At 43.4% G+C, this 144,179-nt stretch overlaps 1 protein-coding gene across 2 annotated transcripts; it reads left to right on the top strand.

The window, feature by feature from the left end:
• The first annotated feature begins 60,672 nt into the window (after nucleotides 1-60,672).
• Nucleotides 60,673-143,731, top strand: LOC148524043 (rac GTPase-activating protein 1-like). Of its 2 annotated transcripts, none has more exons than XM_088472407.1 (17): nucleotides 60,673-60,876; nucleotides 87,189-87,274; nucleotides 87,877-88,079; nucleotides 89,414-89,544; nucleotides 92,990-93,062; nucleotides 94,233-94,286; nucleotides 94,963-95,043; nucleotides 102,256-102,352; nucleotides 125,188-125,294; nucleotides 126,062-126,235; nucleotides 126,320-126,415; nucleotides 127,303-127,501; nucleotides 127,998-128,103; nucleotides 130,266-130,398; nucleotides 130,482-130,581; nucleotides 134,708-134,792; nucleotides 143,284-143,731. In XM_088472407.1, the coding sequence occupies exons 2-17, from the start codon at nucleotides 87,190-87,192 to the stop codon at nucleotides 143,348-143,350; spliced, it is 1,791 nt and encodes a 596-aa protein (XP_088328533.1). In that variant the 5' UTR covers nucleotides 60,673-60,876; nucleotide 87,189; the 3' UTR covers nucleotides 143,351-143,731. The 2 variants fall into 2 exon arrangements, with proteins under 2 accessions (XP_088328533.1, XP_088328532.1); XM_088472406.1 differs by having other exon boundaries at nucleotides 60,673-60,899.
• The last annotated feature ends 448 nt before the right edge of the window (nucleotides 143,732-144,179 follow it).

The following is a 144,179-nucleotide window of genomic DNA, read 5'->3' as shown; positions in this document are numbered from 1 at the left end:
GGTGGCAGTCAAGCAAGGAATATGGCAGAAGAAGAAAGAAGATGAAGAAGGAAGATTATCGGCGTCGGCCCAGCAGCAGAAGAGAGAAGATGAGGAGCCAGAGAGTGATGCAGGTGTTGGGAAGAAGAGATAAACGAAGCTCCCCACAGCAGCTTCTCCCAGCTTACAGGTAGGTGGCCTTGGCCACCGGTAATCTGCCTCCCCCTGCCCTCTCCCTAGACCACCAGGTGTCGGGCATTAGGCCCATGGGTGCAATCAGGCCTCAAGCCTGTGGGACATGTTATGCGGGCAAAGGGCCACTTTATATGCCCTATGGTAGCACGCAATAGCCTGAGCCTCTGGTGAGTAGCTGGCCATTAGGCCCAGTCTACTCTTTAGTGGCAGATAGGTAAAGGAAGGGGGGTGTCTCTACTGTGTGGCATAAAGCTCCTTAATCACATTATGCCACACAGTAGGGCCCCCTTACCTATCTGCAGTTTAATGTGAATAAGAAGCTATACTCTGGGCACTACTACTGTATGGCATACTGTGTATAATGGGCACTACTGTGTGGCACACTGTGTATAATGGGCACTATTAATGTGTGGCATACTGTGTATAATGGGCACTACTACTGTGTGGCATACTGTAATGGGCACTATTACTGTGTGGCAAACTGTGTATAATGGGCACTACTACTGTGTGGCATACTGTATATAATGGGCACTACTACTGTGTGGCATGCTGTGTGTAACGGGCACTATTACTATGTGGCATATTGTGTATAATGAGCACTACTACTGTGTGGCATACTGTGTATAATGGGTACTACTACAGTGTGGCATGCTGTGTGTAACAGGCACTATTACTATGTGGCATACTGTGTATAATGAGCACTACTACTGTGTGGCATACTGTGTATAACGGGCACTACTACTGTGTGGCATACTGTGGATAACGGGCATTGCTACTGTGTGGCATACCATGTATAATGGGCACTAGTACTGTGTGGCAATCTGTGTATAAGGCTTATGACTGTGCTGTTGCTCTGAGCACTGGCATAGGGGCCCCGGAGCCGCTCCTGTGCTGAGTTTGCGGCACTGCATATTTTATTTTTTATAATTTTTATGGGACAGGCATGGCCATGCCTCCCTGATTTGGTCACGCCTCCCTGATTTGGCCATGCCCCCAGTGTGTCCCAGGTTTTTATTTTTAAAATATAGCAACCCTACAATAGAGGCCTGTGATAAAGATGCCAATGCACTGTCCTTGGTCCTCTGCTTAACAGGTGATGAGTTGGAGAAAGTAGTTACTTTATAGATGAAGAAGTGTGATCCTAAATTCAGTAACTGAAACAGAAATATGCAGAAGTTGTCGAGAACCTATCAGAGCAGCTAGAACAAAAAGACTCTTCTAGAAATCAAGATGGCATTTCCCAGGAAACCGTGCAGACTTATTGTTCCCAAAAACCGACAAACATTCAGCATTTGCAAATGATTCTGATGACTTATCGGTTGGAGAGTCTGAAAAAAGGAATCATCAAAAAACCCATTAATGAAACAGACTAGTATGGAGGTCCAGAGAGTACTGTAGTGAAATAACTCTCCATGTACGATTGTGACAATATGTATGATGATCTGCTGGAAGATGGTCGATAAGAAGACTGACCAAGCTTGTCATTTAGTGACAAAGAGTCTCCGAAAAAGGTTGACAATCTGTATACCTCTGTGATATACATTTTTGCTACTATCATGAAGAAAGAAGCTTCCATGAGGAAAGTAAAAAGGGAGCAGAACTTGATAAAGTCTGCACAAGAGAACAAACCAATGGGACCTCTTAATCTGATCAGGAAAAAAAGATGCAGGTTTATAAAAATAGATTTAAGAAAAAAATAATGATAATTGTATGCACATGCCAAGAAATAAAAGAGGATCGTTGAAATTGGACAGAAACAATGAGTAGCAGACACATATCAAAGGCTTAAGGAAGATAGTTTCACCACATCTAATGATGAAAACTCCTAAGGTAACAAGAATTGTAAGATTTAAAGGGCTCTATTTACTACAATCCGCATTAGTAATGCAGATTGTAGTGTGATATTACCAGGCAATATCACAGGGATTTACTACAAATCCCTTGTAGGGACAGAGCTTGCGAGAAAGCTCTGTCCCCGCGAATCCCATCCGCACACTAGTCACGGTATTTTCACAAAAAAATACCGTGACCAGTGCCCCGCGCATGCGCAGACCAGCCGCCTCTGCTACCCCCCCCCGGCGCTAAGCCCCGCCCCTGTCATTAAGCCCCACCCCCGTGATCGCGGACTTCCCCCGCGACCCCCCTCTCCTTTAATTACACTTATCTGCATGATCCAGGCTCCGGTGATGTCTTCCATGTCCTCCGGTCAGCTGATCTCCCATCCTGCACCATGGGAGACCAGCTGACCGGAGGAAGCACATCACCCGGAGCCCCGACCACCGGTCCCTGGAGTCAGGTAAGTAAATTTTTTTCTAACTTTTTTTTTTCTAACTTTTTTTACACTGTATCAGCGTGTGGTCTGTTTAGACCACACAGTTGATTACTGGGGCCGACTCCCGGCTCTGCTCTCCCTGTTAGAGCAGGGCAGGAGTCCGGTAATGGGGGGAGACCCTGGATAACGCCACTTCCAGGTGGTGTTATTATCACAGGGCTTTCTCCAGTATTTTTTTACAATTTATTTTTAGTAACTTTGGTCGGATCACATTTCCCATTACAAATATGGGAAATGCAATCTGCTTACTAAAAATAAGTGATACTTAGGGGTTGGAGTAGAATTTTACGAATTCTACTCCAATTGCCCTATAGTAACTGTAGATGAAACTCAAATAATGTGAAAAGAGTGTGAAAACACCCTTTTTGAGCCCAAAGAAACTGTCAGAGAGAATGACCAGTGCTTAAATGTGCACATGATAAATAAAAAACACCTAACTGATAAGGTTGTGATAAAAGCAGAAAGTGACAAGGAGTTTACAATTTAAGATATAACATTAGTCAACAAGGAAAAATGCACCAACCCAACTAGATTGAAGGGGTACAGATATAGGGGCTGATTCTCAGTCGCAAGCAAAGTGTCTGTAGTTGCTGGGAGCCACAGGAGCTTGATTTACTGCCTTATACTAATTTGAGTATCTGTAGGACTAATGCAAGGGTTCATGTGTCTGCATGCAGAAAGCAGCGCCGCCATTGATTTTACACCATCCGCCATCATTAGAATTGGCACCAGAGAAAGAGATCCATCAGAAGCAGGCTTCTCTTCTTCATGGCCAGGGAGCCATAGGAAAGATAGGAAAGACTGTGGCAGCACGGAAGCTGCTGGTGTGGCCAGAGAGCCATAGGAAAGACAGGTGAGCCTGTGGCAGCATGGAAGCTGCTGGTGCGGCCAGAGAGCCATAGGAGAGACAGGTAAGTCGGTGTCAACACGAAAGCTACTGGTGTGGCCAGAGAGCCATAGGAGAGACAGGTGAGCTGGTGGCAGCACAGAAATCTGCTGGTGCGGCCAGAGAGCCATAGGAGAGACAGGGGAGCCTGCAGTAGCACAGAGGCTGTTGGTGCGGCTGAGCCAAATGGACCTACAGGAACGCTATAGTCGGTGAGGTGGCAAAAGTCCAGTGTGTACAAATAGGAAGACCGCCCAATCACGCAGTGTCATGGATAGCATGTGACGTCCTGAGGCATGCCGATCACCTAGCAACTGAGGAAACTGGAACAGCGTCATGTAATGGTGAACTTCTGGAGGGAGACAAGTCGTTACCGCGACTTGTAACAGTACCCCCCCTTGACGCGGGGTTGAAAAACCCCCAGAACCAGATTTGTCCAGAAATTCACGGAAGAACAGTCTCTTCAGCCTCGGAGCATGTAGAGCCCTTTCCGGAACCCAGGAGCACATACGATTTTGTGCTGCCCGTGGACCACAACTGAAGCAAGTCTAGATGGAAACTTAGGCTTAAACTTGACGGAACTGAAGACTGGTTTGAACAATGAATAGTGAAAGGTGTTACTGATGCTGAGAGACTTGGGTAACTGAAGTTTGAAGGCTACCGGATTCACCTGTGAAATGATGCGGAACAAGCCAATGAACCTTGGACCCAACTTCTGAGTAGGCTGGCGAAGCTTAATATTTTTTGTGGAGAGCCAAACCGAATCACCCTTCTTAAAAATACACGATCTCCGATATTTGTCAGCAGACTTCTTGGAGCAAAGAGAGACCTTCCGAAGGCATTGATGGACCTTAGTCCAGATGCAACGGAATTGAGAAACAGAAGGCAACATCGACAAACGGGGATTGAATGAATTGGCTCTGGGATGTTGGCCTGTGACGCAGAAAAATGGGGAAACTGAAGATGCTGAATGTCACGAGTTGTTGAACGCGAATTCAGTAAGTGGCAGATGGGATACTCAGTTGTTATGACACTTGGACACGTAACAATGTAAACATTGTTCCAGACACTGGTTGACCCACTCAGTTTGGCCATTGGATTGCAGATGGTAACCAGAAGACAGGCTAAGGTCAATGCCCAAGGAAGCACAAAAGGCCCTCCGGATCTGTGCAACAAACTGTGTACCACAATCCGAAACGAGATCCCTGGGTAACCTATGCAGGCGGAAGATCTGTTGAAGAAATAGATCAGCGAGTTCTTTGGCAAAGGTACAAAGTGTGCCATTTTACTAAAATGATCCACTACTATCCAGATCACAGAACATCGAGCAGAAACTGGAGCTGTTCAAGGTGTTTTATTTCTGACACAGACCTCACATGCCAGGATGAACTCACGCACATCTTTGGTCAAGGAAGGCCACCAGACCGAGTGGGAGAGCAATTCCAAGTTCTTATCGATGACCGGGTGGCCAACAGCTCGACAGGAGCAAAAATCCAGGAACACAGACCTTCTGAACCTCTCAGTAACAAAAAGAAGATTGGCAGATTTTTCCGGAGGAGCCTCTGGCTGACAGGCTCAAATGAGTTCAGCCAAATTTCGGGTGATAGCACAGTGGAAGAATGTGTCAGGAAGAATTGGTTCATCAGAATTAGGAATCAGTTTCACTGGTTCAAAGCTCCTGGAGAGAATGTCCACTTTGATGTTTTTAGAACCAAGATGGAAAGAAATGACAAAGTTAAACTGGGTGTAAAATAATGCCCAGAGTGCTTGCCGGGAGTTCAACCTCTTTGCAGACTGGATGTAGGAAAGGTTCTTATGGTCAGTAAGAACTGTGATCCGGTGTTTGGCCCCTTCCAGCCAGTGCCTCCAGTCTTCAAAGGCCCATTTAATTCCAATTCCCAATTTCCCACGTCACAGTTACGGTCTGCAGAGGTAAATTTGCGTGAAAAGAAGGTACAGGGGTGCAATTTATCATCAGCAGGATCTTTTTGCGACAATACGGCTCCGGCTCCTACTTCAGATGTGTCCACTTCCAGAACAAATGGAAGATCTGGGTCTGGGTGACAGAGTACTGACGCCTGAGGGAATGCGACCTTGAGGGTTTCGAAGGACTGTACAGCTTTAGCTTACCAATTTAAGGTATCCACTCCTTTCTTAGTTAGTTCCACAATGGGTGCCACAATAGTGGAAAACGATTTTATGAATCAGCGTATTAGTGGGAAAAGCCGAGGAAACGTTGGATTGCCTTGAGAGAAGTTGGCTGGATCCATCTCAGTATGGCCTCAATTTTACCAGGATCCATCGAAAATCCTTGGGACAAAATGACATATCCTAAAAAAAGAGATCTGGGTAACATCAAACTCGCATTTCTCCAGCTTGGCGTACAAATTTTTTTTTTCTCGTAGTTTTTGAAGGACTAAACGTACGTGCTGATGATGTTGATCAAGCGACTGGGAAAAAATGAGAATGTCATCCAAGTGTTCCACAACAAATTTCCCCAGAAACTCTCGAAAGACGTCATTGATAAAGTCCTGGAAGACTGCCGGGGCATTGGATAAGCTGAACAGCATGACTAAATACTCGTAATGTCCCGAGTGAGTACTGAAAGCTGTCCCCACTTCTGATACGAATCAAATTATATGCTCCTCGAAGGTCAATTTTGGAAAAAATACTGGCCTGGCGCAGTCGATCAAATAGTAATGAGATGAAAGGTAGCGGATATGAGTTTTTTTATGGTGATATTATTGAGGCCTCTGTAATCAATACAGGGGCGCAGGGATCCATCCTTCTTTTCCACAAAGAAGCCAGCCCCCACTGGTGACTTCGAGGGGCGGATGAACCCCTTAGCCAATGCGTCTTCAAAGTACTCTCTCATGGCCTTGTCTTCAGGTACTGACAGGGAATATAACCGACCTTTAGGCAGTTTAGCACTGGGAACCAGGTGGATGGCACTATCATAGTACCGATGAGGAGGAAGAACATCTGCAAGTTGTTTAGAAAAGACATCAGCAAAATCATGGTACTGGAATGGTGGGAGGTTTGGCAACCACAGGAAGAACTGATCGGACTGGAATAGCCAAGCAATGAGCATAACAGGCATGACTTATTTCATTATCTCTCAGGAGGAACAATTGATGATGGGATTATGGTCCCTAAACCATGGGAACAACAGTGTCATGCAACAGTAAACTTCTGGAGGGAGACAAGTCATGACCACGACTTGTAACACAGACTGGTTAAGGTGAGCTGAGTAGTTTCATGGTAAAAGGCGGAGCTGTGGACCATTGTTGCAGCAAATGAAACCACTCTATGTTTTCGTGGAACAAGCGGACAAAGGGGATTCTTCTCACTTTTTTGGATATAACATTTCTGGTGGAACAGGTGATCTTAAGGTCATATAATCATGTTACCAAGGGTACTCTTGCCTTTATCACCAAATTACTTCCACATCACAGCACCAGCCAGCTGCGATTCCCGCAAACTAATTATATCGCTGTCCTCTATCACTCATCACTGCATTACCATCATTTACAAAATAGGATAGTATTTTATTCTATAAAAATACAACTTTTACATATTTGCAAATTAGCACTTCTGTAAAACAAAAAGAAAAACAGCTGTTTTCTTTTTACAGAGCTTCACAATGTCATTTAATTTAATTTAATTTTTTTTATGTTGCTGCTGCATTACTCAATGTCCCTTATGTCCAGCCGTGTGGAATCAGTAAGCTTTGCAGGGATCCACCTGTATAGGCATATTTATTAAAGTCTGGAATACAGACAGTGTAAAATTGCTAAAACAAATTTCTAAACAAAAAAATACAATTATAAACTTATTGATAAGTTTTGTGCTGTGTTTTCTAGCTCGGTTTGACAGCCAAGAGAGGCTGTGATTAATGACCCTCTTAGCTTCTGTCTATGACCCAATACTTTAAATTGTTGCCATTGTAATAGCAGAATTAAGCCCAGCCGTCCTCAGTACAAGCACATATTTAGGTGATGACTTAGACGGTTATTAGTTACAGTCTGGACACCAAGCAGAGAGAGGATTACCTTCATTTACAATACATTGTTATGGAAAAACCTGTGCTAGCACTACATGATTATACTACAATAAATATCAGAGGTAGAAAGATTAAATGGAAGGAACTAATTGAGCACAACCAAAGCTATTAAAGCTAATCTTCTGAATAGATATCCTTCTCCGGGAAGAGTTGTCATTTAATGGGATACCAGGGTCACCGATCAAACAGGGAATCCTACCACTGATGACAAAAAACACCAATACTCTAAATTAATACAAGTTACCTTTATATCAGGTTTTTTCCGACTTGTGTCTCTCCAGCTGTTGACCTACAACTTTGGGTATATCGGGATAATATGTAATTTCTTTCAAGCAGCTATGTAAATAGTATGTAGTTTAAATTCCGGCTGTCGGGATGCCGTTGACACAATCCCGACACCAGTCAGAATCCGGCGCCAGCATCCAGACGCTAAGTAGTGGGGTTAGGGGGAGGGTTATGGTTAGGCACTAGGGGGGGAGGTCAAGTTAAGGCTGTGGGGGGGAGAGAGGGGTGGTTAGGTTTAGGTTGCGGGGGGGGGGTTAGGTTTAGGCAGCAGGGAGGGAGGGTTAGGTTTAGGCAGCGGGGAGAGAGGGTTAGGTTTAGGGGTAGGGCTAGGATAATTACCATCAGGTGTTGGTATCCTAACCCTGTCAGGATGCCGGCATAGGGATTCTGACCGCCGGGATTCCGTACCCAACCCGTGTAAAGATATTGGAAAAGGAATCACAGAGAAATTAATTCTTATTCTTCAATGCACTATCCACTTTGAGGCATCATTGTATTTTCCCCTAACTGTTTCGAAAGACAAGTCCTCCTCCTCTTAGCCAATAATCTCTCTTTTCCAAGAGGAACTCCAGCCCGTGACTCAGGAAACATGAACAATCCAAAATCCTGAGCTGAAGATATACTGTGATTCACATGTAATATTGATGTACTGTATGTATGAATTATAATAAGGAGAAGAGAAAATATTTATAGCTGCACTATCACTAAATGTAGGTCTCTAATAATCTGACTGGCTAAAATTTAGGGTTGCCTTGTGAATGCTCTCATTGGGTACAGGTTGGTCTAGCAGTGACTAGTTACAGTCTGATTCTAACCCTCCAAAGTTACTTATATTTGGACATTTCTGAGGAAAAAAAAACATCTAATACAATAGGAATTCAAACCACTAAGACGTGTCTCTAAAGAGATGGTGATATTACAGTAGCATTTGCTCAGTGCATTTGTTAACATAAAATAACTTTTACATAGAAACTTTTTTTTTTTTTTTTAAAGGCTACTTCCACAAAAAAATGTAATTAACAGCTAAGATATCATCTCCCACCAATTAGCCGGCCTCTTGTTGCCAAAGTCAAGTACCCAACTCACGTTTGTCAGTCCCACCACCATCAACTGTCGGAACAAGTCCAAATAAGAGCAAGGCTGTGCAGCCAGAAAAGCGCTCTTTGCACCTCCCCTGCTGACTGATGTGATGGGTGCCCGGGAACAAGACACATTGTAGTGCTATGTTTGGGCCAGATTTAGCCTTCAATTACGTTTAACATGGGGCATTTCCTTCATATAACTTTCATTTTAGTGTAATGGCTGGTACATGACAGTCCAGCAAATTGTCTAATTCCTTTGCCCTGGGATAAGACACAGCTCTGCTGTACTCTCTCAAATGAATAACAACCATATTCATTGAGGGGCTGTATGTGTTGTATCTCACAACATCTCTGCCTGATGGTTTAAATACATGGCTAAAAGTAGAGAGCGACAATTAAAAAAAAAGTTATGTAATTATTAAGAGTTGAAAGTATGCACAAGGCAATAAATCTGTATAGCAGGAAACCCCTTTAAAGTAGTATCTGAATAAATGCTTTCCTTTTATGTTTTCCTGCAATGCAGGGCTCTGGGGGACATTTATGAACACAAACAAATGTTGACTACAAAATCATAGTATAAGACCCATTTATATTATGTGATGTTATACACACATCAGCCATAACATTAAAACCACCTGTCTAATATTATATAGGTCCCCCTTTTGCTGTTAAAACAGCTCTATACTCGACGTGGTATGGCTCCACAAGACCTCTGAAGGTGTCCTGTAATATCCGTCAACAAGACGTTAGCAGCAGATCTTTAAAGCCCTGTAAGTTGCAGGGTGGAGCCTCATTGCTCATACTTGGTTTTCCAGCAGATCCCACAGACGCTCGATGGGATTGAGATCCGGGGAATTTGCAGGCCAACTCAACACCTTCAGCTCTTCACGTTCCTCACACAATTCCTGAACAATTTTTGCAGTCTTGCAGGGTGCATTTATCCTACTGCCATCAGGGAATACAACTGCCATGAAGGAGTGTACTTGGTCTGCAACAATATTTAGGTAGGTGGTACTGAATGTGCCAAAATAACATCCACATGACTGCCAGGACCCAAGGTTTCCCAGCAGAACATTGCCCGGAGCCTCTGTCGGTTTGCCTTCTTCTGGTGCCATCTCTTCCCAAGGTAAATGAAGCATACACATCATGATGTAAAAGAAAACACAATTCATCAGACCAGGCCACCTTCATCCATTGCTCCATTTCTGACGCTCACGTGCCCATTATAGGCACTTACAGCTGGAGACAGGGGTCGGCATGGACACTCTGACTGGTCTGCGGCTATACAGCCCTCTATGCTGTTAGGACAACTTTCTATTGATCCAACTTTTCCAGAAATTTGTATTACAATAACTCTTCTGTGTTACAGGACATGGGCTAGCCTTCGCTCCCAAAATGTGCCTCTCTGTGCCTTAGGCGCCCATGACCCTGTCACCGGTGCACGGGTTGTCCTTCTTTGGACCACTTTGGTAGGTACTAACCACTGCATACCGAGAACACCCCACAAGACCTGCCGTTTTGGAGATGTTCAGACCCAGTCGTCTAGCCACCACAATTTGGCTCTTGTCCAAGGCACTCAGATCCTTACGCTTGCCCATTTTTCCTGCTTCAGACACATTAACTTCAAGAACTGAGTGTTCACTTACTGCCTAATATATCCCACCCCATTGTAACAAGATCATTTATGTTATTCACTTCAACTGTCAGTGGTTTTAATGTTATGGCTGATGAATGTACAACTGTTCTTCTGCTCATTTTAACTGACTAGAGCACCAATATGGGAAAGAGCAGATTTCTGATGGGCACTTTATTATGGGGACAGCCAGTGCTCCAGAGCTAGTAGTCAGCTCAAAGACCTGAGGCAGTAGCGGATCAGATCATAATTTATATCTATGCTCCAGAGCCGAAGCTGAGTTGGAGCTATTATAGTGGAACTGATGTGGAGCTGAAATCAGAAGGGGTCAGTGATATGGAGCTGAAATTCAACTTCTCTAGGTGCCTCACTTTCTGCTGAATTACAGTTCTGAAAAACAAAATGTAACAAACTAACTTTCTACCCAAATAACAGTGTCAAGTCTGTAAAACATTAAAACACAAAAATGTATTAAAAGCTGTGGAGTTAGAACAGGAGCAGCAGTGTGGAGGTGCTGAGGAGGTAGTGTAGAGGTTCCTGGACCTCAGTGTGTCTTGGCTAATACAGCCAGTTCAGAGTCGGAGTTTGTCACACCTAGAACACCGGCAACAGTGGCCTATATTTAAATTCCCTTAAAGGAGGTGATTTACTATAACATGCACACAGCATCCAATATTAATTAATAGTTAAAAATGTATCGTTGTAACACCTGAAACAAAGGTAACCTAGGTGTCTCTTGCTAACATGACACAAACGAAGCTCTAGCGAGCAGTATTTTCAATAGAAAATAAAAATAAAGGGATATTTAGTAATTTCAGTCACTACATTTTAGCAAAACAGGGAAAAATAGGGACATCTGTGTAAAATAAAATGACCACCTTTTTACACAATCTCCCTAAACTACAGTACCTCCTGTCATTAGTTCTTTACAGAACATCTCACAGTATTCCCATTTACTTTCCTCTGTGCTAACAATGGAACACAGACCCAGATCTGAGTGTGTTCAGTATGGGAATCAGAGAAATGAGGGAAGCCCTTAATGTGTCCGATCTCTGTATTTACACTTGGGAATAAATTATTTCTGGGCCTGATTCAGACCCGCTCGCAAACTGGTCGATGTTGGCCCAGTGCGCATGCGCACGACGGAGCCGGATCCTTGGTACGCATGCGCAAGACCCGGATAGCGACGGGGGCGTGCTGTCGATGTTGAGTGACAGCATGCCCCCTTTGGTGGGCGTGCCGGGGGCGTGGCTGCCCAGATGGAGGCGTTCCCATGGGAACGCCTTACGTCTGGGGCCAGCCCCACTGACATCACAAGTGATGTCAGTGGGAGTGCTTTCGGCTCTGTTTGAGCCGAAATCTCTCTGTGGCTTGCGGCAACGAGACCCTACCACAAGGTTCTCGTCGCAAACATGATGGTCGCAATGGTCTTGCAATCAAGAAGGACGGCCCTGATTCAGAGCGAGCGCTCTGTCAGATCGTCCGGCTCTGAATCAGGGCCCTCCTCCATGAAAATGGAGCGGCCTCCTGTGACCACCCACAGCATATGCGAGCGTCCATGATGATGGTCGCGATGGTCTTGACCATCGTGACCATCGGGCTTGCGACGGAGACCCTGCGGTAGGGTCTCGCTGCCGCAAGCCCTGGAGTGATTCTGGCTCTATCAGAGCCAAAATCACTCCCACTGACATCACTAGTGATATCAGTGGGGCCAGCTTCAGACGGTAGGCATTCCCATGGGAACGCCTCCGTCTGGCAGGCACGCCCCCGGGAGCATATCGTGTAGTGTGTACGCACCATAAGTCTATGGTTAGGTATAGACATTTGGGGAAGGGTTAGGGTTAGGCACCGAGGTGGGTTACGCACTAGGGGGAGGGTTAGGGTTAGGCACTGGGGGAGGGTTAGGCACTAGAGGGAGGGTTAGGCACTTGGGGGAGGTATAGGGTTAGGAATAGGTTTACGATAACGAAAAAAAAATGTGTCGACCATTTGTCCCTCTCGACATTTTGTCACTGTTGACCTTTTGGTGTCGACCTATACATTGTTGACCTTTTGTCTATCAATCTCCTATACCACACACGCTTTCATTATAGGAATAAATAAGTATAATATTGTATAATATTATTATGCAACTTTAAAAGTTTGCATGTTTTACATAGTATCTCTAGAAACCTAGAATTTATGCTGTCAATATATATATATATTATATAACACCTATTTATATATCTTGCGTATATTATCAGTATCCAGACTATTGGCACGATTCTGATGTGGACAAATATATATGTGTTGCTCATATATGCAAAAGCAGCCGGGTAGCGCCTGTGATAGAAAGACACCTCCTGCATGTTTTAGTGATCTGCACCTCCGATTTGTGAAATGGACCTGGTCTCCGCATCCCCCCCCCCCCGTCCCCAAGTGGCCGCTTGTCAATCAGTGCGTGATCGCAGGATCCGTTCTGCACACGTGCAGAACAGGTCCAGTGCATGCGCAGACGCCTCACCCTTGGATTTGTATATAAACCATCGGGTTTGCGTACAAATCCATGTGAGACCCTATTCTGTCTGCCTGAGGCAGCTGCAGTCTGGTGCTGTGGTGACTCGTTCTTCCAGCATATGCTGCATGGAATATGGGAATCACACATAACACAGAAATACATAATTACAGCCATATGCAACTGAAATTGTGATGTGCTCACACTCCAGAATGTAACTCTATAACACTGCTTCTAAGCTATTATCGAAGCCTATATCAAACCCATTTTTTTTTAGCAGATGATATATTTGCATTGTTTTTGGCAGAACTATGCTGGCTCGCTAGCAAAGTCTTTAATTTAATATGAGACTGTGCACATCAAAACTGATCTGTATCGCCTTGTCATATGCAACCACTTAAGCTGCATACACACGTAACAATTTAGTAACCAGCGATTTTCGTTCAGATTTTCCCTTGAAAAAGTGAACGAAAATAGTTTACAAAAATCGTTGACTACTAAATTAATGAACGATTTTGTCAACGATTTTCATGAACGATTTTTTAATCATGCATACAGTGAATGGACATCATTCATTCTGTACAACATGAACGATTTTCTGAACGAAAATCGTTATATTGGACAGTCAGAATGGAAGATGAACTACAAACTACAAACGGGAGCACGCTTGGACATTTATCGTTTACCCCCAAAAAATTAACGATTTTTAAAAGATTTACCGATAACGACGTTGTTATAGTTAAATCGTTGAAAAAATTGTTACGTGTGTACGCACCTTTAGCCTCAAAGCTCATGTACTGAAACAACAGCAGTGAAAGGGTGAAGCCTGAGGAGAATTACATGTTTTGTTGAGAACATTCAAATAAGTGAAAGGAAAGTGCTGAGAGATAAAAAAAAAAAAAAAAAACATGTTAAACATCGTTTACGGCTAATGAGCACTTGTGAAGTGATACGTGATAAATGTAAATTCAGGTACGTGCGATACTTATGGGACAGCTGACAATCTTCACGGAGAGTTGCATTAAATCTAATAGCTTGTGTCTTTTGGGACAAGACTAGTGTTAAGCGATCAATGCTGTCAAGAGCTGGTAAGTTCTTACTGTGAAAAAACAGGGTATGTTTGTTCTACAGAGCTAAATGAAACAATATCTGGAGACAAGAGTGCAAACAGGTAACAGGTTACCAGATCATAAAATGGTGATTATTACAATTGTTCTTACTATAAAAGCCCTTTTCTTTTGATTCCAGCTTTTGTTGTACAGCACTCCCAGCATTATGTGCCAAGTACGTCTGTATAGTTAGGGAAGAGCATTACTTCTAACCAGTCTTCACACGACAGTCTCTATTTAGTAGCCTTCAGCTAAAACAAGCAGTGGAGAGATATGCAGCCTACAGTGAGCTGGAGATGGCATTTACTGCAACCCATAATTCTACATACAGACCTGTGAATGAAAAATAAACAACTTGTAATTTTCAGTGACACATGGACACAGATTTTAAGACTGTGTACTGGCTGGGCTGCGTTAGAGAAACTGGAGAATGATAATTCGGAGATGCATACCTCCTTCTCTCCATGTCGTACACAGAGGTTTAATGATGACCATATTTAAAGGGAAAAAATCCCCAATTGGTGAAAATTTGTTTTAACTTTAGTGCAGGAAACTTTATCTGCAGTTGTATCCATTAACAAGAGTATTTGATCCCATATTGATTGCTCTGCATGGGAAACATGAATTACGAGCTGTAGGCTGCAATAAAACAGCTCCCCTAGTGTGTGAATCTTTAATAACTGTCGTTTTCTGGTCTAGATGTACAGCGCAATAAATATGAACAAAACACCTCTCAGATATATGTGACGATCAGTTATTATTAATCTCTCATGAGAATGTCATTCACTTGTTCACCTCTCAGTTAGGGGAATAGAAACAGAGAATTTGATGGCAGATAATAACCACTTGGCCCATTTAGTCTGCCCCTTTTTCAACCTTATGGTAACCTCAAACCCTATTTGATCCTTAGTTCTTTATAAGGAGATCCTTATGTCTATCCCAAACATGTTTAAACTGCTCTACTGTATTAGCCTCTACCACCTCTGATGGGAGGCTATTCCACATATCCACTTCCTTTTCTGTGAAGTAATTTTACCTCATTTCCCCAGAACCCCCCTCCCTCCAGTGTCAGAGCATGTCCTCGTGTTCTAATATTTCTCTTACCTTGAAGAATATTTTCCTACTGCATCTTGTTAAAACCCTTCATATATTTGAAAGTTTCTATAATGTCTCCCTTTCCCTTCTGTGATACAAACTATATATACAGTATTAAGATCTTTTAGTCTTTCCAGGTAAGTTTTGTGATGTAGGCTATGCACCATTTTAGTTACCCTTCTTTGTACAATTTCTTATGTATTTATATCCTTTAGAAGATATGGCCTCCAGAAGAGAATGCAGTAACCTAGATGAGGCCATACCAATGACCTATACACTGGCATTATTACTTCTCTTCCTGCTACTGATTCCTCTCCATATGCAACCCAAACATCTGACTGTTCAGGAATGCTATCTGTCTGGATTAATGTTTACAGAATTTGCCCTGAGTTAGTTACTGAGCAAGCTGTGTACCGTTTTAGGCTCAAGTGTGTATCCTGGTAGGAGACTCAGTGCTGCAACATATTAACACTAAGTACCAGGCCGTGGTCTAGCAGATGGATGCTACATTGCTAACAATCTAGCCTACCATCCCATCGTGTGACCATCAGGCAATATGAGTTATAGATGTAACCTCCTAGATGAGAAAAACAGCTATAACAAGTTTAACAACTACTGCTGTGTAATTCATTAGGTTGCTCTGGAAAGCTAAATAACACATACATTAACTTGTGTGTCTACAATTTGTTCAGTGCTTGACTGATCTGTAATCATCAGTGCTGTGAAATATTAGAGCTGTAGGGTCAGTCACTGGTGTGTTAACTCAGCTGTAATGCATCTCCCCCTCTCAGGTCTCAGAGCAATGCTGTCCGCAGAACAGCATAATCCTGATAACTGTGCCCAGAGATTGCCAGCTGCAATTCAGTGGGGCAACAGGTCAGTCATACCACCATACTGTCCAACACCTTTTCAATGTACAGTTACTATTAACTAAGGACGCAGGTGCAGAGAAATCAGATTGCTCTGCTGAGTGAATGCTGTACAGTACTTTGAATACACTACTGCCACCAAGTGTTTATTAGCGGGCACTGCTGGAACGGATACAGCCCTTCTTATCAGCTTTTTCTAACAGCTCTGATTGCTCTATTCTGCTTTACGCTCTGTAATGTACAGTATGTTTGAATCGTATGTCTGAGAACCTTAGATATAGAACATTGGATACCTAGATGTGTGTAAGATTTTCTTTGGCAAAGTATTTTGTCTTATGACAGAGTGCTGGTGCTAGGCCATTGAATCTGTTATTGGTTAGTTACTGAAAACAATTAGGAAAGGCATAGTATCAATCTCATCACATATCAAGTATAATAAGTAGCAACTGTAACACCCTCATCCATCAATAGCAGAGTGTGAAAACATAGCAGCCTCATTAATAGCACTCTGTAACAGAAATTAAACATTTACATATGGTAAAGTCTATCTTACATGCCAATGATGAAAATGTACCAAAATCAAGTTTCACATAATGGATGTACATCTACAGGGCACCCATATATATGTATGCCATGCAGATTTGTGCGATTCTGCCACGTACACCTGCCTGTGTCTTGATGGGAGGAACAATAAAAAGGGGGTGTTCTAACATACGCCAAGTACAATAAGGGTTTGTTACTGCAATTGTGAACACAGGCAGACCGATTAAAAGACATATATATGCTTGGAAAACCTGTACTACGTTGTGTAGGTGCAACTAGTGGATACTTATTTATTTATTAACAGTTATTGATTAAATAGCACAGACATATTATGCAGTGCTATTACATATAACATTTCAGACTAAGGAGCAGATGCACTAAGCTCTGGAAAGTGATCAACTACCAACCAATCAGCTCCTAAATGTCATTTTTCAAACAGCCTGTAAGATGACAGTTAGGAGCTTAGTGGCTGGTAGTTTATCACTTTCCAATGCATAACTTTCCAGAGCTTAGAACATCTCCCCCATATTCTCTATCCCATGAAAACACATACACATTAGGGTTACTAAAGGTAACTAGCGACACATCAGGATGAATGACTAGCCATTCGTCCGATCCGCCGTCCAATCTGACAATTGGTAAGTGCACACACACTTACCAATCGTTGAGTCGATGTGTTGTGACTAACGTCACAACTGGGCGGTCATTTACATGTGCCCGCCCAGTTGTGATGTCAGTCACCCGCAGCCTCTGCAGCATGTGTATGGGCAGTCGGCTGACTGTTTGGATTGCGGGAGGAAACTGCAACACCCTAAGGAAAAGCACGCAAAATGGGGAAAACATACAAACTCCACAGATAGTAATTTATGCCCATTTTGTGACCAACTCTGCATCAGACCCATTGAGTGCTAATGTAAATTTGTTGAATTTAAGCTACTAGTGCCTAAAGATGCAACAACATAAATATTTAGCTTAAGTGCACCCACTGTTTAAATATATACTGTGGAGGCATACATTTTGTGACTGAACTCAAAATGTATGAGAAGGCATACAATCTACTACACTAGCAACTAATTACTTTACACCTTATGTGATAATTGTGCATACACATTATTTTATATCACAAGATGGCTGCCTCTACTATTTGCAACGGGGATGTAGTTATGAGACCGACGGCCGCGATGCCTCCGGTCTCGATACCAACAGTGAAATACTGACAAGGGACTTAAGATAGGTGTTGAAATACTGACGCTTATCTTAATCCCGACGCCGGAACGCCGAACCAGGTAAGTCTGGGGCGTCCTTATCCGTGGGGGGGGGGGGGGAGTTAGGTTTAGGGAGTGTAGCAGGCCTAGGTTTTGGGGTGTGGAAGTTAGAGTTAGGCACCTCTAGGGGGGAGGGTTAGGCACCACCGAGGGGGGTTAGGGTTAGGCACGAAGGGGAGAGGATTAGGTTTAGGCACAATCGGGAAGGGTTAGGGTGCGGGTGAGGAGGGTTAGGGTTAGGCTACAAGAAGGGAGGGTTAGGGTGGTAAGGGTGGTGGGTAAGTATACTTACCCAACCCCTGTTGGGATACCACCATTGGGATGCCGCTGTCTGTACTCTGACAGGAGGCATCCCAACACGGGTTCCAAATGAATAGGGTGCATTCTCATGAATACTGGTTCAATGTGCAAGAGATACATTTTAAGTATTAGTGATTCAATGGATTACTCCTGTACATACACTTAAATATTATATATGTTGCAGCGGAAATTTAATTAATTTAAAGGAGTAGATAAACATGAAATCTGACTATATCAGTAGAGGAGCCCTGCACTGGATACATATACACTGGCCGATCTTCTGTCCCTTCCTAACGTTTTATGACAATTTAAGATGATGTGCCGCTTTCATTCTTACTCTGCAAATGTGTCGTCGTCTCACGTCCCAGCCATTATATATAACGACATGCAATAAAACAGGCAGGTTCTGTTTTATTAATACATCCATATATAATTTACCCTCTGTACGGAGTCAGACTGCTGAGTTGATGGTAGGGCTGACTAGACGCCGTGCTGTTACCTTTACAGAAACCTGCAGAGTACTGTGCTGCCGAACAGTATCCTCGGGTATAAATAAGGGGTTAATGGATAAATTCCCAGAGCAAGATTGCTTGTTGGCTTTGTGTACAGGGAGATCATTACTCTGAGTATTAAATAATGGGGTCAGCATGTTGGTAAAATGTAGCTGGTTGCCCAGGAGAAGAACAAATGGCGACAGCTTAAAACATAATAATAATATTAATAAAAATAATAATAATAATAATAATCATAATAAAAATAAGAATTTTAAAATACCTTAATCCAGGCATTTTTAAAGCTCCAGTGCAGCTCAGGCCAAGAGAACATGTTTCCTCTGGAGAATTTGTATATGGTTTGGTTAAAATGTCACAATAAAGCCTCATGCTAATTTAAACTCACTCTCACACTGTAATTACTTACTGTGCAGTGGAAGGGATTAAGGAGCAATTGCTGTATTCTAGGAAGACCCTTGTACCCTGATTGTGCGTTAATAATACATTTGCAACCCAGTTTATATGATATTCTTAAATCAAATTAAATAATTTCTATAAAAACAAGTTCCACCTAACATATGATAATATTGCTTTTTTCACATTATTAGACCCTGCCTTTTGTCAAGTGACACATGGGCTCCTTGAGGATACCTTAGGGATATGCCTGTAGCTTTCTGATTAAATTAGGTTACCCACCACTGATTTGGATAAACTCTGCCTTCATTCCAGTATAAGGCTAGGCAGTGTAACTAAGAATAAGAGGGGCTAGAGGATTGTAGAATAAGCTTGAGGGTTCAGAGTGACAATGTATAAGATGCTGTAGGGGTTCCAATGAGAAGCGGCTGGAGGGGCATTAGGAGAACTATACAGAGAACGGATGACCTCGGCAAGTCAATGTAATGACTGATGCATATTCATTTCATTATTTCTGTTTCAGAGGAAGTTAACTGGTTTTATTTTGCCTCACAGTGCCTGTACTAAGCACAACGGGTCTATGTGTAGTTACAATAGGTGCAGATAAATAGGCTACTAGGCAGCCACAGAACAGAGATGCTGAGACAATCTGTGCCCTGCCAAAAGCTCTGAGTCCTGTGTTACTGGAAACCCCATAAGATATACAATTACCACCACGATATAGAATGAAACAATCCAATGGAAAGTGACTTGCACAAGGCACCAGTGCCTGTAATATGGTTAACATTCCGGGACGGGAATGTAAATACAATTACTAATGATTCAAGTAAATACCTGAATGCACATAAGTGTGAAAGCTAAAACTAAGGGACCATGAATGCAAAATAATGTAATTATGATACAACAACATCCACTCGACGAACATAAGATTAGATGTACAATGCAAGGACCTGTTTTCTATTTATTTAAAGGGAGAACAGAAAAGGTGCAAACATCCCGACTCAGCCTGTGCACCTTTATGGACTGCAACAATAGCAAACTGTTTTCATCTTGTTTTAATTTTATTTTTACATGTACATTTTTACATTGCATTAACTTTTTATCATACTAAAGAATGCTGTCAATCTTCCAAAAATGGCTGCTTTATGTGAACTGCTAAATTTTTTACTATAAGGGCCATTTACCAAGTGTGTACTGCCGCATCAGATTTACTATTTACTACAATCCACATTCAAATGCGGATTGTAGTGTGATAATATGCGAATTTAGGAACTACCACAACAATGTATCAACATCTCAAGCAGGGACAGAGTTTGCGAGAAAACTCTTAAGGTGCCCATCCACTAGACGATCAAGTTGAGCGATTGAACGATAACGATCGTTCAATCGTTTGCAACTAATTTGCAAAAATATCTAAAACGACTAGCGATGCCTGTGCCCGCTGGTCATTTAGACATAATCGTGCAAACATGCTGGTCAACCTGACGATAACGTCAGGTTGAGCATGTTTGCAGATGATTGATGAGCCTGCACTGAATGACTGCTCGTTCAGTGCAGGCTGATCACAGACTGACAAACGACTGCACGATTACGACATTGTCTGCTAGTGGATGGGCACCTTTACCCTGCGAATCATCACAGCACAATTCTCACTGTATTGTTTGCAAAAAATACTGTGAGATTGCTTACCTGTTGACCTTTAAACCGTCAATCTTTTGTCCCTGTGGACCTATTACCTGTCTACCTTCTTGTGTCAATCTATTGACTGTCTATCTAGATACTGTCTATTTATCAATCCAAGCCTCTTCTTTTCCCATTTACTCGAGCTTCTCCAACCAGTTGAATAATTTTGATATTTTCTTCTTAAACCCCTTGTCCACTGCCAGCAATAACCCAGGTTTTTGCACATGAGCGCGGAGCAACCCAGGTTATTTTGCTGTGTGAAAAGGCAAGGTTGAAATAAGCCGGGACAAGTGATCCTGCATTTCAACCCTGGTCACGAGCAGAGTTGAACGCGGGTTCAGCCCGGTTCGGGAAGCAGTGTGAATGGGTAACCCGGGTCGATGCGACCCGGTCCTGTTCTCTGCATAGGAAGAGCTGGCACTTGGAGATGAGATCACGGGCGCGTGAACATCATCCCAGGTGCGACCCGGCAAACTAGTGGAAAAGGGGTAGACACTCCTGGAGAATCTACCATCGTTATACCCTGAGACTTACTTCTGGATTACCCATTCCAATATTCTCTGACATGAGACTGTGTTGAATCTATTTTATTAAGTGCATTTTCCACTGTTATGCAAGTATCACTTTATTGTTATATTTAACCTATTTTGCACTATTGCACATAGAGTTTTGTTGGTCTTTTATGTTTGTATTTATTCTTCCTTGAATAAATTTAGCAAAACTTGGAGGTACACCTCTTATTTTAGTAGTATCTTTACAAGAACATTTTAACAATTTTGTTAGCCAACTAAAAATGTGCCCTCAAAAAAGTGAGTACTCTGGTTCTTCCCAATTCTACCTTGTGGAAGATAGATATAAGCAGCGGAGCATCTTTTTGGGTTAAGATAATTGGTAAGGATTTGATCATATAAAAGTATATTTTGGAAATAGAGCATCTTAAGTAAGTTAGCCTTCCCCAGCTATGATAGGGGGAGATGATTCTGGCTTACTTTCTTGCTCCTTACTTGTTGTGTCTGTTTGTTCTAAGTTGGTGCAACAAATCCTAAACCAATTTTCATGAAAAAATGCATAATTTTGTGTCTAAAAACGCCCTAGGGTGAGAAGGGCTGTGCTGCAGAGACACACATCTAGAGGTGGTCTTGGGGTTCCAAACTTTAAATCTTATTATACGGCGGGCAGGATAGCACAGTACGTGCTGTGGAGTAGACCCAAAGCTGAAAGAGTCTGCGTAGCAATTGAATCGAATGCTCTGAAATTGAAAGGTTGGCCCGTCCCAATGCAGTCTTACATCACCCCATTATTTACCATACCTTAAGGGGTACATCCACTAGACGATCTACTCCCTGTCCAATCTCTGAACGATTTTCCCTTTATTTTTTCCCTTTAAATTTTATCTTTCAGTTGCAAACTATCTTTAATAGATCAAGTGAAATTGACCTGCATGTTCAGTCGACTGACGAGACGATCAAACGACCAGCGGGAGCGCGCATCGTTGATGGTTAACGACCAAACACTGCACGATTTATAAATGATTTTTAAACGATTGAACGATAGCGACGTCATTATCGTTCAATCGCCTGCTAAAATCGTGTAGTGGATGCCCCCCTTTAGCTATCTGGTACTTTGCAAATTGCCGGCATAATATTGCTCCACTAGTCCCCTGATCCCATTGTTCAACAATCCTGATTTCCGACCGGGTTGTAATCCAGCTGCTTTTACATGCTGGCAAAAAAGCGGAATAGTATTGTTGAACGATATCACCCAGAACTCATCCTTTCCTACATTCTCTGATATTCATATTGCATTCTCTATCCCTCACGAGTCCTTTTTTCAATATTTGCAAATTCGGCACTTTTACTCTACAATATCCTCACAACCTGAGGTGAGTCTGTTGGCTCTGGGGGGGGGGGGGGGGGCAGGCACCAAGGAGCTCATCTCCGCGCTGTACACAGAACTCATGCGTCTGTGCCCCAAGGAAAGAGACCCTCATGAGAGGGCGTGGGTGGCTGACTCAGGGGAAACTTTAGATAGTGCAGACTGGGAGGACATTTATTCCAATGTGGCCTCTAGTTCTATCTGTGTGCGTATAAAATAGAATGCCTATGAATTGTTTATAAGTAGTACTATGTCCGCTCTAAGTTTTACAAGATGCACCTCGAGATCTGTAGTCTGTGTTGGCGTTCTGGGATTGACACAGGGACGTTTTAACATATATGGTGGAGTCAGAGCCATTACTAAACTTTTTGGTGCCCTGTGCCAGAAAGAGCATTGGCGCCCCCCTCATTTTTCGAAGGGACATAATGCACCCAAAAAGGGCTATGGCTTCATGGGGAAGGGCCAGGGAAGAGATAGGAGAGGCCAGGAGAAGCTGGGGATGAAAGAAGAGGAAGCTACAAGCAAGAATGATAATAAACAGAAATTTGACAGGCCCAAACAGCACCCCCTGACCTGTGGTTCCCTGTGCAATGGCATCGGCAGCACTACCCTAGCTACGGCCATGGGTGGAGTTATCCAAAGCTAGTTCCCTCCTGGAAAGAAATTTGTGCCCTTGCCAGCTCCACCTAGGCATCTCTGTCCCTTTTAGTCCCAAATATTTTCTTCTTCTAGTGCGTGTCCCTAAGACAACTTATCATCAATATAAATTATGTTTGCCACATGGTGCTGGCAGCCAGATGTCACACTGCATTGGCGTGGAAGAAAACGGAAGTCCCAGCCATTGGAGAGGTCTTCGCTAAAATGTGGCACATTCACACCATGGAACAAATGACTAGTATCCTACAGGGTTCATCTAAGAGTTTCACTAAAATATGAGAGCCTGGATATCCCACTTGCAGGTCCGCCCCTCCAGAGCGCAACGCCCGTAAGACAGCCATTTATTAAACTTACACATTGTATACAGTTTAAAAACCTGATTTGACCTCAACCAAATAATCTGTACTTATCACAGTACTAAGGACATTTTGGAACATTTGATATTTTTACTGTTTATTTTTGTTTATAATTTTTCCTTTTATATACATTCTTGTATAACGAGGAGCACTGTGTCTCCCATACTCTCTAATCCCTTTCAATAAACATCACCTTTTTTCATCCATATAAGACATATGTATACTTATCCTACTACTGTTTAGGAGACTTGTATCACCTCCCGTACCTGCAGCTAGCGATCTTCATATCATTAAGCACAGGTTCATCATTAGTCCTAAGATTAGTCCTACTTAGTATCATTAGGGACACCGCTTAGCTGTCAGGTTTGTCGTTGTGATATCACCTACTGAGGGGCTGAAAGTTGTGGTCCTGGGTTAGGGAAGAAGTCAAGGCGAGGGGCCTGGATATAAGAACTCTTCATCCACAGATCCTGGATGTTGGCGAGACCTGGTCAATGGTGCGGAACCTAACCCGCAGGGAGGAGTTCACCAGTGACCCCTCCAAGCAGGATATGGGTTTAGCTGCACCCTGCAGGCAGGTCGCGGTCCTTTGACCAGGTATCCAAGATCCGTGGGATTAAAGCCTCAAAATATCAATGGCCCAGGGGAGATGCCTAACAAAGGCACTGTTACAGAAAGGGGTTTCACCAGAAGTTGGTACCCAATGATGGGTACTCGGACACACTGTCACACTAGCAGAGGACACTGGAGGAAGTACACCGGCAGTGGTGTACTGACGCACTTTTGCGTTAGAAGATGGCACTTGAAAAGTACACTAGGAGTGGAGTACTGATGCACTCCTGCACCACAGGATGGCACTTGAGGAGTACACTAAGGATGGCGTACTAACGCACATTTTGCACCATGGGATGGCACTTGAGGAGTACACTAGGAATGGCGTACTGACGCACTTCTGCACCATGGGATGGCACTTGAGTACACTATGAATGGCATACTGACGCACTTCTGCACCACGGGATGGCACTTGAGTACACTAAGAATGGCGTAGTGACACACTTCTGCACCATGGGATGGCACTTGAGTACACTAAGGATGGCGTACTGACGCACTTCTGCACCACTGGATGGCACTTGAGGAGTACACTAGGAATGGCGTACTGACACACTTCGGCACCATGGGATGGCACTTGAGGAGTACACTAGGAATGGCATACTGACGCACTTCTGCACCACGGGATGAAACTAGAGTGCACGCAGGCGGAGATGTTGGTCGCACAGTAGCTCGAGATAACACTGGAACTAGTACACAGGCAGAGATGTTGGTCGCACTGTTACTTGAAGGAGACACTGGAAACTAGATGTGAGAACCAAGGGATCCCGGAATGAGGACTCTACCAGTACACTAGGAGTGACAAACGTTGATCAGGCAACTTCCTGGAGTTCTGGAGCCGGATATATACCCAGGGGTAGCAGATGATATTAGTGCAGCGTCAGCTGACCGAGACCATGCTACCATTGGTTGGGGATACTGTCACATGAGAGGAACTGTCATGGCAGTGCCCATGACGGGAACTCTGATCCCCGACACACACAGCCAACCATGGAAGTCCGCAAACGCCTAATGCAGAATGCTCAGCACTTCACCCGTCACCGCACCAGACGTCTGACCGTATGAGAAGTCAGGGTAAGCCGGCGTGGAGGTAAGAGATGGCTGATCCTAGTCTGAACCCTGACATGAGCTCTACGCAGACACATTTCTTTTATTTATAACCTGCACTTTGTTTCATCTTGATCCGTCAAGATAAAACTGAGCATTAACGGAGGGCGTGGCCTGGAGTAGCATGGAGTAGGACGTGTTTGCCAGCTCTCCCGATTACATCCTGTTTAAAACTCCTGTTTGCCTGGACATATCCTTTCCAGCTTTGGTGTGGTGATGTGGTATACTCTCCTGCATCTCCTGTGAAGTACCGGTGACATATTTCTTCAATACCTATCTGCTGTGGTCCGCTGATCTTCGTGTCTGGATCCCGCAGTGTGGCCTGCCTTGCTCTGGCGGCTGGTCTCTTGTGCTGGGCGGCTTCCTCCAGTTTCCTGGCAGCGATCTCTGGTGATCCAGCTATGCTGAATGTTGCTGCTGCTCACTGTCCCTCCGATTTCACTGTGGTCAGTCCTGGTGGTTGAGACGTGTGGAGGATCGACGGCTGCTCTCTTATCCCTGGCGGAGTTTACCTGTCCCCTTTGTGGACTCTGCTAGTGCGGTTTTGCGGTGTGCTGGCTGCCGCCATCTTGTAGCAGGGGAAAAGTTGAGTTGTCGATGGGGAGTTGTAAAATAATTGAATCAAGTTAATGAAAGCAGGATCAAATTCTCTGTATACCAGCACTGCGAATAGGTGAGGCCAAACAACAGAGTGGAACGAATTATGAGTGTCTAAACTCAGTAAAGTGCCTCAGATTGTAGCCACCGTGATGCTGCCAGTATTGTCTATAAATTTGTTTCAATACCTTGGACTGACTGTCTCCCCTTGACAAACCCCAGCTGGTGATCGGTTAAAAGACTACTTAAAATTTGTTGCAATCATATTGCCATAATTTTGAATAGAAGATAGCAATTTAATACTGTAAACTATAACTATAATACTTAGGTTTTATTATTTGACTTGGGGAGCAAAGTTGAGTAACGGTCAGTGAATGGAGTTTGCAATAGGTGCAATCGAAAGGGTGTTTTCAGAGGAGAGGAGGGAGGGTGGTTTTGGCTGCTTTGGAAGTATACAGCCATAGCCAAAGGTTTTGAGAATGACACAAGTATTGGTTTTCACAAAGTTTGCTGCTGCAGTGTTTTTAGACCTTTTTGTCGGATGTTACTATGGTATACTGAAGTAAAATTACAAGCATTTCATAAGTGTCAAAGGCTTTTATTGACAATTACATTAAGTTTATGCAAAGAGTCAATATTTGCAGTGTTGATCCTTCTCTTTCAAGACCTCTGCAATTCACCCTGACATGCTGTCAATCAACTTCTGGGCCACATACTGACTGATGGCCGCCCATTCTTGCCTAATCAATGCTTGGAGTTTGTCAGAATTTGTGGGTTTTTGTTTGTCCACCCTCCTCTTGAGGATTGACCAATGGGATTAGAGTCTGGGGAGTTTCCTTGCCATGGACTCAAAATGTTGATGTTTTGTTCCCCGAGCCACTTAGTTATCACTTTTGCCTTATGGCAAGGTGCTCCATCATGATGGAAAAGGCATTGTTGGAGGATGTGTTGGTACCATTCTTTATTCATGGCTGTGTTCTTAAGCAAAATTGTGAGTGATCCCACTCCCTTGGCTGAGAAGCAACCCCACATAGGATGCTTTACTGTGGGAGAGCAAGAGGGAGAAAAGTGTCAAAAGCAGAAACAGAAATAGAGGGGGGAGGAGAGAGAAATGGAGAAAGAGAGAGAGAGAAAAAACAGGTAATGTTTTGAACAACTGCTAGTTCTTTTTTATTATTCTTTGAAATATAAAATTTTGAATTTGAAATAAAACAAATTGCTTATATGAGGTGATATCCAGATGTGTATTACTCCATGACAAATATACATTCCATCATGGAACACTTTCACACTGAAATGTGTGATACCACTATTTTTCATAATATGCGGTTATAATTATTGTTTATTTCTATAATGCCACTCTACCTCAAAGTGTTTTACAGTCAATAAGTGTGGTGCATTAGGATTTTGTTTCTACGGGGGAACTCCCCGAAGATGGTATAGGTGCGATACTCTGCGAGGTGGTAGCCACGGAATACCCTGAGGTGGTTAACACAGGAAGCACAAAGCCGTAGGTACAATGGAGTGCCCTAAGTGTGGTAGCGTGCCGCAAGACACACGGATGCGTTGACACTGTTGTACAGCGCGTAGCATGTGATGAGAGGCACCTATGTGTTTGGCACTGTTTGTAGAGCGTGTAGCATGTTATAAGGTACACAGAGCAGTTTTCATTGTTGGACCAGTACACACATACACATAGATCATAAATGCAAACAGGTGATTTGGCACAACCAAATACACTGATGCAGAGTCTAAGACCCCCACCGGACTTCACCAGAGATCCCCGCAAGAGGATATGGACTCTACTCGGTAAGGACACAGATCATGGCCCAGTGTAGTTGGTTCCCACCATGAAAGCAACAGAGTACTTAGCTGGTAAAATGGCTGGAAACACCACCGATGGAAATGCGGGTATCATGTGCTGCTATTGAGGAGTCTAAATACCGGTAGTTGACTGGAAGCAATCACAACTGATACTAAGGCACTATAGAAATGTATTAAGTAAGGATGTGCAGGCTCAGATAGGTTTTGAATTTTCCCGCCAAAAATCGGGTCTCAGAAAGAGGCAAAACGTCATCTTTCATGGACAAACATCATCTTCCATGGACTTTTGTCCAGGAATGATGATGTTTGTCCATGAAAGATGACATTTTCGGTGGGAAAATTCGAACCTATCCGAGCCTGCACATCCCTAGTATTAAGCGGGTTTATATAGTGGCTGGCTGTTGGGAAATTTCCTGCATGAGTTACCAGTGCTGGAGGTAATTGCTTATATCTCTAGCCTAAGGCTAGGTTCTGTTAAGGATTCTGAAAAGTCCAGCAATAAGTAACTTGCTGAGTGTTGGAGGAAGGCCAGTGATGTTAGGTTACTCAGGCTGTCCGGGGTCAGTAAAGCTGCATGGCCATTGGCTTTGGCACACCCAAACAACTGGGCCAACACGCCCCCACTTTCTGCTACACTCCCTGTCACCACCCCTTACCCTTATCCAAATGGCCTCTGTATGTTAATCATGCTGTGGCGTAGGGGGCACTGTGACCGTCGCTGCAGACACAGATCTGCACATACACAGTACAGATCCTGCACATGTGCAGATCGCCTAACCATCAGGTTTGTATACAGCTCTGTATCAGGCCCATAGATGCTTTATCACTCACATTTGAGGCCATACTCAGATGGAAAATCTGCATCTGCCATAGGGCTGGTGCAAGTTTCGATAATGTAACCGATTCTGGCATCTAGAGACGTGCCAAGCGGTATTGCAGCGCCTATGGATGGACAAAGTGGGCGACTCAGCCCTTATTTTATTTATTATTATCGGTTACTTATCTAGTGCCAGCATATTCCGTTGTGCTTGCACATTCAGAGGCATGCTTGTACACCAGTCAGTTAAACTGAATACTTTTTAAAATAAATAATACATTCTGTAATTTAACATACAAGATACAGCAGGAACATATACAGAAATGTATTTATAGCCTGTGAAACTGTAGCTCTCTACGTAGAGAAAAGGTCATTTACAAAGGTACAAAAATGCAGGCCTGCAGCAAATTACTACCTCAGATCCTTCTGCTGTGACATAATAACCCTTTTTTTATTATTTGTGTGAATGTGCCATTTATACAGTAAGTGCATGGCCTAGTGAGTCAAGATGGCATCAAACATTGTACAGAGTGCAGCAATATTGATTCAACAAAGCAAAACAAGCAAGAGTGGCTTTGTCTGCCTGCCACAATCACTTACAGTATAGTGAATAGTGATTGTAGGGGGATGTGAGACTATCATTTTGTCAAACTAACTTGATACATGTCAGCTGGAATCTTCACCATACACATAACTGTTTTTTTCTCTTTACTGATGAGAAGAATAGGTGGAATAAGTTCAGAAGACTTATACAAGCCAGGATCTACATCTCAAACAAACTAAAGTAAATCAGAGTCAATATCTCACAGCAATAAGTGGAAACTCATTACCCAAGATTTCAGCAGTGTATTACACTGGCCATTTGGAGGCAGTTATTAAAATCAGAGTAATATGCAACACTTGTGGGGTCATGGCTTGTTGTGACAGGTATTGAATTAATGAGGTTCACCTGTGTTTCACACTACCAGGAAACACACTGTCAGAGGTCTGTGCGCTACCAGCAGCCAGCGAACCAGTGAAGAAATGGACACCGGACACTACTGAGAACCTCCTTAGGGAAAGTGGTAGGAGTAAGAGCTGGAAATGAGCAACTCTTGTCCTAACTGATGTTCTCATTGCTTTTATTATTTATCATTTGTCATAAAGCTTAGATAGGGATGGGACATTAATGCCCCAACATCTATGTTATCAATGATGTTGATACCGACACATGGCCATTGATGGCAACTTGTTCGGCTAATTGGAGAGCAAAAAAATGCATGGACGGCCATGTTAAGTTGCATTTAGCCTTTGTTAAGCACTGATTTAACGTGGCTAAATATATATAGAAGGTGAGCCTGTATAACTATATAATAATTCTCAGTGCTGATATAAATGACGTCACCTAAAGTGCACAGCATGCCCATCGCAGCCAGTGTCAGTACAGAGGAGGTACAGTGACTGCTAAGAGAGACAGAGATGGGAAAAGAGCTAAAGACTTAGGGGGGAGAGAGAGAGAGAAGAGAGAAGACAGAAAAACACAATAGTCAGGAGTGAAACAGAGGCCACTTTGCAGGATAGCGGAGGGAACAGAGCAAGACAAACGCGGGGAAAGAGAGAAAATAGTGGGAGAGAAAGAAAAGTGGAGATTAAAAAAAATGGCAGAGAAAGAGGAGGAAAAATGTCAAAGGGAGAAACAGAAATATACAGAGGGGAGGGGACAGAGAGATTATGAATAGAAAGAGAGAGAAAAAAAAAACAGGCAAAGTTTGGGACGGGTTGGGTACGGGTTGCTGGCGGTCGGGATCCCGGTGGTTAGAATCCCGATGCCGGGATACCGACAGAATTAAGATACCGACACTTGTTGGTCGGTATGCTAACCCTCCCCCTCTCCCTACCCTAACTATCCCTTCCTGATGCCTAACCATAACCCCCCCTAGTACCTGAACCTAACCCCCCTCTCCCTACACCCTAAATCCAACCCTAACTCTCCCCCTAGTGCCTAACCCTAACCCTCCCGCCAACCCCCGATACATACCTTCAGGACGCTAACGGTCGGCATTCTGGAGCCGGGATCCTCGCGCTGGTAATTAGACCGTCGGCATCCCATCAGCCAGGATGCTGACTACATCCCGTCTGGGACAACTGCTTGTCCTTCTTTTATTATTCTTTTATATTACAAAGTTTACAAATTAGTAAACATTAGCTACAAAACAGTGATGTTTTGGCTTTGAAGTGATTGTGGCTGAAAACATTGGTATCCCTTATACCAGGGGTGGGGAACCTTTTTTCTGCCAAGGGCCATATTGATATATATATAACATTATTCGTGGGGCTGGTGCAAGCCACGCCCCCTATGTGTGATGTCACACAGGGGCAGAGCCACAATCGCCGGTGATTACATCAATGTCCGAAGCATACTGAGGATGCTCCGGGGAGCTGTAAGGACAGTGGTGTGACCGTCTGAAGCATCCTAAGGATGCTCCAGGTGGCACTGCTGCATAGAATCAGGCTGCAGGATGACATTCTAGGAACCCTGCTAGGCATATGAGGCTAGCAGAAAAAAGCTCAGAGGGCCAGACCAAATGATTCCATGGGCCTTATACGGCCCCCGGGCCTGAGGTTCCACGTCCCTGCCTTATACAGTGCATCCAGAAAGTATTCACACCGCTTCACTTTTTCCACATTTTGTTATGTTACAGCCTTATTCCAAAAGGGAATAAATTAATTTTTGTCCTCAAACTTCTACACACAATACCCCATAATGACAACATGTAAAAAGTTTTTTAGATTTTGCAAATTTAATTAAAAAAACAACAAAGAAATCACATGTACATAAGTATTCACAGCCTTTGCCATGAAGCTCAAAATTGAGCTCAGGTGTATCCTGTTTCCACTGATCATCCTTGAGATGTTCCTACAGCTTAATTGGAGTCTACCAGTGGTAAATTCAGATGTTGGACATGATTTTGAAAGGCATACACCTGTCTATATAAGGTCCCACACTTGACAGTGCATGTCAGAGCACAAACCAAGCATGAAGTCCAAGGAATTGTCTTGTAAACCTCATGGACAGGATTGTCTCGAGGCACAAATCTGGGGAAGAGTACAGAAAAATATCTGCTGCTTTGAAGGTCCCAATGAGCACAGTGGCCTCCATCATCCGTAAATGGAATAAGTTCTGAACTACCAGGACTCTTCCTAGAGTTGGTCGGCCGTCTAAACTGAGCGATCAACGTCTATTATCAAAGTTTGTTTAACAAAATAGTCAGCAAAACAAATCTCAGCTGATTCACTTTATAAGAGGAGGTTGTTCTATTGTGAACATATAAAATAGTTGTCATGTAGGGAAGCATCGATTACTATTGATGGCAACAAAAACACACACAAAAAAGCTTAACATCTGCCTAAACTCTGTATATGTTAATACACCCACAGGTTGTACATTCAATCTCCAAGATGAACAGAGCTTCAAAATTAACACTTTCTTTACCTGTATAACTTTAGAAGCAAAATAGACTACCATCTGGAGTGATTAATTACTTATATGTTAGTATCTTCCTCCGATTGGCCAGTGAAATCTCTGGGTAAGACATTCTCCTCTAAACAGAATGTCACGAACTGAACCTTGAGGTTTCCAGTTAGAGGACTGGTTGTCGGGGTGACTAGGTGGGGAGGCAGCAGTAGATGAGGAGAAAGTACATACGACTTTCTTATCGGCTAATTCCGGGTGTTGACAAGACCTGACCAGAGGCGCAGAGTGTAACTCATTGCTGGTTTTCACCAGTGACCCCTCCAATTGGGATATGGGTTTAGCTGCGCCCAATGAGCAGGTCACGGCCCCCTGATCAGGGACCCAGGAATTAGCAACTGACAGGGAGATTAGAAAGACAACTGAGTGACTGGAGATTATCAATGGTGAATATTGGTAATCACTGATGTAGAACAATACTGAAGAATATTGGTAGTGACCGAAGTAGAATATCACTGGAGAGTCTTGGTAGTGACCAATGTTGAATATCCCTGAAGAGTATCGGTAGTGACCGATGTTGAATATTCCTTAAGAATATTGGTAGTGACTGTTGTTGAATATCACAGGAGTACTGGTAGTGACTGATGTTGAATATCACTGAAGAGTATCGGTAGTAACCAATGTTGAATATTCCTGAAGAATATTGGTAGTGACTGATGTTGACTAACATTGGAGAATAACAGTAGTGACTGATGTTGAATATCACTGAAGAATATTGATAGTGGCCGATGCTGAATACTCCTGAAGAATATTGGTAGTGACCGATGTTGAATATTCCTGAAATATATTGGTAGTGACTGATGTTGAATATCACTGGAGTATAACAGTAGTGACTGATGTTGAAAAACACTGAAGAATATTGGTAATGACCGATGCTGAATATCACTAAAGAATATCCGTAGTGACTGATGTTGAATATCACAGGAAAGTATTGGTAGTGACCGACGCTGAATATCACTGGAGAATATCAGAGAGACTGGTGAAGAGCACTGAGGATACAACAGCGTGGAGCCTGGAACAGCGATCCGAAGCTAGCAGCTACTGGAGAAGAGAAGTTGTTCAGGCGACTTCCTGTTTCCTGGAGTCCTGCTTTGTACCCATAGGTAGCTGTCCATTGGAGGAGAGTGTCAGCTGAGAGCTGACAAGGCTACCATTGGTGGAGGGTCTGGTCAGGTGAGAAAGACAACATGGCTGTGCCCATTACCGCAGCCATGGGAACTCCGATATGGAGGATTGTGTGGAAGTCAACAGGGCCCCGGGGATAATACTCAGCATGTCACCCGCCACACCTAGTCAGGGTAAGCCGGCGCTGCGGTGAGTAACGGCCGATCCCAGGCTGAATTCTGACACAAAGCATTCAGAATAGCAGCAGAGTAGTCAGATCAAAGTTATAAAGTCATGAAAATTTACAGTGTTTGCCAGGGGCGGGAACAGTGCATCACTGGACCTCATAGCAAAACCTGTGTGGTGCTGCTCTAGCCTCCCAGGCTCCAGCTCTGCTCTTTAAAGAGCACCGGAGGCCTTTTATGAGCAGGCACGGGTTTTGCTCATGCAGTAAAACCCCAACTCCACTTTGCTATTGCCTCCTCTCCCCTTTTGCAACCTCAGTTAATGCAGTTATTGTAGTTCCACAACTGGTGTTCATACTGACAGTCGCTTCCACTGAACGTATATTCACATAAAAATGTTTTACAAAGGGCTCAGTATGACAGGACAGAGAGTAAGAAAAATTGTGTTCCTCTTGCTAAAAATGTATTGCCTACATGACAAATTTAGAGTTCGAGACAGTGATCTGTAGTGCTGGCACATCCAGTTGTTGCATTTGTGATAGTGTAGCGTATCACTCTGCACCATCTGATAAAAAGTGCAAAGCCAATTAAACCTAAGCAGCTCCATGCTTTGTTCTGTGCTGCTTCACATCTATAGATGAAGCAGTGTAGGTCAGTAGCCGGAGTGTTCTGCATTGACATTAGAAGACCTGGCACGACCATCATGTGATAAGTTCATGGGCCAAGGTCCTTCTAAACTCTGAACTTGATGTCAGGTCACTGTCAGGGCAATGGATTCCATTTAATAGCCTATGAGGAGTTGTTTTAACTGAATATCGATCACTGGCCTCATCAAGAATAGGAATTCTTGCACATTTCTGAGATATATGTAGCTGCAGAGCCGTTAAGACAGTCGTGGGGCCTGGGTACTGCAGTGGGCATGGCCAAATATAGGAGGCATAGACACACCTCCTCAAGAAAAATAATGGAGAATACTACAGTATGTGCCGCAAGGCAAGCTGCAAAGGGATAATGAAAAATACTATGCACGGCGCAGGGAAGCAGCTGGCTCGGGCCCTGGTAATTAGCAACCACTTTCTCCTTCATCTCGCCACTCCTGTGCAACAGTTCCTATTATTAACTGGACAATGGTGATGTAACAATGTCTCAAATGGACCTTGATGTTGTTGATACTCCCTAACCTCTAGTATACTGACTAGTATAAATGACAGGAACCAAAAGGAGAAAAAGTAATCCAAAAAGTAAGCAAGATTGTGGGTGTTATTGGGGGGTGGGGATATAAGTCTTAAATATAAATGCATAATCATCTCACAAATATAAAGCAGTTATAACTCTGTGGTAAGTACATGATAGGTTAATGGAATCTCATCACACCAAGGATATGGTTGTTTAGAAGATCTACTGGAATACGATCTCAGTACAGCAGCTGGTCCCAAAGCAAAACTATCGTTACTGTTATCTGTCACCGCTGTTGCTATAACTATTCCTCCTATGGTGATTACCCCTGCCTCCTTGGTGGCAGCATCTGCCGATGAACATGGAAAAAAAGTGTTCTGGCTCTGCTTCCAGCAGTGAGTATGATGCTAAAACAAAAACTCCAGGGACACAGCTAATTTATGCTGCTGGTTAACAATAAGAGTGCCCATGCTGCACATATTCAGAATCCTTGTCAGGAAAGAGCAGAGTAAGGACTCTCAGTTGGTATAAATGGTGAAGGACAGTCATGGTTGACATCACCTGTTCGGTTAAAGATTTCTGCAGTGACTGGTTCATGTTTCACTTCTCCACCTTAAACTGTATCTCCTCATTGCAACCATACCACATCACCGGTAGCTGTATATAAGTGACTGCTTTGTTATTGGCAGCTGATAATGCATATGCCTTACACACACACATTCACCATTACCTGCTACAGTTGTTATTACTCTACGTATTAAATAGTTTCCCAGACCTCTTGGATTGTAAGCCCATTTGGGCAGGGTCATTTTTACTCTCTGTCACATTTGATTGAATACTATTTGTATTTTGATTCCAAAACTGTATAGCATTGCGTAATTTATCGATGCAATAAAATATATTAATGATAAATTGATGCCTGTCTGATGGACTGCTCTATAATACCAGGCAATATACTAGGCTGAAGATGGTCTGTTCAAATGATTGCAACAGGACAAATATCAGATGTACTTGCTGTAAACGAAAAATAGCTGTATGAATGAAAAACAGTAGTTATGGACAGGATGCAGTCTATAGACCAGCGGAATAAATGCTGCCGGTCTATACCCCGACAGGAGAAACAAGACAGGGGAATGTAGATAGGCGTCGAAATACCGATGCCTATCATAATTCCTACGCCAAAACGCCAAAGGACATCAGCCCGAACGAGGTAACTCTGGGGCGTCCTTAGCCTTAGCCACGGGGGGGGGGGGGGGGGGTAGCTTTAGGTAGTGTAGCAGGGTTAGTTTTGGGGGGGAGGTTAGGCTTAGGCACCCCCTCGGGAGGGTTAGGTTTAGAGTGCAGAAAAGGGGGGGGTTAGATGTAGGCACCCGCGGGGGGGACAGGATTAGGCACCACCCTGGGAGTTTTACATTTAGGCACCCCTAACCGAGGGTTAGGGTCAGGGGGGTGGGGGAGAGGGGAGGGTTAGGGTACTTACCAGCCGGCGTCAGGATCTCCTCCTGTCGGGCTTCTCCTGTATTTCATACCGTTCCAGTTATGGACAATTACATGGGAAGTGTGCTGGAATAAAAGTCATGTAATATCACTGTATGCTCTAGAAATTATAGTGTTAAAAATAATTAACATATGGCCTGATTCAAGAAAGAACGCAACTGCGAATGCAATAGTGATTACGCACGCAATTCAACTGCGATAGTATGCTAATCCATTGCAATTGCAATGCCACCATTGCTCTACATAAGGATGCCCACTTTACCTTGCACACATACTGCAAGCGCAGTACACAACAATTGTCCGATTGCGTGCATATTAGCAACTGCGTTCCTTGCTGAATAAGGCCCATAGTAAGAATCCATAGTGCTAGGTTGCAGCACGTAAGTGCCCCATGGTGTAGTTCTCATTAATTAACTCTTATTTCCTAAACACACATCTTAGAGAACAGTAGATAAAACGTATAAGTGACAATAACTGGATCTTGAGCAATGGATAAATTAATGACAATTTTTAGACCAGTGGTGCACAGGAGAGAGCAGAGCTGTTTATTTCACCCCTCTAGCAAGTGATATAACATGTTTAATAATATGCATACAGGAAAAGCTATTCCAAAGAATTCACTCCATTGCTAGGCTCTACAAAAAAAAAAAAATAACTTTGGAATGATATTGCAATCAGAATATGTAAAATGATAATACTGCAATGTGATTCAAGTGTCACATACAAATAGGAGTAAATTATTTCAGACACATGAATTGCCTTTCATTGTTTTATATGTCTTACAATAGCGGCATAATTAGTTAACTCAATCTTGCTGAAGAACAATAATTAGCACATAAGATGAAAAAAGAAAGTAGATGACAGAATTCTTGATGCTTCAATGAGCAATTACATGGCGAGATTTTTTTTGGTTTCCCGACCCGAAGTATAATAAAATGACCCTTGGCTCATTTATAGGGCATGAACAGTATGATTCTGAGCTGTATGAATACCAAGGTCACAAACTCAATAGTACTTGAGAAAGTAGCTGCCATGTGACTAACTTTTCCATACACGGCTTCTTCATGTTGGCTAAAATCTGGGGTGTTTGTCACATGAAATTAGATTTATGAAATGTGAGGACTTGACGATCGTTAATTATGTCTTGATACATTAAGTAAGAAGTTAATATCCACGTACGTGCACATACTCTTGCCAATTTAGTCAGGAGCCAATTAGTCTACCAAATTGTCTTTGGAACATACAAACTTCAAAGAAATAAGCCCCAGGTCAAAATCAATGCCATGTAACAGGTCTTCAAAATGTTCCGTCACATAATTACATATTTCGCTTTAACACCGCGGGCCAACGTCTTTAAATCCTCTATTTGCTCAACAGCACCATACTAAATATGTTATACTATCTATAAAATTAATACTTATATTGGATCCAAATAATGCTTATGGTAGTTGGTTATTATGCAATGCAGCGTAGCTACCTGGCAAGGCAAGCATTACATTGGGAAGGCCGTCACAATCCCTTTATCATCTATAGCAAATGTGATTTCCATTATGGTGTAGTCCTTTGTCATACCTTGTGAGGTTATTCCTGGAACCAACCTGACATCTCTCCCAAACTTCACACTTTAATCATATCTTGGAGATTACCATCCGAGCTATGAAACCACACTTGGATGTATTCTATTGCTGTGCTAATCAGCCCTGTTTTTGGGAAATGACAGAATATAGCCAAATGACTTAGGGGAGCTGGATGAGTTAGTATTACAGGTTCTATTTATGCAGCGCCAAGAAATGCATGAAAAAACTGTATAAAGATAGTGGAATCAGCAGCTTGGTTCAGACACAAGCAATGAAAAGCCCCTTCTTGGCTGCCTGCTGACAATGAATATTCCACAGCTAGCAGGCAGCTCTGCAAATGTGACCTCAGCCGCCCTTTCCGGCCTATTTCTGGATTCATTTTGGATCAAATTAACTTTTATGGAGAAGGTATAAAGTTTACTAGCCAAATAGAAGTTTTCAGCAAACTATCTGAACAGAGCATGGGTTATTTATTTATGGATATTTATCTGAATAAATAACGGATGCAAATAGCGAGTTCTACCATGGGGCGCATGCATAGAAGCGAGATCTAATTTTTGCGTACTGATCTCACTTGCGTGAAATGGGGTGAAACTGGTTGGCAACAAGCAAGAGACCTGTCTCATGGGAGTGTCATGGGCGGGAAGCTTAATCTCAGTGCGAATGTGAACTGCATGCACAGCTAGGAGAAATCTGATTCTGACGGATCTCTTGCACGTAGCACCGGGCTAGCGCAAGTGCCAAAACTGATGATGATAGTTGCAGTGGATGACGTAAAATCAGTGGGTGGCTTGAAGCTGTGTAAGAGGGGTGCGGTGCCTGCTGCCGTGCAGGTGTACTTCCGTGTCTTACCTTGTGTCGCACCCTCTCACCTTCAGGCCTTATGTTGATCAGACGTTCCTGGAATTCGTAACTGGACACGACTACCTAGGAGGAAGGAGATGATGTGAGAACCGTCCTTCCTCACGTCGACCGACACACCCTACCGGACCGAGGACCACTACAAATAGATTTTGGTTTTAAGTGAAGATCATCACTGGCACTTTTCCGAGTTTCTCCTATAGGTACTCGCGCACCAGGTGAAGACTCAACCTTGCACTGGAGTGCAAGGCCCACTGTCCGCCCAGAAGGAAGAAATACAGGAAGGGACAAACAGACAGTGAGAGATATTGCTCACCGTGTCCACTCTTGTTCTTCGTCTGCTCACTCGCCTACAGGTCCCTGTAAGGAGATAATCAAACACCACAGCCGTGCAGGGCCTACACCTGTGTCACACTACTACACATACTATGACAATATTGCCCTCAACCAATAGTGTGTGTAGTGCGGCATGCAATAAACCATTAAACTTTTACCCTGCAAGGAACAACAATCACAGACTGTAATCACACAAGAGTAAAACACAGTGCTGTCTCTTTAACTGTTTGCTACCTGCCTAACTAGAGCTGGCCAGCTCCTCTTCTAGTTAACTGAGAATACACTACATTTTGGTGGGAGCCTGACAGGTCTCCACGGGGTACTTTGAGGGTTAAAGTTATTTTTGGTGGGAGCCTGACAACTCTCCACGGGACACTTGGAGGGGGCTGACTACTTACTATACCAGTGGTCTGGGCCTATTGCCCAAAGCTACTCTCAATGGGATCAGGGCCCTGGGCCTAACGCCCAGGGTCTTACTGGCGGCTCAGGCTTTATGCCTGCCTATTGCAGGACACAGGAGGGACTTGGGCCTGCTGCCCAGAATCCCTTTTTTGTAATGTGGCCTCAGGTCTATGGCCTGCCTAAGGGAAGGGCTCAGCTAGTGGGCTGGGCCTAATGCCCAGGGCCACTTTATACAGGGCTCAGGGCTATGGGCCTGCCTAACTGGGGCGCATATACTTAGTGGCCTGGGTCTAATACCCGGGTCACTTTATAAATTAGGGTGGCCCGCCTAATTTCTTTTTTAGTGGCGCCGCCTCTTCCTCTCACCATCCAGCCGCCGATCTTCTCTCTTGATCGCAGTATCTTATGGCCTCTTCCACAGCCACCGGAACTGTTGCCGTGATGCTCCTCTTCTTCTTCGAGAGGTCTTGTTTCCTCTCCCTCTGCCGCCGGACTGCCTGCTTGCTGTACTGGGATCAGACACTTGATCCCAGTAGAGCTTTCCACAGCTGCACGGATTTTCTCATTAGCTGTATGGAATCTGCCATTAGCATAATGTGGTACATCTGGCTTCCATGACTTCGCGCAAAAACAGTCACTTCTCATCCGGCTCAAAAACAGGCCCCATGAAAGCACTGCCCGATGATGTTATTGAAAATAGAGAAACACTGGTCTTATTGTGTATCATGAAGTGCACATAGGTGCTTACAGCTTCCAAATGATCCATGGAAGAGACAATAAAGCCATGTAATAACTGCTGATATGTAATGTATATGCTGGTGAACAGGTACGTGCTGGGGATGGACTGACTGACAGAAGCTCAGTCTGTGTGTACGTATCATGACCACTATCTGTATTAATTGTAGTCTACTTATTAAGAGATATCACTTATTTTATTTAACAACAGTTATTTATATACTAGCTAACGTACTCTGCGTTGCCCGGGTTTAAATCTTCAAGTTATTAAGTTTTATTATGTGATGTCATCCAAATCCATCCAGTAGAAGGCCCAGAACAGGCTCTCTGAGTCAAAGTTCTGCCCGGCGCACTCTGCCGTGAAGTCCGACCAGAACCCCAACAACTCCATTAGGCATCCCAGACCAATTGCCACCCCTCTGTGAAGTTTTCATCCAAATCCATCCAGTGGAAGTCCCAGAACAGGCTCCCTAAGTCAAAGTTCTGCCCGTCGCACTCCGCTGTGAAGTCCGACCGGGACTCCAACCACTCCATTAGGCATCCCAGACCAATTGCCACCCCTTTGTGATGTTTTTCATCCAAATCCATCCAGTAGAAGGCCCAGAACAGGCTCCCCGGGTCAAAGTTATGCCCAGCATCCCCAGGTCAAAGTTCTGCCCAGTGTACACCAACGGGAGGTCCGACTGGGACCATAACCCCCCTAAAACCTGGCCAGGATCCAACTAGACCAGCTTGCATTGGTTTCATCCCAATCGGTGCAGGTGTGTATGAATACATACCCGGACAGACAGACAGACAAATTAATTTTATATAAAAGATTATGCAGCACTTTACAGAGAATATGTAGTCATTCACATCAGTTCCTTCATAAGTAGAGCCTACAAGCTAAGGGCTTGATTCTGAGTAAGTCATAAAGCAAGAGCAAGTGAACACCTGGACAAACTATTTGCAATGCAAGGGGTGCAAATATATTTATTATTTTTGCATGCAGGGTAAATTCTGGCTACTTTTGCACGCAGCCCACAAATACTTGGCAGTAGGGAGGCTAATCCTGGGTCACTGTTTTCAATCCCGGTATTCGGGAGTAACCTCTGACATCACGTCATGCTGCGCACAGCTACATAGGTGGCGGCCAGGGCAGCCAGGCAGTGTCTGAGCGAGTGCTGCAGGTGCTCAGCACCTATAAAGCGCATGCAATCACTAGTCCCGAAATCCCGTTTTTACACTGCAATTTAGATGTCAGTTTGAACACCCGGCTTAACGATAGAAGGTAAACCGGGCGACGGGCGCGGACAGCCGCGGGCAGGGGGTGGGGGGCGGAGGGAGGGTTAGGTTTAGGGTTCCCGGGGGGGACTAAGGGTTAGGCACTCCCCCCGGGAGGTAAGGTTTAGGCACACCCGGGGGAAGTTAGGGTTAGGCACCCCCCAGGGGAATTAGGTGTTTAGGCACTTAGAGAGGGGATTAGGGTTAGGCACTTAGGGGGGAGGTTAGGGCTAGGCACCCCTAAGGGAGGGTTAGGGGGTTGAATAAATTAGAGAATACTTACCTGGGGACGATCAGGATTTTCAGGGCTGCCTGGATACTGGTGTCGGGATTTGAACCGCATGGATGGCGGTAAATCCTACTGAATCCGTTTGTACACATCTCTCCCAAATCTAAATCTATCTGCACATTTTAAATCTGCCCCAACTGCAGTGCAGCATGGCTTTACTAAATTGCTAAGTTAATTGCTCTTTTTTGCTTTACTCTCACCTCAGAATCAGGCCCTAAATTCCCTACCACATATACACAAACACACTAAGGCCCACTTTTATCAGAAGTTAATTAACCTATAAGTATGTTTTTGGATAGCTGGAAGAAATGTAGGCAAATACAGGGAGACCAAATGCCACACAGATAGAATCAAACACAAAACCAAAGTGCTGTTGGTTTAGCGCTGCCAACGTCAGTGTCACTGTACTGATTTATATACATATTAATGCTATTTATAATGTGACACAAATGTCTGCAGAGACCAGATGAGAATAAGGGTAGACAATTTTAATGTGAGGTTAACAGCATTATAATCACATCATATAATCCATGTGCCTCATGTTAAAGCATAACTAAATTCCAAGGAAGGCTTTAAAAACACATGGTGCAAAGAGTAATGATGTGCTGTAATCCATTGCAATCAATCACTGTTTAGCAGTCTAGTGTAACAGATTAATATCTGACAATACAACGTGCCTTGCACAAAATGAGCTACTTACATTCCCAAATGTGTATGCAAATGTTCCCATACAGTGACAGCACTCAAGATGGTTGACAATGTATTTATTTTTGCTGTGCAATTAAATATAATGTATTGCTTATTGTTACCAGCTATTTATAAGGTGACTAACAGAAGATGGCTGCAGGGTGCTTCAACTGACATGAGGACTACAGTGCATAGAAATCATTACCCCTTGTCCACCCACAATGTTTACAAACATCTTCAATTCTGATCATCCAGGAATTTGTGGAACAAACACAGACTTTGAGGTCCATCTAGTCTGATCTGTGTGTCTGGATTATTTGGGGGGGGGGGGGGGGGTAATTTTTTTGTTTTACTACACATATATACACTCAGTGATCACTTTATTAGGTCCACCTATATTTTATTGTAAATATTTAATCAACCCAACAAACCAATTATGTGGCAATGCATAAAAGCATGCAGACATGGTCAAGAGGTTCCGTTGTTATTCACACACCACAATGGGAAAGACATGCAACCTAAGTGACTTTGACCATGAAATAATTGTTGGTACCTGAAAGAGTCATATGAGTTAGAGTTGAGCGACTTGGATCCGATTTGGTTCTTTTCATTATGGTTGGGATCTGAAGACGAGGCAAGGCATCATGTTCCCAGAAGCTTGGATCTCGCATGTTTTGGATTGTATATTATATCCAATACACAACATCCAAGCTTTCTAGAAAAATTAAATTTTGTCTTGTTTTGTTTTTATATCAGAATGATAACAGCCATGAACAAAGAATGGTACAAAAAGCAAGAGCAACTTCTCAAAACCATCCAAGAACAGTTTGATTATGAACAATGCCTTTTCCAGCATGATGGAGCACCTTGCCATAAGGCAAAAGTGATGACTAAGTGGCTCGGGGAACAAAACATCAAAATTTTCAGTCCATGGCCCGGAAACTCCCCAGACCTTAATCCCATTGAGAACTTGTCGTCAATCCTCAAGAGGCGGGTGGACAAACAAAAACCCACAAATTCTGACAATTTCCAAGCATTGATTAGGCAAGAATGGGCGGCCATCAGTCAGTATGTGGCCCAGAAATTGATTGACAGCATGCCAGGGCAAATTGCAGAGGTCTTGAAAAAGAAGGGTCAACACTGCAAATATTGACTCTTTGCATAAACTTAATGTAATTGTCAATAAAAGCCTTCGACACTTATGAAATGCTTGTCATTTTACTTTAGTATACCATAGTAACATGTGACAAAAAGGTCTAAAAACACTGAAACAGCAAACTTTGTGAAAACCAATACTTGTGTCATTCTCAAAACTTTTGGCTATGGCTGTATAGTTGTGGTTTAATTACAATATGAATCAGGAACATGTACCCCACACAAAACTTCTTCTATATTTAGGTGCACTTGCCAAAGATCAGAGGATCATTCTTCAAAACTGGTTACATACAGATGAACAGAAGACAGTGAGCAGGGTTAATACAACGTGTAGCCAATCAGCACTTAGAATTAGTAACAGATACAAAAAGTATTTCAGCAAAGCAAACTACTGCGTGTCAATGTATAAACAAGTTAAAAGAGCTAGGCCTAGATGTAGCCAATCTTAGTATCTGGATAATAACAACTGTACAGAGTAGAGATGAGAGGCCAGTGGCGTATCTATAATGGGTGCAGTGGGGCCCCGCACCGTACACACTGCACCCATATTACTTTAGACTTGCCTGTCCGTGGTCCCATGTCGGGTGTCTGCGCTGCTCAGAACACCGGAAAATGGCCGCCGCGGCCATTTTTCTGGTTTTCTGCACATGCGCAATAGACTCCGGGCACTAGAGTGTGCCCGCAGTCTACTGCGCATGCGGAGAACGCCACAAAAATGGCCACCGTGGCCATTTTCCGGCGTTCTGCGAATGCGCAGTAGACTCCGGGCAGACACTAGTGCCCGGAGTCTACTAAGGCTCCGGTGGCTGGCTAGCTGCGTCAGTCGGCTGCCGGCCACCGGGGAGAGAGGAGGGGGCCCCACACGGGGACCGCACACGAGCCCCCTCCTCTCTTAAGACGCCCCTGTGAGAGGTAGTCTACATGGTGCCCACCAAGTGGGCTGTGGAGTCTCTGATTTTAAATTTTTGCTCAAGCAAGTGTGCTTAGGATGTCTTCTAGTGCCTAAAACTGCATTGATCTGAAGGCACAGGCAGATATATACCAGTGGGGGGCAGATCTCCAACGGAAAAGCAGTAAGTCGGAGGATCAACTGTCACACTGCACCTGCACTTATAGTTACTAATTTCCACCAAGCACATTTTCATATGCCATGGTCTCAAATGTTGGTCTGCAGAGATATCTTCTCTGCAATGATTTCCGTTCTGCAGTCATTTCTGAAACTGCAGTGGCCAGGTGAATTTGTCAATTATAGATCAATTGACACTGTAACTGACCCAGACCAAGCTGAGCATTATCCAAATGAATTTCTAAACTGCTAGGAACTACCAGGGATGCCTCTGCACAATTATTTTTGAAGATCAGTGCACCGATCATGCTGCTTAGAAACCTGGATGCTCCAAAGCTATGCAATGGTACAAGACTTTGCATAAAAACTCTCAAAGCCCATGTCATTGAAGCCACTATCATAACAGGATGTGGTACAGGAGGGGATATGTTCAATTCTGGCATCCCACTCATACCAACAGACATGCCATTTAAATTTGAGAGATTACAATTTCCAACCTGCTCTCTTTTGCAATGACATCAATAAGGTCCAAGGTCAATCTTTGAAGGCAGCAGGTAGTGACCTGGAAACTCCATGCTTTTTCCATGGGCAGTTGTATGTGGCATGTTCAAGAGTGGGGGCTTCCAACAGCCTTTTCATTCTGGCTACTAATGGTAAAACAAACAACATTGTTTACAGCTTAGTGTTGAGGTAACTGTCAAAATACTCAGTTGGGACCTTTTCAGGATCAATGGAATGGGGTTATAGGAGAGTACTATGTTAAAAATAAAGGCTGCAGATCTACTTTAAAGTCCATTCTTCAACCCTGTCAATGCCGGGTATCCCAGATAGTAATCACATGACAGTCATTACACTGTAAAATCTCTGAGAGCAATCTTGGTGGAAATGTCAATGTATAGAGTCCAGACTGAAACTGTTCAAGCTATTCTGTGTTGTAAAATTAATTATGATACAATATATAGGGCTCTATTTACTACAATACGCATTTGTAATGCAGATTGTAGTGTTATATTATCGACTGAATTCGCATTACGAATTCAGGCAATATCACAGGGATTTACTACAAATCCCTTGCAGGGACAGAGCTTGCGAGAAAGCTCTGTCCATGCGAATCCCCTCCGCACACTAGTCACAGTATTTTCGCAAAAAATACCGTGACAAAGTGCCCGCGCATGCGCCTCCAGGTGGCGTTATTATCACAGGGCTTTCCATGATATTTTTTTACAATTTATTTTTAGTAACTTTGATCGGATCACATTTCCCATTACAATTATGGGAAATGCAATCTTACTAAAAATAAGTGATACTTAGGGGTTGGAGTAGAATTTACGAATTCTACTCCAATTGCCCTATAATAACTATAGGTGATACTAAAATAATGTGAAAAGGGTGTGAAAACACCCTTTTTCACTTTATTTTAGTAAAAATAATGTTAATAAATAGAGCCCATAGTCTAGATCCAAGTGTGCCTTGTATATTCTAAGCATCTCCTTTAGAGGAGGACTGCTTCATTGTAGTATGTGCAATATGTCACTCTAATTGTGTCATGATGTGGTGTGTACATTACATAAGTAAATTCTAATAACAAATATCATAGAAATTTAAACACTCATTCTGTTCCTCATCCATTCAAACCCTTTAATATAATATCTGTCATTCAGACTCTGAATTAGAATTGGTATTATATAGGGCAGTGGGAATGGTTATGTGATGGAATTCCCTGAATGAATTCCAATCTAGCCCTTAATGCATAGGTTATTGCTATCATTTTAACAAGGGGACTGACATGTAATTTGTTTCCTTTATAAAAGCTGTTGAAGTAGCTAAATACCTTTCAGCAATGAGATTCCTTCTGCAGCTGCAGGTCCTCCTATCTGTGACCTCAACCCAGCACCCCAGCATATTATCAGAGAAAAGATGATATGCTTTCTATAATAAGAGGTAGTAATCACTGTCTGCAGAAAATTCAGTAGAAATAACTCTGCATTAACCAGTCTATACATCAAATCATCAAACTAGTAGCAGATTAAAGGGGTCCATTCATGCTTTTTACTATGGTCTACACCAGTGGTGTCAAACTCGGGCCCTCCAGCTGCAGTGGAACTACACATCCCAGCATGCTGTGCCACAGTTTTGCAATTAGGGCATGCTAAAACTGTGGCAGGGCATGCTGGTATGTAGTTCCACAAAAGCTGAAGGGCCCGAGTTTGACACCACTGGTCTACACCGACCACAGAATTGCTGTTTTTTCTGTTGCCTTTGGCTGCAACAAGACTCTGCTCTTTGCATTCACATAAGTTGTGCCCACAAAGTAGAGCTCCTGCTGCCACATGCTAGCCACATAAATGCCGTCATAACAGTATTGGACAAGAAATGGTCACAGCTTTATTCAAACAATTAACATATGCAGGAAAAACATGTAATATATTTACAATATCAACAACTATGGCGTGTGCTGCCTACCATGTAAGCACTGAATAAATGCCCCCTGGAACCAGAGCTTGGTGCACATAAACCCCTCACACCTTCCTGGCAGACAGAATGCCATCTGCCTATTTACTTGTAATGATTTTACATGAGAGCAATGTGTTGCTGGTAGCATGATGAAATGCGGTCATATGATATATGCATGATACATTATAGATTTACTGCTGTGTGTTGCATTTGCATTATAAGATTTATTGTACCTGTAATGTACTGTGCATACTGATACTCTACACATAAACATTCACATATTACCCTATACTAGAGATGGGCAACCTGTGATACAGCTTCATTTCTGGAACTAAAAATCCCAGCATACTTTGTCAACCTAAGTCTACCAAGGCATGCTGTGATTTGTAGTATCATGAGAGATAAAAAGCCACTAGTCACCTAAGCCAGCCCTAGACTATTTAACAAACATCTCTTCCAGTGACGTTGTCCCTATAGGCTCCAGAAAATAATTTAATACACAGGAGCGCAGTATGTTTTATGCTTTCAGCTGCGATTTCTACTTAAAAAATATAATATATCCCCGGAGATCGGTGCTGCTATTTCCTCCCACAGAAACATTATTGCAATGTGCATGATTTCAAGCTGACCTCTGTGAACAAGTAAAGAGAAATGGGATGTCTGTGAAGTGCCTCTCAGCTGCAGACGGTCATGTGATGCCCGCTGATGGCTTAAGGTATCCGAGAAGCTGGCACTGCAGTTTAAAAATGCAACCCGTGCACCTGAATGAAAATACTGACTTGTTTTTATGGTGATGCCTGAAATTTACATTTGTCAGCAATATTTGGCATATAAAAAAATAATCTGATGGTAGGAAACTTTTAAAAAGCAAGTAAATTCACTATTTGACATATACAGGCAGTGAATTTAATGAATGAATAAAAATTATGTTTTATATAGAATTACCATTACAAGAGAAAAAGTATAACCTTTCTTTTTTCTTTAAAAAACTTGGTTGAATTTCAGGGCAGGAGTGGCACCCCCATAAACGTATTCTATACAATATATCAAATATTTGTGATACTGGGTTTGGTTAAATGGGTTAAAGTTAATTTTCTGGTGTGACTTACAGTGCATCCGGAAAGTATTCACAACGCGTCACTTTTTTCACATTTTGTTAAGTTACTGTCTTATTCCAAAATGGAATAAATTCATTTTTGTCCTCAAAATTCTACACACAGTACCCCATAACGACAATGTGTAAAAAGTTTTTTTGCGATTTTTGCAACTTTAATTAAGAAAAAAAAAAAACACTAAGAAATGACATGTACATAAGTATTGAGTGGCCCAGCCAGAGCCCAGACTTGAATCCAGTTGAATATCTCTGGAGAGATCTGAAAATGGGCGACTCTTCCCATCCAACTTGATGGAGCTTGAAAGATGCTGCAAAGAGGAATGGGTGAAATTGCCCAAAGATAGGTGTGCCAAGCTTGTGGCATCATATTCAAAAAGACTTGAGGCTGTAATTGCTGCCAAAGGTGCATCAACAAAGTATTGAGTAAAGGTTGTGAATACTTATGTACATGTGATTTCTTAGTTGATGTTTTTTTTATTACATTTGCAAAAATCGCAAAAAAAACTTTTTACACGTTGTCATTATGGGGTATTGTGTGTAGAATTTTGAGGACAAAAATAAATTTATTCCAGTTTGGAATAAGGCAGTAACATAACAAAATGTGGAAAAAGTGATGCGTTGTGAATACTTTCCGGATGCACTATATACCTATTCTAGTAAGTTGAGCAGTGTTGTCCGCTGAAGATCCCTGCCAGATGTACCACAGGTATGCCAGCCACATATATTGGCACCCCCCCGTGGCAGACGCAGGATTTCTAGATTGGGGTATCCAAATGCTTGATTTTAGAGCGAGTGTGGCCAGTCCATGAAGAGGGTATAATTATCACTTAACCAGCTTTAATATGAATCATACATAGTGTATTGTGTGTCATAATTCTAGCATATATAGAGGACCAGTGATCACAATAAGCCGTTAAATGCAGCAGTAGGATCATACTGCCTGAGATTAATCTGTAGCGCACGCAGGGGGGGTTTCCGAGCACACAGAAACCCCCCAGGCGAATCAATTTTTTTGTTAACGACGGAGAGAACCTTGACTCTGCAGAGTCAGCGGGCCACCCGCGGCCGCGATTGGAGCTGCCGCACATGTGCAGCAGCTCCTCAGGCAGAGAGCTCTTATCGGAAGAGCTCTCTGCAGTCTGCACTGGATACAGAATAGACGGATGGCCGAGGGAGCTGAGGCGCATGTGCAGCATACTATCTGCTAGGGTAGCCGCGGCGATGAGCTCCTCCTCTCAGCCCTGGGTTTATGTAAGTACTATATGTTGTATGTGTGTATGTATGCTGTGTGTATGTATGCTGTGTGTGAATGTATGTATGTATGCTATATGTGAATGCATGCAAACTTGTGTGTACAGTACAGTATGTATGCTGTGTGTATGTTTGCTATGTGTGAATTAATGTATGTATGCTGTGTGTATGTTTGGTATGTGTGAATTAATGTATGTATGCTGTGTGTATGTTTGGTATGTGTGAATGAATGTATGCATGCTGTGTGTGTGTGTGTGTATGTATGCTATGTGTGTGTGTGTATGTATGCTATGTGTGTGTGTGTATGTATGCTATGTGTGTGTGTGTATGCATGCTATGTGTGTGTGTGCATGTTTGCTGTGTGTGTGTATGTATGCTATGAGTGTGTGTGCATGTATGCCATGTGTGTGTGTGTGTGTGTGTGTGTATGTATGCTATGGGTGAATGAATGTATGTATGCTGTGTGTATGTTTGGTATGTGTGAATGAATGTATGCATGCTGTGTGTGTGTGTGTGTGTGTATGTATGCTATGTGTGTGTGTATGTATGCTATGTGTGTGTATGCATGCTATGTGTGTGTGTGTGCATGTTTGCTGTGTGTGTGTATGTATGCTATGATGTGTGTGTGCATGTATGCAATGTGTGTGTGTGTGTGTGTGTGTGTGTGTGTGTGTGTGTATGTATGCTATGGGTGAATGAATGTATGTATGCTGTGTATATTTGCCATGTGTGTATGTTTGCTATGTGTGTGTGTGTGCGTGTATGTATGCTATGCGTGAATGAATGTATGTATGCTGTGTGTATGTATGCTATGTGTGAATGCATACAAGCTTGTGTGTACAGTACAGTATGTATGTGTGTGTGTATATATATATATATATATATATATATATATATATATAATGGAACCCCCCCTTAAAAATCCTGCGTATGCCACTGTTAATGTTTTTATTTCAGATGTGGGCACCATTCCAGAGCATTGGAGCTAGTCCAGGCAGAAGAACCTAGCACTGCCCTGGACATATATGTATATATTGGTCTCATCATGCACTAGATAGTGTATTATATGGTATTAATAATTAACTCTATTTATATAGCAGTGCTCACCTAACTGTGCATGTTTTCCAGATCTCCTAGTTGGTGCACAGATGTATTTATTACTGGCAGCACTAATAAAATTCTAGAATACTATTTCTATAGTGGACATGGTGTGGCCTGAAGAGGGGGTTTCCAGGCAACCGGAACCCCCCCCCCTGTGTTTGCCTATGCCCCCCCCCTCATTTTTTAAGTAGGGACATAAGATAGTGCACCTGAAAAAGGGCCATGGCCTCATGGGGAAGGGCCATGGAAGAGATAGGAGAGGCCAGGAGATACTGGGGATAAAATAAGAGGAAGCCACAAGTGAGAATGATAATAAACAGGAAAATTGACAGGCCCAAACAGCGCCCCCTGCCCTGCAGTGCCCTGTGCTGTGGCACTGGCCGCACCACCTTAGTTTCACCCTCCACCTTAGTTTCACCCTGGTGATTATACATGAAGAAATATGTCCACAATACTCTATTTAACACCTCTTCATCAGTTTGCTATGTAGGGAGGGAAGGGCTTCACTAACACAGCAGGTAGAAATGATAGGTAGGGGGAAATTCAATTAAATGTGATGTTGAATATCTCCGGGAATGAGTAACTGGAGGTAGTCAATTGGTCACGATGTAAACTCACGACTAGAAGATTTATGCCTGCACCCTCCTGAGGTGCGAGCAGAAATCCAACTGAATTAGTGCCACAATGTTATTTGCACTTACCACATGCACTAACAGCATCCCACCTGGCACATAAGTTGCAAAATGCTGTTTACCACAACTAAACCCGAGGCATTAGACGCAGTAAACTGCATCTTCTGATTTAAGTGCCAAGCGTGATGCATACACTTAAATAGTTCCAGGCACTCTACAATATACTGGCAGGCTGCCCTGCGGGAGTGGGGAGATCCTGTGCCGGTCGTGATCACCGAGGAGGTCACACTGCCCAGACTTCTGTGCCGCCCACAACTCTCAGGCGGACAGGGGCGGTATCATTATACTTAGCTTACATACGGTGATTGAGTTGCTGGCAACTATAGAACAGCCGAGAGGACACCATCAGCACTATCGTCGGCAACTATCACTACAGCTACACGGAATATACACTGCAGGTATAACAAACCATAACTACCTTTACAACGGGACATCAGTTTGCAATAAGCCTATTTAATATGCACCTTATTTAAACAATCACTAGTTACAATACCTCCATGGTTTTCAGCTTATCTAAATTAGTGGCACTTATACAAAGTACAACTTGCACATTTCAATCTGTGCGAATAGCAATAGTAACTATTATTGCAATTATTTGTTACTTACCATCAGAAAAGTGGATTAGTTATACAGTATATGGACAAAGATTTTTTTTTTACATATATCATGCAATCTGCAATATAACAACTATAGAAATATTTATATTTTTTATTTATATGTGCAATCTTCAATATGTTTTTGTCATTTTGATGATGAGATGAATTATTTTTTCTGGTGTATGATTTGAACGCACAGCCACTTTCTGTTGTGTCTATATTGTTTAGGAGAAATATACGCATTCTTCTTTGTGGCAGCTGCGACAAATCTTATGTAAATTGCACTGAGAGCGCCACAGTCAGCATTATTGTTTTTTTTTTTTCAGCAAGCAGAGTAGCAACAGTGTGTTCAACAAGTTAACAACTCACAATGAGAAAAAAAAAATCTGCTGCGAGCAAGTGTTACTATGGAAGTGGATATACTCCTACTATAATACCAGTGGTGGATTTCCCTCTAGGCATGTGCCTAAGGGCCTCACTTGCTTGGAGCAGCACAGCAGGCACCCCTGCATCATAACCCTGCCGTGGGCTAATGGAAAATTCAGCAACTGGTACTGCTCAGCTAATGAAATACTCCAGCCAGCAGCTTACAATTATTACATAAGACGGGCATGGAATCCTATCCAAAGCAAAGGAGGGGTGAGGTTGGTACATGGGTGAAGACTGGTGTTGGAAAGATGGCCCACTTATGCTCCTCCCTATGTGATGTCACAACAATGATCCAGCATCTGGTCTACCTAGTCAAGCTTTATGCATCACATGACAGCCTAAGCATATCCTTTGTGACTGTCACTCACTTTATTATCCCACACCAAGTTTGTAATTGTGATTGATGTGGCCGCCCATGTGGCTTAACAGAGTATTGGTCCTACTGCTGCTACAATCTCCAAGGCTGTAATGCATGGCCTGAGACTCATTCTCCTGCAACTGGATGCTTTTCCAATACAGGTAAAATGCTTATAAAATAATAATTTAAAAAAGAAAAGAAAATGGACCCAATAATGTTATGCCTAGGGGCCATCTTACCACTAAATTCTGTGTAAGCCCCTGTATAATACTACTATAATTAATTGGTTAAGGGAATGATTTGTGCTTCTCACTGAGGAAAATGCCAGGTCAGTTGATAAATGTTTGCTACCTAAAGAGGGATCCAGAACCTCTTTCAGGAAGCCCGAATGTAATTGTTCTTCAAAGAGCCATTACCTATTCTTTGGCTTTTGTTTTAAAACTTATCACTATATCAGTGGCGTCACTGGGGTCGGTGACATCCAATGTGCCAAATAGTCCCCTTGTGTGCGCAGGGGCGCTGAGAGGGGGGGGGAGTGGGTACAGATTACTCGGGCCCGGGCTTCCTGAGGGGCACGGCGGGGGCCCGGGTCCGGCGCCGCTCCCCCTCCCTTCTCTCTCTCTCAGCAGCCCAGCACACAGCGTGTGCTGAGCTGCAGTGGGAGACTGCTCATGGTTGAAGAGCAGCAGCCACAGCAGTCTCCTTTGCCTGTGGGGTTGGAGCGATCACACTGATCGTGCCCCCCCTGGCTTTGCGCCGGGCTGAGGGGTTTACAGCGCCCCCTCCCCCCTTGGCTCGAGGGGGTGTGGCCATGCCTCCCGCGATTAGGCCACACACCCCCTCTGTACCTGGGCCCGCCGCGGCTCTCTACGGCCCTGTGTGTGCGTGCGGAAAAGGGGTTGTTGCCTCACCTGGTTTTATCACTCTGCGGGCTGTCCATAGAGGGTCTCCCCACACTACCAGCTCCTCCTCAGTGACCTGGAGTCGGGTGCTACTCTGTGATGTTATCGTTGAGTGCCTGGCTCCCTGTCACTCAGGAGAAGCCGGCATTTTGATGTCACCCCTGGGTGACCCAGGTGTGGTCCACACCCCTCCTAGTGATGCCACTGAATAATATATCGCACATAAGATTAAGGTTTGCATACATTTTTATTACGTGTTGCGTTCTTCTGTATTACTTGATCTGCAATACAGAAGGACGCCACTCTGGCACTTTGATTAAGCACATCTCCATTGCTACATCAGGATTTGATATCCTTTTCAAAATACAAAGTCTAAGGAAGAGGGAAATGCACCTCTGAAACACGTTCCGAATGTTTATGCAAACCTAATTCCTACGTGCCATATTAATGGTTTCCTATCCATTGTTTGTTTGCGATGAGTTTTCAATACAACTAAAGTCAAAGAAATGGCATTAACTCTTGAATTGTTAGGACCTGCTGCACGAAGAACTATTACATTTATAATTAATTGGTGATTTGCCCACAATTTCATAGGACTGTGCAGTCCAACTTCCATGTGTATATGATCTAACGGTATGCTAGACAGGCACATCTAAATACCTTCTCATCTTATGGTTTATTGTATGCAATATGACATACTGTAATGCAGAAGCATTGTCTCATATTGCTGTCCAACAGCAAGGCACTGATACATTTATCTGACAGTGAATATCTAATACCTTAGCTTGAAGTGTAGGATATGAAGATTTCATCCCAACATTGACGTCAGCTGAGGTTTTAATGTATCCTGTACTAGCAGAGAGACAAGAGCAAATTCTGAATGCAGATTTCCACTTGTTTGAGATGTTTGTAAGGAAATGTGTGTTGATATTATTTATATATGACCTTTTCAAAAATAAAAAGTCATATTTTCCTGTACCGTTTCTTTAGATGTAGTATATTGTTTTAATCAACTAAAAGCCATCAGATATTATAGTGTTAAATGTAATAAGAAAAAGATAATTAGGTCTAAAAATAATTAATTGCAGCACCTTCTAGACAAAATACAATATCGGAAAAATCTATCAATAAAACTATTTAGTAAAATATTTGTATGGTTTCATTAACCCACTGTCTTTCTGTGATATATTAACTACCACCTCTGTAAATGAAACACATCCACAACTAAGATAAAGTATCTATGCCAAAGGGTACAGAGAGCCTTACAGTGACAGTAATGGATCAAAGAAAGCCCCCGGGGCAATGCTCTAGGAACATAGTCAGGACAAAATAATAAAAACAGCAAAATTATATGATAAGGACATGGGCTTATTTCTGCAAATTCCCTGGAGCAGAGCCCCTCCCTCGCAGAAGATCGCCCACTGACCCTGTGTGAGTTGCGTGTTATCTTCTATTGCCTCCCCTCCAGAACATTTACAGCTGCCAGAGATTGCCTCTCACATGCAAAGCACACTGGAGCCCTGATTATGTTACAGTAGGAGCACATTCTGCACGACTGTAAGTGGAGAATATTAAATTAGATTGCGCTATAGATGGGACTATGTACAGTACATTTACTCTTAACACGAACATTTACCTATCTCCAGACAAATCACCATCTTCCTCCCGTCAGGATTCCTGGCCACTCATCACTGCTGCTAGGCTCTGGAATATGCAGATAGCGGAGGGTGGCTATAAGTCATAACCCAGGACACATATAGGTGCATTTAGATTAAAAAACAGAAAGACATTTTATAAATTAAAAACAAATACATTTGCATAACTAATACAAATAGCAAGGAGCGCAGTAATCCTTAAAAATCTTTCCGAAATTCAGTTAAAGCATATCATAAAAACATTGGATACATAATAAAAAACATACAAAACATAATCACATTATTTAGTACCAAAAAAAATCCACCATACTGCTGGTTGTGCAATCAATAGTAGTTACTTTGTAACACTATAAATAAGTGAATACAATTCTTGAAAAAAGAATAGACTTGATGTAATTGCTCCTTTAATAAAATAAGCTTTAGGAAGATCTTTTTATCCAGATAGTATATTAAGCTCAGTCCTGCCTTTACTTATCCCTCCAGAGGGAATTATTTGCAAATCCTGTTAAATGTATTTAGGCAGCAGAAGTATTCACGGGCACTACTATCTCCCCCTTCTTTTGAACCTCTTCAGTAATTAATGTAAGCCCTCTTATGCAAGCGGAGTGTAGCTCAGTCTAGTGGGGGGACTAAGCGTCCCAAGTTCTTACCACTCCATAGAATGAATGGGCACCTCACAAGGTTCGGGAGTATTCTCCTTTCCAGCGGGGGAGGGAGTGCATCAACTGCCGGTAATAAGAAGGTAAGTCTAAGGCGTAGTCTGCTCGGCAGTTAGGATGTGTGCAAGTGCGGCTGGCTGGGTCCCCTTTTTCCCTTGACGCGTTTCTCCGCTACTGGGTAGTAGCGGTTTCTTCAGCAGGAAGAAATTACATAGTAACTCTATATTGCTTCATTTTTATGATAAAATAGCTGTTTCCCACGGTTTCGCCCACAATGAAATCGCTTCTGCCAACATTTTTTTTTTAGTTATTTAATTGTATTGCTTTGCACAGGGGCCCTGTTGCGGGACTGGCCCACGTGACCAGTAGTGCTATAAGGACTGGTGACAGCAGCGTCTTCACCAGCCACTCACACCAATGTCACTGTGTGCCCTGTGCACAGACTGCTAATGTAGGCTATTCTATTCAAGTGATTGCGGGCCCAAAGCACATCTTCCCCCACCCTTTACCGGCCACGTGCATGGTGCCACACCTATCTCTTGCATTGATAATGTCAATACATTTTGTTTTTGTTATTGCTCAGCTGTAATTTATCAGATTGAGATGAAATAACATACAGGTTATTTCTAGGGGAAGCGGTATGAGTTCGAATCCCGGCAGCGGCAGGCAGACAAATGAAGAGATCCCGGCAGCGGCAGCCCGACAGCGCTGGAAATCCCAATCGTCCGTAGGTGAGTACTTACTAACCTAACCTAACCCTCCTTAGGGGTGCCTAACCCTAACCTCCCCCCCTGCGCCTAACCCTAATCCCTCCTCTAAGTGCCTAAACCTAACCCCCCCCTTCCCCGCTGCCTAAACCTAAGTCCCCCGGGGTGGTGCCTAACCCTAACCTCCCGCCGGGGGTGCCTAACCCTAATCCTCCCTCCCCCTAGCCTAACCCTAACCCTGCTGGGGGGGTGCCTAACCCTAAGTCCCCCCTGGAGCCCTAAACCTAACCCTCCCCCACCACGGCTGTCCGCTCGCGGCGCCCGGCATCTCTTCGATCGGGATGTCGGGCGCCGGTCTCCCGGCGTCGAAAAAATGACAGGCGTCTAGATATAGACGTCTGTCATTTAACCCTCGCCGGGATAAAGCAGTCGGGAAGCCGGCTGTCAGGCTTACGTCAGCCAGCTTCCCGATTGTATCCCTTTCTAGGAGTTCCACTACAAAATTACGCAGTTTTCATGAAAAAAAACGGTTCAGTCGTTTTTAGGCCAACTTGGAACAAACAGACAGACAGACACAACGTTCTTATTATATTAGTATAGATGACACTGAAAAGCAGATAAGGTGATAATAGTAGGGATTTCTTGCAAACACTTATCCTTCCTACAGTGTTGATGTGCAATGAATCGGCATCAATGTAAAAAATCATGATACTGTACATTTAAGGATTGTAAATTATACCAGCATTTTCAATAGCTGTACAATTTGAAAGGGGCCCTTAAATTATAAATAAAAACATGCAAATAAATATATATAATATGAAAGACGTGTTCCAGAATTTCTAACTTTTCTCATTGCTAGGTCGGTCACAGACATATCACATCTGCTCTGTAGCACAGCAGATGTCAGATATATCGGCGCATCTGGCTGTGTGTACGGGCAGTCAGCCAGTGACTGACAGCTCAACTGGGTGGGCAAATTCAAATGGCCTCCCAGATGTGATTTTAGGCAACACACATTGAGTGGCTGATTGGTAAGTCTGAATAGTTTACCTGATCGGCCACTTTGTCGGCGAATTTGCCCGTTGGCGGATCCGTTGGCACAGTGTGTACCTAGCTTTACCGCATGCTAATTGATCCCCCAGGGCTATTCAGTTAGTTCAGAAGGCAGCCCATCAATTAAAAGGGATTTTTTTCCAGGTCTGATCAGACCCGAAAAGAAAACCCCGATAAATAGCTTGTTAACGGGTGAAGAGTCCCTATTAATGCATAGGTCCGTGAACTTATCACAGATTCTATAAGGTGTATTTATTAAAAAGTCTGAGTTTTTAGAAGTTGAGATGTTGCCAATAGTAACCAAGCAGATTCTAGCTATTATCATCTAGAAGGTACTATATAAATGATAAGTAGAATTTGATTGGTTGCTATGGGCAACATTTCCACTTCTAAAAATCCGCACTTTAGTAAATATACCTTATGTGTTAACACCCATTAACATGAGTTAACACCTGTTAACGCGATAATTTATTGGGTGTTAAAAAGGGGCTTGGGTGAAAAAGGGGCTGAAATTGTATAGCCCCAGGCATTAAAGCCCGAGGCTTTTTTACCCCCGTTAAATTAACGGAGCTGATTGAATACGGCACATAATCAGTCTGCACTGTAGTGAACTCGTATAACAATAAGAAAGAGATGATTGCAACTACTTAAATTCCCCTGTACAGATCCTAGATTATGATATATGGACATCAGGGCCGTAACTAGGGTAGTGCAACCAGTGCCATGGCACAGGCCACCGCAGGGCAGGAGGCGCTGTTCGGTCCTGTCAATTTTCCTGTTTATTATCATTCTCACGTGTAGCTTCCTCTTCTTTTATCCCCAGCATCTCCTGGACTCCCCTATCTCCTTCGCTGGGCCCTTCCCCATGAGGCCATGGCCCTTTTTCAGGTGCACTATCTTATGTCCAGCGGAACCAGCGTCTGGAGCCGGGCGCTGCGGGCAGAAGACAGGATGGTAAGCAACTTCCCTGCCCGCTTTGTGACGGTGTTCAGATAGGGATGGCCATCTGTGTGGTTACCATCGATTGTATTTTTGCAAGTAGCCATTGACGGTGACCAACTATGCAATCACCAACCGATGGTCATCCCTGTTCTTTAACTGACTGGCCCGTGGGCCAATCAGAACAAGGTGGCGGGGCTTCATAGGTATCGGGGGCGGAGTTATGCTCTGTGTCCCGACATCTTGCACAAAAAAAATATTTGGTTATGCATTACCATCGATGGAGGGAAACCATGTGATTCTCACCCATCGATGGTAAAAGCATTCTACATCGGCCATAAACCATTGATTATGAATCATCGATGGTCATCCCTAGATTACGCTATCCTGAGTTGGCGAATCTGAACACAAAGGAGAAGCGGAAAGCAGAGCTTTCCGTCCTTTAATGAATTGCACTCACCATTCTAAAGTAAGGTGATGTGATGCAGGCACGTAGAGACGGTGCTGCTGGAAAAGTAAGAATTTCAACACAGTAACCCACTTTGTGAATTGCACCAAGCAGAGAAAATACCTATTTTCTGCAAAACAGGACTTTTCTTTGCTCCATGAATAGCATTACTTGCCAGTGTAATGCTTAGTAGTGGTGCTTATTCTATCTGCATATAAACTACAGCCATACTGTATTCTGGGCACCTTGTTTAATCTCTCATTATTACTCTAGTTCAGTAGTCTCCAACCTGTAGATCGTGAGCTACCGGTAGCTCACTGTCTTCATTTTGGTAGCTCACCTAGCTGCAGTACTGCTGAGTCAACTAGGAGGAAGTGACCTCTGACGTGCTCCCCCGTGGCATAGACACCATGTGTGGAGCCTCCGGGAAGGACGTCAGGCAATTGCCGCAGCCTCTACAGCAATCACCTGACGTGCTTTCCCGTGGCTCCACCCACTGCGTCTACGCTACGGCAGAGTGAGTGACTCCCACCCAGCCCTGCCGCAAACTCATACAGCACCCCTGCCTATATCTTTTGCTCCTCTACTGCACGTACCTCCTTGGAGCCGGTAAATAACAGTAAAATGTGCCTGTGCTTAAAATTTTATTTACAAACTACAAGAATATCACTGTAATAATTAAATGCATTTTTATTTTCTATTAAACATTTATTTTTTCATTAAATTTACCTTCAATCGTTCGGTTATTAGCCAGATTTTCTTTCTACAATGTTAGTAGCTCTTCAGGAGGTTTCATTTTTCTAAAGTAGCTCACACCTCAATTAACGTTGGAGATCACTGCTCTAGTTGTATGTAAAATACACAGCGCAACTTCTCCTTCTGTATACTAGGTGCAATCCGTGGTAGCTCTTTTCATTCTGTGTGTTATACCCCTTTTCCACCTAAATTCCGGGTCTGACCCGGAGTTGGAACAATGTTCCTATCCGAATCAGACCCAGAATTTTGCTGGCGCCGACTCGGGATATTCCCGAGTCGGCGCCGCTCACACCGCAGTCGGGTCTGCATAGACCCGGCTTTTCCGGAGTGAAAGTGGTCGCTTGGAAATGACGTCATCTCCAAGCGCCACTGAAGCCGGACCAATCGGCCGGCTAGCAGCGCACTCCAGGTCATCGTGACCCGCTGTGTTAAACCCTGCTAGTTACCTGGGTTGGATTGCCGGGTCACTTGACCCGGCAATCCAACCCTCTTCCCTTTTACACCAGGGAGCTGCCCGGGATAACCCTTCAAAAACCCGTATTTTAGCTCCGGTGTAAAAGGGGTATAAGTAACCTGCACGTTGCCACTCTTGTTCTCATGTACACTGGGTAGGGAGTATAATGTTTAATATAAATTCTAAGGGGGCAATTCAATTAGTGGCAGTGTGCTGCCATACATCCCATGATATTCAGCTGAGCACATTACAGACCCTCCAACATGACCCATCCCATTAGGTACAAAATGCTCTGCTCCTGGACTTCCCTCTTAATGTATGATTGCAGTCACCTGTGCTGAAACACCTGTCTCATCAATTATCTAGTTGTGTCTGCAATCATGCATTAGGTGGGAAGCCCAGGAGCAGAGTGTAATGGAACGGGTCATGTTGGAGGGTAGGCAATTACCTGAGTACGATGAAAGACTAGCGATGTTACTGGTGGGGTCGCTGTGTGCTGCTCTTCAATAACAAACCGCTAAATGATGAATCTCCCCCTTTCTCTCGGACTGGGCTACGGCCCGAGTAAATCCCCGATGGGAACCCCCTGCTTCGTAGCTCCGCCCACTCCAATATGGGGGCGGGCACATGCAGGGACGGGTTGGTCTTAATTTGACAGCACTATCCAGTCATCGATTGCTGCTACGCTGCATAATTCTCACAGCTGTAACTGTAACGCTGAGGAGTCCCTTGTTCTGAGCCGGATCTCCTCAGCTGTATGTGCTGTACTCCGATTGGCTGAGTGACAATTCACACACAGTCACTCAGCCAATCGAAGTATAGACACGCCCCCTACATACACCCTCGGGAAAGGAATTGATTGGAAAAAGAAGGAGAGGAGACAGGACAGGACTGCAGACTGCAGGTAGCACAGAGGTAGAGGTAGAGGTTAGTGTCACTGTGTGTGAAAGAAAGTTTTTGTGGCTCTCCAGCATTGTGGAATGACAAGGTATTGCATGCCCTGCTACAGTTGGGACCGGAGAGCCTTGTGTGTTATTTTACAGGTTGTTTCTATTTTAGACAATGTGCTGTTTCTATCTTTTCTATAGTGAAAATATAACCAAGACATCATTAAAAGATCGATTTCGAGTCAAAACTGGATGTGTATATGTATGTGTCTAGTTTATATATAGGCTTGACATACTATCATTTTTAAAACTGGACACTCATATTACAATTACACAGGTTCTGTGGCTGTCTGATTTTAAGCCTGGATTTCACCTGGTTTTAATGAGCCACAGAACCTGTGTAATCCATGAGTGTCTGTTAAAAGGATGATCTGGTAAGCCTATTTAACCGTGCATATTGGTTAAGTTTTGATATTCAATCCATGCACATGTCCAGTTTGTAAGTGTAACTGAAATTTGTTTTGATAAACAATGCATACACGTGTCCAGTTTATAAGTGTACCCAATATTGGTTTTGACAATTAAAAAAATAAATATATATATTTTTTTTTTTTGGTGCTTATGGGTATTCTTTATTTAAGTAGTTTGCCAATTTGTTTGGTCCTCTACCATATATGGGGCCTTATATTTGTTTAATGTTATTGTTTTACATGTCTACATTATATGTACTTGTGGGTATGTAGGTGGTATGTTGACTTGTTTGGCCCTTTATCATGTATGTGGCAGTATTTTTCTCAATCTTAAAATTTAAAAAATTTTTTTCCATTGTAGCTTTTAATTTTTATTTATTTTTTTGCAAATGTGTCTCCTTTACATGTACTTACTGATATTGGCATCTTTCGGCTACTCTGCTGGTCTTCGCACCATGGGCCTGATACGGAGATGGACGCTAATGAGATCGCACGTGCGATTCCTCATGGTACGCAGCTGTGAAAATATGCTAACTATTCCAAAGGGCACCTGAGCATAAGGCTGCCCACTTCTGCCTTCTCACATGTGTCGATGTTGCTTACTTGCGTAAATATCAGTAACATTGATGCACATCGAGCGGCCATCTTGCTTTTGTGGCAGGCCTGACCTGCTGCCGATTTGGCAGCTCTCCTGACACGCAGAGCTGCGTAGGGGATCACAAGGGCTAATTTATGCACGCCCATGTAACGGCGGTCGGACATGCCTGCGTTTTTAGGACCACTCCCCATTACCACTGTCAAAAACTGCCTGTCACTCACTTTGCGATGGATTCCTCTGTGCATCCGTAATCGAAGTGTGATCGCTGCGTATGCGCTGTGTGGCTTATACGCATGCTCAATGACAATCGCTCGATCTGCATATGTAATCACCATTGCGTTCATCTCTGTATCAGGCTCCATGTGTGCTGATTGTAGTAGGCATATTAACATTCTCTTTGCAAATGCATCTTTGTATGTGTGGACTGATTTACTTCCTATTTCCTATCTTTTTTTGTTAACTATGCCCAACTGAAAATTCTATGTAATTTTGGGATTAGCACTTGTGTATAGTTTTTATGAGTACATATGTGTAGAGTTTAAATGTGAAATTTAAGTTAAGACGGTGTTGCTTATATGTGTGCCTTATGTTGTTGGTGACAACACTTTTTCTTAATATGTGTGCTTATAATTTTTTTGATATGGTTATTTATGCCCAGCTGTTTCATCATTCGTGGGCCATAGTTTTTATGCTTTTTGCAGTGCCCCAAAAGCCCCAGCATGAATGCTGGCGCTTGGAGGTGGCACGGGGTGCGTTTCAGTAAACGGGTGTGTCTGCCCCGTCTTCTGGGCATTTCAAAGCCAGTGTCTGCGTCTTTGAATACAGCTTAACTGGCCCAGGCAGTGATTTTGCCGGACATCCTGAGTAATGGGCCCCATACATCTGCGATGCTGCAACCCAGGATCGCAGAAATCCAACATGTTGAATTTTGACGATCGTGATCAAAAAATGATCGCAGTCGTCAAATCGGGGACATTTAACATGTGGAATATCTGCGATCCGGCGACGCAGAACATCGATGGTGGGTGATCAGAAATTTCCGATCACATCCTTGCATCGCGGCGATCCGTCGCAGATGTATGGGCACCTTAACCTGAGGTTTATTCAGATGTTCACGCAGTTGATCTGATGCTGCGTCTTTGGATGCTGTCATAGGATCACAGAAGCCGTCAGGGGGTTAAGGTGCCCATACATCTGCGACGGATCGCTAGGATGTGTTCGGAAATTTCCAATCGTCCATCATCGTTATTCTGTGATCCGTCACCGGATCGCAGCAATTTGACATGTTAAATGTCCGCGATTTGACAATTGCGATCACTGTTTGATCTCGTTCGTCAACTCTCCAAAGTGCAACATGTTGGTTTTTTGCAATACCGGGTTGGAGCATCGCGGCAATCCGTCGCAGATGTATGGGGTCATACTAAAATATATATATATAATATATATATGTCATTGTGATCTTGAGGACGGGACTCAGCGTAGTCCCGAAATGTCGATCAAGATATCTTTATAAATAGTTTTTTGCTAAATCCTGGAGTGACTTGTGTGGCTTTGTACTTTTAGTTAAGTACTTTCCCGACTACATCTGTACTACTTACAACAGGAGCACCCAGGTAGCTGATTATTGGGAGTGATGGACCATTGGAGATATATATCTCCCCATACATCTGCGACGGATTGCTGCGACCCGGCATCGGATTTTGATCGCAATTGTCTGTGATCCGGCGACGGATCACAGAACATCGATGGTGGCTGATCAGAAATTTTATGATTGCAGCCCTGCATCGCGCCGATCCGTCGCAGGTGTATGGGCACTATCTCTCTAGTTCATCTCTTCAGGGTCCATAGGAGATCCACAGGGATTCCATGGGGTGTGTGGGGTTGGAGAGATCCGGGCACCAAACAGTCAAAGCTTTAGCTTCCGGGATGCACTGGTCCTCCTCCACATATACCCCAGCCACAGGCACAAAAACAATAAAAGATGGAGCTTATCACACAGGACAATACTCAAAACCAAGAAATCTCCTATTTAATTAGTGTAAAGTCACATCAATAAAATAAGAAATAGATATAAATATCTTTGACACATGAATCATATATTAAAACTTCACATTTATAAATATAAAATAGGTGTAATAATGTGTATCATACAGCAGTGGGGAGGTAAGCTCTCCCATGGCAGCCACTCCCCCAGCCCAGAGCACGATCCCTCACGATGTTTCCCGCCTCTGAGCTGCTCCTCCTCCCTATATGAGACGCTCAGCAGCCATTAATCAGGGCTTTTCTGAAGCTACATGTCTCAGCAGTGTCTGGTCCAATCTCCTTATATACTTCTCCCTGAAGCCAGGTTATACAGCACACAAATTCTACCAGCCCTTTGAGGCATGAGTAGTTGATTCAGTGCCCATTATAAGTATATTTATATGCGTTATATGTGACTTGTGCTAGCTCTGCTGTTGCAATATACTGTCTTAAAACTTTCTGGGCGGAATCAAATTGATTCCAGCCCCTATCGCGCCTGACGGAGCTATTCAATTCTTCTCCTGTCGGGCGTGATCAGCTGCCAGTGCTATATTTCAGCTCGCAGCCCCAGGGGGATGAGAGCTGAAATGTGCGAAAAGTGACCTGTTGGGCGCCCAAACATCACTTTTCGCGGTCAGCGCGAAAAACTGGATCAATTGAATAGCGGCCCGCGATCTCCTGTTCACTTTACGTGGTCCGGATCTCCCGTCTAATCAATTGAATTCCGCCCTCTGACTGTCAGTTATATCTATCCCTGCTGCTCTTGTTTTACCCTCAACTACCACGTGTGTAGGGGTTCACTACTTCACATTTACCTGTATTTGTGAAGGGTGTCACACTGCATTACTAGCCATACACTGATTGTGTGCTGCTGGCTGGTTATTACTATGTCTTCTAAGGGTAAACAGGAGCCTGCGGCCCCTGTGCTGGTTACTTGCAGATCCTGTTCAGTGGGCTTGTCCCCTCAGGATTCCGTGCAGGGCGGTCTGTGCTTTTTGTTATGTACCACCTCTCCAGTCCACCGCAACCAGCCCTTATCCAGGAGCCACCTTGGGTGTTCTCCTTATCCCAGGTTATGACGCAACTAGTGGACTGCCCCCACGCTGCCTCCCAACATGGTGTACTCGCAGCTATTACAGCCTGCTATGTCGGTACCCTCTATGCAGTCTCCTTGGGGGAATGTTTATGCCCACTCAGTTCAGAATATGGCTCAACCTTCTGCCGCCTATCAGCAAATGTTACAGGCGGACAGACAGCCACCAAAGCACATAGGCGGACTGTATTCTCTTTTCTGACGCATCATCTGAGGAGGCAGATGATGCACAAGGTTCTCTCTCTCCGGGTCGCACTTGGGCGAGGAGAGCCGTCATTCAACAGTGGATGTCCCTTTAGTGATGGCGGTTAAATCGATCCTGAATATAGAGGATGAAGAACCGGCCCCTAAGCCTAAAACCCCAATGTTTTAAACGTTAAATAAAAATAGATATAATATCAACGTTCTAACCAGTATATACATACACATGGATCCTAAGAGATCCTAAGATCCATTTAAATTCACTGGTTATATGTTCTCATGGTATCTACTAAAACTGCAGGCGAAAATATTTACAGATGTGTTCACATACATCTAGCTTCCTTGCGTGTTAAACAGCCCTTCTAGTCATGCCATGCTGTGGCATGACTCTGTAGCCCTGAGCCTCTTATCTTGCAACACACCCGATGCACTGTAATGTAGCATTTCGCATTCAGATACTCGCAGTTGCACACAGAACATAGGCATGCCGCATATAATTTTAATCAGCAGATGTTGCTGTGCAAATAAGACTCATTTGAAGGTAAAAATTTACACGAAAAGATGCTAGGTGCTACCGAGTCGCATGGCATTCACACCAGGGCCAGCTCTAGGGGTGTTCGACCAGTGCGGTCGCACAGGGGCGCCACCTGTAGAGGGCAGCACCCTTCCCCAGCATCCCGATTTCAGCTGGACAGTAATGTCCTGCTGTTCCACTGTCGGGCCAAAGAGGCCTGCGGGTGGTCAAATCGGGAGGCTGGGAGCACCCACCGCAGAAGCCGTGCGGCGGTGCCGGACTCCCAGAGTGTGAATGGATGCCGCGCGCAGGTTAGGGCGCTCTCTCAAGAGCCGACACAGGGTGCTCAGAACCCTGGAGCCGGCCCTGACTCACACGTTATGTATAACACAACTGTAGCACATGGCGGATAGATGTATGTGGACACATCTGTATGGGTACTTCCAGTCCTGTGTAATTTATATTTATTATTCGCAACAATTGCAGATTACATTAAATTCAAAATGACCACAGTGTTTCATTTCTTGATCAATCCTTCAATACAGCTTCATTTATATAAATGAATTACAACAGTTGCAGTTTGCATCAACAAAATTCAAAAATTCACGAGTATTTGGTCATTTCTTCAATAATGAATCTCAAAAGCACCTTTTTACAGAAACCTGTTCAGATACTAAATATTCTCATATGTATGGAGTACTGAGAAATTTCCCAATTCAAAGATTCTAGTAATGAAGCCCATGACCACACCTGGCACAGTTTACCACAAATTCTCAGGTAACACTCTCTCCTCTCTTCCATAAAGTGGTGTACCCATCTGCCTGGGTGCATTTTACCCCTGTAATATCTATGGCACCAAGGGTAATCTAACTCTTAGTAGGATTCATCAGCACCTACTATGATTGATTTTTATTTTTTTTTTATTTATTTTTTTTAAACACAGCCTCACTTTTCTCTTATAAGTCGTCCAATACCAACGACTGACAGCAGAAACAGTAAGACATCTGTGTGTTCCACTATTCTATGCACAGCCGTAACTAGACTTTTTGGTGCCCTGTGCCAGAAAGAGCATTGGCGCTCCCCTTATTTTTCAAAGAGACATAATGCACCCAAAAAGGGCCATGGCTTCATGGGGAAGGGCCAGGGAAGAGATAGGAGAGGCCAGGAGATGTTGGGGATGAAATAAGAGGAAGCTACAAGCAAAAATGATAATTAACAGAAATTTGACAGGCCCAAACAGCGCCCCCTGACCTGTGGTGCCCTGTGCGTTGGCACCGGCCGCATGACGCTAGCTACGGCCCTGATTCTATGCACATTTCAGCTAACAAACTAACAATTGTATACATGTGTTGCAATATTAACATGAATAGGCCATTTGACCACCTGATAATAAGTTTGGTTTCTTATTTGTAATCGATAATAACGTGTCATGTTGGATTTATATTACTACTATACATCAAATTGCTGAAAAGAGACAAATGACACTCATGCTAAATGCAATTTATTTGGTTTCAATCGAATTCTGCTTTAGAACTATAGCAGGCATTGATCAACAACTGCTGAACTACTATTGTCTCCTTTGTGTAATATTTGATGTATGCTCCATACATATGAGACTATTTGCAATCTGAACACGATTCTGTACAAGGTGCTTTTGAGATTCCTTATTGAATAAGCGATCAAATACTGTGGTCATTTCTTCTTCAGGGTCCACAGAATCTACCTTGGGGGATATGCAGTGGAAATGATCCATTGCACCAAACCACTTCTAGCTTTGCAGCTCCCAGCATGCATCGGTCCTCCTCCCTGTATACGCCGCCCCCAGCCGCAGGCATTCAGTTTTTTTTTTTTGTCTTGTTTGGTGCGCTGCAAGTATCCAGATGCACCTTGTTATACAGAGGGTCTGCCTAGGCAGTCCCAGGCTTTTTTCTTTTATGAGGGGTGTCCCCACCCTTCTGGGAACTGCTTTAGGACTTCCCCAAGCTAGATTCTGTGGACCCTATGGACCCTGAAGAAGAAAATCAGAGTTATGGTATAACATACCTTAGATAAAACTTTTTCTTCGAGGCCCATAGGGTCCACATAGCACCCTCCCTGACGCACCTGGCCTCAGTTGGGATCTGTTCTTTTGCTTTTTTTTTCGTATCACTGATTCCCTCTTCGTATGTTGTGTTTCTTGTGTGCGATGTACTTCCTTCTCCACTTTCCATCTCTTGCCGTTAGGCTTGTTTACAAACTGCCTGTGGCTGGGGGTGGGGTATTATAGGGAGGAGGACCGATGCATGCTGGGAGCTGCAAAGCTAGAAGCTGTTTGGTGCAATGGATCGTTTCCACTAGTTATCTATTGTATGTTATACCATAACACTTTTTTTTTTGTTATTTTATTGATGCAAACTACAACTGTTGCAATTACTGTATATAAATGACACTGTATTAAAGGATTGCTCCATACTTCAGGGGTCGCATTGGGCAATGCCTCTAACCTTAAAAAGGGCTGCACATTACTCTTAGTCTCGGTCAGGGGCGGTTCTAGACCAAGTAGAGCCCAGGGTGGAAATTTAACTTGGCACGCCCCTCCCCCTTCCTTTACCAAAAATGAACATATCTCAGGAAAATATTTTCAAAAAATTATTCTCAAAGACCCTTCATATGCCTGAAGGTTCCCTCATGCCCCTTTATATGCCATCCCAGAGCACCCTCATGCTGCTTCATGCTAGTGTCCCTTTATGTACCAGGCCAGAGCCTCCTCATTCCCCTTTATATGTCTAATAGATTTAGCCCCCTTCTGGATTGCAATCTTCCAAGGTCCGACTCGAGCATAAAAATATCCTTACAAAGAACTGAGGATCACATAAAGTTGTGGTTACCAAAGGGTAAAGAAAGGGTGCACTAAATGGGCCAAGTGGTTCTTATCTGCCATCAAATTCTATGTTTCTAAATCCATAAAAATACCAAGCTATGAACTGGCTACATATTGTATATTCTTCCCTAACATTCACTCTCACCAACAGAAATCTTGGGGCCCGGTACTCATGATTTTTGGGCCCCCTCTGGTTATGTTATAAGCCCCTCAGGCCATTGGGAGTAAATGCAGCTCCTCCAGTATACATAGTACTGTGCCCAATACACAGTAGTGTCTGTAATTCACATTTTGCCACACAGTTGTGCCCATAATCCACACTTCTTTTTCAGGTTCCATAGGGATCCTCAGGGATACCATGGGGGATAATGTAGTTGGAGTGATCCAGGCACCAAACAGTTAAAGCTTTCCGCTCCCGGATGCCTCTGGCCCTCCTCCACATATACCCCGCCCCTAGCCACAGGCATTCAGTTGTTCGTTTGGAGCGACAGGATTCAGACGCACTGTTGTAACAGGGGACTGCTCAGACAGTCCTAAGCTTTTATGTTATTATGTTTTATTCTCTATGGTTTTGAGTTAGCAGTGCTGAGCGTCTGAATTAAGACTCATGCACTGCGACTCCATCTACCTCCGACACGCTGCAACACCAGTAACATCTCTGGTGATTTCAGCGGCTCACTGCAGAGCTTGCTAGCAGCGATGCTGGGGCCCGGACTGCAACTGGACACACGGAGATATCTGGTAAGGCGATTCCTCGCTTACGGGGAATCGCGCGCGACAGTCCTTCTCGTGCATGAGACGCACCGGTTGGCCGCTGCAGTGAGGGCCCGGAGCATACGCGTCCTCACTAGATCACCGGGGCCTTATCGTCTGACGCATGGGATCGGCAGCAGACGCTTCTGTTGTCATTAGGCTAGCGTACCCAGCTGGTTGATGCAGCTTAGGGGAGGTAGGCTCTCCCGCGGCAGCTCCTCTCCTGACCCAGACTCAGTTCCTTCAAAGGTTTTCGTGTGTCTGGGTCGCTCCTCTTACCTGCCTCGTGTATATGAGACTCTCACAGTCCACTATCTGTGCGCTGCTGTAGCTGTTGGTCTCAGGAAGTTTTGGGTCAGTCTCCCTGTATACCTTCCCATGGGTCAGATATATAGTGCTCTATTTCCTACCAAGCATCATGTTTTGAGTAGTTGATTCAGAGCCCATTGCAACTAAATTGCATATGCATTGTATGTGACTGTTTGCTAGCTGCTGTGTTGACACTGCCTTTTATTTATGACTATCAGTTGTAACTAGAGATGTGCACCGACCCTTGTGTTTTGGATCTGGATCTTCCCTGGTTTTGGATCTGAATCTGGTTTTGGATTTTTTTTCCTTGGTGTTTTGTTTTTTGGTTTTGGATCTGTTTTTTTTTTTTAAATATCATAAAAACAGCTAAAATCACATAAAATTGGCCTGTTTTTGTTCCTACAGTATTCTTAACCTTAATAACATTTATGTCCAGTCATTTCCAATCAGTTTTGACCAACTCTCAATATTATTTTTTTCATCTAGTTAAGGCCAAAAGGTTGCATCCAGCTAGCTGGCTGACTAAGCTAAGTGATACAGTGGGCGGCACTAACATGTGGCAGTTCAGCTTCCAATTTCCAACATGTATACAGTGTGTATTGGATACACCAATAGTGCACTTACTGTGTCTGCAGAGCGGGGTTGCTGACTGTGTCCTCAGTACATGGAATGGCGATGCTGGCAGTGTCCTCAGTGCAGGGTATCTGCTGTGTCAGCAGAGCGGGGGTGCCAGCGGTGTCTTCAGTGCAGGTTTGCTGGCTGTGTCGGCAGTGCGGGGGTTGCTGATGGTGTCCTCAGTACATGGAATTGCAGTGCTGCGGTGCTGGCAGTGTCCTCAGTGAAGGGTACCGGTGATGTCTGCAGTGCCAGTGGTGTCGTCAGTGCAGGTTTGACTGTGTTGGCAGTGCAGATGTGTTCTCAATGCAGGGTGTCGGCAGAGCGGGGGTGCTGGTGGTGTCCTCAGTACATGGAATGGCGATGCTGGCAGTGTCCTCAGTGCAGGGTATCTGCAGTGTCAGCAGAGCGGGGGTGCCAGCGGTGTCTTCAGTGCAGGTTTGCTGGCTGTGTCGGCAGTGCGGGGGTTGCTGATGGTGTCCTCAGTACATGGAATTGCAGTGCTGCGGTGCTGGCAGTGTCCTCAGTGAAGGGTACCGGTGATGTCTGCAGTGCCAGTGGTGTCGTCAGTGCAGGTTTGACTGTGTTGGCAGTGCAGATGTGTTCTCAATGCAGGGTGTCGGCAGAGTGGGGGTGCTGGTGGTGTCCTCAGTGTGGGGGTCGCTGACTGTGTCCTCAGCACGTGGGGCAGCAGTGCAGGGGTGTCGGCATCGGGGGATGCTGCCAGTGGGGGTGTCGGCAGCGGGGGGTGCTGGCAGTGTTAGGCAGCAGGGGATGGCAGGCATCATCTTCTTTTGCTTTCTGTGTGCATATTAAATAGGCTTAACGCTGATTGGCTGAGAGCCGTGACAGACTGCTCTCTCAGCCAATCAGCGTTAAGCCCGCTCAATATAAAAACCTCGCGACCCGACAGCGGGATCGCGAGGTTTTGCCTTGGGTGAGGGATTGGGGGCAGGTAGGGAGATCCGAGCTTGGCTCGGATCGCACCGGATCCCCGAAATTCATGGGTTCAGTTCTCTGAGAACCGAACCCGCTCATCCCTAGTTGTAACTCACTGTTTTTCTCCTCATCCCTCTGTTGCAGGTGTATGGGGTTTTTTTTTTTTTTTTTTCTTTATACTTCACATTTACATTACATTACTTTGCATTGTTACCTTTATAATTGATTTGTCAAAAAAGTAAAGGGATTCAGGAGAGGGAGGCCCCTGTGATGGTTTCATGTAAATCCTGTTTGGTGGGTTTGTCCTCTCAGGGTTTTATAAAGGATGGTTTATGTGCGGTTTGTTTATAAGAGCCACCTCACCAGTCCAGTATACCAGTCCCTGTATAGGAGCCATCTTGGGTGTCCTCTTTGTCTCCGGTAATGAAGCGGTTTGTGAATCGTATCGCTGCTTCCTTGTATGGGGCAGCATGCTATGTTTGCACCTCCTATACATCCTTCCTGGATGGATGCTTATGCCCACTGAAGTCAGTCAGCTGTTGCGAGCAGACCAATAGTCACTAAGGCGCCTAAACAGAAGTTATCTTTTTTATCTATCTGTTCAGCATATGGCTTCAGATACATCATCTGAGGAATCGGATGATGCGCAGGTTTCTTCTTCGGGGTCTAGCTCGGCAGAGGACTATCCTTCTACAGTGGATGTTTCTTCTTTGGTAAGGGCGGTCAAATCAATCCTAGCTATACAGGATGATGAACCAGCTCCTAATCAGAATGATCCATTGTTTAAATACCAGAAGGTGGTAAAACTGAGTTTCCTAGATCCGAGCAGCTCACTGAATTTATGGAAGAGGCGTGGGGTAACCCGCATAAATTGGTTTTATAATACTAAAAGATTAGCATCATTGTATCCTTTCCCAGCTTCTGAATGTACTAAGTGGGAAATCCCTCCTACTGTGGATGTTCATGTGACACACTTAGTCAGGAATGCTACATTGCCTATTCGGTCAGCAACTTCTCTTAAGGATCCTACAAATCGGAAAATTGAAGCATGTCTCAAGGTAATATTTTCGTCATCTGGAGCTGTGGCTGGGGCTTGGGTAGCCAAAGCAGTTGAAGAATGGATGGGGGCATTGGAGGATTATCTACCAGATGCTAAGAGAAAACAGCTCACATATATCTCCCACATACGGGAAGCAGCCTCCTATTTGGTAGGAGCTGCAGTATATGCGGGACTCTTAGCTTCTAAAGCATCAGCAGCTTCAGTGGTGACTCATAGGGTCCTTTCCTCAAGGTCCTGGAAAGCTGATGCAGGGTCAAAGAAGGCGCTGGAATCCTTGCCTTTCTATGGAAATATACTTTTTGGGGCAGAGTTAGATTAGATAATTGGTACTCTGGCAGCTTCAAAATCTGCAGATTTGCCATCTACAGCTACATTAAAGTCTAGGCAGTTTTCTTTTCGGTCCTTTTCGTCCCCAGGGACGAGCAAAGGAACAGTCTTCTTCGAGGCAGTCCTAGTTTTTGCACGACAGCCAGAAGACAAACTAAGAGGTCTGGGCCGGCCAGACGTCCAGCTTCTAAGCCGGACGACAAAACTTTTGCCTGAATGGGCGGGCCTCCTCCTGGGGGATCCCAGGGTGGGAGGCTGACTTCAGTTTGCGGATTACTGGCATCGAGCAACAACAGACACCTGGGTCCGAGAAGTGATCTCTCAGGGGTATGCCCTCACTTTCCGGAGGCATCCTCCCCAGAAGTTTTTTCTGTACAAATCCCCCCCCATCAGATGCGATCAAGGCCTTGGCTCTTCAGGAGACCATTTACTCCCTGCTGCAGGCAGGGGTGATAATCCCGGTTCCTGTATAATAATAATAATTAATAATAATTTATATAGCGCTTTTCTCCTAAAGGACTCAAAGTGCTTTACATTTGCCTTTACAGTGCAAAATAAGCTTAAACAAGGGACATTAGTGAAATGCTTGGTTGAAGAGGTAAGTCTTGAGTCTATTTTTGAAGGGTTCTAGAGTGGAGGCCTCTCAAACTGTGCGAGGAAGTGAGTTCCATAAGGTTTGAGCCCCAAAACTGAAAGCTCGACCCCCAGACGACTTCTGGGAGATTCTAGGTACTGTTAATAGTCCTTCGTCAACGGATCGCAGTAATCGAGTGGGACGGTAAGGACTCAGAAGCTGCTTTAGGAACCTTGGGCCATGGTCATGTAGGGCTTTGTAAGTTAGTAAGCCAATCTTGAAAACACTTCGCCATCTGCCAGGCAGCCAGTGAAGGGAGTAGAGAGTGGGTGTTATGTGGCTGGAACGGGGCTGGTTGGTTAATAGCCTGGCAGCTGCGTTTTGTACCATCTGCAAGTGGTGCAATTCTTTTTCTGGGAGTCCAAGGTAGAGGGCGTTTGCAGTAGTCTAGGCGTGACGATATAAATGCATGTATGACTTTAGGCAGATCTTCTGAGGGAATTAAGTGCTTGATTCTGGCAATGTTTCTCAGCTGAAAGAATGAGTGATTGTGGCTGATAACTGATGTTTAAGTGTCAAGCCACTATCCCGGACAACACCAAGATTCCACACATGTTTAGTGTTTTGTAATTCTGATCCCCCAAGCTTAAGTCCTGTTGGTTGGCTATGCTGTAGCCCTGACTTGTTACCTATCATAAGGACCTCTGTTTTATCAGGGTTCAGTCGCAGCCAACTGGCACTCATCCACTCCTGAAGCTCAGCTAGGCAGCCATTTAGGGTTGTTATGGGGTCCTTTGTACCTGGAGCAAAGGACAGGGTACAGTTGTATATCATCTGCATAGCAGTGGTAGACCAGGCCATGACGTCTGATTATTTCACCCAATGGTAGCATGTATACTGCAAAAAGCATGGGAGATAGTACAGAACCCTGTGGGACACCGCATGGAAGTGGCACTGGTGCTGAAGAGTTTACTCCAGAAGAAACTCTCTGTGATCTGCCAGTCAGAAATGATTTGAACCAGCTAAGGACTGTGCCATTCAGTCCACAGAAAATTTTCAGGCGCTCAATTAGAATCCCGTGGTCCACAGTATCAAATGCTTCTGAGAGAGCCAGAAGGATTAAGATTGAACAATCACCTCTGTCTCTTGCCATCAGAAGATCATTAAGCACACATACTAGAGCTGTTTCAGTGCTATGTCTTCTCCTGAATCCTGACTGGAATGGATCATAAATATCATGGATAGACAGGCGGATTTGCAGTTGCATTGCCACCACTTTCTCAATGACCTTTCCTAGAAAAGGAAGGTTTGATTCTGGTCTATTAGTTGGCCATGCAGTCAGGGTCTATTTTTTTTTTTTTTTTTTTAGAAGTGGTCCAACAAATGCTTCCTTTAGTGGTTCTGGAAAAATGCCTGTTTGCAAAGAGCATTGAACTATTATTGCAATTACAGGGCCAATCATGTCCATGCACCCCATGAGAAACTTGGTTCAGGCATGGTCCAGATCACAGGTGGTGGGTCGCGACATTCTGATAACTTTGGCAATGTCTTTTACATCTATTATGTCAAACCTGTTCCAGGGAGACAGGTGGCTTACCTTGGCAGGCTTGGTAGTTTGGCAATCCTTTGATGGCACTGTGGGGATTCCAGCCCGGATTGAGGATACTTTATCTGCAAAGAATTTTGCAAACTCATTGCATCTTGACTGGCAGAGGGTTTCATCAAGCTGCAGTCATGCTGGTTTGCAAACCAGCTCCACTGTACGGAAAAGATGAGCTGGCCTATTGTTTGCTGCCTTGATCTCATTTGAAAGGAACTCTGTTTTCTTACGGGTGATTGTTGATTGATATTCTCCAATATGTTTGATTAGTGTTAACTTATCCTTTACCAGGTTAGTCTTCCTTCATCATCTTTCAAGTCAACGCCCCCTATTCTTGAGTTCGCTAACACTATTGTCAAACCAAGGGCCTTGACAGTGTGTTATGCGGGGTCATATGCGCACAGGGGAGATAATATCCATTGCAGCTATGACATCTCTGTTATAGTAATGGACTACAGAACAAGGATCTTCACAGGCCCCCATTACCGCAGAAAGATCCAGGTTTGCTGCAAGAGCCTGGGGGGTCATGCCCCTCCTTGGATGATACCTTGTCAACTCCATGGATAAAGTTCTAATTTGAGGGGTTGCAACTGAGAAGCGAATTGAGTGGTGGTCTGACCACATGACTGGGTTTATATTTAGGTCAGAAACTTCTAATCCAATCTGGAAGACCAGATCAAGAGTGTGACCACTTAGGAGTAGCTGAAGGAATCACTTGTGTGAGGCCCAGAGCATTCATTGTGCAGAGGAGATCTTTGCCAAGGCGAGAGAGCTCATCATAAACCCATGCATTGAAATCCCCAAGGATCAGCCATCTTTGATGCTCCAGAACTAGTCCAGCAACAATATCTACAAATTCTTGTAGAAATATCTTTCCATCTCCAGGGGGGGGGTAAATGAGAAGTACTCTGAATCCTAAGTCTGTAGAACTCCGAGCAGCAATGCACTCAACTGATTGAGTAATTTCCATTGGGTGGACCCTAAGTTTTTAAGTTCTTTTTTTAAAGCAGATTGCCACTCCCCCTCCCCTGCAGTTAAGTCTTGGGCTGTGAATGACATAGTAATTTGTTGTAACTGCAGCTTCCAAAATAGGAGCTGCATTTTCGTCTAGCCAAGTCTCTGTTATAAAGGCAAGATCTGAAGATTCAATAAGGTCAGCAATTGTAGCAGTCTTGTTTCTTATAGATCTGGCATTACAAAGGACGGACCTGATTGGGCATAACTGAGGGCCTGTAGTTTTCTTTATATTAAGTGTGGGGGCTCTAGCGATGTCAGTCACAGCGCAAGAGTTTACAGGTCTGTTCTTCCAAGCACAGGGCCGTTTGTTTGGTACCACTTCTATTTGTCTCCTATATGAGTGAAAGCAATAAAGCTGGAGGTGTAAAAATACATTGGGTCATCGATGAGAGAGCATGAATTGTATTTGATGATTAGAAGATCAAGCAGTTTTTATTTTTCTGTTTTCTCAACTCTGTGTGTGATCCAGAAGTTATAATGTGATTCATGAGCAGTCTAATTTAATTTGGCTATTGCTATGTCCAGTTTCTTCTCTCTTATACAAAAGGTATATTTTGAATAAGGAGTATCTAAATAAGCTAACTTGTTTTTTCAGTTGATTTAGTCACATAAAGTATTCCAGGGCAAAGCAGGCTTGTGGAAAGATGTTAAGTAAGAAAGGGGTTATTATTCCAATATATTTTTGGTTCAGAAACTGAATGGGTCTCATCGCCCTGTTCTAAATCTAAAAACCCTCAACAAGTTTATCTTTGTACCCAAGTTCTGTAGGGAAATTCTTCGGTTAATTATTTTGGCAATGGAGCCTGGGGATTTTATGGTTTACCTGGACATTCAGGATACATATTTGCATGTCCCTATTGCGTCATCCCACCAACAATTTCTACGGTTTGCTGTCCTGCAACAACATTACCAATTTCAGGCACTACCCTTTGGTCTATCAACTGCCCCTCGGGTCTTTACCAAAATAATGCGGTTATGACGGCCTACCTCAGACGTCGGGGTATCCGAATACTACCATATCTGGATGACCTTCTGATATTGGCACAGTCTCCAGCTGTTTTACAACACCATCTCCAACTGACCATTGCCTGCCTACAGAATCACGGCTGGATCATCAAGATGAAATCCTCTTTCTCCAGCACAGCAGATGGTACATCTGGGGGCACTTCTGAATTCTCAGGCACAAAGAATATTTCTGGCAGAGGACAAGATTGTGGCCCTATCATTGCGTATATGCAAATTGCTACGCAAGCGAAGGATGTCCATTCTGTCAGCGATGCAGGTTCTTGGGCCGACGGTATCCACCTTGGTGGGATATGCTCAGTTCCATTCCAGGCCTCTGCAAAAATTGATTCTCTCCAGGTGGAACGGATAGTATAATCTAGTAAGGTCCCAGAGGATCCTTCTCACTCCAGAGGTCTCTTTCTCTTGAAGAAAGGGTGCCCATTCTGGATTCCAAATTGGGTGCTTTCACCACAGACGCCAGTCTTTGTGGATGGGGTGGGGGAGTGACAGGTCATCAGACCTTTCAGGGAAGATGGACAAATCGGGAAAGTCATCTGCCCATAAATATTCTGGAGCTTCGAGCAGTATACAAAGCACTCATTGTGGCACAGGACCTGCTCCAGGGCGGGCTGGCCCAGGACCAGTCCAACAATGCGACCACAGTAGCATATCTCAATCATCAGGGAGATACGCAAAGTCATGCAGCCATGAGGGAAGTGACAAACATTCTGATTTTGGCAGAACGTCATCTTTTCCGGCGATCTTGGCAATATTCATCACAGGAGTCCTCAATTGGGAAGCAGAAATCCTAAGTCATTAAAACATACACGCCGGGGGTTTTTCAACTACTGGTGAACAAATGGGGCCTACCAGACATAGACCTCATGGCATCTTGTCACAACCACAAGGTCCCCGGGTACGGGTCCAGGACCAGAGATCCCTCAGCAGCCTGTGGCTGCACTAGCAGTAAGATGGGACTTCAAGCTGGCGTATCTCTTGTCTGATTTCCGTCCTCCCAAGGGTTCTCAGGAAATTCAAGCAGGAAGGTGGTACAGTAATACTAGTGGCTCCTTCTTGGCCCAGACGTCACTGGTTTCACAGACATACAATATCTATCCATAGACAGTCCGTATCCTCTTCCTCTATGGCCGGATCTGTTAGCCCAGGGTCCCTGCTGGCATCCAGACTTACCTCACCTGTCTTTGATGGCATGACTCTTGAGTCTTCCATCTTAAGAGCCAAGGGTTTCTCCAGCTCTGTGATCCAAATGATGCTTAGGGCATGAAAGCCTACCTCTGCCCACATTTTTTTGGGTCAGTGGTGTTCCAACAGAAAATATGACCCTAAGGTGTTCAGGGTTTCCCAGGTACTGGCTTTTCTCCAGGCTGGATTGGACCTTGGTCTCCACCTGGCCACTTTGAGAGTGCAGGTTTCTGCATTGTCAGTCTGGTTTCAGAGAAAGATTGCTTATTTACTAGATGTTAGAATTTTTTTTCAGGGGGTTCTCCCGAGTTCAGCCTTTTGTCCCACCAGTAGCACCATGCGATTTTTGTCTTTGGTTCTCAAGGGGCTACAAGCTCCCCCATTTGAATCTCCGGATTCTGTAGATTTGAAATGGTGGACAGCAAAGACACTTTTTTTTTTTTTTTTTCTCTGATCTCTTCTGCACGCAGTCTCTCTGATTTGGCAGCTCTCTCATCGCTCCCCATTTTTAATTTTTCACCAGGATAAAATAGAGTCGTTCTCCACACAAGGGAAGGTTACATTCCTAAGGCAGTGTCCTGTTTTCATGTGAATGAAGAGATAGTGGTTCCAGCTTTTCAGTCTTCAGACATTTCTGTAAGTGAAGGCTCCCTGGATGTAGTTTGTGCTCTCCGTATCTATACTCTTTTTGTGTTTATATGGCTTTCACAAACGAGGATGGCTAGCTAACAGACTCTGGCTAGATGGTTACATATGACTGTCTTTCAGGTGTACACACAGGCTGATCTCTGTTCCAAACACTGACAGCACATTCTACTCGGTCTGTAGGGCACTCATGGGCGTTTAGTCGTGGTGTTGAGCAATTGTGCAAGGCAGCCACGTGGTCTTCTGTTCACACTTTTGTCAGGTACTATGCCTTTGATACTTTTGCCTCTCAGGATGCTTCCTTTGGGCAACGAGTTCTCCTTTCTGCTCAGGAGTGTCCTCACCCGTAGGGAAACTGCTTTAGGACATCCCCCTGTGGTACCCCTGTGGATCCCTATGGAACCTGAAGAAGAAAATAATAGTTATGGTAGACTTTCCATTGATAACTTTTTTTCTTCTAGGACCACAAGGCACCCACCCTGTCGCACCTGGCTGCATTGGGTAATTTTTTTCTTTCGGTCACTGATTCGCTCATCTTGTATGAGTGTTTCTGGTGTTTGATTGTTCTTCCTATTCCTCTTTCCTTCTCCTGCCTTGGGCTTGTTTACAAAACTGAATGCATGTGGCCAGGGGCAGAGTATATGTTCAGGAGGACCAGAGGCATCCTAAGAGCTGAAGCATTAACTCTTTGGTGCCTGGATCACTCCAACCACATTATCCCCCATGGTATCCCTGTGGACCCTATGGATCTTGCAGAGAAAGTTATCAATACGAAGTTGACCATAACTCTATTATTATTTTTTTCTACACAGTAGTGTCTATAATTCACATTATGCCACAGAGTACAGCCCTTAATTCACATTTTGGCAAACAGTACTGCCTGTAATTTACGTTAGAGGTGAAGACCAGGAGGGGTCAGTAACATTTTAACAACTTATACTACACAGTAATAAAGCTAAGTCAATGTGCTTTGTTATCCTTTTACTGCCCTTTAACAGCAGAATTAGTCCAGAACAATCTTCATTTAGGACAGGAGTGCTTCATACAGCAACTCATGGGCTGTCACCTCTCTAGAGCTTGGCTGCAGTGCTGTCAGTTAGGAAAAACACACCTTCTGACTGTCTCACAATCCATGGCTGTAACTAAGCATGCCGTCCACCCCCTTCTGCCCGATGAAGTGTGTAAACACGCAGCCTGCACAGCACCAGCTTGTATCTAAGTTTAAGTGGGAGGAGGATGCCCTTCAACTGAGAGATGCTAGGGAGAGGTGGGCACCGAGCACTTTCTCCCTCCCCCCCCTAATCCATCTCTGTTGGTGAGTGGGCCGGCCCAGCTCCTTGGTGCTCGGAAGCCAATGCTTACATTGACTCTAGCTGTTACGCTGCTGTCGGGGACATCAGCTGGGTGCAGGGCAGCCGTGCCGAGGGTTGGCGCAGACGTACCAGGGGCAGGCAGAAGTGGCGATTCTGAATAGCCCCAGGAGGGAGTTCCCAGAGCTATTCTATTCACCGCGCTGTTTGGTCTGACATTTGTCAGTTAAGTCGGAGAATGCCGGTCCTCGCGACTATTCAGCATCGCGCTGAATCGAATCCAGCCCAATGTTTTTAACATTGGTCAAAAAACATTGTTTAGGCCTAAACATTGTGGTTCTGGAACCGATGTTAACCGGGGTAAGTAGCACCTTTTTGTGGCTGCAGATTTTTCATTTTGCTACATTATTATAAACACCGATACATCGACTTACATTGTATGTATGTATGTATGGATATATGTATTAATGGTGGTTGAAATACACTTATGTATTGGAGTGCTGTCCCTTTTTGTGCCTGAATATACTGTGCATGCATACATACCTGACACTGTCACGTGCTGCTCAATTACCAATAGCTGCTGATTGGGCAGCACAGACGGTGTAATGGTTAGCATTACTGCCTCACAGCACTGAGGTCATGGGTTCAACTCCCACCACGGCCCTAACTGTGTGAGTTTGTATATTCTCCCTGTGCTTGCGTGGGTTTCCTCCGGGTACTCCGGTTTCCTCCCACACTCCAAAAATATACTGGTAGGTTAATTGGCTCCCAACAAAAATTAACCCTAGTGTGTATGTGTGTGTGCATGTGATAGGGAATATAGAGTGTAAGCTCCTCAGGGGCAGGGACTGATGTGAATGGCCAAATATTCTCTGTAAAGCGCTGCGGAATATGTGTGCGCTATATAAATAACTGGTAATAATAATAATAATAATTGGCAGTGCGTCCTGTGCTGCACTACCGTCCACCACCCCCATAATACCATTACCGTCAGGCGGAGGCTGGAGGGCGGGGATTTTCATCAGAGTTGCCCTGTGAGCCGCAGTGCAGGTATCTTTATTCAGACTTCCGGAGCTGGGCAGTTTGCGGCCGGTGAACTTGGAGGATTCTGCCCTGTGCAGAGGCACCGGCCGCACTGCCCTCCTTACGGCCCTGCTGATTGGCTGACCAGAGTGTCTTTCACTGTCGGCCACTGCCCCCAGTAGTACACAATGTTGCTGCCAGTGATTCACTGAGAGCAGCACCAGTGGAAGAGACCTGGGGGCGGGGTTATTCTATATGCTGCTGCTGATTGGCTTTCCAGAGTGTATTTCACTCTGTCAGCCACGACCCCCAGCAGTATGCACGAATGCAGCAGTGTGTGTGTGTGTGTGTGTGTGTGTGTAACCTCTTTATTGAAATGTGCCAGCTCAGTCATGTATGACATGGAGAGAGCCAGCCAGCAGCCCAAAGTACCACGCACACACAGTAACTGCAGCTGCCCACAGCTACACAGTGTAAAAAACCCCACACATTTGAAAACATCAAAGGAGAAACCTAGCGATGGTGAGGAAACCTTGGATCCTAACCTCTGCAGGGTTAAACATCAAACATTGGAACCACCTGTCTGATTGAGGTGCTTGTGTGTGAGCCATGCAATCGGCTCTGTTACTTAAGCGGCCACAGCTACTTGGGGAATATATACATGCAACTAATTTGGCCTCTCACTGCGCGTGAGCATAAAAGAACCATCCTTCCCAAAATGCTTTCAATTACTGCAGGGAAGTTTGGTTGCCAGTGTTCAGCCATCATTAGTCGGCCACACTAGCTGGTCCCCATTTCACCCTACTGGCTAAATTATAGAGGCCAGATTTTCTTGTGTATGGTATAAATTATTCTGTATACTGTTGTTTTGTCTTTTGAGCCCCAGCATATTTGCACTTCCCTACACTGTCCAGGAAATAAATGGGACCATGTTTCCTTAACTAGAAGACAGCTGAAATCAGAAACTTGCAGTGTAATATCGGATAAACTATTTATTCATTGAGTACATTAATACAACCTACAGAATCCAATAACTCTACATGCGGTTTTCCTCAAGGAACTTGTCCAATTTCATCTAAACTGTCCATAATGAATGTGCTTTAACTGCATTTTGTAGAAGCAAATTCCAGAATGGAATTACAGTACTCTGCGAGTGGAGGGGGGAGCAAGAGCTGAACTGTGCTTCCAGCGTCTATTCTAGGTTATATTTAGCATAAATCATCTAATCTGCCACAGGCCTCCTGGCTCCCTTATGCATTTCACTATCATGCGTCTGATAATTTTTATTGTCGGTAACTGAAGAGTTAAATCAACATTTAGTTTATCATTGAAGTTCCTGAATGGAATCGCCATAATCCCCATTAGTTTGGGAAGTCTACCATCATTGATTCCTCGTTAGCTACAGTTATTAACATAGGCCCTCATTCAGAGCCACTCGCTAGCGGCAGTACGCTCGTTCCGAGCGATGTTCGCACATCTGCGCATGCGTACGGTTTTTAGTACGCATGCGCGAACCAGTCAGTGCGGCCGAAAATCGTTGGTACGCAATATAGCGAGGGCCTGCTATTTTGAGTGACAGAATGAGGCGTATGTGGGTGGTAACAGGGGAAGGTGCTTGAAAACGGGGAGTGGAGATCCGAACGCAGGCGTGCTTAAAGGTCAAAACGGGCGTTTTAAGGGAGTGCATATTTAATACAGCAGCGTCATTGACCACGTCACTTGGTTTTTTTTAACTCAGAACTGCTCGCAAAATAGCGGTTGAAAACACCAACTACAAGAATAGCGAGCAGTTCATACGCTGTACGATGTACTCGATTAATCTAATAAATAGCGGACATGACTTATGGTGCGTGCGGCCAGGGGGCGTTTTTATCAAAAAAACGAGCGTATGTTTTGCTCGCTCGTTCAGACTTAGAGGTGGGAACAGACTGCAATTTGCGAACGGATCATTTGAATAGCCACCCCTTGTTTTTGAACGAACGACCACAAATAGCGAACGGCTCTGAATCAGGCCCATAGTTTCTCTATATGCAGATGATGGGACATTTTGAGTTTTATAGTTGATGATGGATGCTATTAATGTATGGTAGTTGATACTGAGTCATTGTTGCCACACGCACACGCACACACACACACACACACACACACACCTTGTAGTAAGCCTTTAGACTGTGGGAGGATTTCCACCCACTATGGCACCATGCCTCCCACATCACATGACCATGACACCAAGCGACAGATTCTGCGAACTGTATTTGCTTATGCTCAAAAATGTCTATTTAAAAAAACAGTGACATGATGTACACTCATTTCTGATTCATCTGTTTATTAATTAACTAGTGTTGTGGACATTTATCAACATAGTCAAACGCAGGGGGGGGGGGGTTTCCGTCTGCCTGGAAACCCCCCCTCCCCCCAGCACACACCATGACCACAATAGAAATAGTAATATAATACAATGTTACCAGTGCTGCATGTTCTTCTCAGTATCACAAATGAAATTATTAGCACCGCCTGTGGATCTTTAAATAAATAAATACACCTGTGCACCAACTAGGAGATGTGGAAAACATGCACTGTTAGGAGTGCACTGCTATAGACCATCAATAGGGTTAATTATTAATGCTATAGAATAATACACTATCCAGTACATAAGGAAACCAATATGTACATATGTGTCCCGGGCAGTGCTATGTTCTTCTGCTGCTATCCCAGACTCCCGGACTTGCTCCAATGCTCTGGAATGGTGCCCACATCTGAAAAAAAAAAACCATTCTGCTCAGACAGGATGGACCCACTGCCATATTTAATGGCTTACTGTGATCGCTGGTCCTGTATATGCTGGAATTATGCAACACAATATACTTTGTGTGATGCATATTAAAGCTGGATAAGTGATAATTATACCCTCTTCATGGACAGGCCACACTCACTGTAAAATCAAGCATTTGGAAACCCCCCTCTAGAAATCCTGCGTTTGCCACTGATCAAATTATGTCTCGCATTAATTGCTGGAAGTTACTTAATTAACATCTTAATCTGGAATACACAAATCCTTTCTGCTATCAATCAGTCTCTAATGCCCGCTGCTGTGTTCCTATCTCTGCTTTGTGAAGGAGGAGCTACTCTTACACCCCTTTTACACCACAACTAAAACCTGGATTATTGCAGGGTTATCCCGGGTTGCTGCTAGGTGCAAAAGGGTGTAACGATTGGATTCCCAGGTCAAGTGACCCGGCAATCCAACCCGGGTAGCTTGCAGGGTTTAGCACTAGAACGACCCATGTAAACGGGTAACCCGGGTCTCCTGACCCAGGTACCATTTTCAGCATAGAGACTTCCTGGATTCTAGGGCACTTGAAGATCTCCAAGCGCCGGAAGAACAGTTCTACTGCACCCGTGTATAGTGTGAATTTCTCCGACCCTGGAATAGCCCAGGTCGGCACCTCAGTGGGAACAGGGTTTGACCCGTATAGGAACAATGTTCCAAACACCGGATCAGATCTGGGACTTTAGTGTAAAAGTGGCATTGCATTCATAAATGCATCCCATCTCCCTTTGTTCTGGCATGGGTCAGTGTGGATCCAGATGGAAGCGCTCCCCATATTTGCCAGTACATTCACACTGCATCAAACTAGCACTGATCGATTAATATCATGAAAGACTTTGGGGCGGCATATACAGTGCCTTGCAAAAGAATTCATCCCCCTTGGCCTTTTACCTTTTTTAAACACAAAGGGCGGAATTCAATTGATTTCGCGGCCCGCATCTCCCGTCTAAAGTGACAGGAGATCGCGGGCCGCTATGCAATTGTGCCAGCTTTTCACGCTGATCGCGCCCATAGAGGTCATGTTTAAAGCAGCTAAACCCGACCAAAGTGCTGATCGCGAAAAGTGATGTTTGGGCACCCAAACATGCCACTTTTCGCACATTTCAGCTCTCATCCCCCAGGGGCTGCGAGCTGAAATGTAGCGCTTGGCAGCTGATCGCGCCCGACAGGAGCAAGAATAGAATAGCTCCGTCGGGCGCGATAGGGGATGAAAAGAATTGAATTCCGCCCAAAATGGGTAGCCTGTATCTGACGCCGCTATAATGATAACACATAAGTATAAACAAGAAGGATATAGTCAGCAGTCCTTCTGTGAATGCCAAAATGTTTTGTCCATATATGAATAAAAGTTCTCTGATAAAGAGCCGGATTTGCAAAGTACTTTATATATCTTCCGTCGTATCACTGGTGATCCCCACTTCAAAGGACGATATTGCCAATACGTATCGAGAGAAACTGCCGCTGTGGACGATGGGAGGATCCTCCTATGATGACAAATCCGCCAGGATTTAGGGACTTTATATTATGTAGAGGATTTATTTGTCGTCATATGGGATGAATAGTTGTGCACGCAGAAGTTTTCTGTTATGTTGTCCTAAATGTTGTTTGATTCACAATATAAAAAAAAAAAAAACTTTAGTTGTAGGCATGTTCTGTGAATGAAATGATGCACACCTTCACACAATCCATTTTAATTGCAGGTTGTGAGGCAACAAAACATGAAAAATGCAAATGGGGGTGAATACTTTAGCAAGGCACTGTAGATGATTTGATTGATTCCCAGGAATTGTACGGGCCATGCGGAGCAAGTAGTTTAAAAGTAAACTGCAGCAACATCTGATGATTGGTCAAGCTTCAAGCATCCAATCAAAAGAACCATTGGTGGCTTTGTAATCTAGTTTTACCCCCATCTGTTAGCCCAAGAGAAATGACGGCCAAAACAAAGCAGGAGTGAGTAACTCACAAACAGCAGAATTTCTGGGCATAGAAGCCCAACATGTGTTTTTTTTTTTTTTTTGTTTTCTTTTTTCCATTAATGCTTTCAAGTTCAAGAATCCTGCTTTAATCCTATTGTTTATTCCCAGTGTTTTCCAGCCATCTCTTCTCTAAATCGTTTTGCTTTTCATGCACAAATTTTTATAAATTTTAGGTCCAAATTGGAATCGTGCAGTCGTTTGTCAGTCTGTGATGAGCCTGCACTGAACGAGCAGTCGTTCAGTGCAGTCTCATCCGTCATCTGCAAACATGCTCAACCTGACGTTATCGTCAGGTTGACCAGCATGTTTGCACGATGATAGATGTCTAAATGACAAGCTGGCACGCGCATTGCTGGTCGTTTTTTAGACATTTTTGCAAACTGTTTGCACGATCGTTATTCAATCGCTCAACTTAATTGTCTAGTGGATGGTCACCTTAACTCTTGGCACAATGATAACTGTTACGTTTTTGCCTAACCTTAATCTTGAGTAATTTGTCTTTTGAAGGACAAAGCATTCTGTTTATTCCATCTGATTTGAAATGGCGTGTTTCCAAGTTTTGTAGTTGCTGATCTGTGTTCCTGGCATCATTGGTGGTACCACAGGCACTTCCACCCCCTACCAATGTACATTAGCCCCCTTCTAGAGTGCTAAGAATAGAACAGCTCCCTATAGGAGGGCAGATTTACAGTCTTCTTTAATGATCACTGTAGGTTTCTGATGGCTATCAGCATTACAAAACTCCACAGTAAATGTTGTTGTCGGTCTGTGTCGCATATCTCGTATGGACACCTTCTGCTCGCCGGTCTCTTGTCTCTGCAGCAAATAAGTAAAACCTGATATTCAGCATTGCCGCACGTGTCTGTAATGATTGGGATTATATTTTGTTCTTCTATTTTTTTTTTTTTAATGACCACTTTATTTTTTTAACACATTTTAAATCATCATTGCATTCAGTGTAATTGGATTAATTCTAAATTATTTGGGCAGCTTCCTGTTAGTTGGATATGAAATGGTTGTACATTAATATTTGTTCTGGACTTTGAAGATTGATGGCGAAAAGTCAAATGATAAATCAAAACTGAGCAGGAGAGATAAATGACAATTTGGAACAGGCAGTTTTATATCTTAACAAGATGGTATACACCTAATTCTGCACTGTGCCAAGCTGCTGCAAAAGAGAATTTAGTACATTGAAATATCTGTATCGTTGCCCTCTGCTATAGTGCTTAGCACCAGTCATTTGTGTGCTGTAATGTTTTTGTGTATTGCAACAGTTGTGAATGCTCTCTGGAGCATGATGTAGATGACTGGATGGTCTGTGGAAACTGTGGTATTTTTGTGGCCGGTTTTAACATATTTATTTATTTTTTTATATGTTATAGGATGGGGGACTCACGGAAGAGGGCACTCCAGTCCTTCATTGAGCGCTTGGTAAGGCTCATGGAGTTTAATGTTGCTGCTGAGGAAGGTAAATTCCCTTTTACAGGTTCTGATTAAAGAAAATTTCCAGTGACACAAAAAAAATAAAATAAAAATATATATAATATATAAATCTGAAAGTCTGCAGTTAAAGCACATCTTGTTTGTTTCATTTCAAAGCCATTGTGGTGGTGAATAGAGGCCAAAATATGAAAATTCTGTCAATGTCCCAATATTTATGCACCTGACTGTGTGTGTGTGTGTGTGTGTGTATGTGTATGTGTGTATATATATATATGTGTGTGTGTGTGCGCTATTTATGGGGAGGGTGATCTGGGTAATTTAAAAGTGCATTGTTAAATTAAGCATTGTGCAGTGGATAAATACTTGGTATCTGCTCTGGGGAAGGTCCAGGGTACATAATCTATCCCAGTGGTTCTCAAACTCTGTCCTCAGGACTCCACACGGTCCACTGTTTACAGGCAACCCAGAAGGAGCACAGGTGCATTCATTATTCAATGACACATTTTAAAAGATCCACAGGTGGAGCTAATTATTTCACTTGTGATTCTGTGAGCAGACCTGGAAAACATGTACAGTTTGCGGTCTTGATGACAGAGTTTGAGAACCTGTGTTCTCTCCTATGCCCAGATTTTATCCAGGTAGCTCAGAGTTTCGAAGTATCGAGGAAGAAATGGCAGCAAGCGGAGAAGCAGTTGAGGGAGAAACAGGAAATTTTGCTGCGGTGTGAGATTGAGCGCTCGGCACTTCAGGTGAAGCTGAAACATGCCCGCAACCAGGTGGATGTAGAGATGAAAAGGCGCCAGAGAGTGGAGACAGAGTTGCAAACTGTGGTAAGCTGTGGACTTCTAATGCTTTCTTAATTGGGGCATATAGAAAAATAACATTCAGCAACTTAACAACTTTGTCTGAGTTTAATAATTGCTCCGTTAAAATCATTGTCCTTAATTTACGGACTGAATTTATTCTAAGGGGAGAGACAACCATTTCTTATGCTTATCCTCAATACACCATCTACATACACTGCCACATATCTCTTCGGTAACCCAATTTGAGGCGACTGTCCTTTCAGTCAACACCTTTGTCCCAATTTTGTGGGAAGTTGAGATTCACTATGGCACCAGAGATTTACGGTAATCAATCGTAACTGCGAATTCTCACAAATCGCAATTGCGAACATATGCTAACTTCTCCTATCCTATGCAAGATCGGGAACATTGACCCAGATAGGACAGCCACGGAGCTTCTGAATGAAGTCTGAACTGTCTCAAACACAGCGTCTCCCGTGACACGCTCTCCTGCTGCAAAGTAGATCACAATGGCTAATTTATGCACGCCCATGAAACGGAGTTTAAATTGTCCCACACTTTGCGAATGAATCCCCTGTGCGATCGTAGTCGCAAACCAATTACTGTGCGGGCGCAGTGCGGCTTTTCCGCATGCACAATGGCTATCGATTGCTCGATCTGCTTAAATGTCGGCATTACATAAATCTCTGAATCTGGCCCTATGTTCAAATATTTATTAGGGTAGTGGAGGACAAATGTATTCCCCCCCCCCCCCCCCCTTCCTCCTCCAAATTCAGCTTTGTTCCTTCATTTGCCTCAAGTGACTTTATATCTTAATGATAAATTTGCCCATCCTGATTTTAGGGGGCATCCAATTAGCCCCGAACATTGTTCGGCTGCTAATGGACAGCCGCGATCAGTGAAAGACAGGGATTTTCGCCAATGTTTTTTTTCACCCTATCCTAATATTTTGATTGAATTAATAGGATAGTTCTTCCGAAAACACACATAACCCACGATAAGCTCATGGACCTATGTGTCTTCGCTATTAAGGTGGTGAAAACACTACACTTATCGTGAATTATTTTTCGGGACACATCAGGTCCCCAAAAATATCCATGATAAGTGCCGGCGTCGGGCGGCACTTCAGGGCTAATAGTATAGCCCCTTCTCGATCAATTAGCAGCGCTACTTTAGAGCTGCTGATTGGATACCCCCCTAAATTCTTTGTTTTTTCACTCCTGTAGAGTTTTCATATAAACTTCCCAGCCTTTGTGTAGGCTACAGAAGGCCAATTTTCAGTTTCTTTTAAATTAACATTTTCTTATAAATACAATGGCTAAACTACCTTAAATGCACACAGAAATATCTTTTAACAGGAGCGTCAGATGCACCTAATTGGTGACCTTATACAGAATGATGGTCAGGCCACCGCACCTCTTAGTGACTCCGTTTTGGCGTTCTTCAGTAGTGGCCGGTCGAATCCTGCAGTCCATGGAGCTGGAAACAGGTACATTGGTTATAAACTGCTTTGAGATTGTAAAATGCCATTTTTGAGGGTGCACTAAGCTAATTACAAATTTTCAATATCATCTATCCATTGACATTGGTTAATGGCAGAAACCTATGACCAGACCTCACCTAGTTGTTTTACAATTAACTAGACCAGAATACAATTTTAGGTATAGGACCAGTTTCTATGGCATTCGGGGAGTAATTCTATGGATGCCTCAATCTTCTGAACCTGACAAACGAAAGTTTCACACGTGAGAAAACAAACATGATCAAAAAATCCATAATGAAACGGGACTGAAGAAAGCCATTATGTTAATATATGCACATTATTATCTGTTGTCTAACAATAAAGCAGTTATACATTTATTGTTCAATCGTCCTCTGTGCATTTTTTATTTCCCTAATGACTCATGCTATTTTTTTGTATCCTAGTTAACTATTTTTCCGAAGTCTGTTACATAGTGCATTTCCGTCACTGTGCATACTTGGGTGCACCATGGAAACTTGCACCAGCCTTAAGGCAGTTTCCCCATCGAGCTATGGCCTCCTGTATGAGAGCCTGTGCCTCTTTGAACGCAGCCGTTTTCAGCGACACGCCCCCATCGACTTCGCTCCCCTGTTGGCTCCCAGGAACGCCCACTAAAATTCTCAAGCCGTGCGTCTCATTCTGTGCTGCGTCTGTGTGCGCAAGGCAATTGGGACGCATTCGGTGTATAACTCTGACACATTAACAGGCTAAGGGGTCTATTTACTAAGCAGTGTTGGGAGACAGAGTGAGAAGTGATAAGGTGCCAGCCAATCAGCTCCCAACTGTCATTTTTCAAACACAGCCTGTGAGATGGCAGTTAGGAGCTGATTGGCTGGTACCTTATCACTTTTCACTCTGCCTCCTAACACTGCTTAGTAAATAGACCCCATAAAACATTGGGCGTTTGCAAGCGACATCGACACTGTGTCCATCTCAATCATGCCCTTTTATGTCCAATGAGTGCAACTGTAAGTCTATTACCCTAACCCCTTTGTAAAGCATTATCTCATGTGTACATTATGTAAGGTTATGGAGCAATACACACGGTCAGATTTGTCAGATGAACGATTGAACGATTTTACCAAAGTTTTGAACGATTGAACGATTTTTGACTGCATTAAAATGAATGGCATCGTCCAAGTCTGACTGCAAACACATCAGATGTCAGATATCGTTATCTGGCAAACGGGAACGCGCATTGTAGATCGTCCATCGTTCAGGCATGTCAGATATGTCAGATTTTCCTTCAGATATGAACGACTGAACGATTTTTAAATCGTTATCGTTCATATCTGAAGGAAAAATCTGACCGTGTGTATGCACCATTAGAAATAGTTAATATGTACTTTATATTTCTTTTATTTTTATAATTTTAATACTTTCACTGCACATAAGGATTACTTGTGCTCATTGGAAGCTCTGGGCTTTTATATTGAGCTGTACATTGCGTTCACTTTAATGTTTTGCACAGTGATCGTGTCCTTCAGCCATAAGTAATGGCATGGGGCATCTACTCACCAGCGGAGAGCGCTTCACCGCAATTCCCCCCCCCCCCCCCCCCCTACTGCGGCCAGCGGGGGGGGAGGCACCCGGCAGGTTGTTTTAGCAGGGCACCAACAGGGCGCTGCCATAAGGGCAGGGCGCATCCTCCCTTTTTAAATCTGGCAGGGCGTGGCGCCCCCCTAAAACAGCCTAGCGGGAACCCTTGTTTATACTGGGAGGTAGATTAAATTAGCCGCAAGTCTCACAAAACCCGCAATTATGTTTTTGTTTTGTTTTTTCATTATTTTTTCAAGTATAAATCCGCGTTAACATTGATTTCGGTGAGAAAACTCAACTTTTTTTAGTTTGCACCTCCAGACCAGTGAAATCTAGAAAATAGTCCTTATTTTAATGTAAATATGGATGGACATAGTGCAGTACCTTAGCTACACCCTCCCAATGAATAATACTTTTTTAAAAGATGTTTGAAATGTAAAATATGGCTGATAAAGACAGGTCTTTTTACATTTCTCTAAAAAATCATTAACATGGGTTTAATTATATGGGACATGTATGATGATGTATATTGATGGGAAAGGGGTTTTAGAACTTGGATTTTTTTTTTTATTTATTTATTTATTTATTTTTAACCATGTTTTGCTACTTTTATATCATTTTTCTTTCATTAATAAAAAATTTATAAAAGTTTAAAAATTTAATTCTGTGACACCTTTTAACAGCCTCCTATCCTTTTTGAGTGGAAACAAACACTGTCCTGCTATCTTCTTTACCACTATTTTTGGGGTTCAGTATGATTTTACCCCTCTTTCAGGCACATAACATAATTTGCAAACTGCTGCATTAACACGCGTCATTGCTGCGATTCCCTACTACTTGACATCTCTAATTATATTGCCTGAGCTCTTTCAATTGTTTGACCATTGTTGTAATATGCACTGAAAATTAAGGCAGGACTTCATAGTACATAATTTGCAGCTATTTGATTCTGACCCTGGTGTAAATAGTGGTCATATGAGACTGACCATTTACTATTCCCTTTTCTGCTGCATACTGCTATGAAATAAGTATATATATTAAAGTTCTTTGTAACCTATACACGAGTGGCCCCAATTTTTAGTGTGACACACACAGCCCCAATTTATAGTGTGCCATATACACACGTGGCCCCAATTTATAGTGTGACACACACACACACGTGGCCCCAATTTATAGTGTGACACACACACACACGTGGCCCCAATTTATAGTGTGCAATATACACACACGAGTGGCCCCAATTTATAGTGACACACACACAGACACGTGGCCCCAACTTATAGTGTGCCATATATATATATGTGTGTGTGTGTGTGTGTATGTATGTATATATATATATATATATATATATAATATACGCACGCACGCGCGGTCCCAATTTATAGTGTGACACACAGCCCCAATTTATAGTGTGCCCCTCAGACCTTTAGCTCCTATTATACTGACCTTTTACTGTTCCCTTTTCTGCTGCCAACTGCTAAAAAAATAAGTATACATTAAAGTTATTTCAAACCTATCTGCTAGTGCACATAATATATCAAAGGGCATGTCAAGTGAAATTGAACAAGTCTGCCGTATGACACCCTCCTATACTTCCTATATACTAAAAACTGTAAGATTACTGGTTGCTCTGTATGCACAATGTAACCCTTAGTGGTTAGAGAAGTGACTGGCTTTAATCTTCTCCCACCCCCCCCCCCCCCCCCCCCCCAATCCATCAGGTAAATGAATACACTTATCTGCAAATCTTAAATTGGGGAGAATTAATTAAAATTGCAAAACGTGATTGGACATTTTCTTTAACAATCACAGGTGTCGCTCAGTGAGGGAGATCTGAGTCCGATGTATGTTTCCTATTTGTTTTCTATATCAGGAAATCCATGGTAGACGAGTCATGCGGTTCCTTTCTGTCGGACATCAGCTATGACCAGACAGATGACGACTTGGTGAGACTGGTGTCGTTGTTTTGGCACAATGTATTCTGCAGCCTCCTGTCAGTATGCTGCGATCTCTGCCCTCCGGGTGTCTGCGTGGCCACGCTGTGTATTTAGGGTGGGAGTCATGGGACCATTGTAAATCTGTTTTGTTTCTCTTACCAACGCCTTGCCCTTGTTCTCTTCACTCTTTTGACAACTGGTTTATATTTATTAATAAAATAAAACCACAAAATCTCATTCTATCCAATTTAAATGCTAATTTCTGTCCCTTTCGGTGTAACCGGGAGTCTTTCGCTGAGCGTTCAGCCGAGAAAGGTCCCTGTGGGGAGCCTTCTCCCCCCACCACCCTGTTTAGCTCTCCCTCCCCGCTCACACACTGTGCTCCTGAGAATACATCCTGTTTGTAATTTGCTTTCCTTAATGCTTTTGAACCGTCCAGAGCTGCCTGCGGTGGCTCCCAGAGGCAGCATTAATATTTAGCTGGCACAATGGCTGTGCTGCCTCATGCACGCAGTGTTTTGGGCCGTGTCACACGTACAGGGTTTCTGCAGATCTGTCTGGAGAGAAGTCTCCATCCTCCGACACGTTATCTTCTACAAACAGTTTCAGGCTCCCGTGCTTTCCCGGATGACCTTAGTTCACTCCATCGAGGCCAAACCTTTCCCCAGACACTCACAATCCGGCTTGGACTAGGATTTCGCATCTACATTTATGCTTTACATGCAGCAGATATTTGGCCTAGTAAATGTTTCATGGAAAGTAATTTCTCAGATAAAGAGAACTGTCCACCTTGTGAACACCCTTCATTTATCACATAGTGAAGCTCTAGGATACTTTTAATAAGCTGTGTTGTAAATAATGTGTTCTGTAGAATGTAAGGATATCTGATGCCAACTAGAAGTTGTGTGACCATATTCTGACAAGGCCTTAGGTTACATAAACTAATATAGATCACCTACATCGAAAGTTGGAGGCAATCCTTGTATCCCAGGGGGTTTCACTTTTATTTACACATTCCATCACTTGGACTTTTGCAATATTTTGGTAACAGTGTGTCCTCACCCCCGACCCCCCCCCCCCCCCGACCCCCTGCCAGGTATGGCGAATTCCTCAGTGTAATAAGATTTTAGAGGACATTTTATGTAAATTTGTGTTTTACAAGGGTCTTAATTTCTTTAGGATTTAGATGAGCTGGCAGGAAAACCTGTGAAGCTAAAGCCATGGGAGAGGAGGGTAAGTACATAGCTGAATGGGTAATGTCTGTGTACAACACTTAACTCTGAAACAAAGCTTCTTTAGACAAAACATCCTAGAATATCACAATGTATATCGATGTCTTTAATAAGTAATAAAAATATACATGGTAGATATATCAATTTTAAATATTCAGTTCTATCCCCTGTCCTCCTTCCTGTCATGTCAGGAGAATGAGGGGTCAGTGTTATTAATGCCAGAGATCAGCCTGACTGCTTCATTTGTCAGCAAATTGCCCGGAATCAATAAAAAGTTCATTATTTGAATACCAGGCTGCTGCAGGTTTGGCAGAAATTTTTCATAAATCATCAAACAGGTACAAGAGTTTTCCTGCCCGGCCATTGTGTGTTGTGTCAGCGCCCTCTGATGTTCGGTACTGGAATTTTGGGGGGGGCAAAAGGAAGGGCACGAATAACCACTCCTGAACATTTATGAAGTGACGTGTCAGTTTATGCTCTAAATGAAGATATCCCCTTTGCATTCCTGCACTCTGCATTCATGGTTCACATTTAAATGACATTTGTAGAGTTTCTGTAAGGATTTTGTATTAGGGTAACAAAGAGCGGTCCAGTCTGTATTGTGTGAATCTGTTAATCTTTATTACTGTACTTTGGGGATATTCTTGTTCTAAATTGCTTTGTTTCCCTCTTCACAGCGCTCTTCACTCACTCCATTGATTGCTCCTTTTATGAAAAGGCCCTGTCCGAGTTTAACTGCTGCTGTGGTAAATGAGAATGTGAGTGGTAACAGCGCTGTGTACAGCTGATATGTAGTGTGTGCCAGACTGTACACTAGAGATGCTCTAACCCAAGGGTTGACACATTTTTGTAAAATCTAGGATCCAGCTTAAAAGTTTAGGGGCCAGACCATTGTGCACTTTCAATGGCCATCAGACTTTGCTAGTGGCCCCAATTTATAGTGTACACGAGTGCCCCCTATTAATAGTGTGCCACACACCTACATACAAGTGCCCCAATTTATAGTGTGCCGCACATACACATGCCCCAATTTATAGTGTGCCACACTCATACGCATGAGTGCCCCTATTTATAGTGTGACACACGCACGAGTGGCCCCAATTTATAGTGTGACACACATGAGGACCCAATTTATTGTGACACACACAGCCCCAATTTATACAGTGACACACACTCGAGTGGCCCCCATTATAGAGTGACACGCACACACGAGTGGGCCCTGTTTATATTGTTCCTGCACACCTTGCAACTGTATTTATCGAGCCCTGCTCTAACTTCAAGCTTTATATGACCTTATTGTGGCCTTGTCCACGGGAGCATGTGGGCAAGACACCGTTTTAGCGGTCAATCTATACAGGCTATTGGCAAACTTAATATTTAATTAATATCCAAGATTGTTTGTACAATAGTCTTTCTTTTGGGTTGGATGCACAGCAGTTTTCTACCACAATCATTGCTGTCTACCCACACTAGGACCATGGGTTAGATTCTGTCAAGGGCACTTTGTGTGGAGTTTGTATGTTTCCCGTCTTTGTGCAGGATTTTTGATATTTTTTTTTGGTCCAATTTTCTCCTACGGTCCAAAGCCGTACCAGTAGGTATCAGTGTTAGAGATTTTTTTTATCTATGTATTTTCTGTCTAAAAAAGTGAATCACACCTCCACTATTTTTCCTATCTTTGGTAATGTTCTTTCAGGCAGCTCATTAGCTGACTCCTAGTTTAGAGCCGTTGTTCAGACTTGTTCCCCAAATACACCAGCCCTGTATTTAGACACATATACCTTTTTGATTTATAAATGTGGTTCTAATGAAGCAGTGAGATTATTACTGCTTGTTATTCAGTGGCCCAGAAAATAGAGCTTTGTGTGATGGGTGAGTTTTAGTGGTTTAATATGCATAAATTCCGCATTTTAGCATGTTGGCTATGAATTGAGATTTCAGGAAAATGTCACCCTGTAAAACATACCATATAGTGGTTTGAGTTTTTGCCATCTGTCCGGTGAAAGCTTAGAAGGTACTGCAGTCCAAAAGCTATTGACTGCTAAAATTCCAAGTGACTAATCCTTGATATACATCACACAGCAATTTACCATGTACGTGCCTCTGAATGAGTGTTCTTTGTCTACTGAAGAGTGAGTGTGCCATCTACTGGTGAGTATTAGAATTGCTTCAGTGCCATCTTAGGTGTCAACCTTTAATGCTGTTTAGAGGAGTTTATGCAGTTTTGGAATTTCAGAATTATACTACTTGTCACACTGGGAGTAAATTGTTGAACAATGTAGAAAACCAAGTAAGGAAATCTACATCTACACTTTGGATTGGCAGTGTTTTAAACCAGGTTTCCCCACAGGCAGGTCTGCATGGCTTAATGACAGCTGTATAAATGAGAATGCAGCCAATGTGTTCACTAGTAACCTGGGAAATCACTTATTTTAGAAACAACATAAAGGGTGTTTTTTGTTAATCAAAACAACTGCGCCTATTCCACTTAGTAGTATCCTGCCTGAGATGGGGGTCATTATAATTTGTGTGGCTGCCAACAAATATTATGTCTCTTATTTATATTAATTTAAAACCTGTTTCAACTTAGCAGAAAAATGGATAGTGTCACCCATTAAAATGGGTCATTGCATGCAGAGAGAAGAAACTGTACAGTGCTAGTTATTGAAGGAGTTAGAAATGTTTGCAGTGTGGTGTACCTGACTGGTTAAGTCCAACTAGTCCCATACACAACACTCACAGTGCAGTACATTTTAAATGCCATTGATCTCACCCTCCTGTTACCGGCAGTTCACTACAGGTAACCGTAGAAGAACCCCCACTGAATGGCCACACAGACATTTGTTGTTTAAATCAGGTCAGTTGGAAACCATTCTCCAGCCCCATCTATTGCTGTACTCTAATCTCCGCACACTGACTTCCTACTGTATCACTCCTCTTACACCTTCATTTGCACAAGTTTGGCTGAGTACATTGCTTTATCTTACTAGCATTTTGCATGCAGTTGTGTTGTTCTTGGATACAGCACATCTCTGCTGTGGTCTCTAAGTAATGTAGTTGGTTCCAATAATTTTTTTTTCTTTGTACCTCAGGGCAAAGAAATGATTAGTTCAATCTGATGCATAAACCAGTGACTGCAAAATTCACTGCAATTCTATTAAGGAAAATAAGGTGTTAATGTAAGAGTACATAATAATACCACTACTGTAAATTGGCCATCTGAGAGTGGTAAACCCCTTTTACTGCCACTGTACTAGACTGTTTTGTCAGATGGTGCTGTATAAACATTAACCCCTTCGGCCTCCATTGTGTTTCTGGTGCTGCGCTGAGACGGGATAAAGGGTAAATGTCTGTAATACCTTATTACAGGTCAGTAAGCCGTGGTCTCTGAGATAAAAGGATTTGACCTGCGTCTTGTGGCTTGTTGCTGACTGTGATTGGATTTCCTGGCTGTTAGAATGCAGCATTAATACGAGTAAATAGATTTTTTATTTTTTTTTGAAAGACAAAAAAATTGATTCCTGACTTCAAAGTAACACTGCAGACACGTTGGGTAAGGTTTTATTAGAGGACGTTTCAGAGGTTCAGCATAATGTAAATGAGATGCTGGACAGCGCTGTCTTCCTAGCCTGGAGAACGCACATTATTTCCTCCGATACATGTTCCAGCTTAATTGTATTTTATACAGGTCACACAGTATTGGTTAGTGCTTTAAATCCAGAGAAAATTGGATATTAAAAGTTAACACAATACGATAATATTCTACAGCAGGAGGTTAGATCTGAGGCAGAGTGGAGCATCCTGAGGTTTGCCAACTGTTGTGGTGCTGCAGGTATAAGCATACTCTCCATTCTCTGATCTAAAGGAACAGTAGTAAAAATGTTTGTCACCCACCCAGGTCCCGTGCGACTCTGCTTGCACCAAGCAACTTTTTTTCATGTCTTTTTTTTTTTTTTGGCCGAAATGCATCTTAGTCACATGCAACACTTGTATATCTGTGTGAGACTATGGGGCCTAATCATCATCGATAAATGGCCGGTAACCATGCGGAAACGCTAATTTCTGCATATTTTAGTTACCAGGGCATTCATCATTAGCGGTCTGACAGGACCCCCTGATATTCAGCAAACACTGCAAACAAAGTTTTCGGAGTTTCATCACGAGAACAAGTGCCACCTTCAGACGGCACTTGCTCTCGTAGCCCAGCTCCTTCTTATGGGAAGGAGTTCCGGGGATGCGAAGAGGTATCCCTTCGCCGCCTTCTCACACTGTGCACATGCGTGACCTTGGTCCCCGCACCAGAGCAATGATTAATTTCTCCGGTGTAATCTATCTCCCGTTGCGAGATCAATACTTAATCATCGAAGGCTATATGGCCTCCGATGATGAGTAGGCCCCTGAGTCTGAATCTGTATATGAAGAGCTACGATGCAACGTCCGTGCTTTTTTTTTCCCAAGTTCCGTTGTGCTTAATTTACAGACTCAATCTCACACAGATATACAAGTGCTGCATATCAAATTAATCAGTGCAGTTTCCTGGTGCATGACATTGCGACTAAGACGCATTTTGCCAAAAAAACACGCAAAAAAAGACTCAGTGCAAGCAGAGTTGCACAGGACCTGGCGGCTTGCTCATTTCAGATGTCTCGCACCCATGGCATGTTGAGGCTAGATTTCTGAGGATACGTCTGTATTGGACACAATGGGGTCTATGTACTAAGCCAAGGTGGTATATTTAGTAAAGTGCGGGTTTTTAGAAGTGGTGGTGATGCCCATAGCAACCAGACGATAATGCTACAATCTGGTTGCTATAGGCAACATCTCCACTTCTAAAAACCTGCACTTTAGTAAATATACCCCTTGGAGTGAGAGAAAGTGGACGGAGGTTAAGTATCAACTAATCAGCTCCTAACTGTCACTGTACAGGCTGTGTTTGAAAAATGACAGGAGCCGATTGGTTGGTACTTTATCTCCGTCCTCTTTATATCTGTCCAAGGCTTGGTACATAGACCCCCAATATGTTTTGTCTACTCATAAACTAATGACCTAATTGATTTTACTTGTAAATAAAATGCTTACTTAAAATACTGTCTTGCCTTTCATACTACTCGTAGATGCTTGCTTTGAGACTGGAAGATTGTTATATAGAAATCTGGTTTATAATTTTTTATTTATTTTTTTCTTTTTTTTTCCAATCTGTTGCACACTGCCAACCATGGGGTGTAGATGTGGAAGTGAGGAGCTGGCGCAATAGACTATGCTTGTTTGATGCTTAGTTCTCTTTCAGACCCTCAATGCAAATAATTTTTCATTTGGATCTATGTGCCCTTGGTGCGGACACCATCCAGCTCAGTTGGCTTTATTGGCTTGGCTGTTGAAGCCATGATCCTCCGAGCTAAGGGTTGTATTCTGGGTCATCCATGCAATGATCTAGGCTAGGTAACTGGTATCTTCAATAAACTATTGCAGTGTGTGGAAGGTGTACACTTTTTGTTGCAAAAACAAAAAGATACACACTTCTGTGTTCAAGCTGCCAGATGGAGTACGGCTACTATTCATCAGGCCTGCGTTTCGGACTAGGTCCCTGTGCCCGAGTGTATTTTGGCTCATTCTGCCAGATTAGTGCACGCTTCTTGGGTGGTGCACAGGTGGCAGTTGTGTAAGGTGGCCATCTGGTCCTTCTTTCATAGTTTTAAGTTTGATGTGTTTGCTGCTAGAGATGGCAGTATGGGTGGAAAGTTTTGGCAACAGCTTTGGCTTGGCATACCCTTCCCTTTAGGCAGATTTGGAATGTCCCAATATTTGGCAGTGTCCCCCAGATTGGACGGAGTAATGAGGTCTGGTTTTTTTCTTACTCACCAATAAAATGTTTGCTCTTTCTCCATTTGGTGAGCACTGTGCTCCCAGCCTTTGTTGTGCACTCTGTTCAGGTCTGATTGAGGTTCTGGTTTCAGGGTTTATTTGTTTAGGCTCTCTTATGGGCTTTATGTTTACATTAAAAACTGATTGGCTTCAACGGGCAGATAGAATGTAGAGGGGAGAGCTGCTTTACACAAGCTTAGTTCGATGTGCCAGCTCCTCACAGTGCCCCCTACACCCATTGCTTGGCAGTGTCCCTCAGTTGGAGATAGAGTAACGGATAGAACAGTGAATACCAAAAATCCTATCTTTTCCTCTCTAGTTGTACACTTTTTGTATACTGCAATATAATTTTATATAGTCACCACCTTGGCAAAAAAACTGTTTCAAATTACTGTAATATACAGGAAATGGTAACATTACAAAATAATCATTATTTATGTTTGGCTCTACAACTTTCCACAGCACCCTTCAGTCAACTATACTAACACAGGAGTACAAATAAACAGAACAATAAATTACCGTTAGGCACATAAATAAACATAAATGTGTATAGAGGTATATAATTTTAGTGATATTCCAGTCAATAAATAAATATTGAAATAGTACCTGCGGATTGATGGGCAACGAACCCGGTTGTGTCAGTCTTGGTATTCTGTAGATCCGGCTTGGGATCCTTGGGTATGACTGATGTGCATAGGAAACAAGGCGGCGTGATAATACTTGGGTTCATGGGTATAAACAGGAGAGTAGGCACACTAGTGGCAATATAGGAACCGCAGGCTAGTGATATGCATGGATACTGAACTGGAGTGAACAGCCTAGGTCCATTGGGCGACTCCTCGCCTAGTGACCTGTGAAGGCCAGCAAGAACAGGTATACACTCAAGAAACAAGGGTGAACTCCAGGACTCAGAACAATATAGTACTGGTAGATTTGGAACTCAGAACTCAGGCCAGGAATCAGAGTCTAATGTATTCAGAGTACAGTACAACTTGAGGAAGCTGTAACTCTGGTCCTGCTCTGATGCAAGACCTGGAACCCTGTGTGGAACTCAGAAACTGACAGTCAGGATAAGTAATACAGCTTACTGAACACCTCAGTGTACAAACTGTATACTGCACACTGAATCCTATCCCTGGAACCAGCACCCTTCTCTGTACCAGCCCTAGACAAAAGCGTGGATGCTGCGGCGCTGACGGGTGACTATACACGCCTGCAGATGGAAAGCAGGTAACTGTATAATCGCTGGCTGGCTGACGTGGTTGAAGCAGGTCTGTATGCAGCATGGAAGCTGCGGCGCTGAGAGGTGATGCACAACGGCAGATGGTAAATACAGAGAAATCTACGGAGTAGCAAAAGAATTACAGAGGACACGAACACAGGATACAAGGAGTAAACCTGGAGCCTAAAACCATCCTGGGAAAGGAACATGTTCATGCAATGGGTTGCTCCCAGGAACTGGTTTAATTAGAAAGTGATGGCTAACTTTTGAATTCCCATACACCGTTGTGTAAGCATGACATGCTTAAATACATTGGCAACTGTTGCTAATGTATTTTAACAAGATGTGTGGTACAAACATGATTTGCACAGGTAGTACAAAACGACCACAGATTCTGTACGTGTATATATTGGAAATAGCAGAATAACTAAAAAAAATATATGTACAAGTGGGGCATGAGATGTAGGGTAGTGAGGGCTCTTCCCATGAGAACTTACATTCTAGGGTTGTTTCCTATACTGTAGTCCTTTTTATAAATTCTTCTGAACGTACTAAACAATAGAGCCTTAGTGCAGCACATGTATGTATGTATGTATGCTCTTTTCTTATCACAGATGTTTTTCTGAGCATTTGATCATAGAACTGGTCCTAACTGCCCAATAATACCGTACACTTCCTATTTGTTGCTCAGCCAATGACCCAGCACACCTGCAATGTTGGGTTATCATACCATACTTTTGATGGTATGGAATAATTTTTTAAGGCCAACACAAGTTACATTTCAACCGAAATTGTTCAAGCCAGATCTGTTGTGTATGTAAAAACCCTTTATGCAACAAATGTCTCATTTAATTCAATGTTTTTCTTTAACAAAAAAAAAAAACAGATCAAAGAAGCAGTAATTGCAAAGACCATCTCGCCCCCTATGGATCCTGTGCCAAGACGCCGATCGCGCAAAAGCCGTGCTTTCTCATCCATGCAAGGTACACTCAGTGAGAGGGCTTTCCTGAAGAAACTTGCACACTGCTCTCGGTCCCTGTGTATAGAGAAGAGGTTTCAAATTGGCCTTCTCTAGAGTCCTCTTGTGGATATGCTAAGCCTGGTGCCCATAGTCACTAGGTTCTTTATGCACTTACTGCAAATTCAGATGTGTCCTCATAAACCTACCCAGTTTCCGCCATGTGGCCTGAGAAGCCTGGTCCTTAATTTCGCTACTTTTTTCACAGTCTTGCAACTTAGCAAATAATATACTAGGTTTTTTTGTTACAGTGGAATTGATCTAAATTTGCAGGTTCCTATTGAACCTCTGTTATCTGCATACTTTTTTCCTCAATCTTGCTACTTTTTCCTCAGTTTTGGGTCTTGGTTTGCAAATAGTGTACTGCCTGCCAGATTCAGCATGAATCGCAATTGCGGTCGCAGCTGCGTAATCGCATCCAATTCAGCTGTGAAAATGCTAATGTCTGCCACTGCTTAGCCAACATAGAGATGCCCACTACTGGCTTCTCACATCTGTGATACCTCGCAGTCCTGCGTATACATCGGTAACATTGAAGCACATCAGCCCCTCACGTACAATTACAACAGCTCTGACCCGTCACAGAAATTGCAAGTCTCGTCGCACGCAGAAAGCTCTCAAGCTGCGTGTGCAATTGCAGTGGCTAATTTATGCACGCCCATGCAACAGCATTCAAACGGACCAACACGCCTGAGTTTCTGCAACTACTGTCACCACCCCCCAAATGCTCACCTCCTGTCACTCTCTGCGAGGGATTCCAATCTGCATGCATAATCACAGTGCAATCGCCGCGCGGTGCCTGCACAATGGCTAACAATTGCTTGATCTGCGTACGTAGTTGGAATTGTGATCCGTGCTGAATCGGTCCATAAGTACTTAGGATTAGTGTTTTGGCACAGCTAAGTAGCCGTCTGTGGCGCGATAAATGGGGCACGATTTGAGGATAGGTATATGTGGACACATCTGTAAAAAGTTTCAAGATTTGGGAACGCCTTTTTAGGATACATTTACATATAACGTCAAAGTACAACAGGGTTGACTTCTCCATTTAATAATTACAGGCTCTGATCGCCCACCTGCATGTTTGGGTCTACTGATTTCAGAATCCTTGCGAGGTGGCTGTGTCCTCCATTTATTTATCTAAGCCTAAAGCATTGAACTTTCACAACTAGCTATTAAGTGTTTTCATGCTACTGAATGATCCCTAAAGAGATTATGTTGACAAGAGGTTGCATCAACCTGTGGGCTGCCTCTTGACATAGAGCTCTGTGTGCACTACAGACCACCCTGGTGGCATAATGACAATGTCAGAGGTGAGGGGGTGTTAGTGCGATCTTCCCTGCTGTGTAGATGGGATCATCTGACTGGAAATGACAGTCTAAGAATAAGGAATATTCAGTATGTGAACCCTGTTGTGGGTGTTAACCCGTGATATTGCAGTCGACAGGAGCTTGGGAAAAGCCTCCCTTTTGTGTATTTTTGTAATTTCTGTTTCCACTATTGCGATGTGTATAAGTCAGTGATAAGTACGGTGCTCAAGAGTACCCTGATAAAACGTTTCCTGCCAAGCAAGTACTGGACTCTGATGTTTTGGCCTCTTAGCCTGAGCACCCAGCATGTTGTTAGGGCCATGGGATTGCATATGGGAAGGCTGCAGTGTTAGAAAAATATCTCCCAACCTCATAACTTTATCTCCAATATCTGCACTGTTTTAACGTTTCTTTGTGTAAAACCTCTATTTTATAATAAGTGATTCTTTTTGAAAATGAAATGAAAAGGCAGGTTTTTTTTTTTGTTTTTTTTCTGTAATACAATCTAGGCTGCACTGCTACCAAGGGGTTGTATTGCGGGCACAGGAGCAGCACACTTAAAATGTTCAAATTGACCCCCTAGGCGCTAAAGCAAAATAGGTAAAGCAAAGCTATGGTAGGTTCTTGACAAATAAAATAGAATATGCTTGAACAATAATGTATGTATTGATATAGCTAACATAAAATAAATATAACACACACTTAAATGAATATAAAAATACTGGTGCCAGACTAATTGTTCTAATGTAATAACCTTAAAATTTCTATAACATTACACCATAGTAAGTGATCAAAAAACTGCTGTTCGTAACATTAACATCTATTTAAATAACAAACCAAATATGAGAGAGGGCGCTGATAATGATCTAAAGTCTCTGAATATTCAATATCAATCTGTCCTTTTTACAATTGATGGAAAAAGTTCCTATTAAATAATGTGTAGTGATGACCCACGGATCTCGATATCATCTTTAAGCCCGAAAGTTCCACGTTACGGCTTTGCAACTGAAGAGGGACTATCCAAATGAACCCTCGCACCAAGGAAAGGCACCCAAAAAATAAGCCAATGGTTCTTATAAGCACGAATATACGAGGGTTGTTCAAAAAGTAATGCCTAAATGCTCATAACTCTGAAATAGTACACACCATTTATTTGAAACATTGTCAGTTTGTACTTTAATATGTCTGCTAACTATATATGTAGTTTTGTTTAGGTAGTCCAAGAAATACCATGAAATCCAAGATGAAACAAAGAGCCGTCATTGAATTTCTGAAAAAAGAAGGCTGCAGTGCTACAGAAATCCACAGAAGACTGAAAAAAAAGTGTATGGCGAGCATACAATTCACTATAGCAATGTCAGAAGGTGGATGAAGCATTTTCAATCAGGAGAATCGTCCGTGTGCGACAAACCTCGTGGTGGCAGACCATCAACTGCAGTGACAGCAGAGAACCGACAAAGTCGATGCCATGATTCAGAAAGACCATCGTGTGACCATCAGAGATATCAGTGATGAATTTGAATGTAGCCATGGCACTGTAGAAACACTAATCAATGATTTGGGTTATCGAAAATTGTGTGCTAAATGGGTTCCATAGCAATTAACCAGGGATCATATAGCCCAGAGGGTGGAAGTGTGCAATGACTTTTTGACCAACTTTGAAGCCAATCCTGAGATTTTTTGGGAAAATGTCATTATAGGAGATGAGACCTGGGTATTAAAACAAAGGCCCAATCAAAGCAATGGAAACACCCAAATTCACCTAGGCCAAAAAAGTTTAAATCACAGCGATCCGTAAACAAAGTCAAGGCTACATTTTTCTGGGATTGCCGAGGTGTTATTCTCATCACTGTTGATTGGTTTTGATCCAAGTAATTGATCGATTACATTATTACACTTAAGAAGCTGAAAGAAGCCATCCGCAAAAAAAGGTCAACAATTTGACTGTCAAATGTCATCTTACACCACGACAATGTCAGACCTCACACTTCGATGGCAACATTTGTGGCCATTGCCAAAATGGGGTGGGCAATAATGCCACATCAACCATACAGTCCTGATTTGGCCCCTTCTGACTTGCATCTGTTTGGCACTCTCAAATACGGTCTCCTTGGTCAACATTTTGAAGACATAAAGTTGTTAACAGCGCCATATGTTCCTGGGTCAAACACCAACCACTGGAATTTTTCCAAAGTGGATTCACAGCTTGGGTTGAGGGGTTGAGAGGTAGAGAAAATGTTTGAGGGCAGATGGTGAATTTTTTGAGTAGAGTCATTCTGTTACTAAGACTTCAAAGTATTTTACTGCAAATTTTCAAATCTGTATAATAAAATTTGAGTTGTGAGCATTTAGGCATTACTTTTTGAACAACCCTCATATTTACTTATAGCGTAAAAAGTGTAAAATTCTCTAAGATATTATTTGGTAATACCATATTAGTGTAATGTTATGATAGAGCACAGCATTGTTTTGTGGGTATATTGTAAAAGGCTCCCCCACCTTAAACTTCTGTAATCCACATCTGTGGGAACCCAAACAGGTGTGCCAGAACATGGGTGTCAGACAAAGCAGTGCGAGTTTGTTCTGTTCATATAGGTACTTACTATATAATATACATAAAATGTATAATATATTATACATAAAATGTAGCCGCTCAATTGTTAAGACTAATGGCTTCAATCCATATAGGTTATACAATTGTTGGACAACAATAATTTCATAAAATGTAAAAGTACATACCATATAAAATAGCGCCACACCAGGCAAATAAACGAGGATTCTTTGGAATCCAAACCACAATAGTCTAAAAAGTGCCTACAATTAACAGAAATATTTCTCAGAAACATAGGGCCTGATTCAGACCCACTCGCGAGCGGCTGTCCGCTCGCAAGTGGGTCGATGTTATGGACTGAGCATGCGCACGACGGAGGGAGCTCCGTCGTGCGCATGCGCCAGACGCGACGAGCGAAGGAAAGTCCTTCGCTCGTTGTGTCCGATCAAAGGGGGCGTGCTGTCAATGTTGATTGACAGCACGCCCCCTTTGGTGGGCGTGCCGGGGGCGTGCCTCCCTGACGGGGGCGTTCCCACGGGAACGCCTCCCGTCAGAAGCCGGCCCACTGACATCACTAGTGATGTCAGTGGGAGTGATTTTGGCTCTGATAGAGCCAAAATCACTCCGGAGCTTGCAGTTGAAAACCTCAACCGCAGGCTCCGGCTCGCAAATTCGATGGTCGCGATGGTCTCGACCATCGCGGCCATCACAATGCACGCTCGTATAGCCTGTGGGTGGTGACCCACAGCTATACGAGCGTCCAGGAGGATGCTCCATAAAAATGGAGCCCGGCCCTCATTCAGAGCGTGCGCTCTGCTCAGAGCGTACGGCTCTGAATGAGGGCCATAGTTTTCAAAGTACAAAGGTATTTTTCCAACCCAATTTTATACTCACAAATTTGGACCAAGGATATGCGCTTATTTTTGATGGTGCATCTATAGAAATGTATGTATATGTGTATATATAATAATTTCTCAAAAAGAACCTAAAAAATGGGTCCAAAGGATACATGTGACCCCTCTTTTCTCATATTTTCAGCTGTAGCAATCTTAAGCTGCATACACACACAACGATTTTGTTACCAACGATTTTCTGTCAGATTATCTGTCAGATTTTTTAAAGTGTAATGAACGATTTTTTTGAACTACAAATGATTTTTGCATATTCCCTTAATGAAAATCGTTGAGTTGATAAGTCTGACTGAATTACAAATGTGAATGCGCATATCGTTTGACTCAGAAAGTGAACTATTTATCGTTTAACGATAATCGTTCAAAAAATTGTGTATATGCAGCTTAGTATTAACATTTAACCACAACTATATTGATATCAGTGCTTAGTTTAAGTATTCACACTTATAGTATATATAGTTAGGTTCTTAACTTGAACTTTCTCCTCTTCACTCACATAGCTTAAAGATTTCAACATCAATAATCGCAATAATCATGATACATATGGACAGTAGTCTTAATCGCAAGCATTGTGAAGAAGCAAACATATGGGATCATTCAGACCCACTCGCAAGCGGCAGTACGCTCGCAAGTGGGTCGATGTTCCCCACTGCGCATGCGCACGATGGAGGGAGCTCCGTCGTGCGCATGCGCGAGACTCGGACTTTGACAGCCAAGCTGTCGCTTCGGGTCTCGCACCAGAGGGGGCGTGCTGTCGATGGTGACTGACAGCACGCCCCCTTTGGTGGGCGTGCCTGCCAGACGGAGGCGTTCACATGGGAACGCCTACCGTCTGAAGCCGGCCCCACTGACATCACTAGTGATGTCAGTGGGAGTGATTTGGGCTCTGATAGGGCCAGGGCTTGCGGCAGGGAGACCCTACCGCAAGGTCTCCGTCGCAAGTCCGATGGTCGCGATGGTCAAGACCATCGCGACCATCTTTTTGGACGCTCGTATATGCTGTGGGTGGTGACCCACAGCTATACGAGCTTCCAGGAGGACGCTCCATTTTAATGGAGGAGTGCCCTGATTCAGAGCGAGCGCTCTGGTCAGAGCGTCCGGCTCTGAATCAGGCCCATATTCCTTACCTGGACCTGCAAGTTCAGTCCAATAGCAATACTGAGCACATGACTACTGATGTGCAGAACTTCCTATTTATTCACCCAAACTGGATGACCTCACTTCCTCCAATTAGCTCATACTCTAAAGGGTAAGGTCAGATTCAATATTGGTCAAATGAATGCCACCACATCAATATTTTAATTTAGACCCACAGGATATAGTGTATCTAGACTGAGTATAAATCCAAAAGGATTCCCTTTTGGATAATTCGAGTTCTCTACTCCCTCTTCTTTCATTGATAAAGAATATATAGCCTTGGCGCTTCAAAATAGGATACAGGTACAAAATAATATACAATAAAAAATATATATAAAAAATTGATATGTAAAAATTAATGGGTATTAAATAGTAAATAATAAATAAAAATAATGAAAATAATCCTAATTTAAACACAGAGATATACACATATACATATGGCGGAACTTTGAGATAGGAGCTGCTAAAGAAATACACACGATAACTAAAAGTGGCATCACCGTATAAGGAAATTTGCTACATGTTTTAAATCCTACTATAACATTGGATACAAATTAAGGAAATTTGCCACATGTTTTAAACCTCACTTTAATACTGGATACAAATCGATGTAACAATGTTCTGAACAGTTGGACTTGTGAGTTGATTTTTTTGGCTGCTATAGCAATGAAGCTTTTTTAAGGAAAATCACACTGATATTTTTTTCATATTATTATTGTTTTATTTTTGTTTTTTATCAGCCGGACGCGGCTGCTCTATATTAAATTGATTATTTTATGAGCTAATATGTGCTTGAATGAGCAATTTCTTTATTGCTCAAAGTAAAATTGTGTTGTATCTCTTTACAACCATTGCGAGATACATGATTCATTAAAATATTTGTTGATTAAAACCTATTGTTGTTTTCTGTTAATTCGATACTAATTTTTGATGTTTAGTTGACCATTATTAGAACTGGGTAGTCCTTAACCGCAATATATATCTCTATTTTTCTCTTCTTTCATTGGCCTGAATATACTCCAAAGCTGTAAAAGTTAGACCCTTTACATTCGAATGGTGCACTTATTTTGTAATGTCTAGGTAGACTGTGTAAGAATCTTTATTGCGAATATTTCGCAGATGCTCCTGGATACGGATCTTTAAAGGTCTTTTTGTTTTACCCACATATGCTTTCCCACAACTGCTTGTGATCCTATATATCACAAATGTAGTATCACAAGTGATGGCATCTCTAATGGTGTACTTATGTCAGGACTGCGACTTCCAGTACATAAAGATAGATTACTTTTTCCAAAGTTCCTTTGTGGTCGTTGGAGGAGCTATCCTGCTTGCTGGCGTTCTTCACATACAGGGAATAGAGGGTTAAAGTTATCTGTTTCCAAGGTGTTGTCAGGTTGTGGGATTCCTAGATTGCTCATTATTTCAAACCTGGTTCCATTTGTGTCACATGTTCTGAACTTCCTATGGATCACAGACCTCTAGTATAAAGCCTGTTACTAACTGTGGGCCTGATGCAGAGCTGCTCGTAAGCGGCTGCTCGTTCGCTCCGAGCGATGTTTGCACAACTGCGCATGCGTATGGGTCGTAATGCGCATGCGCCAACCAGTCATTGCGGTCGGAAATTGAGCGCTCTCAAAATAGCGAGTGCCTACTAATTTGAGTGACAGGATGAGGCGTTTGTGGGTGGTAAAAGGGGAAGGTGCTTGAAAACCGGGAGCGGTGATCCGAACGCAGGCGTGCCAAACGGTCAAAACGGGCGTTTTAATGGTGTGCGTAATTAACAAAGCAGCGTCATCGACCACGTCACTTAGTTGTTTCTTAGCCTGAACTGTTCGCATGATTGCGGTAGGAAAATCCAACCACAAGCACTGCGAGCAGTTCAGATGCCTTTCGATGTACTCGATTAATCTAATAGCGGAGATGACGTAGGATGCGAGCGGCCAGGGGGCGTCTTTACAAAATAGCGAGCGCATGTTTTGTTCGCTCGCTCAAACATAGAGGCATCAACAGACCGCAAAGAGCGAGCGCACAATTTAAATAGCCGGCCCCTTTTTCTGAACGAGCGAGCGCAAATAGCGTCCGGTTCTGAATCAGGCCCTGTGTCTCAGGGTCTGTGCAACGTTACTTTCAGGTCTTTCTTGGACTCCTGCCAGATCCTTGCTGTGCCTGTGGGTTGCTGTGGACTTTGCTATGTCTCAGCTCCTGTTCCAGCTTAATTTCTGATGCCAGTTACCGGCCGCACTACAGAGCTCAGCTTAGCCATTGCCTAAGTATTGCTTTCTGCTCCACTGCTGTGGTTTCATCTTTTGCTGCACTATTTACTTTGCCTTTTGCCTCTCACTCCTGTGGACATCGAACCCATCTTCGTTACAGTTGTCAACTACACCGTTAGTTATCATCACCGCATCGTGGGGCTCAACCTCGCTCCGGATTCTAGTTACACTGCAGGGCTCAACCCCGTTCCGGAACTACACCGCTTCACAGGGCTCAACCCTGCTCCGACCTCACCGCATCGCAGGGCTCAACCCTGCTCTGACCTCACCGCATCGCAGGGCTCAACCCTGCTCCGGATCTCCATCACTACAGGGTTCCACCCAGGTGAAGCTCCTCTATACCATCCTGAGGTGTTAGCCTCTTACTGGACTCTGGGTTCCCTACCATAGGTCATTCCTAAAGCCACCCCAGTTTATTGTGCCTAGTAGGCCTGCCTCTACCCAGGAGTCTCAAGTGTCGGCAGCCGTGACAACTTAATATCACATTTTTTGCTATCTGGAAGAATATGAAAATGTTTTTCAATATTCGTCTTTTTTCACCACTTTTAATCTACTCGGTGCTAATATGCTCTTCATATTTACTGCCCTTTTGTAGATCATTCTTGGTTCTTGAGTAAGTGCAGGGCTCAATATAGGATTTCTCAACAGTATGGACTAGTGGCGCTTTAGAATATTTTTTTATCTTGTTACTCTCTCTATTGTACTGGGTAATAAAGGGCCTAGCTTGTAGTCTTTCTACATTTTTGCGATCATTCTTATCTTGTAAGAGGGTATTTCTGTCTAATTTCGAAGCTTTCTCCATTGCTTCTACTATCTTATCTTTATCATATCCCCTTTCCTGAAACCTTTCTTTCAACAAATTAGACTGTTCCCAAAATTGGCTTTCATCACTACAGTTCTTTCATATCCTCAAAAATTGGGCATATGGTACATTATTGATCCAAGATGGTAAATGGCAACTTGAAGATGGTATAAAGCTATTTGCATCAACTTCTTTGAAAAATGTTTTGGTTTCTAGTTTTCCATTTAGATTTTCCCTCCAAGACTATATCTAGATAAGCAATGACCTCCTTATGATGTTTATAAGTAAATTTCAGATTGAATTATCATTTATATATGTTAGGAATCTCTCAACACTGGCAATGTCACCCTTCCAAATGAAGATGAGATAATCTATGTAACGGCGAAAAAAAATATAGTTAACTTCAAATTCTGAGCCATAGAGATATTGCTGTTCCCAATACCCCAAGAAGGTGTTGGCATATGATGGGGCAAATTTAGTGCCCATCGCTGTTTCTTGTCTTTGCAGGAAGAATTCCCCCTCAAATTCAAAGAAATTATGTTCTAAGATAAAGCTGATACTCTTTAGGATAAAATCCCTTTCTTTATGGTTTAATTCTTCTGAAGCTTTTAGTGTCTCTTATTGCTTGTATGCCCTTTGAATGTGGGATTGGGGAATATAGGGCCTGCACATCTATTGTAAGCCAAAGGTTTGAGGATGACCATATATCTTTCATCAATTTGAGTAGACTGGTAGAATCTTTCAGATATGATTTTAACTCTCTAACAAAGGGTTGCAGTTTTAGATCTAGAAAGTGGGATAGATTCGAAGTTAGAGATTCTAGATCCGAAATTATCGGACGACCTGGTGGTCTCTTTATTCTTGGGAACGTGATAGAATAAAGCTAATTTGGGATCCTTTATGTACAAGAACTCAAACACTTTCTTACAAATAAGGCCATCCCCATGTGCTGAAGTCTCTCATATGTGGAAGCATCATTTTAAGATTACATAAGCCTCTTCTAGATAGACTGACCTTTAGAACTGCCCCCCATTTATCTGCTATTTTAATTATCACATTATCATCCTTTTTCAATTGTTTCTCTGCCCATTTTTCCCCAGGATTTCAATTACTCCTTCCTCAATCATTACTTTTTTCTTCTTTTCTTAAATCCTGTTTAACATTTTCATGGAATATATCTATAAAACTACCTCTGGACTCTACCGGATATAATTTTGAAGGTAAGGACACCAATGGTTCAGAATTGGGTTTATAATCAAGTTTGGGCATTGGGTTTTTGAGGAAGTGCCTTTGTACTGTTAAATTGCGGACAAACTTATTCAAATTAATAAATAGATCAAACTTATCTACATGGGAATCCGGGGCAAATTTCACACGTTTCTCTAATAACAAGGATTGTGGAACGGAATTTTTTTTTTTTTTTGATTAATTGATGATCCTTGTTGTCCGTTTTCCGGAAACTTGGCTCGTCTTTTTTTTTTTTTTTTTTTTTTGAGAGTTCCCTCCCTTCTTTCCTCTCCTCCTACTCTTAAAATCCTCTTTACGCCCTGTGGGGAATCGATTATTGTGAATAATTCTTCTTTCCTCTGGGTATTGGGGAATCAAGTTCCCTTTCTTCCCTCTAAAAAAAAAAAAAAAAAAAAGAGCGGTATTCATTAAAGATTGGGGATGGAGATCTTAATACCTCAAATCTATTTCTATGGCTATAATCCCCGTTTCTTTCTTTTGTAAACTGGGGGGGTAAGTATAAGAAGAATTTCTTCTTGGCTTCATTCTTATTTGTTGTCATTCTGATCTGTGATGGTATCGTGATTGTCATTGAGGATGGCTTTCCCGTCTATTTGATATTCCAAAACTGACATCTGAATTCCCTATTTGTGGGCCATTCTCTCGTGATGTATAGGATATCCAGTTGTGTACTTTCCTATTATCATAGTCTCGCTTACCTCTTAAAAACTTCCTTTATTTAGTAGATACAATATCATTTTCAAGTCTATCCAATTTTTCCTGAAATTCTTCCACATCTCTCTTGAACTCCTCACTTTGTTCGACTTTAGTTACCAATTTTTCAAATTTGTTCATATCTTCTATTCTCACTAGATCTTTCTTCTTCTCAGATATTATTGTGCCCATTAGTTCTGCTGAGCACCTAGAATTCGATACCAGTTAGATGAAAACATTTCATCTTGAGACCTAAAAGTTGGAGCTTTTGATAGCCTTAAATATCTCTGTATTCTGCCTACTTAAGTATTTTTCTAACGTCAGAATATCGTACCATCATTTTAGCTCTCTTGTGGCCAATTTTTCCATACTCAAGAGATACCCGGAGTAATCACTATCATCATTCTTCAATTCTAAAATTTGATCCTCATCTAAAAACATTGATCTACATTTTTTGTGACTTTTTAGTATGGTCCAGAAAGACAGGCATCGCGACCAGCTGCAAACAAGGCTACGAACAGCAAATAAAATACACAGAAATGTTGCCTTTTGCTTGCGCTTCAGATAATGGAAATATATTAAAGAAAAATACAAAGCTCAATTCATTCTTAAGCTGCTCCCTTAACAAAAATCCCCGTTAAAAGGATAAGATATAAAACACGCCAAATATGAGAGGGTGCTGATAATGATCTAAAGTCTCTGAATAATATTCAATATCAATCTGTCCTTTTTACAATTGATGGAAAAAAGTTCCTATTAATGTGTAGTGATGACCCACGGATCTCGATATCATCTTTAAGACCGAAAGTTCCACATTACGGCTTTTCAACTGAAGAGGACCATCCAAATGAGTATGTGTTCTTAAGTCCCAAAGATATTGGTTTAATCTTTTTCCCCAAACATGTTCCTCCTTTTGGAGTTTAGTCCTTCTACTAGAAATGAACCCTCGCACCGTGGAAAGACACCCAAAAAAATAATAAGCCAATGGTTCATATAAGCAGGATTATATTTAAGTAAGTCTGTATATAAACCGAATTAAAGCTGCAGAAAAGGTTAGAGTATCTGTACTTGGATAAGGAGTAGGTGGTGCACATAGGTGAAGTATGTTTAAAACCCAATTATTTTCTAAAAACAATTCTCCGACGCGTTTCGACCCCAATCCGGTGGTCTTTTTCAAGGAGTCCAAAGTGTGAAGGACATCTTGAAAAAGACCACAGGATTGGGGTCCAAACGCTTCGGTGAAAAGACGGAGGATATCTTATGTTGACGGAGGTTGTGCATACCCGGAAGGCTGAGGAGATGAGCGTGTACCAGTGGATTGCCTGGGACATACACTGATTATAACATCACACGCTTACTGTGAGGGCTGCCTCCTGACAGCCCTCCTGGCCATCTTCATCTCAGTCTCTCTCTAGACTGGTCATCTGTAAGAATAATATCCAGTTCCTATAAAGTGATTGGATTAAGCTAAGGGGACTTGCCCTTTTGATGGATTAATACTGAGCACAAGGTTATGTGATTTCTGCTTCTCTTTTTCCATGATCATTTAGCACCTGTGGTCGGTCACTGTGCTGTCCTCATTGGGTGGTAATGCTTTCCGTGAGGTACACACATGACGCAGTGGATTGATGAATGTCTGCACTACTTCGGAAATTTCTTCTTCGGGGTCCACAGGAATTACCTTTGGGTATATGGTTGGAGTGATCCAGTTACAAGCTTTAGCTCCCAGGATACACTGGGTCCTCCTCCATATATACCCTGGCTACAGGCATTCAGCTTCTCAGTCTACCCAAGCCGGCACCGCAACACCAATGAGGGAACTGGTGATTTCGGTGGGCATTAGCGGAGTGACGCTGAGCCCAGGACTGCAGCCGGAGACATTGAGGATGCAGGTAAGGTGGATCCCCGCTGATAGCAGGAACCCATGTGGCAGTCCGTGCCTCCGGCAGTAGAGACCTGCCGGAGCCCGCCGTAGTGAGGAACCAGGGTAGACTGCTTTCCCCCACTAGACCACCAGGGCATGGAATTCTGGCATCTGGGGATAAAAGGCGGCGGCCATGTACAGGCAGTGCACCTGGTGGATCCATATAACCTAGGGGAGGTCCCCGGCGACCCCTCCCCCAACCCAGACACTGGTCCAGAGACTAGGTTTCTTGCATCGGAGTTGCTCCTCCCTGCCTCCCTGTATATGAGACTGCCAGAGACCACTCTCGGGTGCCCTCGGTGGCTGCGAATCTCAGGAGGTTTGGTCAGTCTCCCTGTATACCTCAGGTGGCCAGGTTATACAGAGCTTGATATCCTATTTGGCCTTTGTGCTGTTCGTAGTTCGCTGAGAGCTAATTGCATATATATTTCTTCAGGGTCCATAGGCTCCACAGGGATACCTTGGGGTGTAGGTGATGGGAACCAATCCGGGCACCACGCAGTTAAAGCTTTTCAGCTCCCCGGATGCATTGGTTCCACTCTCCCTATACCCCACCCCTGAGCCAGATGCACCCCAGTTTCGTTGGTGCCCGGCCGAAGTCTGGTCACTATTTCGTAGGGGGGCTGTTTAAGCAGCCCCTAAAGCTATCATCTTTATTTTCTTTAGTTTAATTTTACAAGAATAGAGCGCGCGGTAGCAGACTGTCCATGGGACGTCTGTGCTGCCACTCCGGTGCTGCGACGCCAGTACTGATCTGGGAATCTCGGCGGGCGTTCCGGTGGTCAGTTCTAGCCAGGGCCCCCGGAGAGGACCCAGACTGCACCTGACATCAGGGGACAGGTAAGGCGGGCCGCCGCTCATGGTGACCCGCATGTTATTGCAGTTGATACCTCCAGTCTCAGCGAACAGACCGGAGGTGCTGAGTGTGGAAGCAGGCTGCGGCCATCGCGTTCCTCTGGACCACCAGGGACATATTGGTGCGGGAAACTAACCATCCAGTGGAGACAACTTCCCTGTTTAAGCGGCTCCTCAGCTTAGCGTGCCTTTCCACTGCGGTCTGGCTTCCCTGAGCTGCTCTCCTCCTCCGGACACACCCTCTCTGAGACCTCCGGCGGCCATTTTCTGTGGTGCAGTCGAAGTTCTCCCAGGGCAATGCGTTGTTCGGTCCCCCTGTATACCCCTCCCCAGGGTCAGCATATGTAGCGCTATTTCCTACCAAACACTGCGTCTGTGTAGTTGAGTATAGTGCCACTTTGCAGCGTCTCTCCTGCATTGTATGTGACTTGTGCTAGCGCTGCCTGTCTGTGTCTTTTTTTTTTTTTTTTTTCTATCTGTCAGCTTATGGCTATACCCTTTGTAATATATATATATATATATATATATATATATATATATATATATATATATATATATATATATACATACACACACACTAACAGTGAGCAATATGCTGATCCTGACTTTTGCTTAGGCAAGCTGCAGGGACCAGTTGCCTAAATATGGCCCAGTGCAGTACATATATATATATATATATATATATATATATATATATAAAATTTTGTATATAAAATATTTGTGAAGTCTGTCACACATAGTTGTGTACTGCACTGGGCCATATTTAGGCAACTGGTTCCTGCAGCTTGTCTAAGCAAAAGTCAGGACCAGCATATTGCTCACTGTTTGTATGTATGACTCAGATCAGCTGGTGGGTCACACACAGTATTACTCCCAGAGGAAGGCCACCACGGCTGAAACACGTTGGGAGATCTTAACACTCCTATTACCAACATATCTATCATTAACAAGTGACCGTCACACACTGCTTGCTGAAAAGCCGCTACCACGTGACCACGAGACTGAATGACCGCAACCTGCTGCTGCAGGAGAAGAGGCGACCCGAATAAACAAGCCGGCGAAGGGAAGGAGCTGGCGGCCATCGAGAACATCCAAGGTACACTACTGTTCAAAAGTTTGGGGTCATCCAGACAATTTCGTGTTTTAAATGAAAACTGAGTTTTATTTATCAAATGAGTTGCAAAATGAATAGAACATATAGTAAAGACATTGGCAAGGTTAGAAATAATGATTTTCATTTGAAATAATAATTTTGTCCTTCAAACTTTGCTTTTGTCAAAGAATGCTCCTTTTGCAGCAATTATAGCATTGCAGACCTTTGGCATTCTAGCTGTTAATTTGTTGAGGTAATCTGAAGAAATGTCACCCCACGCTTCCTGAAGCACCTCCCACAAGTTCGATTGGCTTGATGGGCACTTCTTGCTTACCATATTGTCAATCTGCTCCCATAATGGCTCAATGGCGTTGAGATCTGGTGACTGCGCTGGCCACTCCATTATAGACAGAATGCCAGCTGCCTGCTTCTTCCCTAAATAGTTATTGCATAATTTGGAGGTGTGCTTTGGGTTATTGTCCTGTTGGAAGAGGAAATTGGCTCCAATCAAGCGCTGTCCACAGGGTATGGCATGGCGTTGCAAAATTGAGTGATCGCCTTCCTTATTCAAAATCCCTTTTACCTTATACAAATCTCCCACTTTACCAGCACCAAAGCAGCCGCAGACCATCACATTGCCTCCATCAGATGGTGTCAGGCACTCTTCCAGCATCTTTTCACTTGTTCTGCCTCTCACAAATGTTCTTCTGTTTGAACCAAACACCTCAAACTTCGATTTGTCTGTCCATAACACTTTTTTCCAGTCTTCCTCTGTCCAATGTCTGTGTTCTTTTGCCCATATTAATTTTTTCCTTTTATTGGCCAGTCTCAGATATGGCTTTTTCTTTGCCAATCTGCTAGAAGGCCAGCATCCTGGAGTCGCCTCTTCACTGTAGACGTTGACACTGGCGTTTTGCGGGTACCATTTAATGAAGCTGCCAGATGAGGACTTGTGAGGCGTCTATTTCTCAAACTAGTGACTCTAATGTGCATGTCTTGCACAGTTGTGCACCGGGGCCTCCCACTTCTCTTTCTACTCCTGGTTAGAGCCTGTGTTTGCTGTTCTCTGAAGGGAGTAGTACACACCGTTGTAGGAAATGTTCAGTCTTTTTATATATAATATTTTTAGGAAAACAGCATATTGTAATACAAATATACAGTCAGGTGCATATATATTGGGACATTGACAGAATTTTCATATATTTTGGCCTCTATTCACCACCACAATGGCTTTGAAATGAAACAAACAAGATGTGCTTTAACTGCAGACTTTCAGATTTCATTTGAGGGTAATTACATCCAAATCAGGTGAACGGTGTAGGAATTACAACGGTTTCTATATGTGCCTCCCACTTTTTAAGGGGCCAAAAGTAATGGGACTATCAACTCAAAAGCTATTTCATGGACAGGTGTGGGCTATTCCCTGGTTATTTCATTATCAATTAAGTAGGTAAAAGGTCTGGAGTTGATTCTAGGTGTGACATTTGCATTTAGAATCAGTTGCTGTCGACTCTCAATATGAGATCCAAAGAGCTGTCACTATCAATGAAGCAAGCCATCATTAGGCTGAAAAATCAAAACAAACCCATCAGAGAGATAGCAAAAACATTAGGTGTGGCCAAATCAACTGTTTGGAACATTCTTAAAAAGAAAGAAAGCACCGGATAGCTCAGTAACACCAAAAGACCCGGAAGACCACGGAAAACAACTGTGGTGGATGACAGAAGAATTATTTCCCTGGTGAAGAAAAACCCCTTCACAACATTTGGCCAAATCAAGAACACTCTCCAGGAGGTTGGTGTATATGTGGCAAGTCAACAATCAAGAGAAGACTTCACAACAATGAATATAGAGTGTTCACTACAAGATGTAAACCATTGGTGAGCCTCAAAAACAGGAAGACCAGATTAGAGTTTGCCAAACAACATCTAAAAAAGCCATTACAGTTCTGGAACAACATCCTATGGACAGATGAGACAAAGATCAACTTGTACCAGAGTGATGGGAAGAGAAGAGTACGGAGAAGGAAAGGAACTGCTCATGATCCAAAACATACCACCTCATCAGTGAAGCATGGTGGTGGTAGTGTCATGGCGTGGGCATGTATGGCTGCCAATGGAAGTGGTTCCCTTGTATTTATTGATGATGTGACTGCTGACAAAAGCAGCAGAATGAATTCTGAAGTGTTTCGGGCAATATTATATGCTCCTATTCAGTCAAATGCTTCAGAACTCATTGGACGGCGCTTCACAGTGCAGATGGACAATGACCTGAAGCATACTGCAAAATCAACCAAAGTGTTTTTTAGGGCTAAAAAGTGGAATGTTATGCAATGGCTAAGTCAATCCCCTGACCTGAATCCGATTGAGCATGCATTTCACTTGATGAAGACAAAACTGAAGGGAAAATGCCCCAAAAACAAGCAGGAACTGAAGACATTTGCAGTAGAGGCCTGGCAGAGCATCACCAGGGATGAAACCCAGCGTCTGGTGATGTCTATGCGTTCCAGACTTCAGGCTGTAATTGCCTGTAAAGGATTTGCAACAAAGTATTAAAAAGTGAAAGTTAGATTTAGGATTGTTTAGTTTGTCCCATTACTTTTGGCCCCTTAAAAAGTGGCAGGCACGTATAGAAACCATTGTAATTCCTACACCGTTCAACTGATTTGGATGTAATTACCCTCAAATTAAATCTGAAAGTCTGCAGTTAAAGCACATCTTGTTTGTTTCATTTCAAAGTCATTGTGGTGGTGAATAGAGGTCAAATTATGAAAATTCTGTCAATGTCCCAATATTTATTGCACCTGACTGTATATAAAGTTATCCTCAGCATAATAAAACAAATTGCAGAGAATCATCTAACAAGATAATTATATAATTTGCAGTAAATAAATCTAGATATAGATTGCAGTTGCACACACAAGAAACAATCACATACATAGTTACATATACAGTTAACGGGCTGGTTAAGTGTTGATCAAAAGGGAGGGCCTTATCAAGTACTTCCAAGTTAAACCATGACGTAAGCTGGAAGCATCTCCGTAGAGAATCCTTAAGTGATGGGGATAAAGTATGAATATAAGGCAACCAGGTGCCAAAAAACTTTTCAGTGAGGTCTTCCTTATTGGTGGACGTCTCTGTCCAGTCCATTGTAAACAGAAATATAATTCTAGGATGTAATATTGTAAGAGGTAGGTGGGTTGGATTCAATCCATTGTGAGAGAGGGTTTTTTTTGTTTTTTTTTCAGCTGCAGTCAACTTGGTTAGAAGTAGCTTATTTCCCTTTGTCAATCCTGTGAGTGTGTGTTTGCAGTAGGGGTGAGCGGGTTCGGATTTCTGAAATCCGAACCCCCCCCCCCCCCCCCCCAATCCGAGGCCGATCCGAGTCAGGCTCGACTTTTCCCGCCTGACCCTGATCTGAAATCGATGCAAAACATCATCATCCCGCCTTCCGGGTCTCGCGGGTTTTGTATTCTATATAAGGTGCCCGCGTCGGCGCCATTTTCTCACTCAGCTGTGGACAGTGAAGAGGGAGGGTGGGAGTTAGGGCTGGGCTGTGTAGTGTTGTGCTGCTGTTGTCCATAGGGGCTGTGTCCACTTCTCCAAAGTCCATAGGGGCTGGCTGGACTGTGTTGTGCAGTCAGTTGTCCATAGGGGCTGTGTCCACTCCAAAGTCCTGTGCAGTGTCCCAGTTTTAAAGGGGTGCTGTAGTGTTGTCCAGGGGGTGCTCTGTCCATCAGGGGTGCTCCCCCCAAGTGCAAAAAAAAATAAAAATATTTTCTGTGTTTGTGAATTGTGTGGGCTGTAGCTGCATGTGCATCAACAAAGGAGCAGCGCCAAGCGTGCGCCTGTGTCCCATAAGTAAAGGGCCGGCTGGCTCATTTCTTAAAGGGTGGTGTAACCCACAAAGTGCACTAGTCTCCAACAAAAATAAAAAATTATTTTCTGTGTTTGTGTGTGCCTTAGCCGCATGTATATATCAATATAACATAAATGGAGGACCAAACTTTCTCCGATTAAAAATAATATAGGGAAAGATCAAGAACCACTTCCTCCTAGTGCTGAAGCTGCTGCCACTAGTCATGACATAGACGATAACATGCCACCAACGTCGTCTGCCAAGGCCGATGCCCAATGTCATAGTAGAGGGCACATACAATCCCAAATGACAAAGTTCAGGAAAATGACCTTAAAAAAAAAAAACATTTATATCATCTGTGGAGAAACGTAAACTTTCCAATATGCCATTTACGACACGGAGTGGCAAGGAACAGCTAAGGTCTTTCCCTATGTTCATAACTAGTGGTTCAGCTTCACATGACGATGGAAGCCCTCCTCCCGCTAAAAAAAAATCAAACGAGTTAAGCTGGCAAAAGCACAGCGAAGAACTGTGCGTTCTAAGAAGATATCACAAATCCCCAAGGAGAATTAAAGTGTGGTGGCGGTTGCAATGCCTGACCTTCCCAGCACTGGACGGGAAGAGGTGGCTCTTTCCACCATTTGCACGCCCCCTGCAAGTGCTGAAAGGAGCACCCACAGTCCACTTGCTGATATGCAAATTGAAGATGTCACTGTTGATGTACAACAGGATGAGGATACTGGTGTAGCTGGCGCTGAGGAGGAAGTTGGCGAGGAGGATTCTGATGGTGATGTGGTTTGTTTAAATCTGGCTCCGGGGGAGACAGTTGTTGTCCGTGGGATGAAAAGCCCATCACGGTCATGCCTGGGCAGAAGACCAAACATTCCACCTCTTTGGTCTGGCAATATTTCTATCCAAATCCGGACAACAACTGTCTTGCCATATGTACCATATGTAAAGGTGAAATAAGTAGGGGTAGGGACGTTAACCACCTAGGATCATCCTCCCTTATACGGCACCTGCAGCGCGTTCATAAAAAGTTAGTCAAGTTCAGAAACTTTGGCTAAGACCGTAAGCAGTCCAGGGACACCTAAATCCCGTTGTCCTGTTGTATCCAAGCACCTGCAACCACACCGTCAACTCCCTCCTCGTCAATTTCCTCCTTAGTCAGGATCGGAAGTAGTCCTGCAGGCCATGTCACTGGCATGACTGACTCTCCTATCTGGGATTCCTGCGGCGGATCCTGCATTGCTACGCCTACTGCTGCTGCTGCTGCTGTTGCTGCTGCTGGGAGTTGCTCATCATCCCAGAGAGGAAGTAGGAACACCACTACGTTTACTAAACAATTGACCCTCCAACAGTCCTTAGCGAGGAGGATGAAGTAGGACAGCAGTCATCCTGAAGCAAAACTTATAACTGAGGCCTTGACTGCTATGTTGGTGTTAGACGTGCGTCCGGTATCCGCCATTAGTGCAGTGGGATTTAGACAATTGATGGAGGTAGTGTGTCCCCGGTTCCAAATTCCGTCTAGATTCCACTTCACTAGGCAGGCGATACCGAGACTGTACAGAAACGTCAGAAAAAGTGTCCTCAGTGTCCTGAAAAATGCGGTTGTACCCAATGTCCACTTAACCACGGACATGTGGACAAGTGGAACAGGGCAAACTAAGGACTATATGACTGTGACAGCCCACTGGGTAGATGTATCACCTTACGCAGCAACAACAGCAGCGTCACCAGTAGCAGTATCTCAGAAACGCCAGCTCGTTCCAAGGCAGGCTACGCTGTGTATCACCGGTTTCAGTAAGAGGCACACTGCCGACAACCTCTTAGAGAAACTGAGGGAAATCATCGCCCAGTGGCTTACCCCACTTAGACTCTCCTGGGGATTTGTGATATCTGACAACGCCACCAATATTGTGCAGGCATTACATCTGGGCAAATTCCAGCACGTCCCATGTTTTGCTCACACAATAAACTTGGTGGTGCAGAATTTTCTGAAAAGCGACAGGGGCGTGCAGGAGACACTTTGGGTGGCCCGAAAAATTTCTGGCCACTTTCGCCATTCAGCGACTGCGTGCCGAAGACTGGAACGCCAGCAAACACTCTTGAACCTGCCCCGCCATCACCTGAAGCAAGAGGTTGGGACGCGGTGGAACTCAACCCTCTATATGCTTCAGAGGATGGAGGAGCAGCAAAAGGCCATTCAAGCCTATACATCCACCTATGACATAGGCAAAGGAGGGGGTATGCACTTGACTCAAGCGCAGTGGAGAATGATTTCTGTGTTGTGCAAGGTTCTCCAGCCCTTCGAACTTGCCACATGTGAAGTCAGTTCAGACACTGCCAGCTTGAGTCAGGTCATTCCCCTCATCAGGCTTTTGCAGAAGCAGCTGGAGAAAGTGAAGGAGGAGCTAAGACGGAGCGATTCCGCTCAGCATGTGGGACTTGTGGATGAAGCCCTTCATTCGCTTTGCCAGGATTCCAGGGTGGTCAATCTGTTGATATCAGACCACTACATTTTGGCCACCGTGCTCGATCCTAGGTTTAAAGCCTATGTGGTGTCTCTCTTTCTGGCCGACACAAGCCTGCAGAGGTGCAAAGACCTGCTGGTGAACACACTGTCAGCTGAAGCGGAACGTGACACGTCAACAGCTCCTTCTTCATTTTCTCCCGCAACTGGGGCTGCCAGGAAAAAATGTAGGTATCCTAAGCAACCTGCAGGAGGTGATGCAAGGCAGGCAGGACCAAGTTTGGACATCTGGTCCGGACTGAAGGACCTGGCAACAATTTCTGACATGTCTACTGTCACTGCATATGATACTGTCACCATTGACAGAATGGTGGAGGATTACATCGGTGACCGCATCCAAGTAGGCATGTCAGACAGTCCGTACCTGTACTGGCAGGAAAAAGAGGCAATTTGGAGGCCCCTGTACAAACTGGCTCTATTTTACCTGAGTTGCCCCCCCTCCAGTGTGTACTCCGAAAGAGTGTTTAGTGCAGCCGGGAACCTTGTCAGCAAAAGGCGTAGGAGGTTGCTTCCACAAAATGTGGAGAAGATGATGTTCATAAAAATTAATTATCAACTCTTCCAGGGAGACCAGCCTCCAGAACGTACAGAGGGACCTGTGGTGGTGGATTCCAGCGGGGACGAATTAATACTCTGTGATGATGAGGATGTACACAACACTGAAGAGATTGAGGAATCGGTGGATGAGGACGACATCTTGCCTCCGTAGAGCTAGTTTGTGCAGGGACAGATTAATTGCCAGCTTGTTTTGTGGGGCCCAAACGAACCAATCCTTTCAGCCACAGCTGTGTGGCAGACCCTGGCGCTGAAATGATTGGGTTAAGGGTTTTCTAATCATCCATTCGGCTTCTAACACACTTAGCAAACACAATGTACCATTAGAACACTGGAGTGTTGGTTGCTGGAAATGGGCCTCAATACACCTATGTAGATATTCCTTTAAAAATCAGACGTTTGCAGCTAGTATAGTCATTTACCACATTAACAATGTTTATTTCTGATTAATGTTATCTTCATTGAAAAAAAAACAGTGCTTTTCTTTCAAATATAAGAAAATTTCTAAGTGACCACAAACTTTTGAACGGTAGTGTCATTTTTACTTTAACCAAGAGATAATCATTCCTCCTTTGAAAGAGTCCAACATTTCCAATGAACAGTTGCAGCTGGCTCCTCTGGATGTGGTTCAAGCACACCTGGATATGCATTCTGGTGTTCAGAAGCCTATGCTTTGCTAGTCCACATTGACGTGCAGAAAAGTGGTTGACCAGCATCAAAACAGACTATAGCCAGATGTTTCAGGTCCTCCATTCAGTAGGCTTATCTTTATTCTGGATACCTCTTTGGAGGTGTGGCGTGGTATCATTGCCGAGCAGTGTTCTCTGTTCAACCAGCTGGTCCTCGATCCACATGTGTTACACACAATCCTGTGGTAGCAGTGTCCCCCAGATGGACTCTGAGAAATAGATATAACATTTCTAACAATTCCTCTCTACCGACATGAAAAAGCTGTTATTTTTTTAATGGACTATTTTTCTTCTTCTAATCAAACTTTTTTTAAGGTTTTATTTACTATAAATGGTATTAACTCTGACAACATCTTCTCTGTTTTCAGACCAAACAACTATATTGCCCCAAATTAATGAGGCCGATCAGGAGCTGGAACCAGAAGTTGCTCCACCAAACAAGTCTGCACCGTCACATGTGTTCCTTTCCAAAACGGTGAGACACAAAGAACCTACAAAACCTGAAACATTGTAGTGCAGCACATGTATATATTATAGCGGAAACTTCAATCTTGCCCAGCATTATTCAGGCATGATGTACTATCAGCTGCAGTCAGCATTCTGTCCTTAGTCTCATTCACATTGCATTACTTCAAAACTGCTGGCTCTTATGACTAGACTAAAACAAGTTGGGAAATAACACAAGTGTAAATCACTACTTCTATTAAAGGGACATTAATACACTGGAATATTATTATTTTTATATAAATATATTTTGTTTTGGTCTTTTTGTTTTTTAAAGTAAGGGTACTTGTGTCAGAGCAAATATATTGCCTACTAAAACCACGCTGACCTGCCATTTACTGTAATATAATAAATTGGCCTGTTGGGGGCACTGTTTCAATGCAGTCAATTTAACTTGACATCTCTCTGCCATGCAAATATCATGGCAGGTTCCATTTATATTTTGTAAAAGCACACTTTGACACTTGAGATCTGTGACATGGCAGCACATACCCATATGTTCTACTGAATATTTAATGAAAAATAAGTTGAGTTGAAGTTTTAGCTAGAATGGGAATATATTTTACACCTGATTTGCTCTCTGACCACTTGTACACAGCGGAAACATCAGTTTGTGGACTTCATATATATTAAAGAGAGCTTGACCGGCTCCCGCAATATGACTGTACGCACTCTGTTCCGGTGACCGGTCCATCTGAATCCAAGACCTTACACTTCCATGGTGACTTCTCTTTGCAGATGATCCGTGCTGAGCAGTGCTCTGTGTGTGGGCAGAAGACTCGTTTTGGGAAGATGTCTTTGAAGTGCCGGAACTGTCGGATTCTGATACATCCTGAGTGCAGGAACTTTTGCTCCAAGCTATGCGTCTCCAATTTGTTACCCCCACGAGACACAGGAAGCAAAAGGGGGCAGGTAAGTTTACACCCACCATTTCCCCCTCCCCATCCCCTCAGTCCAGTCTAGCCTTAATGCTCCATCATTGTGTTCTGTGAACAGGGATTGCTGGCTGACTATGCTCCTGTTACGCCTCCAATAGTACCCAGCCTGGTGATTCAGTGCGTAAATGAAATTGAGAAGAGGGGTATGGATGAGGTATGACAATCCTACACACTTAGTGACTACATATTTTTTTACAGTATTATATTTGGAAATTGTAAAACCTAAAATACACATTGATCCAATAGGAAAAGGTATAACTGAATACATTTGCAACATTTTGAATAACATGACGGGTGCAACTACTGCCACTGTTGGTGGTGGAGTCACTACTGGGCCCATGGATGAATGGGGGCGCAGCAATGATGGGTCGCCCTCGCGAAGCTGCTGCTGTGCTGTTCTGAGCATGCAGAGGGGCTAGGGTATGTGCATCCAAGCACCAGTCACAGACCTCCTACAGGGTGGATCAGAATCTCCGTGCCCTTCCCCAATTTTGCTATGTGGCTTAGCAATGCTGTCTTAAATGTTTCATTATAATCCATTATCCTATGTTATCTGTTTTAGGCTTTGAAAACTTCCTTTCAGTCCTTTTTCAGTTGCCGAAATGGCAAAATTTCTGATATGTTTGGAGAAAAAAAGCCACCATTCTAATGATATCTTTATAAATATATACTGTATGCAAATGTTTCTATATGAGAAATGTATGTTATATGTTATCTGAGTTAAATCAATTTGCTTCCTATGGTTGGTCTTTTAAATTGTGGTGCTAAATTTGTGTTACATCACTTTATTATTTATAGAATATTTCCTCTAGTTAAGATTCTTGTGGTGTTGAAAAGGGTCCAGGTGCTCAGCAAAACCATACATTTCCTGTGGAGAGTGTAACACAGCTTTCTATATTGACTTTCTTGCTGTTTTAAATAGGTTTATCTTTTGTGAAGAAAATCTTAATTTAGAAGTTTCCTTTTTATGAGTATTATGAGCACCAATACTATAACCACAAGCAGGCTGGAGTGACCTAACCGTTCCCTGTCTGTCCCCAGAGGGGCATCTACCGCATTCCTGGCTGTGAGCGACTGGTGAAGGAACTGAAACAGAAGCTTCTGTATGGTAAAGGGAAGTCTCCGCATCTGGGGAAGGAAGATATTCATGCAGTGTGTGGAGTCCTGAAAGATTTCCTACGGAGCCTGAAGGAGCCACTCCTGACCTTCTCCTTGCACACTCAGTTCCTAGATGCAGCTGGTACGTGGGGTGTGGGTGAATGAGTGGATCGGCGCAAGCAGAGTACTATTGGGTGATCATGTAACCCAGATGGGGTGCAGCAAAGTTGGGGGGGTGGAGAGACAGATCAATATTGCAATTATTTAATTTATCGTCCGTCTCCCCTCCAGGGCGCACCTCTGTTTAAAACTTGCTTTAGAGCCCTGAATATATACTTACTGCTGCAGGTGCTACGCTTGTGCTTACAGGATTTCCAGTTCCCAGATTAATGTTCTATCACTTTATAGCACATTAATGCCAAAATTGCAGCCATTAGCAGGTAAGTATAAAATGGATGTACTCTCTCGGAATGTGTGGGGAGGATAAATAATCTTCTTTCTAAGGTGTACAAACCTTTTGAGTGAGCTGGTCTTGTCAGAGACGGTGACCTGTTCTATAGGGATTGTTAGTCAGGACAGGGCTTCATATGACATGGGCTCTGTCAGACTGACGTCCTGCCATTCTCTGTCATCTTTAGATATTCTTAATGAGAGCGATTGTAAATCTGAGATCTGTCAAATTATTCAGGATCTTCCTCCCGCCAACAGAGACACGCTGGCCTTCCTCATCCTGCACCTGTACAGGTAACACTGACCCTAAATGGGTTGCCATGAAAGAACACCCTATAATGGTTTTGTTTGATTTTACTCTGAATACTGTCTCTCCTTTACTGTAAATTATGCTTTCTCCATAAGCATTATAGGGAGACAGTGAAGCTTGAGTCCCACTTCTGGGAGACCTAGTACTTGAAAACTAAACCTTTTCCTCACTGAAGTTCTCTTTTCCCATCACCCTCCAGTCTGTTTTTATAGCCCTGTTTGAATGTTGCACAGCAGTCTGCCAAATTAACCCGAACCCAGCGATAATTGTGAACTTCGTAGGGTTTACTTTCAACTTTGCCAGTAGAGAGAGCGCGCTCCCTACAGAGCTTTCTGGCTAGTGTACGGACTGTTCCCAAAACCTCTGTGCATTATTTGGCAGATGAAAATATGGTGCCCACAGTAGGAGTAGGTTCTTACATAAGAACTGGGAAAAGGAGTTTCGCAAGCTCTGTGACAGGTCGTTGATTCACCTTTCAAGCAATTTGTCTGGCATTCAAAATTGTCTAATCCCATCAGTGGTGCATAGACTTGGGACACCTCTCTGTGATGCTATTCTTTGCAGATTATCATGTTACCACCATGTGCCAGCCTCTTTGGGGAGGAATGATTTATCCTTTAACTTTGCTTTACACTATTGTTAATCACAATTATTATTATTTATTATTATTCTGTTCCAAAATGGACAATTCTGGTGGGAGCTTAGTATTGCAGGAAGACATAATAGTGGACTTGTCTCCCAATCAGTAATGCAGAATATGCAAATGGTGGAGGTGTCTCTGATTTATGACTTGGGAGCACCCAATGAGCCAGCTGTAACTGCTCTGTACATTCTGATGTCATAAATTAGGAATCAGACTTTTCCAGTTGCCAGATCTGGAATCCATTGGAGTAGTGTCTCCACCAGGAGGCTTTTTCAGTAGCTAATAGCTTTGCTAGAGTATCAAAGAAAGGTCCGAAATGGGAGATGGATAGGTATGGGTCGGAGGGATTCCTAGACCGTACTATGGATGTCCTCCTCTGCATTCTTTGCTTTCTTGGGTGAGGTTATGCAGGAGAGGTTGAAAGCCATCCTGGAGGTCCTATATGTGGTATCTAGACCTTGTGATTAACAGATCATGGAGCATGTAGAGATTATGGGTGTCAGGGCATATGTTGCAAGTTATATTCTTTTGATGGTATGTTATAATTCTGCCCATACAGATAGAGTTTAATCACACTCAGGAAGCCTGTGAGGGGGGGCTTGTGTATTTTCATTAGTATGTGCATTCAGTTATGGTATCCTGTGAGCAGGGAGAGTAATTGTCTTGAGAGGAGAGTAGTAAACATAAGGCCTTTGTCTATGTCTGCAAATAGAGAACTTGAAGATGCGCAGGTGGCACCATAAACAGCTGGGGTAGTCAAACTGCTGTCTAGCCGAAAGGTGTGACTGAACAGCAGTAATCAAAGGCATCCCTATATTCTATATATTTTGGGCTAAAAATGTATATCTGTAACAACTAGGGGTTTCAAAAATCAGGGAAATATGCCTGAAGTCTGTACTCTGGTCTGGTGTGATTTGAGAGTCCCTTGGACGTATGTTTTGGGAGAAATTATGTTTCTGCCCAATCACACATCCCAGAGCAGGCTTGTTTACAGTCCTTCTATAGTTTAAATAATGGGGATTAATCTGAAGATTCTACATTGCATGTGGCTACCACACAGGGGAAATTATCTACAGTTATTTGTAATTACATTGGCAGTCTTGGCATTGACCCTGGATTATTAGCTAGCCAGCAAATCATCAGAGACTGACATCATGATGGGGGAGGGGGCGCTGATGAATGGTATGGGAGCATTTTGCTCTGTGTCAGAATTGATTTCCAAAGTCTATGTTGAAGCCTGGACCTGCATTTCCTGACTCTAGTGGCAAAGGTTTTTGTCTATGTCCCCATGGCCTGCGAATAGGAAGGCATACATTTTGCTCGGAGAGACAGTTACTGCCAATCTCTCATAGCTTGTTCCCCTTGGTTTGTATGGTGCAGTGCTTCACATACTTGTTCCTGGGATTGGATTGAAAGAGGTGTTAAAACTGAAGTACTGTGGACAAGACTGCAAAACATAAAGGAGCTATCCTCTCCCCAATTTCAGCAAACTCTCCTCTACAGGGTAATGAGGAGCCCAGAGTGTCAGATGGACAAAATGAACCTGTCTCGGGTGTTTGGTCCTACCATTGTTGGTCATTCTGTGCCGGAACCAAATCCTCTGATAATCATGCAGGATACCCCAAGACAAGCCAAGGTAAGGTGTCTTATTGCGATGGTGGTTGTTAATGCTATTCTCTAATTTTCATACTTGCCACATCTCTTTTGGTTTCTCTTTAGGTGATGTCCCTGCTCCTCTCACTGCCCTCTGGGTTCTGGAATCAATTTCTTTCCAACAATCAAGAGAATCAAAACACTGACCCTGTGACTGTGACACAAGGTGGGACTGAAGTGTGCTTATAATATCTTGTGTGTATTATCCATAGCTAGTGACCGACCAAGCTAAATAATGCAGGTTTTGCTACTCTAAAGTGGTCTGAATTTCCAAGATCGTTAAAATCCCGTTAGGCCTAATTATGGATTACAAATTATTTTGTCTCTTGCAGTTGCACAAAATATTTATTAGCAGTAACACTAAAGTTGCATGTGATTTTACCTGAGGAATTAATATTACAGTGGTTTAGAGTATGCAATTTTAAAGTTTGAAGAGCAATATATAAAGTACAAAAACTTTTGACATGTTCCATACTAATCAATTGTGGAAACAAGTCTAAGCAATAATAGAACACTTCTCACTTTAAACTAGATTTAAATAAAAAAAAATAATAATTTCCATGCTTTTATTGGGAGGCATAGATATCCTACAAATCAACGTTTTGGACCAAACTCTGGCCCCTTTTAATTTGACTATTTTTTATTGAAAATGGTTTTTGCATAAATAAACTATAACATCCAAATGTTAGCACATTAGAAAATGCATTGGAGACCGTAACATGACAAAGTAATGAACGCAACAAACAGAATAGTCTTTTCTGGTCGGGACATAACAATGAACAGCAATCAAAATTAATGTGTACAGTAAAGCATAGTGTAAATACAGCACTGGAGCATATAATGCATGACAAAGGGCCCACCTGTAGGGCACCTAACAATCTAGTGGTAGATTGTTCCTGCTCTAAAGAGCATCTTCTAGAACAGTGATTCCCAACCTCGGTCCTCAAGGCACACTAACAGTCCTGGTTTTAGTGATATCCATGCTTAAGCACAGATGGTTAAATCAAAATACCTAAGGTACTAATTAAGTCACCTGTGCTCAACTATGGCTACCCTTAAAACCTGGACTGTTAGTGTGCCTTGAAGACCGTGGTTGGGAACCCCTGTTCTAGAGACTTGCCAGAGAGACTAAACCCACTTAAATTTAAGAGGGGAATTTTCTCTTAGTATACATAAAATGCTCATTAGAAACCGCGCAATTAACCAGGCCAAGAAGAGAAGGAGGGAGCCAGTGGAGACAGCCAATGTCTGGCAATACAAACTCTAGCCAATGCAAATGGTACTATCCTACAGTAAGAAATTATGGTTTACCCAATAACCAAATCCCAGCATCCTGAATAGGCACTATAATTACTTTACAACCAGCATGATGCACAACCTTGGACCAGAATGCAGAAAAAAAGGGACGGGACCAGATTAGATGCCAGAAATTTGAGTCACTGGATCCACACGTAGGACACTAGGTAGAAGCTAGCTGACCCAGTTTATGCCAGTTGTATCTGTTAAAACCTGGAATGCACAGTAGCCGATCAAGGGGAGCCCAACATAAATTTCCAATGCTCATCTGACAAGGAGCCCATGTTAGCTTCCCACTGAAGTCTCCCAGAATGCCAAAAGCAAGGAGTAGTAAATATAGGAAATATGCCTTCGTAAGTAAATAGTCCTTCAATAATGATTCAGAGACTTGGGGGGTACAGAGAGAGCATGGCAAAGTTGTAGATGCCTAAAAAAACATAGTGGGGAGGGAATAATATTAGTTGAGTTGGGCAAAAGACCTGCGAGCACCGTCTTGATATAGAGCTGCCTTACCGAATGTATTTCGTAGGACAATTAATTCAGTTCAGGGGAATCCGGATTGCACCTCAGTGGGATAAAGGGATCTATTCTCTAACACCCAAGAATCTTTGCTGCTGCCAAACCCTGTGAGTCTGCACCGAGACAGTTAACAATGAGGGGTTCCTGCCAGTAAAAACTGAAGGGGCGTACATTTCAAGCCAGTCTTTTCAGTCTGAACCCAATGTGAATCCCTGTACGCAGATGTCCAATCACAAAGTTGCCCAAAATGAGCAGCCGGCCAACCCTCAAATCCAGAAGTTCAAAGCCCCCCTCTCCCCAGGACTGACAGATACTAATGTTCAATTCTGGCACGCCTATCACCCCACACAAAGGAGGACATACACCTGGCAATAGAGGAGAACAGAGACTGAGGGAGACAGAAATTTTGAAGAGCTTACAACAGTTTGGGTTAAATAACCATGTTTAACAAGTTTACCAGGCCCATGACCGAAACAGCCTACTCCAGAAGCAAGATTTAAGCTTAAAGAAAGCCAGTTGATGTTGCACATTAAGGGTTACTTTATTGGAGACCTTATGAGAGATCTGAATGCCCAAATATTTGAACTGAGTGCACCAGTGAAGAGGAAAAGTATAATAGGAGGGTCTAAGGAATCCAGGGAGAACAGGAAACACACAGGACTTATCCGAGTTAAATTGTATCCCTGAGAAAGCGCCACAAGTATTCACCATTACCCAGAGTGAGGATAAGGAATCTTCTGCAGCTGTCAGGAATAGCTGCATATCATCAGTGTACAGTGATCTCTTCTCCCTCACCTCTGATCACAGGCGAAGCTCGAACAGCACAGGCCAATGGTAATAGTGGACAGGGAGAAGGACAACCCTGCCTAGTTCTTCTGCTCAGAGAAAAATAATCAAAAAATAATGATAAAACCATGAACACAGGAACTACCAGCTGGGCATGAGTATAGAAGCTGGAGCCACCCAATGAACACATCACTGACCCCAAATCTGGAAATAACTGCTGACAAGTATGACCATTACACTGAGCACTTAGGCAAACACATTGACCGCATCAAGGACACAACCAAAGCGTCATCCTCCCTCACATGAGTATGCTGCAAATAAATATGTAGGTGTTGGAAGACGATTGCAGTCCTTTTCCCGGGCAACTCAGGCCCCTTTTTAAAAATAGTCACAAATGGTTACATTCAAATGTTTTAGTTCTATACAAAGGTTCCTGCCATAACACTGTAGGGTGACGAAACCCACATGATGATGTGATTCAGGTGCAAGGACCTCACAGGAGCAGGTACAAGCATCTACAATAATTTAAAAAGTGCACAGAATCATCCCAGTCTTGTGTTTTTACTAAGTCTGAAACCTACGCAACCAGTTATTACATTGATGTTGGTGAACGTTGCATTTAAAAATCAAGTGATTAGGGACCAAAGGCAAAACACAATGTATTTTGAGTGAGAATTGTTCTATTTCTGCTGCCTGGACCTAATGCAGATTTGAATGTTACAATTAATCCCACGCAGTACAATTGGTTGATTTGATTTAAATGGACCAAACTAACTGATCAAAACCACATTGGACAAGTTACAGTGGTATGACATCTTGAATACACCCTCAATAATTTGTTATTCCCTGTATAATTGGGGTCCCTCCCTTAGGACTCCCACCATTATTTAGATTCCACTGACGGCGTCTGAAAGCTCACCCATGCTGCAGTCTCTCAAGCCATTCCCTTGCTGCCACTTGTAATTGGACAGTTTCCAAACGATTTCAATGAGCTACAGACGTCCGTCCAATCATTTCCTGAGATGGCGGCAGAGAATATCCTTAAAAGGCAACAGTGATCCATTGTAACATTGAGTAGTAGCAGGTAATATATAGCTCAGTCAGATATTTGGATTACTTTTAAATTGAATTATATTAGTGCTGTCAGCCATCACTCACCTTTTTTTATTTATTTTTTTTTAAAAACAGGGAAGTGAATTCTTACTTTTGTTACTAAACATAACCTTATAATACCTTGTAAAAGACCATAATTCTTCAGCTCACTGGAATCGTGTGGAAACTATCCAATTACAAGTGGCCATAATTCTTCAGGTGTGTTTATATAGATTACTCCTATATTAGACTGAACTCTTAATTAAGTTATGTGTTAGATTTGTTGCAGCAGAAGTCACTGTGCCATTACCTTTGGGTAGATGTTATTAAATTATCCTGTCTGATTTTAGAACTACATCATAGTTCTACTGAAGGGCAGATGTTGCCCTGTCCATTGTCTATCTTGGGGGTGGGCAATAAACGGCTCCCCAGCTGTTGTAGAACAACACGACCCAGTAATACCCCGCCACAGTTTTGCTCTTTGGCCATGCTAAAACTGTTGCAAGGCATTCTTGGATGTGTAGTTAAGCAACAGCTGGAGAGCCGCTTATTGCCCACCCATGGACTATCTCAAATCTCTGTAATCTCCTTCTCTTTAGAACGTCTATTCCATCCACTGACATCTCCTGAAATTAACTCTGGTCATGCTCTTCCACTAAAACCTAAAGGGGCATTTCCTTATCTGTAAGTACTGCTGCTCCTATACTCTTCTCTCTCCTTTGTTGTAAAGTATTTTTATGGATTTTTAAATAATAGTAAAACAAACGCCAAGCAGGAAAACAGTGATACACTATAATATAGTCAATGTCATTACAATATAGGGCAATTCAGAAAAATATTACCATAGTTGCAATCAAGAGCCCATAACAATGATGGAACTGACATAACATAAAACCATATGGATGCAAGCTCCTAATATTAAGGATAAATGCCTCAGAATGCCCTGCAGACGAAGCAATGCCCAACATAAAACAATCAAATAAAAATCCCTGTCTCCTCGCTAGATGCCGTCCCAACAACAAGTGGCAATTATGCTTAGTGTAGATGAATCATTCATGCTCCACCCCTTCATTAATTTAAAGACATCAATTTGCAAATGTAGGGCCTCTGAATACCAGCCGGGCGTAGGCGATACAAACTTTGGCCAGAACCAGGGCATTAAACATGAATTACTCAGTTTCATGATTAACACTGTTGCAGAGACCCAGGCAAAAGAAACATACAGATGTGTCCTCATGCATCTAGCCTTAATCAGATTAATTAGCATAGTCGCCCGGTACTAGCAGAGTCTCACAGGACCTTGCATGCCAAGAGGTGCTTTTTAGCATGACTACAGCAAGATGTGTATGGATACATCTGTAGCATAGACGAAAAAAAGGGGAACCTGCCTCACATTTTAGCAATGTATCTGGTAAACCCAGCCCAAAATAGAACATCCAGTAGAGTATTCCCTGAGAAGGTGCAAAAGAACATTGTGGGGTAAAACATTTAGGACATCTACCAGGGGCGCTATTCCCTAATGTATTCAAAATCAAAGGAGTGAAGTAGACCCCAAGTAAAATAAAAAAATTGGACCTGCTGGGACCGCACTGCAGAGATAGCTGACAAGGGAATGCCCAGGATTACAGACCACTCCTCATCCTCCAAAGGGCCAAGATCCACCTCCTACCTGAGTTTAACAGTTTCCAATGCGATATCTAAAGTTTCTGTAATAGCAGTAAACCCTGAAATGGACCCCTGCCACCCAATGTCTGCAACAGGGTCTTAATGGGATCCAGAGCAAATTAAGATGGGTGAAGTGGAAAGTGCATGACTGAGTTGTAGATACCGCAAAAACATATAACTCAGGACTCCAAACTCATCCCTAATGTTCTCAAAAGATTTGAAACCCTCATCTTCTATACAATGCCAAAGAGGAGTCACTCCCCCCCCCTACCCAGAACAGAGAGAACCTCTATCTAAGTTCTGCCTGGTCTAACTGGATAAACTATATCCACTTTAGTACTCTTAGAGGATGCAGAGTCAGAAACTCTGGATTCCCTACTTTAATCAGCTTTTGGATAAGATTAGCAAAATGACTGGCAGAGAGTGTTCTTTATTACCAGTTAATGTGCCAAGGCGCATGGTGATAGTTTATTTTCTTGCTTTATGTTGCATGTAAAAAGAGGTTCGGGGTCGAGACCACATTTCTTATATTCACTTGGAGGACATTGTATAAGGGGCAATACTACTGTGGGGCATTGTATAAGGGGCAATACTACTGTGGGCATTGTATAAGGGGCAATACTACTGGGGTCATGTATAAGGGAAACTACTACTGTGGGCATTGTGTGTAATGGGGGCACTATTGTGGGCATTGTGTGTAATGGGGGCACTACTACTGTGGGCATTGTGTGTAAGGGGCATGCTATGGACGTGTATAAGGGGCACTACTTTGTGTCATAAGGTGAAGGAGTGACAGCCCTTTTGTGGTGTAATGTGAATCAAGGGCACTGTGGTGTAATGCGACTAAGACTGTGCGGCGTAATTTGAATCGGGGGTACTATTGTGTGGTCACGCCCCTTTTTTGAGGGGTGCCCTGGAGGAGGACCTTTCTAACAGCCCTAGTAAATTTATTATCCCCTTCTACGTAAGCTGAAGGCCTTTACAAAGGGCGAGGCGGAATATGAGGTCTCTTGGATGGGTAGAATTGCCACTATTAAAATTATATTCCTTCCTTACTGTATTTGTTTAGGTCTATCTCCAGGATGTTACCAGTGTCTTGGTTTATTTTATGCAGTGTTTAAAACACGTGTGGAAACAAAATTGTCTGGAAATCTCCCCAAATCATCAGGGAGGGGGTGGTCTTCCCTAACCTCGAGTTATACCAACTTGTGTGTATCATAAATCAACTGCAGGATTGGCTGTCCCCTTCGGATGCCAAACATTGGGTGAAGTTGGAGACCGACTTACAAGGATCTTTCCCTATTTGTGATCTGTGATTGTGTCTTCCCAGCAACTGCAGGCTGTTATGGAAGACTACCTCTAAATCAACAGCTACTACTCTTGAAGTGTGTGACAAATTCTCTGTCACCTCAGAGCGATTCCCAATGCCTTCTGCTAAATTGTATAGCCATAATTTGGCTCTACTGATTCCAAACATGAGTTTTTATGGTACGTTTCAAAGGGGTATTCATACTGTGCTTGACCTGTTATGTAGTGATGTTCAAATGTCATTTGCTCAGCTCTGTGATCACTTTCAGTTGTCATCTGGAGAATTTTATAAATATCTCCAGGTTAGACATGGGATCCAGTCTTGCCCCTCTGGCCTTGTGCCCCCGGCTCCTCCTGCTGTGTATTATGGGGGGGGCTCTCTTCTGTTTCCCATAGAGGTGGTATCACATTTTGGTACAACCCTCTTATATCTGAGACAGTATCTGAGAAGCTTCCTACACGGCTTAAGCGGGATAAAAACATGGGTATGCAGCTGGAGGATGATGACTGGAAGAGGCTTTTCCTTAATGGTTTCCAAATGTATCAGTCACACAGATGTTTATTAACATTTTTCATAGAGTATATTTAACTCCAGACATGGTTAACTTCAGATAAATTACATAAAATGTGTTATTCACAGCTGAGACTTTGCTGGCGGAACTGTGGCCAAGTGGGTTATGTCCTGTTTGTATTCTGGAGTTGTCCAACTCTCCTCCATTGTCTGTCTCACTGGAACTTACCCCTGCTGTGGCACTCTTACAGTCCTACTCAACTAGTGTCCCTTCATACCATAAATATGTACTCTGCTATATTTTGATAGCAGCTAAGGCCACTATCACCCAGTATAGGAAAACTGATTTGGTTCCCCCTCTATCTCTAGTTATTGATGAGCTTCAGCGTAGCTTCCTCATGGAAACTGGTTTTCACTGAGTTTTGTTTGAATCAGCCTTTACCCTTTGGGTTATTGCTAGGGTTACCACCTCTTAATTTTCATATTCCGACGAGGACCCCTCAAGCCCTTATATGCCAGCCCAGAGCCCCCTCATGCCCCTTTGTGCCTCTGCCTTGTCTGTAATTATTTTTACTGAGCTCACCACATTCCCCCTATTTTCCTTATTGTGATCAACACATATTCCCCAATTTTTTTATTGTGCCGCTTTCCTATCACCCCCCAATCCACCCCCATATGTTATTTAATGTCATTAATGTATAAATGTGCTCTGTGCCCTTAACACAGTTAGTTAGTATAATGTGACCCCCTTCCCAAATCCACGTCTCCCCCTGTTGTCTTCCTTCTCCCGGCTCCTGTCACGTCATTATTGCATAATTTGGGCAATGCTTTCAGGAGGCGGAAGCCGCCATCATAGTTGTGCCAATGCCACCTGCCCCACACCCTCTCTCTTTCCATAGCACACTAACTGCAGGAGCTGAGTGGAGGGGAGTATTGACAGACTTAGGCAGCTTGGAGGAGTGTTGCAGGCTGGTGGGTGTGTGATGCAGATGGGCAAGGCAGACCTACGATGGCCCCGGGAATTTGGGACTGGCCTTGCCATTTTCGAAGGTCCGGGGCATTTATTATACTATTATCCATTATGTATATAACTCTGTGATATTCACTGTATGTGTTTCGTACCTCCTATATACTGTGGGTTTCATTTGATCGAAGTGAGTACAAATGAACACACTTGTATTACAAGTAACAAACAAGTACTGTAGGATATATACTCAGTTTGTCTATATACTGTATTGAGTGTACAGTGTATCATCTTCATAAGATGTAGTTCATATCAATTGACATCAAATGCTCGGGTCAGTCCATATACACAAGCATGCACCATGTACTGCTGTTCCCAAGGTCCAGGTAGAAGCTGAAGGGCTTTTGCCTGTACCATGTATATACTAGAACAGTTATTCCCAAACTCTGTCCTCAAGGCAAACTAACAGTCCTGATTTTAGTGATATCCATGCTTGAGAACAGATGGTTTAAATCAAAATAACTGAGGTACTAATTAAGTCACCTGTGCTCAATCATGGATATACTTAAAACCTGGACTGTTAGTGTGCCTTGAGGACCGTGGTTGGGAACCCCTGTACTAGAATCTGGGAGGTATATTATCTAAAGAGTGAATTTACAAAAGTGTAGATGTTGCCCATAGCGACCAATCAGATTCTAGCTATCATTTCCAAGCAGTTACTAGATTAGTAGTATCTGGTTGCTGTAAACCCGCACTTTAGTAAATGTAGCCCCGGGTGTTGGCTTCCGGATATTAAGCCCGTTTTAGTTACCCTACTGGGTACCAAGCACTGGTTGGTACACAGGGCCGTAGCTAGGGTGGTGCGGTCGGTGCCGCTGCACAGAGCGCAACAGCCCTGAGGGCGGATCCGGCCTCCCACCGCAATCACTATACGCCGGGCAACTGTTTTATATTAATAAAGGTGCGGTGCACAGTGATAGGTTTCCCGGCAGCACGGGAGGGCGGATCCTTGCAGTTGTCTAGCAGGGGGCTGCTGGTTTGCAAACAGCAGTCACGTGAAGTGTCGGTATCCTTTGCATCAGTCAAAGGACGTTCCGCAGGGGCAGCTGGGAAATGTAGTCCTTTCCACCTCTGTGACCAGTGTCACAGAGTTGGAAGGGACTACGTTTCCCAGCAACCCCTGCGGAACGTCCTTTGGCTGATGCAAAGGATGTCAGGTGGCTGGTGTAGTCGGGGGCAGGGACCAGCAGCATGGAATGGATTGATGCATACAAGGGCAGCAGGTCTCTCTTCAGTGGACTCCCGTCTGGCCACCTCTCTCTTCTCCTGCATGCAGAGACTCTGCAGTGTTAATGGTAAGTACTGACAACAGTAACTCCCCAGCAGTGCTGCTGTTTCTCCCTGCTGATAATTCTGTCATGTGTATATGGATGTGCTGAGGCTACATGTGTGCATTTGTATGTATGTATCTGTGCTGAACCTACCTATGTATCTGTTTGTTTATTGAGACTGCATGGTGTGTGCATGTGTGCTGAGACTACATGGGTGTGTGTATGCATATGTGCTGAGGTTAGAGACTACACGTGTGTGTGTGTGTGTGTGTGTGTGTGTGTGTGTGTGTGTGTGTGTGTGTGTGTGTGCGTGCCGCGACAAAGTGAGACCATAAGTTTGTGCCTTCTGGTTGGAGCAGTCATTCCATGCACACAGTATAAACCCAGCATAACAGATATTGAACAAGTAAAAATAAAAATGATGCCCCATTATTTTTATTTATTTACTTTTTTTTTGGGGGGGGGGGGGGGACACACCGGTGCTCTTTCTCGCACAGGGCACCAAAATGACTAGCTACGGCTCTGTTGGTACAACATGGCGTGAACCATTCTTATCTCTTACACATGCTCAGTAAGTGTATGTATATGTGTGTGAATGTAATATAAATATATATATATTTCTACTTCAGGGTCCATAGGGTATCCACAGGATACCTTAGGGTATAGGTGTGACGTCAGTCATCGGGCACCATAGAGTTAAGCTTTCAGCCTCCCAGGATGCACTAGGGTCCCCCTCCTATACCCCGCCCCCGAGCCAAGGCACCTCAGTTAGTTACCAAGCCATAGGCCGGAGGAGGAGAAGGAAGAGAGAAAAAAAAGATCTGGACACACACAAGAATCACATTCTCACCAGAGGGAGACGGAAAAACCAGTGACCAGAGCAAAGCCCATCTGCAGCACAGGTGCGACAGGGCGGGAGTCCTGTGGAACCCTATGGACTTCGTAGAAATAGAGATAACAAGGGTAAGTTCTTACCATATCAACACACTATAGGAGGTGCAACAACACACTGCTAGTATATTCCCCAAATATAAAATTAACTGCAGTTGTTGTGGATTTTTATTTTGTTACTTGGGAAGGGGGTGTATTTGTGGGGGGGTTTTTTATATTTATTTCCTGTTTAACTTTGAGTTATGATTAAAAATTTGCACTAGAGATGCTAGGCTGTGACGTTATCCACACACAAATTGGTTTTACACCCATACATAGTCACAGATGAAGCAGAAACTGGCATGAGGAAAAGCAGGAGCAGCTGCTCACGTGGAAGCCCTTTATACACAGATTGACACATGTACAAATGTCAAACACCCCATTGATCAGTGTACGCAATCCATATAGTTTCTCATATAGCTAGCTCTGCCCCCTCCAGCACATATAACCACTCCTACCTCCACCTAACCTCCAGTTTTTTGGGGGGGGGGGTTGTTTTTTTTAGTGCCTTAGGAGTAAGGCACGTTTCTAGTTAGTTTAGGTTTGTTTGTTTTCCAATTTTTCATGACACTACCTAAGAATGTCCAGGGCTCTACCTGAAGAGACATACCTGTAAAGGAGCTGGGTAGTCAGTAGTACAAGAGTAGCGCTGGGCTGTGACTCTTTGCCCCATATTCCCAGTACACATCGGCATTTGAAGGGTGCTTCCATGACACTGTGATGCTGCCGATTTGCTTGTAGGTCTCACTCACTGCCCTCAGCCTTACTTGGCAGGATTCAAGATGGAAGGAAAGCTGCAAGATCTGAGGGCACACTGGAGGCCTCAAGTATACAGCCACAGGCTGAGGAAGCTTAAGCTCTTTGGTCTTAAACAGTGGGGCAGAGTGGTGTGGCATGTGTGTATTAAAGGGGATTACAACAAAGAGGGAGGTTGTTAACTTTATTACTAAAATATAACAAAGGGGGGATTACAAACTTGATAATAGTTGTTAACCCTGCTGTAATTCATGCATTCTATTCTGTTATGCTGATTAACCCTGTGTGTGCTGCTGAACTTTGAGGGTTTATAAAATAATTCTTTACCAAACCTATAGGTAGATGCATTTGTATATACTGTATGTGGGGCTAAACAGCTGCAGTTAGGATTAACCATTTGTGGAGATAACTGGTTGTTTACTTGGAATCTGTATGTTGTACTGCCGGACGTTAGCCCGGCGGATGAAATATCGGTGCCGGCAGATGAAGATCCTGATGAGGGGGGTAAGTAGGCTAACCCTCTCCCCACCCCTTCCCAGCCCTCTTAGGGGTGCCTAACCCTAACCTCCCCCTGGGGGTGCCTGACATTAACCCTCCCGGGGGAGTGCCTAACCCGAAGTCCCCCCGGGAGACCCCAACCCCACCCCCACGGCTATCTGCTTTTGATACCCGGCTTAACTGCAGTCTGTATGCCGGGCATGGGGCTAATGATAGGCGTCGTTCTTTAGACGCCTATCATTAGTCCCATGCCGGGATTTCACTGTCTGGAAGCCGGTGGTCGGCATTTCTACTGCCGGCTTCCTGACTACATACTGTTTATTAACCCTTCATTATTGAGGTTGTAGACCATATTTCTTTGTACTACTTACCATTTACGCTCTCCTTCTCCTGCACCTTTTCTATTCTAGACAGAATTTAGTTAAAGCTCAGCCTTGCACTAAGCCTTTGTGGGGTTATTTAGGCAGGTTTTGGTGCTTTTCAGAGCAGGTTCCCTCTGTCTGTTTTGTAGCAACATGGCAGGACAAGCAGAAAATCCAAAGCAAAGCTTAGCACTTCTGCTACATGATATTATATACATGTTCAAAATGTGGAGTTTGTCTGCCCTGATTATTATTATTTATTGCTATGTTAAAGTTGGTTTCTTGTTTCATAGTTATGGTTATTCTTTCTCCATACGACTTAGTTATACAAGAAACTGAGGTATGGTGGAGGTAGGAGGAGTTATATGGGCTGGAGAGGGGCAGATCTAGCTTTTAACCTTTTTAGTGCCTAACTCCTGTGCCAGCCCTTGAACCTCATAGTCAAGACTACAGTGTCCCCTAGATGAATTACAAGGAATGGATTTTACTAAATCCCTCTTTTGTTGCTTCTATGTGTTTTTTAATTCTGCAAATAAGATGCGCATTTTGAGCTAAAAAGGCGCTCTGCATGGGACTGGGCGTGCCGAAAGGGGCTATTTGGTGCAGTTGTAAAAAGGGACACATCTGTATCTTTCTAACACCCAGTTTTGAAATGAGACCTCGTGTTTACAAAAGTTTACAAATTGATTTTGATTTAAAAGATTTGCTCCAGCCAAATTCCTACATGTCAGGGACACGACTTCTGCAGCGTAGTCCTAGCACTCATGCCAAGAGACTGTGATACGCTCTTATTCTGAAAGACACTTATGGCCCTGCTTTCTGCTGATGTTTTCATCGCTCCCGTTTACAGATTAGAGTCTACCAGTAATTGTTCTCTGAAGAAGCCGGGACGATTCTTCACTTCTCCAAACAACTGAAAGAGAATGGTCTATTCTCAATCACAGGTGTAATCGGGACTTATTCACTCTGCACTTATAGTACAGGACCAGTCATCTATATCTGAATCCATTCTACTTTTTTGTGTCTCTGCGTCTTTGCACTTTACTCTATATGGGAAGATTGTTCTGTGTTTTCTATTGCAGTTCTTTAAGGTGTGTAACTCATTCACAAGTTGTATGAATATTACATGTTACATATTGATTACATGTTACATTTTGCAGTGTTATTTCCTGGATTATATGTGATCTGGATGTTGTACTATATTAATGTCTTATTAGATAAATATTTATGTAAAATAAATGTGACAGAGGCAGGTATATCTCTTGTGCACAAGAGCCTTTCCAGCACGTCTCTGTACATGTATGCATTGCAATCTCTCTCATTTCCTTGTGTTTATACATTATATTTTATATAGGGCAGATGTCTGCACCTTGTTCTGTATACATCATTTACTAGTGCCTAGTCCAGGGTCCCAACTCTGTGTAATGCAGAAACTTGCTGTAGATCCCACTGTTTTCTTATTATACAGTTGGGTTCCTAAACCATCAAGCTATTCCTTCACACAAAGATGATGAATGACCACTCCATGGTGAACTAGTTTGAACTTTATAGTAAACTGAGACCTGTACACAGGAGTGTTTCAGTCTACATCTGAGCTGTGTTCAAAGTATACACTTGGTACAACAAAGCCCAGAAAGGAGAGGCAAAGTATAGAAAAAGAAAATCCCTACCATATATCTAACAATAGATTAAACATGAAACAATACAATAACAACACCTGTGCTGGGAGGGCGACCATTGTCCCCC

This window comes from Taudactylus pleione, unplaced genomic scaffold (assembly GCF_031769625.1).
Source record: "Taudactylus pleione unplaced genomic scaffold, aTauple2 ptg000122l, whole genome shotgun sequence".
In the NCBI taxonomy this organism is placed as follows: Eukaryota; Metazoa; Chordata; class Amphibia; order Anura; family Myobatrachidae; genus Taudactylus; species Taudactylus pleione.
This window is presented reverse-complemented; position numbering and strand designations above follow the sequence as displayed.

What these genes read in the sequence shown, in the direction of transcription:
- LOC148524043 (XM_088472407.1), top strand. Translation starts at nt 87,190, where the DNA reads ATGGGGGACTCACGGAAGAGGGCACTCCAGTCCTTCATTGAGCGCTTG. An exon ending in CTGCTGTGGTAAATGAGAAT is followed by an intron (nt 95,044 to 102,255) that starts GTGAGTGGTAAC and finishes AAAAAAAAACAG; the next exon opens with ATCAAAGAAGCAGTAATTGC. An exon ending in CTCATCCTGCACCTGTACAG is followed by an intron (nt 128,104 to 130,265) that starts GTAACACTGACC and finishes TCTCCTCTACAG; the next exon opens with GGTAATGAGGAGCCCAGAGT.